General features: G+C 44.1%; 10 protein-coding genes, 4 long non-coding RNA genes and 1 pseudogene across 20 annotated transcripts; 7 read left to right on the top strand and 8 right to left on the bottom strand.

Annotated features, from left to right (window-relative positions):
* Positions 1-11,861: 11,861 nt before the first annotated feature.
* On the top strand, positions 11,862-12,803 carry LOC120643594. Its single transcript, XM_039919990.1, has one exon. It carries the CDS (start codon positions 12,111-12,113, stop codon positions 12,468-12,470), a length of 360 nt encoding a protein of 119 aa, XP_039775924.1. The 5' UTR covers positions 11,862-12,110; the 3' UTR covers positions 12,471-12,803.
* Positions 12,804-28,598: 15,795 nt separating this feature from the next.
* Positions 28,599-30,806, bottom strand: LOC120643593. The gene is made up of 4 exons (XR_005663061.1): positions 30,506-30,806; positions 30,244-30,423; positions 29,112-29,317; positions 28,599-29,026 (listed from the first exon to the last, which is right to left on the bottom strand). It is a non-coding gene; the product is annotated as an uncharacterized LOC120643593 (long non-coding RNA).
* A 29-nt stretch (positions 30,807-30,835) lies between these two features.
* On the bottom strand, positions 30,836-32,333 carry LOC120643592. The gene is made up of 4 exons (XR_005663060.1): positions 32,199-32,333; positions 31,710-32,114; positions 31,202-31,612; positions 30,836-31,105 (listed from the first exon to the last, which is right to left on the bottom strand). It is a non-coding gene; the product is annotated as an uncharacterized LOC120643592 (long non-coding RNA).
* Positions 32,334-50,187: 17,854 nt separating this feature from the next.
* LOC120643590 lies at positions 50,188-55,900 on the top strand (annotated as a pseudogene). The gene is made up of 13 exons (XR_005663059.1): positions 50,188-50,521; positions 50,617-50,778; positions 51,004-51,122; positions 51,641-51,738; positions 51,835-51,987; positions 53,089-53,139; positions 53,239-53,298; positions 53,396-53,473; positions 53,567-53,609; positions 53,763-54,034; positions 54,331-54,567; positions 54,885-55,027; positions 55,453-55,900. The product of XR_005663059.1 is annotated as a transcription factor TGAL4-like (transcript).
* Positions 55,901-56,342: 442 nt separating this feature from the next.
* On the bottom strand, positions 56,343-58,251 carry LOC120643591. 2 transcript variants are annotated; one of them, XM_039919988.1, is made up of 3 exons: positions 58,053-58,249; positions 56,837-57,424; positions 56,343-56,680 (listed from the first exon to the last, which is right to left on the bottom strand). In XM_039919988.1, exons 2-3 carry the CDS (start codon positions 57,372-57,374, stop codon positions 56,502-56,504), a joined length of 717 nt encoding a protein of 238 aa, XP_039775922.1. In that variant the 5' UTR covers positions 57,375-57,424; positions 58,053-58,249; the 3' UTR covers positions 56,343-56,501. The 2 variants fall into 2 exon arrangements, with proteins under 2 accessions (XP_039775922.1, XP_039775923.1); XM_039919989.1 differs by having other exon boundaries at positions 56,361-56,680; positions 56,837-57,950; positions 58,053-58,251.
* A 15,167-nt stretch (positions 58,252-73,418) lies between these two features.
* LOC120643589 (ACT domain-containing protein ACR12-like) lies at positions 73,419-77,756 on the top strand. Of its 2 annotated transcripts, XR_005663058.1 has the most exons (11): positions 73,430-73,592; positions 74,217-74,268; positions 74,584-74,697; positions 74,820-74,914; positions 75,437-75,515; positions 75,602-75,661; positions 75,881-75,936; positions 76,950-77,055; positions 77,128-77,196; positions 77,317-77,517; positions 77,589-77,756. XR_005663058.1 is itself a non-coding variant. In XM_039919986.1 (10 exons), the coding sequence occupies exons 1-10, from the start codon at positions 73,456-73,458 to the stop codon at positions 77,377-77,379; spliced, it is 831 nt and encodes a 276-aa protein (XP_039775920.1). In that variant the 5' UTR covers positions 73,419-73,455; the 3' UTR covers positions 77,380-77,756. The 2 variants fall into 2 exon arrangements, 1 of the variants encoding a protein (XP_039775920.1); XM_039919986.1 differs by having other exon boundaries at positions 73,419-73,592; positions 77,317-77,756.
* A 524-nt stretch (positions 77,757-78,280) lies between these two features.
* Positions 78,281-84,390, top strand: LOC120643586 (pentatricopeptide repeat-containing protein At1g22960, mitochondrial-like). 4 transcript variants are annotated; one of them, XM_039919983.1, is made up of 5 exons: positions 78,312-80,811; positions 80,910-81,194; positions 83,172-83,330; positions 83,510-83,671; positions 83,759-84,390. In XM_039919983.1, exon 1 carries the CDS (start codon positions 78,599-78,601, stop codon positions 80,756-80,758), a length of 2,160 nt encoding a protein of 719 aa, XP_039775917.1. In that variant the 5' UTR covers positions 78,312-78,598; the 3' UTR covers positions 80,759-80,811; positions 80,910-81,194; positions 83,172-83,330; positions 83,510-83,671; positions 83,759-84,390. The 4 variants fall into 4 exon arrangements, with proteins under 4 accessions (XP_039775915.1, XP_039775918.1, XP_039775917.1 ...); XM_039919982.1 differs by having other exon boundaries at positions 81,917-83,330; XM_039919981.1 differs by having other exon boundaries at positions 78,281-80,811; positions 80,910-83,330; positions 83,759-84,293.
* Positions 84,391-84,918: 528 nt separating this feature from the next.
* Positions 84,919-87,815, top strand: LOC120643587 (2-methoxy-6-polyprenyl-1,4-benzoquinol methylase, mitochondrial-like). The gene is made up of 8 exons (XM_039919985.1): positions 84,919-85,193; positions 85,266-85,392; positions 85,495-85,556; positions 85,912-86,061; positions 86,144-86,288; positions 86,598-86,669; positions 87,129-87,237; positions 87,438-87,815. Exons 1-8 carry the CDS (start codon positions 85,049-85,051, stop codon positions 87,537-87,539), a joined length of 912 nt encoding a protein of 303 aa, XP_039775919.1. The 5' UTR covers positions 84,919-85,048; the 3' UTR covers positions 87,540-87,815.
* Positions 87,816-88,815: 1,000 nt separating this feature from the next.
* LOC120643585 lies at positions 88,816-94,110 on the bottom strand. Its single transcript, XR_005663057.1, has 3 exons — positions 93,943-94,110; positions 89,731-90,645; positions 88,816-89,533 (listed from the first exon to the last, which is right to left on the bottom strand). It is a non-coding gene; the product is annotated as an uncharacterized LOC120643585 (long non-coding RNA).
* LOC120643584 (CEN-like protein 2) lies at positions 91,422-92,795 on the top strand. The gene is made up of 4 exons (XM_039919980.1): positions 91,422-91,966; positions 92,052-92,113; positions 92,239-92,279; positions 92,359-92,795. Exons 1-4 carry the CDS (start codon positions 91,766-91,768, stop codon positions 92,574-92,576), a joined length of 522 nt encoding a protein of 173 aa, XP_039775914.1. The 5' UTR covers positions 91,422-91,765; the 3' UTR covers positions 92,577-92,795.
* A 5,993-nt stretch (positions 94,111-100,103) lies between the features above and the next one.
* On the bottom strand, positions 100,104-100,830 carry LOC120643582. The gene has a single exon (XM_039919978.1). It carries the CDS (start codon positions 100,790-100,792, stop codon positions 100,355-100,357), a length of 438 nt encoding a protein of 145 aa, XP_039775912.1. The 5' UTR covers positions 100,793-100,830; the 3' UTR covers positions 100,104-100,354.
* A 372-nt stretch (positions 100,831-101,202) lies between these two features.
* On the bottom strand, positions 101,203-102,414 carry LOC120643583 (protein LITTLE ZIPPER 3-like). The gene has a single exon (XM_039919979.1). It carries the CDS (start codon positions 101,749-101,751, stop codon positions 101,500-101,502), a length of 252 nt encoding a protein of 83 aa, XP_039775913.1. The 5' UTR covers positions 101,752-102,414; the 3' UTR covers positions 101,203-101,499.
* Positions 102,415-115,512: 13,098 nt separating this feature from the next.
* LOC120643581 (sialyltransferase-like protein 2) lies at positions 115,513-117,107 on the bottom strand. The gene has a single exon (XM_039919976.1). The coding sequence runs from the start codon at positions 117,041-117,043 to the stop codon at positions 115,835-115,837; it is 1,209 nt and encodes a 402-aa protein (XP_039775910.1). The 5' UTR covers positions 117,044-117,107; the 3' UTR covers positions 115,513-115,834.
* Positions 117,108-119,215: 2,108 nt separating this feature from the next.
* Positions 119,216-125,986, bottom strand: LOC120643580 (disease resistance protein RGA5-like). Its single transcript, XM_039919975.1, has 2 exons — positions 125,055-125,986; positions 119,216-121,424 (listed from the first exon to the last, which is right to left on the bottom strand). The coding sequence occupies exons 1-2, from the start codon at positions 125,873-125,875 to the stop codon at positions 119,402-119,404; spliced, it is 2,844 nt and encodes a 947-aa protein (XP_039775909.1). The 5' UTR covers positions 125,876-125,986; the 3' UTR covers positions 119,216-119,401.
* Positions 125,987-133,782: 7,796 nt separating this feature from the next.
* Positions 133,783-135,112, top strand: LOC120643579. Its single transcript, XR_005663056.1, has 2 exons — positions 133,783-134,352; positions 134,462-135,112. It is a non-coding gene; the product is annotated as an uncharacterized LOC120643579 (long non-coding RNA).
* Positions 135,113-142,546: the final 7,434 nt, after the last annotated feature.

Raw genomic sequence — 142,546 nt, 5'->3', positions numbered from 1 at the left:
GCAGCAGTCGCAGCAGCGCCTCCACGGATTCCACACGTACGGGGATGAAACGCCGGGCGTTGGTGTGCTAGCACCGCACGCACGGCATGGGCGGCGGCCGAGAGAGAGAGGGAGGGGCGGCGGCATATATTAATGGGCTTCTATCTCATAGGCCCATTAGTAACCCTAATCCCTTTTGGATCAATATCCTCTTGGGCCTTTAAACCGTATTGTGATGATGGGCTCTTGGGCATATCACCAACAATCTCCCACTTGCACTAGAGACAATCATACATGCAAGCTTTCCAACATTCCAAACCCCTTAAGTGTGTGACCCGTTAGGTTCATGTGTAGGTGGTCGTGATCGGAAATCATTTCCGAATCACAAGTCAATAGCGGAACCTAGCAGGGCATAGTGACTCACAAATACACATAAAGATCATATCGGCCGAACCTTAGATATACTCATACACCGATCCCTTTGCCACACGATACCAGTCAAGCTCAAAGCGAGATGCGTGCCACCTTTGTGATAGCTCGACCATTCTCTCGATCTAATAGTGGATTCTATTCATAACTAACCTTTAGTCATCATGATTAACTCTTTAATCACTTTGGCATGGCCATGCACTTTCAAATCCAACTATCTCGAGGGGCCCAGAGATATCTCTCCCGTTATCTAGGAGGGGCAAATTCCATCTTGATCCGCTCACATCCCATTCCATGTTTCATGACACACCTGTAAGCTACTTTTGTAACTACCCAGTCACAGAGTAGCGTTTAGTAGCCCCAAGATGCACCACTACACACAGTGAGAAACAATGGCGATCTCAGGTCTAAGGATCCAGTAGGTATAACACTCAAGAACAACTGATGGCACATACAAAATAACAATCCCAACATTGTCTTGGAGTGGGTCAATCCAACACCATGTTCACAAACATGTGTCCACATCATTTATCCGATATCTCCACATCCATGATCCGTGAAACATGATCATCAATTAATGCATGTGCTAGTCTCAACGTCGTTGTTGTCCCACACAACGACATAAACTAGGGATAATTTAGAATCATATCATTGTCAATAAAGAGTTTCACGAACAAGTCACATACTTGATAATCAATGTAAAAATAATCATCCATGGAACAAATAACAATTATTTATCATTACATACTCATGACACAAAAATCTCCCACGCATACTAGGATCACTGATGTAAGTATCTAATACCCATAGATCTCATGTGCGCCTCATGCTTTGGTTGTGGGAGAGGCTTCGTCAACGGATCAGCAACGTTTGAATCCGTGTGCACCTTGCAAACCTTCACATCACCTCTCTCAACAAAGTTACGGATGAGGTGATACTTCCGCAGTATATGTCTAGACTTCTTAGTTGTTCTAGGCTCCTTTACTAGTGCAACGGCACCACTATTATCACAATAGAGGTCCACTGGACTGGACGCACTAGGAACAACACCCAAGTCAGAAACAAACTTTCTGATCCAAACAGCTTCTTTTGCAGCTTCGGAAGCTGCAATATACTCGGCCTCTGTCGTCGAATCAGCCACCGTATCTTGCTTGGAACTCTTCCATCTCACTACCCCACCATTGAGGCAGAAAACAAAACCAGATTGCGATTTGGAGTCATCTTTGTCTGTTTGAAAACTATCATCGGTGTAACCCTTTACAAGGAGCCCATCTTCGCCTCCAAATATTAGGAACATATCCTTAGTTCTTCTCAAGTACTTAAGGATACTCTTTACAATTGTCCAGTGAGCTTCACCGAAATCTGACTGATACCTGCTCGTAACACTTAGAGCAAAGGAAATATCTGGGCACGTGCGAAGCATAGCATACATGATCGACCCTATGGCTGAAGCATAAGGAATCGTACTCATCTTCTTTTGCTCATCAGGTGTCGTAGCACACTGACTCTTGCTTAGAGTAATGCCATGTGACATTGGCAAGAAACCTTTCTTGGAATCTTGCATATTGAACCGATTCAATATCTTGTCAATGTACGTGTCTTGGCTTAATCCAATTAGCCTTTTTGATCTATCTCTATAGATCCTAATACCCAGAATATAAGCCGCCTCTCCTAAATCCTTCATCGAAAAACTCTTTTTCAATGAGGTTTTAACGGCTTCAAGCATTGGAATATCATTTCCGATCAGTAATATGTCATCCACATATAGGACCAGAAACACAAGTGCGCTCCCACTAGCCTTTTTGTAAACACAAGGCTCATCTTCATTCTTGATGAAGCCAAACCCTTTAACTACTTCATCAAAACGAATATTCTAGCTCCAAGATGCTTGCTTCAATCCATAGATGGACCTCTGAAGCTTCCATATTTTCCCAGCATTTTTAGGATCGACAAAACCTTCAGGCTGTGTCATATACACATCCTCACTTAGATGTCCATTAAGGAAAGCGGTTTTGACATCCCTTTGCCATATCTCATAGTCATAATATGCGGCAATTGCTAGGAGAATCCGAACAGACTTTAGCATTGCGACGGGCGAAAAGGTTTCCTCATAGTCAACACCTTGAATTTGTCGGAAACCTTTCGCCACCAATCGTGCCTTATAGATGTGAACATTTCCATCCATGTCTAATTTTTTCTTAAAAATCCACTTACAGTCGACAGGTCTCACACTGTCAATTTGATCGACCAAGTTCCAAACTTGATTATCATGCATGGATTTTAACTCGGATTCCATGGCTTCAAGCCATTTGTCGGAGTCGGGTCCCATCATTGCTTCTTTGTAGGTCAAGGACTCATCATTTTCCATCAATAATACGTGGCGCTCCTCCGTAATAAGGAGGTTGAGCTTGTCAGTAGTGCGACGTACCTTTATAGACCTTCGTGGGGCTGGTGCCTCAACTACGGGTTGTGCAACATCTTGCACATCCCGTGGATGTTCAGTGGTTGCTGAAACAGTTTCGGGTGTTTCCTGAATTTCTTCAAGTTGCACCTTGCTCCCACTAAATCCTTTTGAGAGAAACTCCTTTTCTAAGAAAACACCATTGCGAGCGACAAACACTTTGCCTTCCGCCTTATTGTAAAAATAATATCCTTTGGTTTCCCTAGGATACCCCACAAAAAAGCATTTGTCTGACTTTGGAGTGAGCTTATCTGACATCAAACGTTTGACATAAGCCTCACATCCCCAAACTTTGAGAAAAGATAATCCGGGACGCTTCCCAGTCCATATCTCATATGGTGTCTTCTCAACAGACTTACTTGGAACCCTATTCAGTGTGAATGCAGCAGTTTCAAGAGCATAACCCCAAAATGACAATGGAAGATCAGCTTGGCTCATCATGGACCTAATCATGTCCAACAAGGTTCGGTTCCTCCGTTCGGATACCCCATTCCATTGAGGCATTCCGGGCGGAGTTAGCTGCGGAATAATTCCACATTGCTTCAAATGATCACCAAATTCAAGGCTCAAATATTCTCCTCCACGATCAGATCGCAGAAATCTAATTGTCTTGCCTAATTGATTTTGTACTTCATTCTGAAATTCTTTGAACTTTTCAAATGATTCAGACTTGTGCCTCATTAAATAGATATAGCCATATCTACTAAAGTCATCAGTGAAAGTAATGAAGTACTGAAAACCACCTCTGGCTATTGAGCTCATTGGTCCACATACATCGGTATGTACAAGTCCCAACAAGTCACTCGCCCTTTCACTATGACCAGCGAAAGGCGCTTTGGTCATCTTTCCAAGCAAACAAGACTCACATGTGTCAAATGATTCAAAATCAAATGAGCTTAACAATCCATCTTTATGGAGTTGTTCAATGCGCTTCTCATTTATATGACCTAAGCGACAATGCCAAATAAAAGTGGGATTCAAATCATTTGGTCTAAGCCTCTTAGTACTAATGTTACAGATAGATTTATCCTCAAAATCAAGAACATATAATCCATTCACCAATGGACAATGAGCATAAAAAATACCATTGCAAAAAATAGAACAACGTTTGTTCTCTATTACAATCTTAAAATCACCAACTTCTTCCAAACATGAAGAAGAAATAATGTTCTTGCTCAAAGCAGGAATGCAATAACAATTATTTAATTCCAAAACTAATCCGGAGGGTAGAGACAAGTGGTAGGTGCCGACTGCCAACACCGCAACCTTTGCGCCGTTGCCGACACGAACGTCCAACTCGCCTCTTGCAAATCTTCTAGTCTCACTTAGACCCTGCAACGATTTGCAAGTGTGAATCATCGATCCAGTATCAAATACCCATGATTCACTAGAAGATAATGTAATATTTATTTCTATAACATTTATACCTGAAGTGGAAGTCTCACTTCCCTTCTTCTTCTTCTTTTCTTCCAAGTACTTCTTGCAGTTCCTATACCAATGTCTCTTTTCATGACAGTAGAAGCATTCATCCTCAGAAGTAGGGCCAGATTTGGCCTTAGGTGCTGGCTTTAGCTTAGAGCCCGAGGACTCACCACCGGAACTCTTTTCCTTGCCTTTACCTTTGGGATTAGGAGGCGTCCAACGCTTCCTCTTTTTGTTCCCCTTCTGAATCATCATCACATGATTGGGATTCTTCTTAATGCTCTCCTCTGCTGTCTTTAGCATCCCATGCAACTCACTCAATGTTTTATCCAAGGCATTCATCTGAAAGTTCATGATAAAAGGCTCATAGCTCGCCGGGAGCGACTGGAGAATAACATCAGTAGCCAAGTCTTGGTGAAGTTCAGAACCAAGTCTGTCCAAAGTCTCAATGTAACAAATCATTTTGATCACATGAGGACTGACCGGGCTACCTTCTGCCAGCTTGCACGCAAACAAGGACTTTGAGATATTGAACCTCTCAGTCCTGGCTTGGTTCTGAAACATCCCACGCAGCCCCTCGATCATGGTATGAGCATCCGCATGCTCATACTGCTTCTGCAGATCAGGGGACATGGTGGCGAGCATCAGACAGCTGACATCAAGTGAGTCATTGCAGTGCTTCTCATAAGCTCTACGATCAGCAACAGTTGCATTGTCAGGGAGATCATCAGGAAATGGCTGCTCAAGAACATACTCCTTTTTCTCTTGCCTGAGAACAATTCTCAGGTTGCGATACCAATCAATAAAGTTTGTTCCATTCAACTTTTCTTTCTCAAGAACAGAACGCAAATTGAAAGCGGAATTGTTACTGGCAGACATGATCTACAACATTAAAGTAAAGCAAGATTTCAGCACTAAGTTTATGTAAAAGACTTTCATTAACTGATTTAACAAAAGACAACCTACTATATCAAAGTCATCTTCCCTCTAATGACATATAGTGGTTCAAGATCCATAATCACTAAAATTCTAGTGAGCTTTAGCATCACGGCTAGAAAAATAGTGATATAGTTAAGTAACAAATTACTAATCACATCTCTATGCGACTCTTATTTGTTGGGTGGCATCCAATGCCCCGGCCCCAACCCTATGCCTTAAAGCCCAAAACTGTTTTGATAGCTTTGCTGAGTAAACCAATACTATGCTTGTGAATGTCCGACATCCACCCTATACAAAAGTGATAGCTGAGGGTACTCTACTTTGGTAAACCTACCACACAACGATCAAAATTTATAGGTGCAGCTATTGGTAAAAGGCATAAAAAACTCAACCTTTTCTGAGGGAAGCTATTCTATCATGATTAAAGCATCCACCATATGTAAAAGCATGAAAGAATAGAATGACAGGAAAATAAACATCACAGACATATAATCATATTATATTGTGAATAGTATGGCCTCTTGCATCATAATGGGCTCCATCGCCATGGCTCCAAGGTGACCTCCATTGACATCCATCCTGTCTTGTGGTGATCATCATCGCCATCATGATTGAAGCCTCCATGAAAAGATACTAAGCTACTACATCTAATAGCTAGTGAAATAATTACATGAGGATTCAAACATCACAAGTCGACACGCAAGTCGTTATACAATAATGGTGCAACCTCAACCCGGTTGTGTTAACTTGCGACACGCAGGCCGCACAAATCATCACATACATCATCACATGACATTGAGGCCATACCATTCACATCACACCCTGCAAAAACAAGTTAGGCGTACGACGTGTTCTACCAAAGTAGCGCTTGGGAAGCCGCTACATCGAGAAAGCAACGGCGGTCCCGTGCAAACTTTTCACTAGGTCAATCACATTGACCGTGCAAACTTTGCACTTGAGAAGACTGCATCTACACATGATCTCGATCTGTTGGTTCAATCTGCTGACTATGCACACAGTTAGTCCTGATGGTGATTCCAGCCGGTAGGGACATGTCGTATGCATAACAGAGAAAGAACACAAACTAATCTTTTGTCACATGCCGCGCAATCAACTCGCTCCAGTTTTAACCCCTTATGACCAATTGATCTAATCAAACCGTGCAAAAGTAATAGATCCAATGTACTACAACAATATATCACATATATGCAAAAGATCCAGACCAAAAACTACGCAAGATGGCTCTGGTACCACTGTAGGTAAACGGGTAGGCTACGCTAGCATCACTACCGCATATACCCAAGATACTTGCGAGTAGAAGATCATAGATCATTACCACTAGACGCGCAGCGCAGCGGAAGAAGTCGCGCGTCGATGTAGAGGAAGTAGTCGATCACGTCCCACGAACCGAGCTCCTCGTACTTGATCCCAGCAACCGATCAGCGCAGCAGTCGCAGCAGCGCCTCCACGGAGTCCACACGTACGGGGATGAAACGCCGGGCGTCGATGTGCTAGCACCGCACGCACGGCATGGGCGGCGGCCGAGAGAGAGGGAGGGGCGGCGGCTAGGAGGTGGCGCGGCTCACAGGGGTGTCGCCCCCCTAGCCCCTCCCTCATATATATAGGGCGTACTAATGTGCTTCTATCTCATAGGCCCATTAGTAACCCTAATCCCTCTTGGATCAATATCCTCTTGGGCCTTTAAACCGTATTGTGATGATGGGCTCTTAGGCATATCACCAACAACAATTTTTTGTCGTATTTTTTTTTGCAGATTAGCCCCTGCCGGGCGGCCAGGTCCCGGCCGCCCGGCAGCGGGGCGGCCGGGGTATATTTATGTAAATTTCCAAATCGAAAATATATTTTTGTAAAAAACGAAAATAAAAAATAAAAAAATAAAAAAACCGCTTCTTTCGAAACTCCTTTTGCATTTGAAACGAACCAGGCAGGCAGGATTGCTTTGAACCTTTGTACTTCGCCGCTATTTGAGTTTGTTTTCATCTAGTAGTGACATGCTCTCTGGTCCTGTTTGGATCCTGAGGTTAAACTTAATTTACCTCTCTTACTTATTTGAATGTTAAAAAGAACTAAACATTAGCTAACTGCTAGGCTAATTTCACATATAGTGGCTATTTGGTCCCTTGATTAATCCAAATTTAAACCACTAACACATCTATCTAGTACTAAACTTTAACAATTTATCCGTCTATAATTTTAGCCAATACAAATGGACCTCGCTCTCTTCCCCACCGTGCGAATGCTAGCTATCGAATCGTCCAAGAAGCACAATGCATGCGCGACCCACATCATCTATTAGTATTCTCTCTCGCTAGCTAGCCAGCTTGGTGACCAGTCCCGATCATATCCTTCACAGGCGTGCATTCTTCTAAGAACACGACGGTCGACGACGTCGAGATTCCCTAGCTCTTGCTAGCCCAGCATCCATCCGTCCCGTCCGTCCCTTAATTTCTCGCGCGCGGAAGAAGAAGAGAACAAGAAGAAATAAAGCTTAGGGACCGGCAGCATGTGTGGTGGATTGCGATGAGATCTGTCTGCAACGCGAACCTAGTCACCTACCAGCAGCATGCAGCTGCGAAACAACAAACAGCAATGGAACGAGAGAGAGAGAGAGAGAGAGAGAGAGAGAGAGAGAGAGAGAGAGAGAGAGAGAGAGAGAGAGAGAGAGAGAGAAGATACATGGCGGTGGCCACCCCCTAGCCTTAGCCGGCACCGGCACTCCGGCCGGCAGCCGCCGCCGTATGGGCACACCGAGCGCGTAACGTCCTCCGGCCGGCGGCGACCGGATCGGTCTCGACGGCGACGCCCACGGACGAGCTGCGCGCGGTCTTTGCGGCGGCGCCGCCCCACTAGCGCGGCGGCTCGCCCACTCCTGAGCCGCCGCGTGGGCTGCCTGCTGACCACCTCGCCCCGGCCCGGCCCAGCACGCGCACGGGGAGTGTGCATGCGTGCCAAGAATCAAACCGGCCACGGACAGTGCCCTGCCGCGCGCGACACGGTTATAAAGTATTCAACGGGCAGGCAAAAGAAAATAAAAAAAATGCTGCTGTTACTTTGCTTCACCAAGCCGCGTCTGATTTGATCACTCTCCCAACCTCCTGCTTAATACTAGAAGGTAGTGGATTATTATCCACTCGATTTTTGTAAGCTAGCTAGCTACCAGTCTACCACCTTGCATGTGTCTTGGTACTGCGTTTATATATATTTTGGTATGACGATAGATCTTATAATATATTATTTTATAACTTGATCAAAGTTAGAGGAGTTTGAGACCTATCATACCAAATTGTTGCATAGTACATACATGTTCCAAAACGCCGTTTATTATTTCTCCGCTCGGTAAGGAGGCAGTATACTTAGTGTGACACAGAGCTAATAGCTGAATCCACTCGGTTTAAAAGCTATAGGCTTTGAATGAGCAGGGGCGGAGCCGGGATTTGATCATTGGGGGGGCAAGCAGTGGTTGGAGGGGGCCAATAATGTTGCCGCAAGCCATTGCTAAGGCAATTTCCACCTTTGCTAATGGTGTTACGGGAGCATTAAGGGGCCAGGCCCTTGCCCGGCCCCGTCTCCGCCCCTGTGAATGAGTCTTCTAGTAGGTAATTTGACTGACCAGCAGCAGGTTCAGTGCATGCGCCTTACTTTAGTGTTCCTCATGATAACCAAGTCCATTCGATCCGTATGTCGTTGCACAATGCAAAAAGTGCTTTGCCATAGTGCGCACTAGCAGAGATCTATCATCAGAGAGCGTGCGAGTTAAACAAAGAAAAGCGATGGAAAGAAGTGACAAAAAGGGCGAGATAGCTAGGATCATGGTGGCCCTCACAGAATGTCCGAAAGGCCACTTCCTTTGATGGATGGAGATCGATCGAGACCATGACGACGCGGCTTTTTGTCTTCTCGGGCGCCGCCTCAGCGTCTGCTTACGTCGTCCCAACGGAAACATGCTCAGGTACCGCCTTCTAAAAAAACAAAGTCTCTCATCTTTTGTTGTTCTCGTTACACTGCAAGGGGTGCGCTCTGGCGCGTTGTAAAAAAACTCTTTTTTCTATCTTAATACAAAGATGCGCAATTCTCTTGCGTATTCCATAAAATAAAAAAACAAAATAAGAAGACACTCCAAAACTTATTTAGAATTTAAGATTTGGAGTAAATTGTTGCAACATTAATTTTGAGCAATCTCATCCATTCATTTCAGGGCATGTGTGGTGTAGCAGATCTTCGCTTGCTTCTGATTCTCTGTAATAAGTGCTTCTCTAAGACAGCTGGTTGAATTGGAAATAATTTTCTATGAGTTTTATGGAGAAAGTGAATGTGTGGGGAAGTGAATCAGAGGAAGCTAGTTTTTTTTTTCATCTTTCAGCGTCTTAGCTCATTTAGTATAATTTCTTGGGTCCACATAATATACCTAGAGTCACTTGTTTTCAAAATGTCGTTTGGCAGAGCTACTCCTGAAACCAGTTAGCTAGGGAGCAGCTACTTTGGGAGCTCTGCTAAACAGCCCCACATTTCATCCTACATATATTCGGAATCTTTTTTTGGTTGGTGAATAAATTTAAGATCAAGTTTTCAAGTTGGAGCTAGCTAGGGAGAATAATAATTGAGAGGGAAGAAAGAGTAAGCTGCAAAAAGGGTACACCACCAAAGAAAACGAAAGAACAACTCAAAAAAAGTTCAATCAATTTGGTATGTGCATATACATACTTACAATTACAAAGTGTTACTTCTTTTGGATATGAGATCCCAGATGGTCCCAGAAAGAAGTTACAAACTACAGTCGTTTATGATTACACTCATCTATTTTTTTCAGTTAACAATAGCTATATAGCACATGCCCAAAAGAAATCATATAGGGAACATATAAGGTGCAAACCAACCTCTCCGTGCAAACTGATATGTTCCCAAGTGGAGTTGATCCAATGACTCAGATTGGAGTTTCTATAGTTTGCACGGAGATGTTGGTTTGCTCCTGATACGTTCCCAATTATATATCACTTACAAACATGCAACAACAGCATGCGTAACACGAGATCTATAGATGCCGGAATTTGCAGGGATATATAAAAGCAAAACAACTTGGTGCAGTTCATGCTTTCATGGTGTGCCGCTGTTGCTGACTAATGGAGTAAGGTCGTCTTCAGCCTGTCCCCCACACATACACCCCAGCACTTTCAGCAGCAGACGCATTGCTGGATTCATTATTCGTTTCGTTTTCAGCTGCAAAATCGACATCATGCACGCGAATGATGCTTACCTCCACCACTTTCAGAGAGCTAGCAAGCACACGACACAGATTAGTAGGCCTACCCCAAACGGTGGGGGCCCCCAAGCATCGTAATGTTTTATGACATCATCCTTACGTTAGCAAGTTCCTGATATTGCCGACTTTAATTTGCCCCCCTCCTAAAAAAAACTTTCCAAATTTCAAACAAACATAAGTTGAATAATGTAACCATTGGCATTTGCAGGTTTGTGAAGCAACAAATTCACATAGATTCCTTATTGTTTAGGGGAAATGCAACTACATTATCGACGTAAATATAGATAGATAGACAAAGGCCAATACCATTAACAGACTAATATTTTCTGCAACCTTGCAAAGGTAGTAACAATTAGGGAAAATTGCAAGGCTGCCTTGTTTTTTAAACTTTGCATGTTTTCCCTATTTTTAGTTTTCCAATTGCATAATTGCCCCTGTTTGTAATAAAATAGGGGCAACCATGCAATTGGAAGACAAAAAAACAGAGACAAGCATGCAAAGTTAAAAAAAACAGAGACAAACGTGCAATTGGATCTCAAAATAAGAGCAGTTTTGCAAATGGCCCTACCAATTATGGTCTGTACGTGTATTTTCTGTCAGTGTCCATAAAAGATAACTATGTGTGAATTGTATTACCCTAGTGAATGCGCACACACGCCACAAACTTGATCAGCCTGACACAAAGCATGTCAAAGCAAGTCAAGAACAAAAAGCCAAAGGAACAAAAGGGCAGGTTGGCTCCCTCGTTTCTACTGACACTACTAGAAAAAGTCTCATTCGTCCATGGCCATTAGTACCGGGCATGTTTTAGTCCGGTACAAACGTTGGCACGGGGCAATATTAGTACCGGGCTCAAATTTGGAAGCCCCCGGAGCCATTTTAGAACCGGGTCAAGACACCGGCCGGTACTAAATGTCGCATTTTAGTACCGGCCGGTGTTTTGGTACGGTACTAAAATGGCGCGGCCATTTAGTACCGGGGCAAGGCACCGGCCGGTACTAAAATGCGACATTTAATACCGGTCGGTGGTTTTTGCCCGATACTAAATAGGCCTCCACGGATACTTCAAAAGGAAAGCATCTCGCACATAGTCACATGTGATGCATATGTGGGATGGTAAAGGAAGCTCCGCGTGAAGACTGAAGTTGTGGGTTCAATTCCTCAAAATTGCATGCATTTTTTCGTCTTTATTGTCTGTCTTTAGTACCGATTGGTGCGACCGGTACTAAATGGATCATCCAATCCATTTAGTACCGGCCGGCCAGTACCGGTTGAAAACAACCGGTACAAAGCCATCCCCATGACCGGTACTAATAAGCTATTTTTCTAGCTGTGTGAGTGGGCTAGTCATTATAGCCAATAAGCTTTTGCATACATGAAGCAACTTCCATTGGTCGGCCAGTGGCATTCGTGAAATACGCTCTTCATCGTGTGGCAAAATTCACAAAGCACTTCCTTTAAATACAACAATCTACTTGTGCCTCCAGCCCCCTCCTCACTTGCACAGATCTTCCAATTCCACAGTGTGCCTCAAGAGCTCACCACAATTCATCTCGCTCCTAAAATTTGCAGCTATCTATCGTCTAGTGATCAGTCATCGTCATGGGAAATTGCCTGGTGATTCAGGACAGGAAGGAGATCAAGATCATGAGCGTCGACGGCAGCGAGGTCCTCAAGATGCCGTCCCCCGGCAGCTTCAAGGTCCAGGACGCCCTCACCGATCCCGGCGTGCTCCCGGTGAAGGCGCCGGCGGCTGCCGTCGACCCTGCAGGCGCCGTCAGGGTGAAGCTGGTGATCAGCAAGCAGGAGCTGAAGAAGATGCTCGACAAGGAGGGCATGTCGCTGGACGACATGGTGTCCCTCATTCGCAAAGAGGCAATCGATCGTGAACAGCAGCAGGAGGAGTGGTGCGGAGGGTGGCGCCCTGCGCTGGAGAGCATACCGGAGGGCAGTGATCTATAGCAGCCTGGGGATTGTTCAGATAGATATCAAAAGTTGCAGAAAAGAAAGGTTGCAAGATCATCGATCCTGCTTACAAAAGTTACAGGGTACGTTTTGGAATAAGCGCAAGAAAAACATATGGTAGATAGCATATATATATATATATATATATATATATATATACATGTAAATATATAGAGGTAGTGTTGATATAGATATGGAACGAGTTTTGAGATAGGGATTCTCTTCATCTTTTCTTGCTGCTCACATGCATGCAAGCATGCATGCTTGTAAAGAAGAGGTAAAGATTTTTTTTGAAGTAAAAGAAGAGGTAAAGATGGTCCTGGAAATCAAGCACGTCTCTATTTTTAGTATTTTATGGCGCCATACTCTGTGTCCTCGTAGTCATTAGGAGCAAAACTAGCTTTGGCTATGTGTTGATCTTTGTTAATGGTCAGGAAAGCCATGCATGCTATGCTATGGCTGAAAACAGGAAACTCTGCTGCAAGCCACTGCAGCTTATGTCAGGTACATATCGGCCCTGTTTGGTGCATTCTAGAAAAATTCTAGAATGGATTTTGACCAATATTTTAGAGTGTCAAACAAAGTCAGTTTACAAAATCAACTTCAGAACCCCTGTGCTAGGAACTCTGAAGAATCTAATGAGGCATTTGACCGCGTGATTAGAGAATAGTTACTGTAGCATCACTGTAGCCGATCATCGATTAATTACCGTCATTAGATTCGTCGCGAAAAGTTACACTCATCCCTAAAGAGGTTTTGCAAATAGACTTCATTTAGTACTCCATGCATGCGAGATTTTTTTTTCTCGAAAAACATGTGCGCTAGGATCTAGCACAATCCAAACAAGGTCATTGCCGCTCACATTTGGGATACGTACAGGTAAAGAGAACCAACAAGTGTTCCAAAAAAAAAAAACAGAGATTAAAGAGCTATAGACATGTTCTCTGTATGGGAATTCCTCGAGATCAATCGGCACAGTTCTTGCAGCCTCGGCGAGACAGAGTAGTTACGAGCAGAGGAGATCATAGAATGGTTTCGACAAATCGAGATCAAGCTATCGCCAATAATTCAGTTGTCCTAAGCTAATATACTGTACAGTTCCTCCTTTTTAAATTCGTTAGTACTTATTAGACGGACGCACGTGAATTTGGAATCTGCGAATCATCTACAGACACCAAGGTCTTTCATGTAGGCATTTTCATGCTAATATCAACGAGCCGTGGTGTTCTTCAAGATTAAATCGATGGACTGTTCGTGATAAACTAGCAACATCATCAGGGGAACTTATTCTTCACTGACTTTCCTGGAGTAGCAAGCGAGATATTTCGCCAAGTTTGTGATGAGCTGTCTGTCCTTCACCAAAATCCGGGTATGATCATGACGATCTAGCCCATGAAATGCAATGCCCAATCGGATCAGTGAAAGCGACTCCACCAACTGTGTGTGTGTGTGCGCTTGGTGCCCGAACAGCCTAGATTGGGTTGGGCCCTCTCCGAAAAAAAAAGATTGGGTTGGGCCAGGCCCGTAATCGCCTAAGGTTTCGGTCCAAGCGCACACGACGGCGGGCGGCGAATTATAATGAGAGCCGTTCCGTTTGTTTAGTGCCACCTCGTCCGTGAAAGCTTTGATCGCATCAGCTAATGAACAATGACCGTGACGGCCCCATCACCGCGTGGCTGGTGCGGTGAGCAATCCCCAAACATGTCGGACATCCGCGTGCGCCGGCGGCGACGGGCCGGAGGACTCGGACAGCATGCTGTTGGTCCTCACGAGCAGCACGCAGTACCGGAGGTTAAGGTCCAGCTTCCCAGAGAGCGCGTCGATGGCACAGGCACTCTGCGTCCGCAGCTTCCGGTCGAGGCAGCTCACGTTCACGTTGTAGTTGTAGGGCGGCCCGCCTTAGCCGCAGTGCTGGGTGTTGAACTCGTAGGCGCCGTCGTTGAGGGTCTTGAGGCAGCCGCTGTAGTCGAGGTCACCGTCGTCGGGCCTGGGCGCGACGAGCTTCTGGGGCAGGCAGCCTAGCTAGGGGCCCGGTGCCATGGACCCAGAAGTTCTTGGCGCCGTTGTAGTACAGAATCTGGATGGATACAATTAATCGAAGCTGGTTCGTCGTCATAGTTCAGACAAGAACGAATTTGAGCTACTTGGCCGATGATCGAGCTGGAGGCCAGGAAGAGGGGCGACCGTGAGACGGCGGCGTCGAAGAATCACGGGAGGAAGGAAAGTTTGGTTTGGAATTTATGGGCCACATTTTTTCATATTTAGCAAGTTAAAATAGGGTAAGATGATATCCTTTTTATCTCCCCAAACTTATTTGGGGAGTTGGTAAACAATAAGATTTAGAAAGAATAAATGGGGAACTTTGGAGGTACACAAGCTCTCCAGCCGCAATGGCCGGCACACTACATGTGCGCCTCGCTTTTTTGTTTTTTTATAAATTTTTTTTTCTTTTCTAGCTAATTTATACTTCTCCATTTATTCTACTGGTTTCTTGTGGTGCAACCTGCCCATTAGGGTTCGAGTCCTTGACTCGGTACTAGTGTTCGCATTTTTCTAGATTTATTTCAGGATTTAACCGGCGTTATTTTTTCAGTGGTAGGCGACGTGCCAGTCGATAGCGAGGCGCCAGTGGTGACTTTGTCAATCTCGAGAATCAGCCGGCTCAGTCTCTCGGAGGTGCTCATAAAAATAGAGTTGCGTGTGTGTATGTTTGTGAGCATCTGCGTCTGTACTGTATTTTTCATAAAAAATAACTAAGGTTCACTTTCTTTTCCTTCGTTATCCCCTAGTTTGGTACGTCGCCCCCTCCTCCCCCTTCGTACGTCGCCCGACGTCGCTCCCCACCCCCACCTCCCGATTGGTTCAAAAAAAAAAAACATCGCCCCCGCCCCTCTCTGCCACCGCATCTGTGATCCCCGCACGACGCCTCCGTACTCGCCGCCGCCGCGGCGCTTGTGCGACCCCAACGTGGCTGCCGTACGTCGCCGTTGCTCCCCGTCCCCAGCCGCCGTCCGCGCCGCCGCTCCGTTCCCGGCCAACGCGAACACCGCCGCGCTGTCCGCGAGCCGTCGCCCCCTTCCCCTGCTGCCGTCTGCGACGCCGTGCCGTCCTCGCGCCGCCACTATGCCGCCGACCCCGACGTGGCTGCCGTACATCGCCGCCGCTCCCCGTCCCCGGCCGCCGTCTGCGCCGCCGCCGCCGTCTGCGCCGCCGCCGCCGTCGCCGGCCACCGTGCACCGCCCTCGGCCGTCCGCGCGCCGCTGCCGCGCCCCCGGTGTCGCCGATCCGCGGCAACGACTCTGTCTGCGTCGTCACCCTGAAGAAAGTGCCGGTGAGTTGTTCGGCAACGCTCGCCTCTATCCTTCCTGTTAGTGCTCGCAAGTTAGGTGTTTGATTAAATGCCATTTCAAACACATAAATGCATTGTACCTTCTTTCAAAATATGTTGTTGATTGTCTTGGTTACCATCGACGGTGCCACCTTCTCTACTAAGCTAGCAGTGCTGAGGCATTTGAAATAATTGTACTAGCATGCAACTCTAAGCTTGTAACAGATCACTTTCTTCCTTATCGTATATCCACTATGAGATTGGATGATGCTTCTATGTTTTGATGATCCTGTTTAGACGGCTGTGATGGAAGCCTTGTCTAACCTAACATTCATAGTTGTTAAATGTTTAGCTGCTGGCAATTCCATGAGGTAGCTACTATCAATTTTAGGATATGATATAATTTTTTGGCATTTTTTTCCATATACAAGATATGAGAAACTTTTGGCATGATCGAGAAACTTTTGATGATGTTATTCGAAAAATGAGCGCACAGCTATATTTCACGCAATTGCTCCTCTAAATTAGGCTTCGGTGGAGCGAATCGGCCCAATATAGAAATTATAGTTCTGATATACTAACTGGGCCGCTTATCATGATTACGTACGTGAGCTAGGCAATATGCAACTAGCGACCTTGCGTGCAGCAGCCTGTGGCCGCTGGCCGCGTGATTAACACACATGGTGTTTGCCATTTCGAAAGCTAACGTGCATCTTTTTATTATTATTTTTCTTTTCTTTCGTCTATTTCTTCTGGGTTCTAATTTTTATTTTTCCTTTTTTTCTTTCTGTTTTATTTTTCTTTTTTCTTTGTATACTAACTTCTTCTAGTTGAACATAGTAGCTCATGTGGTGCTGGATGATGGGATTTTTATTACTAATGTTGTGGGTCCAATGCAACCTGCTAGGTTGCTACGCGGTTGCTTCCTAATGTTTCTGCTAGCGGACTAGTGAGTAGCTAGGATGACAGAGAGATAGTACAACTCTTTATACTATACATTCATACCACTAGATTTTTATGTACAATTTTCTTTCGATCGTTATTTTCTTTTTCTCATTTTATTATTTTATTCTAAGCCTGCATTTATAAAGATCATGTCTCTTTCTCATTGTATTTATAATTATTTTCCTTTTCTTATCTTAATTTATCCTTTTTCTTTTAAACAAGTTTTTACATTTTTTTTCTTCTCGTGTATTCTTATTCTATTCTATATTTTCTTTCTTTGATTTTATTCCACTCTTTTTACCTATTCTTTATATACCTATTCTTCTTATATTTCTTTGATATGTTTCCATTACTCCCTGTCATAATATAAAAGTTCGTGGCGTATAATTTATTTGTTCACTCTTTAGATTAAATTGTTCTGCCATGTTAACTCATTTGTTCGTGATGTTTAATATTTTGTTCATTCTACATTATTATTTGTTCGTTATGTGTAAAAATTTTGTTAGTAAAATAATTATTTGTTTGTATTGTTACAATATTTGTTCCCAGTGTCTGAAACTAATTATTTAGTATTAAAAAAATGATTTTTAAAAATATTATGCAAATATAGGTAAGTGTTGTCTTGTTTTGAAGATCTTGTCATGAGAAAGATAATGGTGAAACCCAAATTTAATATAGATGCTCGGTTTAATATCTATAGTTTTTTTATTCTCGAATTTGTGTGCATGTGGGTGACGTGAGCATCATATCTTTTTCTGCATGCATGTATCCTTTGATTAGCTGATAATATGTGCATCACAACAGTCAAATCATCTAATGGGCCGGCCAAAATCAATAATCCACAAAATAATTAATTACTGTAGGAGCCCTTCAGGTGATGGGTTGTGAAATCATCATCTGAAGTGATACATAGTCGCTCCCATGAAATTGCCATGCCCACCCAGTCGGATCAGTGAAAGCGACTCCGCGTTCGGTGCCCGAACAGCCAAGATTGGGTTGGGCCTGGCCCGCAATCGCCCTACGGTTTCGGTCCAAGCAAGCGCACACGGCGGGCGGGCGGGCGGCGAATTATAATAAGCCGTTCCGTTTGTTTAGTGCCACCTCGTCCGTGAAAGCTCGATCGCATCAACTAATAAACAGTAACCGTGACGGCCAAATCACTGCGTGGCAGGTGCGGTGAGCAATCTCCAAACATGAATTAGACAACGTTCCAAACTCTTTGGCTGCAAAGGCTGGCACACTACATGTGCGCCTAGCTTTTCTGTTTTTCAAAAAAAATATTTTCTTTTTGTTTTTTTCCAGGGAAAAAATGTACTCAGCGTGATCTGATGAAGCTCACTCGTTAGCTAACTGTTTTAACTAGCAGGTAATCGTGGCTGAGCCTTCTGGCTATACCAAAACTGATCGAGTTCCCTGAAACTAACTCAACAAGTGACGGTGATATGATCATTCCGTAGTTGGTCAACTGGTGAACTGCATAGCAATACATATGCTCTAGACAGAAAATTTCGAGCTAGATCAATCAGCACTATTCTTTCAGTAGCCACAACACAGAAATAACGAGCTATGGAGATCAATGAATAAAAAGGCGTACCCAGTGCTGTAGGCTTCTCGCTCTATGCGGGAGCTGGGGAAGGGTTGTTTTAACTGTAAGCCTTTCCCGTACAAATGTGCAGAGGCTGGGGCTTGAACCCAGGACCAATGAATAAACTCAGCAAAATTAGGTCAAGATGATGATTGTAAGTTGAGTTGTCGTCAGCTGAGGTAGTTCCTTTTTCATCAGTTGCTTAGCACGGAGATGGACATCCTGCAAAATGTACCTATGCTGAGTTGTCTGTCATGTCGGCATTCGCATGCCAGCATCAACAAGTGATGATCACCTCGAATGCTGAATCGACAGATTCATGATAAACTGGTCAAATCAGAGAGTAAGTTGATAATTTCCATGAAGAAGCCAGGAAGATATTCCTCTTAAAAAAAGAGAGCCAGGAAGATATTTCCCCGAGTTTGTGGTGACCTGCCCTTTACCAAAATCCGGGTGTGATCATAAGGATCAAGGCCATAACGATGCCCACTCCGATCAGTGAAAGCGACTGCAATGCAAATATGCGATCATTTTTGTGCCTGGTGCCTCCTGCCTAAGCTGGACGGAATATCTGCATGAAAATAAATGGAAAATCTCACTCCAGGTTACCTCGGGCAGAGAATCACGCACAACTGGACGATCAATGCTCTTCTCGGCCCATCTGTGCACCTCAAAGACAGTTGAGAACGGCCCATACCCAATGGTCTCTCGAGCCTGCTATGACGACCAGTGTGGGCCGTAATCATGTCATCACCCATCCAAGCCGGTAGGCCCACTTTATACCCAAATGCTCGTACCATCCCATTGAGTTGAGTACTATACTAACGCGCCAGGAATTGGCGCGCGCTCATGCGTCGCGGCCCCACGTGGGCCCGGGGGTACTGTTCATCATTTAAAAAATAATAAAATGTACTGTTCATGTGGGGCCGGGGGTACTGTTCATAATAAAAAATAATAAAAAGGAATTATTCATGTGCCCCCCCGGTACTGTTCATAATAAAAAAATATAATTCGAAATTACAAATAAAAAAATTAAAAAGTGGCCCCATGTGTTTAAATGTTTAGTTTTTTATGAAAAAAAATTATATACTACATTTACCTCTATTATATATTGGATTTTATTTTCACTTTGTGAACTCGCAAAATATAATTGAATCATACATTTATTTCTAACCCTATCATTTTTCCTACCAAAATTAATAATTAGTGTAAGCTAATCCATCAATTATATCTACTAACATACACAAAATAAATTCTTCTATGTACTATATATACAGGGATGTGCCCTGTGTGTTATTTAGGTGTTACCCACATAATATTCAATTGGAATCCACCCACAAAATATATTTAATTATTTATTTACATGAAAACAATAACCATATTTCATACACTACGTCTACACGTGCTAGCCCCTACTACTTATTGGATTTTAATTCCACTTCATAAACTCGCAAAATATAATTATATGACAATCTATCAACTATACCTATCACACTTCATTCAATACATCAACACGTTGCCAAAATATATCAGCACGATATTGCTTTAACTGTAATATACGATAATATATTTTTATTATTATTTTACATCAAATCTTTTGCTACAGGCGCGCAAAGCGCGCCAACCTGCCTAGTTTTCCCAACATGTCCAACGATCGCCGGTAACGAGGGAGGGACCGAGGGAGCGGCGAGGGAGCCGGCAGCGCGGCGAGCATACGGATGGTGAGAGGGGAGTTGCTCGCTGAAGGTCCTGCACAGGATAGCGGGGTAATTAGACTTTTGGGGAGCATATTGACGTGATTGCTCGCAAGGCTTTCGTACGACTATATCCTCTACTTCCTGGTGTTCTGAACGACTATATTCCGACGACATTAACGACTACTTCGTCTATTTTCTGGTGACCGTTCGTGTGACTGCACTGCGAACATCGTCCTGCATCGACATCGTACGGCTACATCAAGCAAGGCCAGTCGAATAGCATGTCTATTCCAGCTGGTGACGATTTGGTCCCGTCTTGGGTACAGTCTGAAACTCATGTATTTCATTATGTTTATTTTTGTGTTAATCTTAAACACTTGATTCACTCACTATAGTCATGGAAATATTGTTTAATTACATATTTGATTTTGGAATTAAAATATGTCCGAAATTACCTATATTTCTAACAATCCAAAAATCTAATTTTGTTAATAGGCTTTCGATAGCTAGCTTTGCATCATTAATCAAACCACCACCATTTACTGGTTCCAATTACATGCGTTGGCATGAACGGGCTATATTGTGGTTTACGGTAATGCACGTGATGCATGTGACAGAGGGGAAGCCAAGTCAGTACACTCTAGAGGAGGAGAGGGCTTTCGAAACTTCCGATAACCTCTTCCGAGGCTGACTCATAAGCGTGCTTGCTGAAAATCTTGTGAACACATATATCCGTCTCACGACTAGCAAACAAATGTGGGATGCTCTTAAGGCTCAATATGGAGTTTCTGATGCCGGCAGCGAGTTGTACATCATGGAGCAATTTCTAATCTAAAGGATGGTTGAAGACCGTTCTGTGGTTGAACAAGCTCATGAGATACATACGCTGGCAAAAGTTCTCAAAAATTGCAGCAAAGAAGCTCCATGTGTACTTCCCGATAAATTTGTGGCCAGAGGTATTATCTCTAAGCTGACACCTTCTTGGAAGGATTTTTCTATTTCTCTAAAACACAAGAGGCAAGAGTTCACCGTTGATGGACTCATTGGGACTCATTGGGACACGTGAAAAAGGAATAGTTAGAACTTCTAGCGCCAACTTTGTTCAAAAGTACAATTTCCACAAGAACAAGAAGAAGCCATCGCAGAACTAATCAAAGACTAAACAGACAACCACGTTCAAGAAGAAGAAGAAGGGAGCTTGCTTTGTGTGTGACAGTCCGGACCACTTTGCTGCAAAGTGTTCGAATCGCAAAGGCAAGAAATCTGTCAACATGGTCATTAGCGAGGCTGGAGGAACATCGGGGTACGATAATTTATTATCTACAGTTCTTTCAGTATTTTGTTCACCCGAGTGGTGGGTGGATACTAGGGCTAATATTCATGTGTGTGCTGATGCTTCTTTATTTTCTTCTTACCAGGTCGGAGGGGCTGCCTCCTTATTGATGGAAAATGGATCATATGCGCGTGTTCTTGGTGTTGGTACGGTAATTCTGAAGTTTACTTCGAGAAAGATTGTGCAGTTGAAGAACATGCAGCATGTCCCCACCATCAAGAAGAATCTATTCAGTGGCTCTCTACTGTGTAGAGATGATTTTAAGTTAGTCTTTGAGTTCAATAAATGTGTCTTGTCTAAATTTGGTACTTTTATTGGAAAAGATTGTGATAGCTTGTTCCGCTTGTCTCTGTCAGATGATTGTAATAAAGTTGTGAATGATATTATTAACGTTGATGAATCAAATGTTTGGCATTCGAAACTTTGTCACATTAATTTTGATTGTATGATGCCTTAGCTAATTTGAGTTTAATTCTAAAATTTACTTTTGTAAAAAATTTTAAGTGCCATGTATGTGTTGAATCAAAACAAACTCGCAAGCCACACAAGGCTGCTGAGGCGAGAAACTTGGCACCTCTTGAATTAATTCATTCCGATCTGTGCGAAATGAATGGCGTGTTGACAAAAGGTGGTAAAAAATATTTCATGACTTTAATCAATGATTGCACTAGATATTGTTACTTCTATTTGTTGAAGTCAAAAGATGAAGTTTTGCACGACTTTAAAATCTATAAAGGTGAAGTAGAAAACCAACTTAAGAGAAAGATCAAAAGAGTTAGGTCGGATCGTGGTGGCGAGTACTTCTCAAATAATTTCACTTCATTCTACGAGGAACATGGCATTATTCATGAGAGGACGCCTCTCTATTCACCTCAGTCAAATGGGGTTGTCGAAAGAAAGAACCGCACTCTAACTGATTTGGTTAACGCCATGTTATACACTGCGGGACTTTCCAAGGAATGGTGGGGTTGACTGTATGTCATGTCCTAAATCGTGTTCCTACAAAGAATAAAGAGATAACACCATTCGAGGAATGGGAGAAGAAAAGGCCAACACTTTCATACTTACGTAAATGGAGTTGTTTGGCCAAGGTCAGTGTGCCAATAACCAAGAAACATAAACTTAGACCTAAAACTGTGGATTGTGTCTTTCTAGGTTATGCTATTCACAACATTGGTTATAAATTTTTAATAGTAAAATCTAGAGTACCTGACATACATATTGGTACTATAATGGAGTCCAGAGATGCTATATTTTTTGAAAATATTTTTCCCATAAGAGATGAAACAATTTCATCTAGTGATCTAGGCAAGAGTCTATCGAGAATGATAATTTTACTAAACCGATAGAACACAGTGAACCTGCACTTCTGGAAAATCCTGAGGAGGATAACAATGAAGCTCCTAGAAAGAGTAAGAGACAAAGGACTGTAAAGTCTTTTGGTGATGACTTCATTGTATACCTTGTGAATGATACACCCAGAACCATTGAAGAGGCATATACATCTCCTGATGCTGACTATTGGAAGGACACAGTGAGAAGTAAGATGGATTCTATTATGTCTAATGGTACTTGGGAGGTAGTTGAACGTCCTTATGGGTGCAAACCTGTAGGATACAAGTGGGCGTTCAAGAAAAAGCTTAGGCCAGATGGTACTATTGAAAAGTACAAGGCTAGGCTTGTGGCCAAGGATTATACCCATAAAGAAGGAGAAGCTTTCTTTGATACTTATTCACCTGTTGTTCGATTGACCACAATTCGAGTGTTACTTTCCTTGGAAGCCTCTCATGGTCTTCTCGTTCATCAGATGGACGTTAAGACAGCTTTCCTTAATGGAGAGTTGGAGGAGGAGATCTATATGGATCTGCTAGATGGATTTGTATCAAAAGGTCAAGAAGGAATGGTGTGTAAGTTGCTGAAATCTTTATATGGCCTCAAGCAAGCGCCTAAGTAGTGGCATGAGAAGTTCGACAGAACTTTAACATCTGCGGGCTTTGTTGTAAATGAAGCTGATAGATGTGTGTACTATCATTTTGGTGGGGCTGAAGGAGTGATTCTGTGCTTGTATGTGGATGACATACTGATTTTTGGGACAAGCCTTAATGTGATTAAGAAAGTCAAAGACTTTTTATCTCAAAGTTTTGAGATGAAGGATCTGGGAGAAGCTGATGTTATTCTTAATATAAAACTGGTAAAAGAGAGTAATGGTGGGGTGACGCTTACACAGTCTCACTATATGGAGAAGGTTTTAAATCGCTTTGGTCATAGTGACTACAAACTTGTCTCGACACCATTTGATGCCAGTGTGATTCTGAGGAAGAATAAAAGGATAATGAGAGATCAGCTGAGATATTCTCAGATTATTGATTCATTGATGTATTTAGCTAGTGTAACAAGGCTTGACATCTCGTTTACTGTGAGCAAATTGAGCCGATTTGTTTCAAACCCGGGAGATGATCATTGGAAGGCTCTTGAAAGAGTTATGCACTATCTAAAAGGCACAATGGACTATGAAATTCACTATACCGGGTACCCTAGGGTGCTAGAAGGGTATAGTGATTCAAATTGGATTTCTGATACTGATGAGATAAAAGCCACAAGTGGATATGTGTTCACACTTGGAGGTCGCGTTGTTTCTTGGAAGTCTTGCAAGCAGACCATCTTAACGAGGTCAACAATGGAAGCAGAACTCACAGCATTAGATACCGCCACTGTTGAGGTTGAATGGCTTCGTGAGTTCCTAATGGAATTACCGATAGTTGAAAAACCGATACCGGCTATCCTAATGAACTGTGATAATCAAACTGTGATTGTCAAGGTGAACAGTTCTAAGGACAATATGAAGTCTTCTAGGCATGTAAAAAGGCGGTTGAAATCTGTTAGGAAATTGAAAAACTCCGGAGTTATTGCCTTGGACCATGTTCAAACGGCGAAGAACCTGGCAGATCAATTCACAAAGGGTCTTTCATGAAATATAGACAATGCATCCTTGGAATTGGGCATGAGACCCACGTGAGTCATTCTATAGTGGTAACCTGTTTTATGTGATCGGAGATCTCGTGAAGTAGGATGGTGAAACAAACTATAGTCTGACTGAGAGAAGAGAACCTTTGTAAAAGGCTCGTTCCATGAGAAAGGTGCATTTCTCTTCTAATCTGTATGGCAGGATAGTTTATACCTTAATGTGTTCCATGTAGTTTCTGGAAAACAAATGAATTATTTTCTTGAAACAAAGATGTTGTCCCGCAGAACATCTGAAAGGAACACACCTATATGAGTCTGACAGCTGGTCATAGTCTATGAGAAGTGGGTATTCTCTAGAAACTCATGAAAGGGCCTGGAGTATGACCTATAAGCTCCAAACCGCGGGGATGCTTATGCAGCCTAGTACCAGTGTAGGACTTTGGTCAAACTTGTTTGCACAAGACTGGCAATTCAAGGCATAGTCCATTGTACTGTTGTGAGTAAGTGTAGCCTCAGTTCTAGATAGAAGTTCAACTTAACAGGCTCTGTCAAATACTAGTATATTAAAGAGGAAATGAGAGCATTTCTAGTGTGACTTGAAATTCTTGGTGGGGATTGTTAGAATTTATGGTCTTGGCCCATTTATTTACAATTTAAGAACTAAAAGCCCACTAATAAATGCTAGGGAATCAAGTGCTTAATTCCGTATGGGTATTTGAGGAGAATCTCGGCTGACTTAAATGGTGGACCTTGGGTACACCTCTTGAGAAGCCAGTAAGAGGAGATTGGTAAACCACACGCGCGCACGCGCTTGCTCGCCTCACCGAGCCAGGCTGAGGCCGTGGGCGTGGCGAGGCGCGGTGCGGCACGACACGGCCGGCAGGGCGGTGCGTGTGTGAGGCGCTGCCGGACGATACGATGTGATGTGTTGAGATGAGAACGTTTTTGTTGTTGAATGCAATAATTCTGAGACACTAAAACATTGACAGTGATGACTGGAGAATCATGGCCTGTCAGACCCGGGGCCATGGGGTACTTGACGTGGCACGGTTCAGTACCCGATATGGGATGGGGCCTGTCTCATACTCATTCGGCATGTAACTAGTCAGAAGAACCTAGAACTAGTCGGTATAGAAAGAAACCACCCGAGTAGTATTCGGTGTAGATTCTTAGACCCATACCAATCTAGGGTTTCCTTGTAACCTTGCCTCCCCAGCCTATATAAGGGTAGACAAGGACCCCTCTAGGGAGAGAGCTCTACAACGTAGCGCATACGCCATTCATCTACATCCAAGGCAATACGCACCACCCAACAGAGTAGAGTATTACGCATCCTTGCGGCCCGAACCTGTCTAAACCCTTGTGTTGCTCGTACCACCGTGTTCTTGATCTCGGCATCTTCCTGTTGACGGTCGTTAAGTGCCAACTTTGACCATCAACTAGACTCAATAATAAAGGAAAACTATACACTTTACTCGCATATTTGTATCAATCTTGCTCCATAGTTGTTTTTGAGTTTTGTACATTTCATATGAACAAGAGTGAAATAAGAGGAAAACACGACGCAGACGCCACAAAACTACGCAGAGAATCACTTCCGGCATCACACACTTACAAGAGGAAAGAGTTCAGGGCCTATATGTCAGTGTGCCAGAGGAGGATGCACCTGGGGGAGCTCTACCAGGGGTCGGCCGAGGGTCGATCGACCCTGGACTGCATCCCGTCCAGGTGCACCTCGAGGAGGAGTGGCTGTCAAGGCACCTGATCACCTTCCATATGTGAATTTGGCGGGAACCGACCTCCAACACTATAAATAGGGCCTCTCCAACCCCCTCTCAACACACACACACACACACACACACACACACACACACACACACACACACACACACACACCCCTCTCATTCCACTTCTCCAAGGAGACTCTCTCCCTCTCTTGCTCTCTTAGATAGGTAGTGGAGCTAGGCTAGTTTTCCTTTAGCGAAGCAAGTCGTCCTTGGGGTCGTTGAGCAATCCTCGACTCTTGGTATGGCTTTGTATTCGACTTGTCAGCTTCTTATTCATAATATAGAGTTGTGCCATGGTTGCTTTACTATCTTGATAGTTTATCAATCCATGCTTAGTTTGTTCATGAGTTGTGCTACGGGTTTGGTTAGGCCAGATGATCCAGGTACGGATAGAGGTTCGTTGTGCTTTCGGGCTTGCTCTAGCGTTTTACTTGTCCATCCGAAGGGTGGGAGACCCGGGGACGCTAGGGTAGTGACCTCATACACGAGTGTGGTGCTCGGGTTTGCCGGATCCTTCGGATATGACCGTGCATCATGGTGTGACTGGGGTAGACGGCAGGTGGTGACAGCCCTGTCCGTCCGGCGTAATAGCTGTGTTGTGTTTAGCGTATTCCCGATGTTCGGGTTCGGTGTAGGAGTTCATGCAAAGAGGTAACGAGACTAGATGTACTCCAGTGCGGGACCTTCTCCCCGCTATCCCATTGTTCTGGCACCTGCAGCCCTAACCAAGACCTAACATAACTTCAGCTTTGGATAGAAGCGCTAGGACACCTAACCTAGGCCTAAGCTCCAGCTGACTTAACATAGGATAGATTAGTTTTTCTTTTGTTCTTTCTCTCTTTCATTCCTTTCTCCTTGGGTGTGGTTGTGTGCTGTGTCACATTATCCTTGCTTATTTTTTTATCTTGGCTTACCCCCTGTCAGAGCTCTCTAGGGAGAGATCTCTACAACGTAGCGCATACGCCATCCATCTACATCCAAGGCAATACACACCACCGAACAGGACATAGGTTATTACGCATCCTTGCAGCCCGAACCTATCTAAACCCTTGTGTTGCTCGCACCATCGTGTTCTTGATCTCGGCGTCTTCCCACATCAATCCTCTACCTAAGGGTATCCCTAGGTAGACGTGACGGTAAAACACCGACATGGCCTTGATAACAGTGATTCATAGCCTTGAATGTTACCAGTAACTGCACTCATCAAAGCTTATTAGAGCGTCCAGGTTTGTTGAATCTGAGGGCACCGCACAGCTATATAAACCAGCCCCCTCCTCTCATTCTCACACAACTCAAGCTCACTCAGGTACTCCTGCTTAGGAGACCTCTCCATTCTCCCTCTGTTGCTTTCTGCATCTCCATCACTAGCACTGCGCGCACATTACTGGCGAGAGCAGGCCTCCGGAACCGCTGCCCGTTGAAGATCCTGCACGGGATAGCGGGGCAATCAGGTTTTTGGGAAGCATCTTAACGCGACTGCTCACAAGGCTTCCGAATGACTACGTCATCTACTTCCTGGTGGCCTGAACGACAACATCCCGGCGACCTGAACGACTATTTCGTCTACTTCCTGGTGACCGTTCGTGGGACTGCACTGCGAACATCGTCATGCATCGACGTCGTTCGGCTACATCAAGCAAGGCCAGTCGAATATCATGTTTATTCCAGCTGGTGACGACGCAACCGGTGCCTCCAGCACTAGTCCCGTCTTGGGGTACAGTCTGAAACTCAAGTGTTTCATTTTATTTATTTTTGTGTTAATCTTGAACACTTGCATATACTTTGATTCACTCACTATAGTCATAGAAATATTGTTTAATTACATATTTAATTTTAAAATTAAAATATGTCCGAAATTGCCTATATTTCTAACAATGGAGAGGATGCTGTCCGTCCGGACTCCGGAAGGTGCGGCGGACGGGCTGACTCCGCCTCCACCGGCAAGAGTGAAGGAGGTCGGCGCCCCCACAACCCCTAAGTTCTCCATCCAATCCCATTTTACTTCAATTCCCATTTAGCGATTAGTGTTGCAATTTTCTGACTATCATATCATGGCCCAATTTTGTGACTGCCTTACAAAACGCACTGTTTAGAATAGATTGACACCCTCGATCATGCATGTACACTTGTACAGTAACACGGCTATATATGCGATGCAGATCAGAATTCAGTGCTACTTCCCACGACGCAGAGGGTATCAGATCAATTTTTTGCTGCCTTAAAAATTGTACAGCTCTGGTGAGCTTTCAGGATTCAGTGTTACTTGTTCAGAATAATACTAGTGAATGACGCGCGCCACCGCACGCGTTCATTCAAGAAGCGTATAATCGCTGGCAAAATAGTTTGTAAGATTGATGATCTTGTAATCAAGTTTTGCAGAGACGGTTTTACGGTTTATAATGCGTTGGTAGCTCCGGCCCATACTCATAATGGGTCGGGTATGAAAATAATTCACATGTCAACGCCATGAAACGAATTATCGGGAATGATAGGTTGTAGGCATCAGCAACATCACTGAATATGATACAAACTAAAGCTGGATAGAATATATTACATGAATCATTGCAGATTACTTGAGTGGCATTAAGTAGCTAGGAGGTTTAAACTGGTGGTGTCCATGCTTAACTGCACCATCACATGGTCTTGGGAATAACATTGGTAAGATGGTGCAAGGCGATATTAGGAGAACGAAAGATGATACTGTAAAGACGTGGTGATGTAGCTAGTAGGATGAATAATGGTTGGGCCCTTCGATGCGAATCGTTGCCATATCCACTTTTTCCTGCGAAAACGGAATTTAAACAACATAAATGTCGGTTCACAAAGTATATACGATATTCTTGTGTGTAGTTGATGAGGCTGCGCTATGAAATCCTGGGTGACGCTGGTTGAATCCATTGAAGAAACCGATAAGCTGAATGCAAAGTAAATATTAGATATAAATTCTGTAGAGATGCTCATATGAGGATAGTATCAGATGAAGCTAATAGGTGACTCACCAAATTATTAGATAATTATGCTTGCTGAGCGTCCCATCGATGGTTAGTGGAACAGATGAAGGAAGCGAGAGGCTAATTTGCAGCAGAATGCTATGAGCTTTGGTTCGAAACTCAGCCATGCAAGTTCCATATAATTCGCGCACTGTATGAGCACGGACAATGCTAGCTGAACAAGCAGAGAAATGGCTAGTCGAAGTTGCATGGTACTGCATCAACAAATGAGATCTAGTTAGTACTCGATGTTCTTGCTATGTAGCTTTTTGTGACTTGAAATCAAAAGTTTATCAGAGTAGGTTCAATATTGTGCCACATCTTCTCAATAGCATTCAAAAGAAATATTGCTATTGGCATCAGTAGTTGCAACAGGAAAGTGGCTTGTATTCTAATTTGCATTGAGTCCCTGGTGCCACCTGAATACCAGAAACTGAGCAGTGCCACCAGTTCAAGCTAAACAACGATGGTATTAACCTAATGTTCCTCTGATTATAGTCAACATAGGAGCAGCAACGGCAATAAATAGGGAACAAAGGAAGTGTTCAACAGGTTAAGCACAAGGATAGACAATTCAGGAAGGAATAATATAAGCGCTGATGCAACAGTAGCTGTAGAAAAATTGTAAGAGGATTATGCCCCCCTTCAACAAGTGGAGACCCCATCCTTCATGGAGAAGCTTCTTAGTGCAAAGCGGGATCAAGATGGCCGGGGAGCTTGACATGAGTCTTGGTGGCCTAACCCTTGTGGTAAGTCAAGGGTTTCCAGAAGAGACTTGGTTGCCGAGAAGCGAGATAATATTCATTGAGTACTTCAACAACGTGGACTAGGGGTGGCTTAGTGCCTATCGATACCACGGGATACATCCATGTGTGAAGAGTTCGCTTCCCCTCATCCCCTCTTTATGTTTCCGTATTTCATACTTGCAATTTTTGTGCATTTACTTTCTTAAAGTAGTATCTTGTTAGGATTGGCCATAGGTTGCAAAACTCTTTTGGGGTGAGAGTTCACACTAGATAAACCGTAGTTGCATATCTAGATAGCATGTTCTAGTTTATATTTTGTGCAATTTAGTTGGAGCGATAGTTTAAGGTTTTAGATTGTCTAATTCACCCTCTCTCTCCTCTTAGGCTACGAGCACCTGATTCCTTCCATCGTGTGACGCCACGATGCGGCCTCAGCGATGCTGCAAAATTTTCCTTGAGGACGAGGTGTTGAAGCAACGAGATCACATCCTCGACAGGCAGCAGCATTGAACCTTGGCAAAGCCAAGTCATCATGCCCAACGCCCCTCCTCCTCGATCTCGCTCGAGTAGTCCCCCTACCAAATTAATTTACAACGGTTATTGATCATTAACATGTGACATGCATGCGAATGACTATTATGGCCCAGTAGGACATACCGCAAGGTGTAACGCCCATCCAAGGTGCCCTGGTTAAAGGTTAGTACGGGCTGAAGCGGCTCCTACACGCGGAGCAGCCGAGTCCGGGTCCTCGGCACATACCACTGTAGGTAAAGCTGGTACGTAGAGGGGTCGTAAGGACGGTCCTCTTGGACAGTGTCCTGTTCTGCCTCAGACCACTGCTGCAACCATGGCTCCATCTTCTGGATCTTCATAGTCATGCTCCACTGAGGGGCCCACGTCGTGACACTGCATGGAATTCTATGTGAGGGTATTTACAATATGCAAATTGAACCAAGCATGTTTGCAGGGCAACATACCTGGGGACCATGTCATCGGAAACTCCTGCCGCAGACCGAATTGCTGCATGCAGCGGTGGACAGCATAGTCCTGAATGACCATGTCATGCACTAGCTTCTTCTTCGTTATCCAGTACACCTTGTCTCGGTGGCAAAGGTATGAGAGCCCTCGTCCACCAGTACGCACGGCCACAAGCTCCGGCCGGTAAAGCTCCCACACAACCTGCTCTGGCTGGAGGTGGTCGAACGCCTCCATGAATGACTCGTAAGTCGAGTGCACATTGAGCCCTACCCACTGTGGCTGCAATTGTACAAGAAAAAGTTGTAAGTTCGACAAGTTTGGTACAAGACTGTCGGTACAACAACAGAATGAAGCAACATAAAGGGGAAAATGTACTAGTCTCCATGTCCAAAGTGACCACATAGTGGGTCTGTCTATCTCGTCGCCACCGTACATGTCGTCGGTGTAGTAACTCGGCTGAACAAGTGGGCGGCCGACCTGAAACCGCTCGAAGGACCACAACTGCACAAGGAGGGGCATCCCTGCCAGTATGGACGACGACGACGACTGGATGCAGGCGTCACAAAGGGCTTGGTACGTGCCACAAAGGCCAGCGGATCCCCAAGAAAGTTGTGGGATAGCATCCATGTCAACCTCCGCGATAGCGCGTGCAATGGGTATCCAACGCGCATTGACTGTGTTGCCATGGGTCGATGTGAACATGACTGACCCAAACAGCTAAAGTAGGAATGCCTCCAAGTGGCGAGCTACCTGCTCCTCCGTAGGTTGTGCCACCATCCGCTCAACCTGCGTCCGTGGAGAAGTTAATAATTCCATAAAAAGGGTAGTACATATCAAAATTAAATGTGGTAGAAATATATATAATCATAACACTGTTACTTACCCGAAACTGCTCTAGCCACATCATCGTTGGGCCATCCCTCTGATCAGCTGGGATACGCAACAACCCAGCTGCTTCAGGTGGCTCAAGCACCGCCGCAAACCTAGCCTCCAAGTCCTGTTGCCAACCTGGCGGCCCCGCCGCCATGGGGCCGATAGGGTCTCCTGCAATCGGTAACCCTGTCAGCATTGCCACGTCCTGCAGAGTGATGGTCATCTCCTCGCACGGCAAGTGAAACGTGTGCGTCTCCGGCCGCCACCGGTCTGCCCAGCACGACAGGAGCGAGCGGTCGAACGGGACCGTCATGATCGCTCCACGTGTGCAGGCTCCCCGTGGGCAGGCTGTGCGACGACGTCCTCTGTGGCCTGGATCATCCGCGCAAGGGGAAGCAGCCCAGCCCGTGCCAACCTGTGAGTTAACAGATATATGTTATAATAATTGCAATAGAAGCACGGGGAACATAATAACAGGAAATCACAGCTGAATAAGTACCTCGGTGTCCACCTCTGGTCGAGCCGCCAAGACCTGAGAGGTGTGTGAGTGGACAAAACTGGGATCTGACCAGGTTGTTGCGAGGTGTGAAGTATGCTGCGGTGTTCCTCGTCAAATGCCCAATTCAGAAACTCTGGTGTCTGCAGCATATATGGCAATGTTGAACGATTCACAATTTTTGCAAAACCATCCAACATAGAACATGAGAATAGCTAGCTAGACATTAGCTTATTTACATAGTGACGGTAAGAGGACGTACCGTGCCCCCTATGGAGCGGCGAGAGTAAGCGGACGTACGGTGCATCTTCTGAAGTTTATCTGGGTATGTCTCCATCTTCTGAAGTTGGAGCCAGACATAGGAGAGATACTCCCCCACCAGAGCCAAGGCCCTTTGCGTGTAAATATCCTCGAGATCGTGCAGCGGAAAAGCAGAGCATCTCCACCCACACGCCTTGAATCACCCGCCACATCGTTTCTTGGTGATTGAAACCCATCAGGATTTGAGCAAGCGCCCAAGCGTCGCCAACAAGACCTGAACATTGCGTGCTAGAACGCAACCTGGGAATCATTCTACGGGCAAGAAGTTCAGTGTCGTCCAAAGCGCCGTCAGGACCTAAGAGAGCTTCGAGTTCTTTACAGGCAGCTGTCAAGAGGTAACTTGTGCTGCCGGCAAGCAGCATATCAGGGTTAGCAAGCAACATATATATCATGCAGTTGGACATTTCTCTGGACCGCTTGGCAGAATCAAGATTGGGTAATGCCTCTTCATGGTAATAAAAGCACAAATCAGTGGCCAGGTGCCAGGCAAGGACGCTCTCATCCAATGGATATCGTGAGCTCCATTCCAGCAGCTGATCACATTTCTCGCTTCCTATGGATGTGCGCTCGCGCGTGAATGTGCATTCGCCTGTGGTATCAGTGAACCTCTTGTATGTCTCAACGTCCCGTATGCAGTGCAGCCAGCCGTGTGCAATGTGTTGGCGAACTAATGTCGTGATCTCGAAGCATGATTTGCACGAATCCCCCCTGCCCCAGTGTCGGTCGAGCAAGTCCTTGACTTACCGTCAGTCGACGACCATGACTTGTAAAACACTGAGAGGGCCACCGCGACCTGCATATACACGTACAACAATGACGGACTAGCATGCATCGTGGCTTGCGGGGGCCATCTCGATCTGTACTATATTGTGAGTTTGTGACATAGCCAAAACTCAAATACCAATTGAAAACTAAAGATTTCAGTAATAATGCTCTCTGTTTCAAGTTCCTTTTGCCCCAAAAACATAGCCCTTCCTTCCTAATATCAATAGTATCACACATATTCCAGAGATCAAAAAAAAAAGTACCACACATTCCCAGATAACGAAACAAATAACAGTTACCACAGTCGAGGCTTTAGATTTGCTCAAATTTCAATTCTACATGACTAGTTCTGCAGCTATATATCAGGCAAAAGGTGTTAGCACAAAATCTATGTTAGTTTAGTTATATACTGTGGTATTTTCGCCAATATCTTATATTATTATTATTATTATTAATTAGAGGTTCTTTTCAAAACTCCATGTGAAGCTGATCCTAAGTGGACACTTTACAAAAATAGAGAAATCCTAAAAATTCTCAAAAAAAATTAGAAATATCTGACCATCAATCCGACAACTCTAATTATGATCTGCTATCTTTCCTAATAAATTACCACATCTGTCATTATGAAAATAGACTAAAGTAACCTCCTAAACATGTGTCTAAATTACCCACCTCTGCCATTATAAAAAAATCTAATGTAATCCCCTAACCTTTGCTAAATTACTCACATATGCCATTATAAAAAAATAATGCAAATAACCCCAAAATTTGCATATAAATTATCCAATTATGTCATTCTTAAAAGTTAAAGTAACCCATAAATCTGAATCTAAATTATATAGTTGTAATAAAATATTAAAGTACACCAATATAAAATTCTAAATTACTATTTCTCTCACTATTAATATGTTGTTTATGTTATTATTTATATAAATACTACCCAGTATATGTATTACCATATATTCAATTATTCATGTACGATGGAAGAGATAAGAATACCAATTAAGTTTAATTAAATATATATCAAACATACATGAAGGTGTGATGCAAATTAAAATCTACTGCAGCTAGATAATGATAAATATGCACTTTAAAGCATGTGTTTGAATATTTAATAGATGCAAAAAAGAATTAAGATTGGTCTTCATGCAAGGAGCAAAGTTAGACACCATATCAACCGCATGAATGAGTTTAAGCACATCTAGCACGCAGTACACTAACCTTCAATAGAATTGTTTTGATTAGCCTTTGCCACTTATCGTTGTTGTCGATGCTGGAGATGGTTGGTACAGCGAGTCCACCAAAGTGCATCATCAGAATAGGTGCCCACAACACCTCCAGGTCCCGGCTGCCTCCGTGCGTCGCTGGGCAACTCTTTTGACGGCTGAAGAGCGTGGTCAGCGCGTACAGCGCCAGAGCATCGCCCCCAACAAAAAGCAAGCGCACGATTTGTCTGAACCAGGAGGGAGTGCTGAAACTACGCTTGCCAGCGATGAAAAACATGGCGTACTGAACGACGAGGCTAGCCAGGGCGAGAACACGCAGCTGCCACTCGTCCCACCATCCTTTAGCATTAGTAGCACTCAACTCACCCATTACTTGTGTCCTATTCGCTCAGCTGAAGCTCGCTCCCCCTCTAACTCTTTCAATGGCCTTGTGCTCTCAGCTCTGGATGGAATAGATGCGGGCGTGCAGCGTGTATGTGCTGCCGATTGCAAGGTGCCGCGCTTTATAGGCACAGCCAGGGCTGTTTCATTCGTATATATGAATCTTATCAGTCCTCTTCTTTATTTATTCTCTCACATAGATAGACGACGCATCTTTCTAGCTAGCTTTTGAACTAAATAGGAGATTAATTCCTGGTGGTTGCATGTTGTTGGAACGACCCCGTAGCGTAGGTAGTACCTGCTCCTCTTTGTCATCACCCACAAATCTGACGTCATATGTCAGTGCTTAAGTCATGTTCCTCGTATGTTATCGTAAACTTATTTGTCTCTAGAGCCCATCATTGCTACAAAATGATTAATTAAGGTGTGACGTCACGGATCGGCCAACTGGCCTGTCAAATTACTATTATCAATTTGATGTCATGACCATAAGGCCGTCACGGTTGCTGGATGCCAGAAGCGTTAGACTGGGACAACAGGGAGCCAATGTGTTGCGACACTTTCCCACCTCGCCACAGCAGTGAGGACTAATATTAGATATGTCCAAGTTGAGGGCTACCCTCTGCTAGAAAAGTCTGATGATTACCAAGGCATGTTGATTTCATTGTGGGTGCTTCGGCTTTCGCAGTTAGGCCAGTCTTAGTGGGGGTTTCATAGGAATTTTATGACATTAATTTGGTGGACACTTCAACAAAAATGCTAACATGACAAGAAAATTAATAGGAGAGAGAGAGAGAGAGGGGAACCATTTCATCCCCGCGAAATGAGTCCGGCGGCGTTTCCAAGTTGATGAAACGTGCACTGGGCGGCCGCACTCCCTCTTCAAACGCTCCCGCTCCGACATCTCTTGTTCCCTTCCCTGCATTTGGTGAGGTACAGCATGTGGTGAGGCCCCTGCCCATCCTCCCAGATCCGCCGCCACCCCTATCCTTCCACCCACTGCCTCCGACGCTGGTGGTGAGGTACAGCATGTCCCGCCGGGGGAAGGGGTCTCCTGGCTCCGCGGTAACCCGTCTACTCGCGGCAGCAGCGGCCCGTCAAAGCGATGCAGTGGTGGCACTTGTCCTCCGGCGGTTGCACCTCCTCCTGTGTCTGCAGCTTCTCCGGCGGCGCCTCCCCCACCATCGTCCGGTCCACGTTGGCCCTGATATGCAGCTTCTCCCGCCGGCGCCCCAAAATTCTTCCTCACATGGAAAGCAATGCACAAATCCATGGTAAATATGTTGTGCTCTTTGTTTCTTGTGAGATATAGTTTTGCTTTGATTCTTTGATGCAACTAGCATAGACGTACGTGCGACTAGCATAGAAAAGAAAGGTTGCAAGATCATCGATCCTGCTTACTTGTTACAGGGTACTTTTTGGAATAAGCGTAAGCAAACCATATGGTAGATAGCATTTCTATACATGTAAATAAATAGAGGTAGTACTGATATCATTTTTATACATTTTTGAATAAGACGAGTAATTAAAATTGGGGTTAAAAAAGTCAAACGACCAATAATTTGAAACGGATGGAGTAGTAATCACTTTTTTACATGTGGCTATGTTGTTCTGCACTGTTGTCGTTGGCATGAAGCTGGAACTTAGCAAGTTTGAAGGTCAGCAAGTACTCACCGCATGCTCTGTACACCAAAAAGCTGGAAACAGGAGAAGAAGCTCTGCTGCAAGCTCTGTTATTCCGTAAAACAGAGACTCAACAGTGACGATGAGAGACCAGAACCAGACGAAACAAGGGTCCGAACCATTGAACTGCGGAGCTATACACATATCCTTGATCTCTAGTTCTCTACGGAAATTCCTCGAGATCAATCAGCGCAGTTCTTGCAGACTCGGCAAAACAGAGTAATTACAAGCTTAGATCATAGGATGGGTTCAACAAAACGAGGTCAAGCTATTGCCAATAATTCAGTATTTCAGTTGTCCTTACCTACTAGACGGATCCTCTTTCCTAATTGCTTGCTACTTGGACGGACGCACGTAAATCTACAGAGTACAGACACCAATCTAATATATATTGGTTGTGCTCGAAAGGCAGTTATGAATTGATTGACTAATCCAATTCTAATATCTTGATTTCGAGCAACAATGCATCGTGAACTAATATATATATCGTCTGCTAATACACGACCAATTAGTATTTGGACAAAAAGTTTTTCCGTCATCCCATTTTGAGGACTCACAGAAATACCTCGGATAGAGGTCTGTTCTTCAAAGAACAAATCGATTCGTGACAAACTAGCAATATCAGGTCACGATAACTTGCATTGTTTTTTAACTACACGGTACAACACAGACGCTCACAACATACACGCACACTTATCTCTATGAACACACATACACAAACCCTATTCCTATGAGGACATCTGAAAAATTGTATCGGCAAATCTGGAGATTCTCGAAGTTACCTTTGGCGGAGTGACTTTCCTGAAGTAGCGGAGATATTTCCGAAGTCTGTGATGACCTGTCCTTCACCAAAATCCGGGTGTGATCGTGAGGATCTAGCCCATGAAATTGCCATGCCCAGTCGGATAGCCTAGATTGGGTTGGGCCAGACCGTAATCGCCCTACGGTTTCGGTCCAAGCGCACACGGCAGGCGGGCAGGCGGGCGGTGAATTGTAATAAGCCGTTCCGTTTGTTTAGTGCCACCTCGTCCGTGAAAGCTTGATTGCATCAACTAATAAACAATGACCGTGACGGCCAAATCACCGCGTGGCAGGTGCGGTGAGCAACTCTCAAACATGAATTAGACAAAGTTCCAAACTCTGGCTGCAATGGCTGGCACACTACATGTGTGCTCTGCTTTTTTGTTTTTCAAAAAAATTCTTTCCTCTTGTTTTTTTTCAGAAAAAATGTACTCAACGTGATCTGATGAAGCTCACTCGTTAGCCAGCTGCTTTAACTAACAGGTAATCCTGGCTGAGCCTTCTGGCTTTACTAGCCTGATGAGAAAATTCCATGGATGATTCTCTTCTGTTTGCAGCGTCTGTTTCAGCCTGGCCACTTGGCCAGAGTCTGCAATACTGCATGTGGTACTTGCTGAAGATGTACATACCTCGATCCGTTGCAGACTTGCAGTTTTGCAGGTGCTGTCTATACCAAAAACTGATCTAGTTCCCTGAAACTCAAACAAGTGATGGTGATCATTCCGTAGTTGAGCTGGTGAACTGCAGAGCTTTTTTTTCTTGAGAATACGCAGAAAAACTGCGTATTATTGCATTAAGAAGAAAAAAAATAACATTTTTTACAATGTGGGCCATAAGGGGTGCACGCACACCTCTTACACACTCGAGGGACTATATGGCACTAAAAATGCAGCCGAAAAAACTGCAGAGCTATACATATGCTCTAGACAGAAAACCCTCGAGATCAATCAGCACGGTTCTCTCAGTCGTCAAACACAGTAATTACGAGCTACGGAGATCACTGAATGAACTCAGCAAAATCAAGTCAAGATAATGCTTGTAAGTTGAGTGGGCTGCGAGACAGTTCATTTTTCATCAGTTGCTTTTAGCACGGAGATGGACGCACGTCGATTTCGTTCCTGCGAAATGTACCTATGCTGAGTTGTCTGTCATGTCGGCATTCGCATGCCAGCATCAACAAGTGATGATCACCTCGAAGGCTGAATAAACTGGTCACATCAGAGTAAGTTGATAAGTTCCACGGAGAAGCCAGGAAGATATTTCCCCGAGTTTGTGGTGACCTGTCCTTTACCAAAATCCGGGTGTGATCATAAGGATCGAGGCCATAACGATGCCCACTCCGATCAGTGAAAGCGACTGCAATGCAATCATTTTTGTGCCTGGTGCATGAAAATAAATGGAAAATCTCACTCCAGGTTACCTCTAGTTGGGCCGAGAAGCACGCACAACTGGACGGGCAATGCTCTTCTCGGCCCATCTGTGCACCTCAACGACAGTTGAGAACGGCCCATATCAATGGTCTCTTGAGCCTGCTACGACGACCAGTGTGGGCCGTAATCATGTCATCCCCCAATCCATCCAATCCAGCGGTTTTTAATTTTTTTATTTTTTATTTTCGTTTTTTACAAAAATATATTTTCGATTTGGAAATTTACAAGAATATATCCGGCCGCCCCGCTGCCGGGTGGCCGGGACCTGGCCGCCCGGCAGCGGGGCAGCAGGGGCATTTATGAAAAAAATTTCGCGGAGAAAATTGCGCGCAGGTCCCTGGGGGCCGGTCTCCCGGCAGCGGGGCGGCCGGCCCTGGCCGCCCGGCTGCGGGACGACCGTCCGTAATTTTTGCAATTTAGTCCTTTTCGCGAAAGAATTTCGCATATGTGCCCTTTTTGTAACTTTTTGCAGAAATAGATTCTGGGGGTCGGCGCCGTAATATGTGGCGCCGAGATAACACGTCTTGGCGCCACAGATCACGGCGCCGAGGTGCCACGCACGCACAAGCAATCTAGTGAATCTTCGAACTTGCCTTTAATATTTTCGGACCTTTTCAGGAGACTAGAATACTGTGAACCACACATGAAATATAACGGTAAGAATTAAGAACTAAAAACTGCATTACACAATGTAAACCATAGGAATTACATCATAATACAATGTTAATGAAACACACATCAGACATGCAGTGGCATGGCAGAACCCGTTGCAACTACGATAAATAGATTCTGAACTAAGCTAACATGCCTTAGATAATTTAAAAAAACACAACAAACATAACGATGCAGCATGTCACTAGCACTAGGCAGTCCTAGTAGCCGTACCCCCACGTAGCAAACTGCGTTGAGCCTTCTCCGCAGTATCCACCCATTGCAGGTGGTGCAGGCGGTGGTGCCGGAGGGGCAGGGCCCTTCTTCTTGTGACAAGGGCAGTTGCAGTAAGAAATAGTGCATGTTTCATCCTGTGAAGCGGTAGCATTGCTGGTATCATCATCTTCTTCGTCTTTGTTACCCTCGCTCACTTCCTCATGATGGTTCACCTTGCATTCCAGATCAAAGATCTTTATCTGGAGGTACTCGATGAACTCCTGAACTGAATCAATTGGTGCAGGATCGACCCTCCTGGTAAAACCACAGTTTTCTGGAGCATCTGAAGACTGCAAAATAAATTTCATGTAAGGTGTCTCAATGAAGATAAAGAAATAAAACAACCGAGTATTACCCATGCGTGTGGGCATTTGAAGAAATGCCGACCGCCATCCATCCCGTCGGTGCACATCTGCACTAAGCAGTCATCACCATGTCTGCATTTTGGCCACGGTTCTTTACGGTTATCGTATTGTCGAAGAGGAGTTTCATTGGTAAATTCACTCTTGTGCTATGGCGGAAACTCAAACACTGGTTCCGGAAAGAAATCAGGTCCAAGAGGCCCCTCCCATATTATGGGGTCTCCCTTTCTTCCCCCTTTTTCTTTCCCAAAACTATAGTAATTCTTCCCGCTAGACCCACCTCCAGACATTGGGTATACAATGAGCTTTGGTGTTTGAGTGCTGCTGGGAGTTCACAAACTTCGGAGTATTTATAGGCGCACAAAGGTCTGATACCCAGAGTGTGGAGTGTAAATGCACCCGAAAAGCCTACATGACTACACAATGAAGAGGCTAGCTGACCGAACACTGAAAAGGCTAGATTCAATTCTCGAATTGACTACTCGATGCATCTCTGTGCATGCTGAACATCTAAGTGCATGCAGACTCACAGCACTGCATCGCTGCCGCTCGGTCGATCGTGCCTAGATGCCGCCTTCCCCACTACACGCCACAGACCTTCGCTGTAGAATGACAGTTCCGTCGTCCTTGCCCGAGAGACTGCTTTGAAGGTGAGCTGGTGTGGTTGCCGTGTTGTCACATCTTTTTGAAATGGTGAAAGGGCACTGCTATTGGGCTGTCGTCTTTTGTCACGTTTGTCTGGGCAAACAATGCGACATATGGGAAACCCGTGATCGCCGTGCTGAGCAGTGGCAACCTATGATCTAGTACTCGCAGCTAGATACACTATGGTCCCTATTTTGAGCTATACGAGCGTGTCACGAAGTTTACTATGTATGCGGTAGTCGTCGTCATCGTCAGCGGGATCTCGGCCGCTAACTCCTCCCGCACCTAACTTGTCCTTCATTAAATCACGGAAAAAATTCGTAAGAACTTCCCTTATTTCACGAGCATTATGGAACCCACAAACATAACAAGTTCACATCAATAATATCTATAGAAACAAATGACAAGTAAACTACCACAATCATAAACAACCATAATCCGAACAGTCGAAACAGTCCATAATAACAATAGAGAAACAAGTGCCAACAACTAACCACCCCTACCATTCTGACCTCTCTTACGTTGTGCGTGTACGTGATATGTAGGGTAGCTATGACGGTCCGGTGGCCTCACGTCTCTGGCAGGACGGCGTAACAAAGCCACAGGTGTATGCAAGCTGGGATCATCGTCCTGGGCAGGCGTAGCAAACAACCGTGTAAAGTCGTCCAAGGAGGCCGCGTCGTTGTCTTCAGACCACCCTACATATCACAAAAAAAAAATTAAGCAACATTCAATAGGTGAATGCAATTCCGTACAAATTATACTACGTATCATGTGTTCCAGGTGGTGGTGGTGGTGGATAGGAAGAAGCTCATTCATATCCTCCTGGTGGCGGCATAGGGTGATACGAAAACGGCCCCGCTCCGGTGAACTGTTGTGATCCTGAGTATAAATAATAATGTATGAGTCTTCGACCATAAAACATAAGCAAATAAAATTATGCACCACATATTTATCTAAAGTCCCTCCAGCCGGTGGCATAGAGGTAAACTGGGTTCCTTGAAATGGAGCCCCTTGCGAGGCACCTGGCCCTCCATAGGGCTGAGAACCGGGGTACCCGTACCCTGTGTGGAGTCGTATTTAAATACTGCATATAAACATACGGATCGGTAAATATCACACCATACCTTCATACTGTCGGTGGTATAAGGGAGGCTGCTGCCATGCGGGACCACAAGGAACCGACGTCGATGCTTGCGATAATCCGTAGGAATCCTCGTACTCCGTCCGCGTACCAAAGGCCTGAAGGATGCCTCGGGCTCTATCACGTTGAGTGGTCCAGGCCTCGAGTTGTGCCGGCATGCTCATCGTAGACCCGCCATGAATCCTCATTACATTCAGTGAGCAATCTAATTCAAGCAACCTATAGGCCTCGAACTGCAACCAAAAAAACTCAGTATACAAATCTTAAAAGATCGGAAATGCCGTCAACATTTACTCACCGCCCCAGCTAATGCCTCATCCCTGTGTCGTGCATAGCGATCCTGCGAAGTCGCAACATACGGTTGTGGATGCATGTCAACATACGTCAAACGACAACGAGTCTTCGGTTCGTACCAGGTCAGGTACGCCCGAAACGAAGGCTCAGTGTGTGGACCGGTATCCTCAGCCAACTGCTCACCTGCATCATCCCACACAGCCACCCATGGTTGTAATCTAGTGACCCACATTGTCGAGAAAGGATGTCCAGCCCTTGATAAACTACACGTTAAATAGAAATTAGTTTCACGTTATTAGTACATGGGGACTTATACATTTTTGTTACCTATGATCGTGGCGCTGAACACGATCCAACGCTGAAGACACAGGGAAAGACTGGCGTCGACCGAAGGACTATATGGCTCCCACACAATGTCTTCTGGGGTCAATCGATCAAATTCGGCAACAAACTCAGGATAAGACCGCCGGGTCTGTACATGTGCCCATGTTTTCTGCAAAAATAAAAATTATGTGTCCATAAGAAAGGTATTGAGGGAACAATGTATGACCATAGTATGCATAGAATATAAATTTTTATCGGGTCCATACCTGTCGAGAGTACCAGAGAGTCCCCATGGTGGGTCTGTCGTCCTCCGTGTCACCGTACATATCCGGCTTGTACGGTGACTGGTCAATCATGGGACGACCGATAGCAATCCTCTTGTAAGACCAAAGCTGTAGCAGAATTGGGCACCCCATTAGGACAGCATTCCTATCATTCTGCCATGATGTCTTGCAGAGTCCACGATATGTGCATGCAAGAACCGCGGAACCCCAACTATATAAGGGTATGGCATCCTCATCTGCATCGGCGATCTCCTGTGCGTAGGGCAGAAGCACCCTATCCACACAATGGCCGTGTGAGTTGTTGAACATGATGTACCCAAACAACCACAGCAGGTATGCCTCGAGTGATTTAGTCACGCTGTACTCATCAGCATCGGCTGCCAACAGATCCGGCTGCAATGAAGTACGAACATTGAGAATAAGAAACACATGAGGTATTTCAAAGCCATAAAATACATCAACACATCGTTTTGTACGAAATTGTACCTGAAACTGTAGGAGCCATGACTCGGAAGGGCCTTTCGACTGTGGGTGCTCATTGAAATCTTCAGGATCAATCGTGGTGGAAACACCTGCAAAACGTTCCTCAAGATCCTCCAGCCACGTAGAAGGTACCACGCGGGGCCCGACAGCGTCTCCGGTGATAGAAAGACCAAGCAGCATCGCAACGTCCTGCAGGGTCGGTGCCATCTCCCCACAAGGGAGGTGGAACGTGTGTGTCTCAGGTCTCCATCTGTCAATGAGAGCTGAAAGTAGAGACCTGTCTAGCTTCACCAAAGCACTCTCAGCAAGACGAGCCACAGTGAGAAGACCTGCTTCGCTCAACCTGCATCATACAGTGCACAAATGTTAATACATCATATAACGAAATGTATAACGGATAAAAACAGAAAATAGACGACATATCACTTGGGCACCCATCGTGGGTCTACAGGAACCAACTCTGCAGGTGGACGTGGACGCAACACGTTTAGTTCTTGGTGCTGAACCTTCGCAAGGAATGACCGGTGACCCGAGTCTATTGTTGGGTCCAGCAACGCAGGAGTAACCCCGGCCATACCTACCACGTAAGATCAAAACAATACAATACAATCACACACATCTAAATATTTCTAATAGTTACTTATATTTCCTAAATAATTTCTAAGATTTTCTAACAATTTATAATATTTTCTAATATTTTCTAACATTTTATAAATTTTCTAATATTATCTTGCAATTTTTAAGACTTTCTAATACTTCTCTAATAATTTTCTAGTACTTTCTAATATTTAATCTAGCAATAATCACTACTAACATTAATTAATTAGAATGCTAATGTACTATATCAACGCTAATCACTACAAGTAACTACACCTAAATATACCACTAATCAGTCCTAATAATAATTAAATTGATTGCTAATCTACTGTTTCAACAAAATAGTTTCTATAATTTTCTACAATTTTCTAACATTTTCTACAATTTTCTAACATTCTCTACAATTTTCTAACATTTTCTATAATTTTCTACAATTTTCTAATATTTTCTACAATTTTCTAATATTATCTTGCAATTTTTTTTGATTTTCTAATACTTCTCTAACAATTTTCTAGTATTTTCTAATGCTAAATCTAACACTAAATGTACTATATCAACACTAATCACTATAAGTAACTGCACCTAAATGTACCATTAATCACTCCTAACAATAATTGAACTGATTGCTAATCTATTGTTTCAAAAAAATAATTACAGCATAATCTATTTATAAAATGTAGAAAATTTTAGTTACCTACAGTCGCCGGCTTGAAAATCCGGCAGGGTTCGCCGCTTTGCCTCTTCCTCCCTCCCTTCCTTTTCTTTTTTTCTAGATTTTTAGTGAGGCAAATGAGGGGGTGAGCAGCCAACACCTTATATAGGGTTAGGGGGTCGGCCGCCCCGCAGGCGGACGGCCAGGGCCCGCCGCTTCTCTGCCGGGTGGCCTGGAGGACTGGCCGCCCCGCTGCCGGGCGGCCGGTCCTCCAGGGACCTCGGCGCAATTTTTTGTCGACTTTTTTTGCAGATAAGCCCTGTCACACCCGGTTTTAAGGACAAAACCGAATGCATAACTATATGTATGCCAGGATAAAGTTTCATACATATAGAGACATTATAAGTGATTAATCAGTAACAGTATCATGTAAAAACAACAATTAAAAGATTATCAGAGTTATACAGCTTATCCTGGAAACGAATGCTTCATACTTCACAGGCAATCGACTGGGGGCTGCGTATGCCTAGAACTCAGCAACATCTTCAATAGACTCCACCATAACTTTCTCCTTCTGAGCAGCAGTAAGTAAGGGTGAGTACACTTATGGTTGGTACTCAGCAAGGCCACAAGAAATAACCAGAATGTGATTTATATCCATCTTTAAGTTTATTAATCATGTGAGGGTCCAAACCGCTCTTGACCGTGAGCACGGCTAACCGGTTAGTTTTAACTCTGCAGAGGTTGTACACTTTCACCACAATTCGCGTAAAAGTTCCGAAGAACTTTGAACCCAACCACGCATATGTGCTGATCAGGCACAATACCACACTTCCGAGGTGTGATTGCATAGGGACGCTACGAGGCCTTTACAAAGAATCCCTATATGTATGTGTTGGTCCCTGCCGTGCGGTCCCTCAGAAGACGCAGCTTCCTTCACCCGCTCCACAACACAAACTTATAACCACCAAGCGGAACAACCCCAACACAACATATAGTTCATCTAATTACTTAGCCAAGACCAGAGCCCATTAGTATTGTGGTTGTACTATTTTCTTGGGTGGTTCTCCATGTTCCAATTAAATCATAGTACTCTTGTAAATAAAGCATAGATAGAAGTATAGTTAGGGTCACTTGCCTTTCTCCAACGAAAAGCTACTCTTACTACTCTTCAACTCTTGCTCGCATGGAAAACTTGATCTTCAATCTTCGAACGGCGATCCTTCTACTCGGAGCAATCATCGAGCAACCATACAAAGCAAACAACAAGAACAACTAAGAACAATACACCAAAACAAAAGAAAGGTTTTAAAAGAACGTACTAAAGGATAGGGCTCGTTGCTATGGTTACGAAGGCACAAGAAATACGGAAAACGGAGCTAGGACGTGGAAACTATGGGATAAACAATGAGTAAGGATTTAGTCGCGATTAACCAAAGGGTTAAGGACTAACAGAAAAGATTTGCAAGACACAGAAAACTATGCTCACAGAGGATAACAAGGTCATAAAGCTATCGCACACATTGCAAGGATCACGTGAGCGCGAGAATCGATGAAAACGGAGTTAAAACGTGAAAGATATGGCTAAAACAGTGCACCAGGGGCTTGTTTGTGAGAGTTTTGAACTTTCAGGGGCTAGCATCAAAGAAACTAGGGGTCTAAACATAATTAAACCTTATATGCAGGGGTTAGATTGCAAAAACACGACTCACGGACGCGCGGGTTGGATTTTAGAAAAACTCAGGGTTTAAAACGTAAAAGGAAGGACCTATACGTAATTATTTTTGAACGCTGATGGACTGAGGGTTGATTTCCATAAAACGGAGGGACTTATTTGAAAAAGATCCACTATTGACCGGTATATGGCTGGTTTGACTCGGGCTAGATGGGATCTGGGCCGTTGGATTAGATCTGGACGACCACCATGGATCGGGGCGGAGCGGGCGGCGCTGGTGGCGGCGCGGGGCTGCCGGCGGCGAGCTAAGCGGTGGCGCAACGCCGGCGTATCGCGTAAACGCGATTCCGGCAGGATTTGGCTCGGGTTTTGGGTTGAGGAGCACACGCCCGATGCGGTGAACACAACGGCGGGGCTTGCGCGTGGCGCAGTCATGGCGGGGAGCGGGCACAGCGGCGGAGCAGCGGCGCGGCGCTCCGTCGAGCATCACCGGACGGAGCAGAGCGAGAGAGAGGAAGGGAACGGGTCGAAGAGAATCCCCACCTCAACGCAAAACTCCGGGCGGCTCGAATTCGTGAGGGGAGCGACGAAACAGCGGTGCAGCGGCGACTCTGAGCTCGGGCGGAGCTTCAACAATGGCGGCTAGGGTTTGCGCGTGAAGGGAGACGGCTTCGACTTGATAGGGTTCCAGGGGAGGTGCGGGTCCCTGCTTAAATAAGGGAGGCGTTCCCCTTGACGTGCGGGCCAAGGGCGCGGGCGACGCGGCACCCGGGCGGCGTCCGGACTCGGGGGAGTCCCGGCTCGGCACGAGGAAGGGGACGGGCCCGACGGGCGGGGCCCGCCTGGCGGTGAGAGAGGGGGGAGCGCCGGACTGGGCCAAAACGAGGGAGCTGGGCCGGTGGCGGGGTTTTGGGCCGGGGGAGAGGTGAACGGGCCGGCGGCATAGAAGAAAGGAAAAAGGGTCGGGATGAGATCTTGGGCCGAAAACGGATTTTTTTTTCTTTTCCAAACTCAGTTAAACAAATTCAAATCAAATTCAAACTCAAGGAATTTGAATTCAAATTGAACCACAGACATTTAAAACAATGCAAGGTAGCATGGATGCACAACAACAAAACAACTTCGTTTAATTTTATAAAACCAACCAATCATTGTTTATTTTTACTAAATTATCTGTGGAGAAAACAAATGTTAGGAAAATTTTAAAATTATGAGAAAATTATTGTTTTATTTTTAATTTTAATCACATCCTGAAATTCAAAAAATTTCAGGGTGTGACAAGCCCCTACCGCCCGGCTGCCGGGCGGCCAGGTCCCGGCCGCCCGGCAGCGGGGCGGCCGGGGTATATTCATGTAAATTTCGAACACGAAAATATATTTTTGTAAAAAATGAAAATAAAAAATAAAAAAATAAAAAAACCGGTCCAATCCAAGGGTTGGCCCACTTTATACCCAAATGCTCGTACCAGCCCATCTTCCCAACAAGCCCAACGATCGCCGCTAACGAGGGCGGGCACGGCAAGGCCGCCGGCGACGGCGAGCTTACGGATGGTGATAGGGTTAGGGGAGTTGGCGGTGGAGATGGAGAGGGTGCTGTCTGTCCGGACTCCCGAAGGTTCGGCGGACGGACTGATTCCGCCTCCACCGGCAAGAGTGAAGGAGGTCGACGCCCCCACACCCCCTAAGTTCTCCAATCCCATTTTACTTCGATTCCCATTTGGCGATTAGTGTTGCAATTTTGTGACTATCATGGCCCAATTTTGTGACTTCCTTACAAAACGCACTGTTTAGAATAGATTGAGACCCTCGATCATGCATGTACACTTGTACACAGCTATATATGCGATTCAGATCAGAATTCAGTGCTACTTCCCACGACGCGCGGAGGGTATCAGACCAAATTTCTGCTGCCTTAAAAATTGCACAGCTCTGGTGAGCTTTCAGAATTCAGTGTTACTTGTTCAGTAAAATAGCTAAACATTGTATGGTGAGCACTATAGAAATATGCAGCTCTGTGTTGTGCAGATGAGCACTAAACAACTCCTATTACATCAGCCACTGCTACTATATATCCATATCAAATGCACGTGGTTTTCTTTTTTGTTGCGCGGATGGGAGTTATATGCTTACGGTGCTCTTGGACATGCCTTATTAGGAAGTTTCTAGTGTAATGAATGACATAATCCTCATGTCATGCATGCATACTGCAGCATACAGCAGCCGAGCTATAATAAGCTACTTAATGCCTCACCTCCGGCCATTCTGCTTAAAGCTGTACGCAACAGCAGTTCTAATCATAGAAACTACTTATTAATATAGTCGAATCCGACCGTACCAAACAACATTTAGCTCTTCAATTGATAGTGGTTAGACGAGCTACTTCAAGTCATGCATGAGGTTTCAACTACTATGTGTACCAAATGGTAGCATTCATCCAGAATTTAGTTTTTTTTAATGATATGAAATGCGGTAAGGCATAAATAAAGAATTTCCATGTACTAGCAGCTCGACTCATGCATCACCTAATCCAATCATATGCATTCGCCTTCTTTTGTGCCATTATATAAATTCTATTGTGCAATCTCTTCAGCAGATTGTCATGCCAATCATTGGTAGGAAAATAGTGGGTGGGGATAGAGGAAAAGAAATAAAAAGGCTTGATAGGAACAGCATAGATCAGTAAAATACTTAATTTTTCAACTGTAAAATGAAAGGGACATTTTCTTGAAAAAAAAAAGAGAAAGGGACACCTGTTCTGATTCCAGCTAACCCTCTTCCCCAATTGAAAAAGATTCTACGATTTGTTGGTGAATTGGTGAGGACCAACGAGGAATCAAGGTAGGATAACACTTACATGCCAAATTTATCTCCTCCTTTGTGAACATTTGATGTGGAATCACATGATAGTGCAGTTATCTTTAATTAGATTGGATATGCTATGCCTTGTATATTTTTCACAGCTGTAAATTGCATCAGTCGAGTCATGTGACCATTAGAGGTCAGGTATGGTGTGTGGGACTTTAGGAACCCACAGTGAAGTTTCTGCTTTACACTTTTGCAGAATCACAAATTCGCGCTAGGCATGAAGCGTTGCTTTCAGTTGCTGTCTGATTTTTGTGCAAGAAGTTAAAAATATACAAATTATTTAATCGTAGTCCAGCACATCATTGACAAGTGACAGCAAAACAAGCCCATCGATTGATTAGACTTAACACTGGACTCATGAATTCAATATGTTAGCTCGTGTTTTGGATATGGATATTATTGGACTGGGGTGTGGGATTAGGTTTTGTTTGACAAGCCCATGGATGTTGACTCGTTAACAAGGGACACTGGCGAGCAAATTGGATTAAAATCAGGAATAAAACGGCTATATTGGTGTTGCCCGTTCAGTTGGTTTAGTCTTTAATTTCTTATTGCATAATTGCGCATTGACACGAATGTTGGAGAATACATTGAATTGCAGTTGCTAGCTAATTTATATAAGATTCCTCAAAGGTAGATTTGTTTTTTACAGATTCATGTTCAGATTATGCTTTCAGTCAGTTCAGTTATTTTTTATCTTTGAACTGCTGATCTAGTTTAAATAAGAAACATATTTTTCACGCAGGATGTTTGTTGAGATCTAGGTAAGACCTGAGCATTTACCATCGGACCAGAATATGTTTATATAAAAGATTGGACTGAAAATAATCAGTTGCTCCAAGAAATTATTTTCAAGCTAAATATATAGCAACAGTTACTTTCAGTATGTAGCAATAGGATTGCTGCCCTCAATATGAAACTGTAACTTTTTCTGCGGCACCTAAAATTTGAAAAAATAGGTTCTACCCATATATCCATACATTTACACGCGTTTCAAACTTTGGAACAAAAGAAGGGCAAGGAATAAAGAAAGATAAATTAGAGGGACTCTCTGGGGCCAACCGAAGTCAGTTCCAATGAGATAAGTGCAGCCTGGGATTCCTGTGGCTTCATGACAAGTTTTCAAGTGAAGACAAGGTCCTAGGCCTCTCTCTCTCTCTCTCTCTCTCTCTCTCTCTCTCTCTCTCTCTCTCTCTCTCTCTCTGACCAAGACCAAGAAAACACAACAAACTTTTCTCTCTCTGGCTATAAGGACAACATATTCATCTGAACTGTGGGATCGGCACACCGATAGAAGCTGAAACTATTACACTGTCATATCAAACAAGAAGCTGCGCGTGAGCAAGAGCAACTCAGAGTAGAAACGGTCAACAGAGTGCCTGCCCTGTTCTCTCCAACAGCTCTCCAAGGCTTCCAAGTTATTTTGGTGTCTCCTGGGATCTCGCTTGCTGTAGATCTCTCAAACCTGGTATGTTCTCCTGTGCATGCATGTGTTTTTTTTTCTGAGCTAGCTGTATGTAGCATCATCACCAGCCAATTTGATGTTTTTGTGTTCTGAACTAGGTGCTAGAAGCAGAAGGATTTGAGGCTGCGGGCACGGATATATCACATAGGAGCTCCTCACAGCATGGGAGAGACTAGTAGTTCTAGTCATTCGAGGCAGGATCCTTGTGCTCTTGGCTATGGCTTCCATGGTGCCATCGCCAACTCTACTCCAAATTTCTTGTAAGAACCTCTCTCTCTCTCTCTCTCTCCACTTTTTGGTAACTATGATTCATGCAAATGAAGAAAAAAAAAAGAAATGAACGAGAGGCCTTGCAATTTTTTTGCAAATTTGCACGAGTTCCCAAATTTCTCTCTGGTTACCCCCCTACCCCCCCCCCCAAAAAAAAGATTCGTCAAGCTTCCTGCCTCTAATGGTTACTAGTTGCCGTTTCACATGCCTGGTAGTGACCAAGAAGGAGGTACCTATTTTGGAGAGCTGGAAGAGGCTTTCATGCGTCAGGTTGCCTCTCTCAGAAGAACTCAAGCTGCAACCACCTCCACAGCTCATCATGGAGACGCCACGCGTAAGCAGCTCTCTTGCTCTCTCTCTTCCTCTCAGCCTCTCTCTCTCTCTCTGGCTCTGACCAAGACCAAGAAAACACAACAAACTTTTCTCTCTCTGGCTGGCCAAGGCTAAAAGCACACAACCTTGTGAGCCACTTTTGCAATGGGTTAGGGCATTGTAGTCAAAAGCAACCATGCAGGAGCAGCAGGAAGGGCAGTTGTGCAGCTGTGCTATGGTGTGTGACTCTGACAACCTTGTGATTCCTCTCTCTCTCTAGAGTGCAACAAGTTGAACCCCATGGTAGTACACCGGTACCACACTGCCAATTCTCTGGCTCTCTACAGACTACAGGCACGCTAGTTCAAAGAGAATAAGTTCCACTCATTTTCACTGCAACAGTACCCCCCCCCCCCCCACTTCCCTAGCTTCCCTTGTGATCCCAATGCTTTCTCTCAGTTTCGGTTTAATTTCACCTCGGCTAGAGTACTTCAGATACATGTCTTGATCTCCTTCCTCCCCTATGATATTTTCTTGCAGCCTTTTCCACTGCTACAGCTGCAACGGCTACAGCTAGGCCACCTCCTACACTGGACATTTTCCCAGCTTGGCCTATGAGGTCTCTTCACACACCCAAGGTATGGACTTGCTATAAGTGTAGAGTGCCTCAGCTGGTACATGCAGAAGCAAGAACACAAGTTTGCAACTGCCTCCCATTTGCTTTTGCACGTTAGAAGGGCTCAATTTTGGCGGCAGACAGCACAGAAGACTCGGAGAGCAGCAGCAAGAACAACAGCAACCACTCCTCAGACCAGCAAGGAGCAACAGAAAACATGGCAAGCCAGTTCGATCAAGGTTCACAGCAACAAGAGGAGATTCAGCACAAGGTAGGCATTTCTCTCTGATTTCCATGGCCGCATCTCTCAGTTTTTTTTTGACAGATTTGTGCCTCTTTTATGTGTTCTTTGCTTCTGCATCCTATCTCTCCTTTCTCATCCTTATCATGTAAATGTAATGTATTGTTCCCTATCCTGGCCTCATGTCGCTGCCTAGCCCACAAACACAAAGGCCACAACTTCCAAGATGCTCAGCTAGCTACATGCTCCTATTGGTAGAAGGAAACATTATTCCAGGGCATTTATGATCTTTTTGCTTCTCCCAAGATCGCCAATCCCAACATGTTAGGTGAATTTTTTTGGCCCCTAGGCCCCTATAGGAATAAGAAAAGTTTCTAGTTGCTTCTTGAACTTGACTAGTGTGTTTTTGTGTACTGCTAGTGTTAGATGGAGAATATGATCGCCTATCTTTGGAACTTTCAATTTGATTTACCTTTCCTGTAGGATGGACTACATTCTCTACAACCAGTCATTCTAGTTATTCTTCTAAGAAGAACTAGTCATTCTAGATCAACAATCTTTTTGCTGCAGGTGTGGATAAGTCCAGTAGAGGATATGTTAGGTTAGTGCATGATAGATCATGTACTGCAATTGGTGCTACAATAGGAGACAAGTTAGCATTCTTACAATATTATGGTCTGTAGCTTCCAAGATTGTGCCCTAATAGAATGCACCAATTGATGCTTAAATAATGGCGACATCAGGTCAGTGGTGCTTTAGGTACTTTCTGGTCAATTGATCAACTGCCAAGATATATTGGCTGAAAACATTGTATATTAACTGGATGATTCACACTTAACCAAAAGAAACTTTGCAAATTAGGGCGTGACAACAACATAAACAAAAAGCAAAACCAAGTTTTGTCTGTTGTAAGAGTGGGTGGCTTCCACCAAATGTACACTACTGTTTTTTTTATTTCTGCTCGATGTAACTGGAATGTCGAGATCCTACCATATATTGTTCACGCCATGGACAGCTGGACACACATAGATGAACAACAATATTCTTATTTCATTTCTCCGTTTGACTAGTTGTGCTCTCAGGTTTTCCAATTTACATGTTGTGACTTGTTCGTGTCTACTTGGTATGCAGAACATGGCTACAAGTTCCACTACAAAGTCTGGCAAGACTCTTGATCCAAAGGTCAGAGTGCATATGCTTAGAATGCTTCAGTTTACGCTGTGTGTGAAATATTTGAAAATCCTAGATAATGAGTTTTATCTTCTGTCTTGGTGTCAGCAGACAATCAGAAGGCTGGCTCAGAATCGCGAAGCTGCACGCAAAAGCCGGCTACGAAAAAAGGTTATGTTTTGAGCATCAGCTACTTGGGAACTAACTGAAGTTTTTCAGCTGCAACTTTCCCAAGCTCTTAACAGTTAATTTTGTCAATGTGCCATAGGCTTATATTCAGCAGCTTGAAAGTAGCAAGCTGAGGCTTGCTCAGATGGAACAGGACATGCAGCGAGCCCGTTCCCAGGTACACTTTATACTACCCTTGTGCTTTTGCCTTCTGACTAGCTACTAACTGAACATCTTAATCAATGAAATTTAAACTTGTGTTTTTCTCTAGGGCCTCTTTCTTGGTGGAACTCCAGGTGCAAACACCAGCTCAGGTGCCTAATCCTATCCTCATTTCTCAAAATTCTCATCAGTGTTATATATATATATATATATATATATATATAGTTCTGTATTGTATCTGCGTGTACCATTGGCCATAGTTTATGATCCACTTGTCTGATTGGTGAGTGCCGGTCCATATCCAGGCGCCGCAATGTTCGACGTGGAGTATGCCCGGTGGCTGGACGACCATGGCCGGAGCATGGGCGAGCTGCACTGAGCTCTGCACGCTCACTTGCCGGATAGTGACCTTAGAGCCATCGTGGACGACACCCTGACTCACCACGACGAGCTGTTCCAGCTCAAGGCCATGGCAGCCAAGTCCGACGTGTTCCACCTCATCACCGGGGTGTGGACGACCCCTGCCGAGCGATGCTTCCTCTGGATGGGTGGATTCAGGCCCTCCGATCTGCTCAAGGTATAAACTTGTGTCTCACAACTGAATAAAGCACCTGATGTCGAACTCACGCATGCATAGATTTGATTACAAAATGCACATGGCACAGATCAATGACAAAACTCACTTGACAGGTAGACATTGCAGTGAAAAAAATAGTACATCAATCAATTCAGTAGTTTTAAAATGAACTCAAGTAAATATGAGCTCATATCTTATCACAGTGGGGGTCCGTCTCCCCCGCTGTATAGCTTTAAAAAAAAATGAGCTCATATGATTTTCTTGACTTTGTTAAAAACTTTCTCATGTTGCTGCAGACACTGCTGCCCCAGCTAGATCCCCTGACAGAACAGCAACTGGTAGGCATCTGCAACCTTCAGCAGTCATCACAGCAGGCAGAGGAGGCTCTCTCCCAGGGCCTGGAGCAGCTGCATCAGTCACTAGCTGATACCATGGCCGGTGGATCTCTGATTGAAGATGCCAACATGAGCTTCATGGGTCAAATGGCCCTTGCCCTTGGCAAGCTGTCCAACCTTGAAGGTTTCGTGATACAGGTTAGGAATATTTCCATCTATACTTTAATCTTGATCATTAGGTCAGTGTTACACATTGTCCACTCAACTTTCAATACTTGATATGCCAAAAATAATCAACTGTCCCTTTTGGACAATGTCAGGTTTCAATAATTTGGACTTTGCAGCTAACTCGTATCCAAATATATTATGCCTGACCATGTATAAATATGGAAATTTCAAGTCTGGATTGGATGGTAGAGAAAAATGACTTGTCAACTAATCGAGTGACATTCTTTCGGAATGCATCTGTGTATTGTTCCTGCGACATGTGATTTAACTAGATTCGTAATTTCCAGGCTGATAACTTGAGGCAACAGACTCTTCATCAGATGCACAGGATTCTCACAGTTCGACAGGCAGCTCGATGTTTCTTGGCCATTGGAGAGTACCACAACCGCCTTCGTGCCTTAAGCTCCCTCTGGGCTTCTCGGCCTCGAGAGTAAGCACCATGCGTTTCCTATGCCAGTTCCCCATCTTCAGTTGATTTTAAAAAGTACCCAACCTCTAGTAGTTGAAGGTAGTATTAAAGAATGATTGGACAAATTCAAGTACACATTAATCTAAAAGTGAGCCAGGGCTTTCTGTACAGGCATGCTAATGTGGCCTACTAAATCAGCAGGGAATGGACCTCCCCACTACCAGCAATCAAAAGTCAGCAAGCAACCATAACAAAAAATAAAGTCCATACTACCTTAAAAGAAGGACCCTGCTATAGCATATTTTGGTTACTTTATTTAGATGTTTGGCCAACTAACTGAATTTTATATAACTCTAGAATAATTAGCTCAATAGCTATAGCATTTTTTTTTTGTTAAGATGCTAGCCTGATATATTTGTTATTGATGGTGCCTGTACTGCCTGCAGGATGCTAGCGACAGATGAAGGCAATTGTGAAGAGATAAGCATTGCGGCACAACCATCCCAAAGTCAATTTTCAGCCTTCTGAATCACAAATGTTGTGGAACTAACCTTCAGCTTAGGAGCAAGAGAAAAACAACTTGGAAGAGAAGTTTTGGATGCAAGCAATATTGAGAGCCACAGAAGAGAGCTGGGAATGAAGGAAGCTTCCGAGAAAAAGGAGTATTTCTGGAATATTTTTGGGGAAACAGAAGTTGTTTCTTAAAAATGTGTGGAAGTTGTACAAACAATTTCCAGGAGGTGAAACTGTGGAGTGTAGAAGGGGAGGCAAAAAAGAACAGCTAGAATCTGTTATCCAGTATTGTGCATTCTTTGGGTTCTGTCCAGTCTAAATTCTCAAACAAGCTCTTCCTATTTAATGAAAAAAATTATTCAGCAATTCTGTCGATGATTACTGGTTAGAGCATTACTACACAACCAGCGTCAGAATATGTTGAGTTGGGTGGTTGAGCTAACTAGTAACATGCATGACTGTATATCTAGTAATACGTAACATGCATGACTATATCTAGTAATACGTAAGACAAAGTAATACACTACCTGAATTAAATTAGGTTATTATGCTGTGATCTTTGTCTGCAAGCACATATTTAGTTGCATACGTAGTAGAAAAAACTCATTAAGGATAATGCCAAATCGCAGTTGATTGACAGGGCAAGAAAATTTACCTACCAGACATGGTGTAAATTCATATTATGTTTTAAAGTGGAACATTGCTTCCAAAATAAATAAGATTGGAGAGTGCACTACAGTGGGTACCACTTGGGCACTCCAAGACATGACCGAAAGGGGTGACTCACAAGAGCTCTATCACAAATGCAACTAGGGAGCATTCAGAGTTAAAAGCTGAATAGTTGAATCATGTGCAAATGGTTGCCACGTACATTGTATTATCTGAAAAGAACAATGTTACAATCGTACAACGGGCCTAATATGCCACTTTATGATGTTTTAAACAGGCTTTAAACCACTGAGGAAAATGGTATCACATACAACTAATTTCCCTTTTTCTGAGCAGCTCGATGTTTGGACCACTCTTCCAAGGTTTTCCGGTGAAGAGCATTCATTTTTATCTTTCTTCTTTCACGTATGATATTCTCAGCATCTTTCCAAGTTTCAGCGACACCAAGCGCTACTAGAATTGCGCACACAACACAAGCGCTTCTTCCATGACCTAGTGTTTCCATCACAAAGGGAAAAAGGTAACAGTTAATATAGTGCTTAAACGCAAGGAAGTACAATTTTGTACTTAAAAGGAACATCAAGACAAAATCAAGAAATTAATTTTCTGCATAAGTTGAATTATAGCAAGAGATAAATTACTACTAACCAAATGCACAATGGACATAAACAGGTTTCCCCTTGGATCTCTTTTCACAAGCCCAGCGCGCAGCAAGTTCGATTTGGGATGGTGTTGGAGCTCTTGTATCCCAGGTTGCAAGACAAAGATACTCATCTTTTGGGACGAAGGAACTTCTTGGCAGCTCACAAGTGCAATCTATGACAGAAGGGTTTCCAGGGGGCAGATGCTTCAGCAGAAACGGCCATCCTCCCAGATATAGGCCTTCCACGATCTTGTCATGCACAGACTCCTTTCTCATGAATCTCTTAACCATCGCATATGTCCGAGCAAGCATCAAGAAAGGACCGAACAGTATAATTGACCAAACAGGGAATCTTCCCACCGAGTTCTTCCCCAAGATCCAAGGTAGGTTGACGGCATCATGGGATGCAAAAGTGACGATGCCAGCAACAATGCCGGTGAATAGGAAAGGAAGTGTAACGATTCTCATGCCCAGCTCCCACAAACTAACAGATATGACAAGAAAAGCTGTTGCGGCGGTGCCAGTCACCTTGGATATCCCCATTGCTATGTTTTATGATTAAGACCGCTTCTTCTGCATTATCAAGGCCAAATCTGCATCAAAGCTTCCATTAGCGACATTCGACTTAGCAGTGAAATTTGACTTGCATGAGGGAAAACACTTGTGCCTTCTGGCATAGCAGAGATTATTAATTCCAGAAAGCAACATATGGTAATCAGGTAATGGTAAGCATACCAGTAGCATGTTGCCATACAAAAAAGCAAAACTTTTCTGCAGTGCAAACATTTTTAGAATCTATGTTGAATGCTGCAGTAACAATTCCCAACAATTTAAATATCACATAAGAGATCCATACTAACATCCTAAGAGCAACACTGGAAAAAAAAGTCAAATCCCGCAAATTCGACTGATCTAAGCATTTCAAAACGAGTAAAATCGCTGACCAACAGGCCGAAGAAGGATGCCAATGGGGGGTGTGAAATCAAATTGACATGCATCTAAAAACAAATGCGAGTTTGGCTGTCTGAAACGCCATCTGTCTCAGTTTAGCTCCGCCTCCACCATTGTAACGCACGACAAAGCGGGGATCCAATTCGGACCAATGAGCCAAGATCCACCCTAGTAGAAACACCGGTCATATCGATCTGGACGGCGCAGAAAAGCACATCTTGGCGCGCGAGGGAATCAAAGGGGAGAGGAAGAGCAGTGTCCCGGGATTACCTTCGGAGGCGAGAGGCGTGGGGCGGTGAGGACTGCGTCTGGGGGTGGAGGCCGGATCGCGGAGGAATAGGAGGGGAGCGGGAGGGAGGTGGGATGGCCGTGCCCGCGGAGGGAAAGGGAACAGGGGGATCCATCCGCCCTCCGTCGTTGTTGGCTCCCGGCATCGCCGGGGACGGAGAGAGAGAGAGAGAGAGAGAGAGACCTGCTGCTCTGGTGAGGGCACTTTTTTTTTTAGCCTTTCTGATCGGGTGGGCCGTATTAGCTTGAGGTGGCCCACCTATCCACGAAGGCCCGAACAAAAATAAGCGGCGCTCATTACTGAAAGGCCTGGCCTGCCGACCCCCTTCTGTTACTATTTGGGTGTCGGCCCATTTAGATGCCCACCATTCGAATGCCTCTCTTTCTAGTAAGGATGGCAGCGGGGCGGGTTTGGGGCGTATACCCGCGGATTTTGGATTTACGGGTACGGGTTCTGATTTTCGCCCACAGTTTTGCGGGTTCGGATACTCAAAATATTTCGGGTTTAGGGCAGGTTCTCAATTTTACCCGCGGAGCTCTAGTGGGCCTTCGAACTAAATCAGCCCAATAGAAGTCTACTAGCAGCCCTAGGTATATAACCCAATCCCTTCTCTCTCTCAAACCCTCATTGCCTCATGCCCTTCACCCCCAGGCGCCCACCCGGCCACCCGACCGCCCTGGGCTCTGCGGCGGCGCCCCTGGCCCGCACCCCGCTGAAGCGTCCCCACATAAGTAGAGACTAAATGTGATACAAATATCAGTCTCAGGAAGTTGATAACACATTTATTCAACAAATGGTTTAGTCACCGTACAAACCTCCGAGGAGGCGGACACTCGATACAAACGATAATAAGTAGTAAAACAGCTACGGTGATACACCAAAGCACGATCCAGACGGTTTTCAGCTCGGGCTCAGAGTGATGCGCTAGCAGAAACATCTTACAGAGGACCAACACCACAGGCAAGGTGGGGTGCGGACGCGACCTCTACTCAACGTCTTCAACAATAAAGTCCGGATCTTCTTCTGGAGAAAAACCACAAATATATATCGGGTGAGTACAAAAGTACTCAACAAGTTCAACCCCATCCACGGAGGGGGATAACACAGATATGCACAGGATAAATAAAAGGATAAGGCTGAGGTTTATTTTTAGTAAAGCTAGATTTTACAATGCAAGGGTTTATTTTTGAAAAGGGTTTTCTCAAAGCAATTCTTTAATTGATCGTATATTGAGTGGGGTTGATCCTACACAAAGGATCCAAGTTTTAATGCTACCAGACACCCCATCCGCAATAGCCCACGGCACAACTGCCGGACACTTTTCCAAAACACTCACGCCAACCCAACCAATTGTGACAGCCCAGGTATTTAATTAGCTAATCCAGGGTTGTTAGCACCAAATCATGCATCATTAAACAGAAAACTTTGAAACAAATGCCTGAATGTCTGGGTGTCTATGTGTATATGTGCATAGGGCGAAAACTTTAAATAACTTTTAAATTGATGCAAGTTTACATATGCAATTGAATAGGCATCTCACTAACGTCATGACAAACCCAAGTCTAGTTGAAGTCAAAGGGAGAGAATGAAATTTTGCACATGAAATGACGAGTCTCTCAAACCACAGTTTTCAAACATTTAATTTATCTTTAAAATTTAAAACAAAGATGCTCTGAAAATACTTTCTAAAATGTAGCTCAAACGAACTTTTGCTAAAAACCAATGTTGTAGAGTTTCAAATGTTGAACAACTTTCATGTTCAAAGTTTTTCGAGTTGCCACACAAAATGGGAGAAAAATTCGAATTCCGAAGCGTATAGGACATTTTTCAAATGCACTCAAGTTTCAAATTTTATCTTTCAAACTAAGCTTCACATGAGTTTGTGCCTGAAACGAAAGTTGTAGATATTTGAATTCCAAACAACTTCGATGTTCACCATTTTTCGAGTTTCAACACGAAAAATTGAATAAACGTGAGTCAAAGTCTGGTTGCCTCCATATTCTCTCTCCTCTCTCTCTCTTTCTTCCTTCTCTCTCCCTCCTCTGTTTCTTGCTCTGGCGCCATGGCACGGCACCTGCTGCTGTGACGCCGCCTGCTGCCGCACGCCTCGCCACCATGCGCTACAGGAGAACGACGAGGACGCGACGACAAACAGACGCTGCCGAGCGCCCGCACACTGTAGACCTAGAGCCGGAGCGGAGGAGCGTGCCCTGCACCGCTGCTGCCTCGCTTCCCTGTTGAGGCCACGCCGCTGCCTCTGCCACCGCCTGACTGTCTCGCTGCGACGCCGCCCGCCCATGAGTGCCCTCTGCACGCCACTATGCGCCACGAGAGCTGGACAAGCGCTCGACGACGCGCACTCGACGTCGCTAGCCATTAATGCCGCTCCCTGCACCGCGCCCTCCACCCGCACTCCCCACTACAGAACCCCTCTCCCTTCCCCTTTTGCTTCGCCAAGAGGCGTTCTCACACCTCCCCTCTCCATTATGCCGCTCCCAAAGCCTCCCCTCCTCTCCCTGCACCTGGAACGACGCCGCCACCCCGCCATTGCCGCGCCAGCTCGAGCTCCACGCGGAGCCGCTCCTCCGGCCTCCCACCACCCGAGCCAGCCTAGGGAACCGCTTCCCCACCCCACACCGAGCCTCCCCAGCTCCACGCCACCGCCCGCTCATTGCCGGAGCGTCGCCGCCACCGGTCCCGACGGCCGTCGCCACCACTGCTCCGTGGCCGGCCCTCCACAAGCCACCCCGACCCCCACCCAAGCACATCCCCAGGTCCCCCTCGCTCTTCTCTTGCTCCTCCCCTACTTCCCCCTTGCCGCCGGCGACTGGAGCCGACCGGATTTCGGCCGGAAAAGGCCGCCCCTACCCTCCCCTTCTTCAACCTCCGCCCAGGGACCTACTTGTGAATATTTTTAGGATTCCAGGGGGTTTGCAGCATGAATCCTGGGGCCTGTCTGCGTTTCTTTTATTCTTTTTTGTTTTCCAAAGCAGTGAACTTGTAAAATCTATATAAATTCGTAGAAAAATCAGAAATTTACAAGCTCAACTATTCTGGAATCCTTGTGACTAGATCTACAACGTTTGTTACATCCACTTTTGCTTTTGACCAATAGTTTTATCTCTAGATTAAATATTAGTTTAATCCACATTTGTATGTATCTCAAGTTCTACCCATGATATTTAACTTATATTTAGAGAGTGTACTGCAAGCTAGATGAATAGATTACTGTAAAAAGTTGAGGACGTTTTGACAAATCTGGCTATAGGTTTCATTAGATCTTGTTTTATGCCTATGTTAAATAGAGTTAAATCCACAGGGTTCAATACTAGTTTTATTGAGATGAAATTTTTAAATAAGCCTTACCTTAGTTTATAGATGATATATAAAAATTTTGGGAATTTTTAGTAATGTATAACTAGTTCTTTTGATTTATTCATGAATAAAATTTGTAAATCAAAAGCCCTAGTTTCCTTCATTAGAAAAATCTCATATTTTTACTAGAGCTTGATTTTGAGTACATGAACATGCCTGTAAAACTTTAGCCACTGAAACTAAGTAGTTTACTCTATAGATTTTTAGTTAGATATATGCCTAGGAAAGGAATTCAAATTCATATGCTTGTTGTATAGCTCAATAAATTATGAAAACTTTACCACAAGCTCATTTTAAGGAATCTAACCTACTGGTAAAATTTCATTACCAGAACTTACATTCTCTACCCTAGAGAATTGTTTCTGTACACTAGTAGTAATAGTTTCATGAGTTTTTCTGATTTATTTGCTACATTAGATGACCTGAAAAATTTTACTGCACACTAGTGACCCAGTAAAGCATCTCACATAAAAATATCAGCACCATTCTATGCTTTTAGCTTTAGTTATAGTTTTCCCTTGTTTTTCCATGTGTTATATGATGAAAAATGCTTTTTCTGCATTTTTTTATAAAACAAAAACAGCAAACCCGGCTCTTTTGTGAGTTAAGTATAAATAAAATACTACGCGATGAATGATCGCCCAGTAAAATATTTATGAAAGTATTTCATTCTCTAATTCGGATTTTGTTTGGACTACAACTTTATAGTGAAGAATGAATAAATGAATAATATCACCAAAGTAACTCATATGTATGCATTTCTTATAGATTCGACTACTTTGGCTGATGGAACGTACGAGTTGGTGCCCGAGTCCGAGAGTGAGCAGCCTGAAGCTCAAGTTAATCTAACTGAAGCTGCGCAAGACCCGAACCAAAGTTCGAAAGAGCCCAAGGCTGACTACGCTCAGAAAGGCAAGCCCCGGAGCATGACCTATTACTTTCAAATTTATGCAACTTATTATTTCTATATACTTGTGCATTTAAGTTTACAGGAGTTGATTGAAACCTTAGTTGCATGATCCTAGGTACCTGTGTTTGAACACTAGTATGTGTAGGTCGCTAGACAGTTAAGCTAATGATTCGGTAGAAGTCGAGTGATTTCCTGTCACTCGCGAGCTTAGATGAGTTGAATGTCTACTACATGCTACAATCATAAGGTCCATGGCAGGGCTATGGTATTTGTTGATGCCCCGTCTGTTTAGTGAAAAATATTAAGGCCATAGTGTGTGGTAGTGGTGGTTAAGCGTTTGAACGTACTAACCACATGCCGAGAAATATAGTAATCGGTAAGCATAAGTACCTGATTGGCCCGGCAAGTGGACTTCACTTTCACCTTTTTTAAACGTCGTTTCTCATGTGCGCACATGCGGGTGCAGAGTCGTCGTACTCTGTAGTCGAGGACGGTGACCCTGATCCACGACCTGGAAAAAAGGGGAAATGTTGCACGTGTGAATCTGTGAGTAACCACGTGACGTGTGTTTAGGTCTGCCTTGCAAGGTTAACAAAATCGATTCGAATCGTCCGCCTCTCACGGATATTGGGACTGCTTAACCCTTTTACCACATAGAGTAAGAAGTGGAACAATGAGGATGATGAATATGGTTGAATGATGAAAAATAATTGTTTTCCACCATATATGCTAAAGGATAGATGCTCACTTAGAATGGTCAACTGAACTAGATTTTGAAGCTAAAATTGGAAATTAAGGATTTACTCTTAGTTGCTTTTCGACGAAACAAACCCCTCCAGCCTAAAAGCCTTGCATGTCTAGGTAGTGGGCTAAGTATACCCATAGTCGGGTAAGCCTTGCTGAGTATTAGTATACTCAGCCTTGCTTGTGGCTCAACTTTATTTTCAGGTGATACGTTTGAAGATCAGATAGCTAGCTTGACTTGGCCGTGTACTTTACCTCCTGGTTGGTCGGTGGAGTGGGATTCGACTCCGGCCAACGATGGCAATGCCAAGTGATGTCATGTACGGGCTTCATCATGACATCTTGTATCGTCGTTTAGAACTCGCTTTATTTTCTGCTGCAGTTGAACTCTGAACTACTTTAATTTTGAATTTCAAGTACATTTCTGAGATTTCAAACTTGGTTTGTAATAACTAAGCTAAGACTCTATATTGTAATATAATTGTCAAATGTTGTACTCTCTGGACTCACCTTCGTGTGAGTTGCATGTAAGCTTTGGGTTTCAATCGACGCATAAGTGGATTCTTCGGGATTTACCCGACAGCACTGTCGGATTACTCCGTTTGAAGTGCGTGTTAGCCTGTATTGCCTTTATAGTGATAGTTAGTGCACTTGAGCTAGATTAATTCGGGCGGTTCTGCCACACCAATCCCATAAGAAGTACTAGTTGTGTGACCAAACTGTAACTCACCCAATACCGTGGGCACGACTATTCGAATAGGTTTTGAACTCTGTAGAGGTGTGCAACTTTACCCACAAGTGGGGTACCACAACACGATCACCTTAGTGTCGGTGCAGATCCCATCAAAGCCATTATCCACCTTAGCTAGACCTAACTAGCCAACAGGGACTCCACCAAGGGGCTATTGACCTATCACTGAGGTTTAGCCGGGGCATAAGTCACCACGACCTTATCACTTCTCCTTGATCACCCGTTGCTCTCAGCTCTCCTGATGGCTATTGGACTAACTAGTAGAGTTTATGCTAAGCCATTGCCACACACAATGGTCGAGTGTTTTGCACGATAGTTGAGTTAGGCAAGATGACACATCAACTCGGTACTTAACTATGACAAGATGGATATCTCCCAACCTTACTCAACCATGCCGGTATGAGCACACCCTTTGGCAATTCACACAAGAATATCATCCATCTCATCTAAGTTCATCTTTTCTTTAGTTTCCAAACATTTCACATTTTCCCTTCCCACACACTCACACGTTATCCTTTTATAAAACAAGTTGTACCGTATTCGTTGTGTTGTAATTCAAGCACAAGGTCCTACGCGTTCTAGCAACGATTAACATCCAAATAGAATAAATCATACAAATTTAGACATCAATCTAGGTGGTCAAGGAATGGTTATAACAATTCAAGGGGTGGCTATCCAACCATGTTTTCAACAGTCAAAGCATATGCAATTTTATAAATCAGGCCAATAGGTTGTGTTTATAAAACTGAGTCGAAATATGCAATCAAATGATGAGATTGAACTTGCCGTCTTCAAAGCCTTCCGGGAGTTCCTGCTCGCGGTACGGTTCTTCAGGCCATACACACCGGTATCTTTGGCGCACACAAACAAACACACAATGAATAAAAAGAATAAAGGTTTTATCGTCGAGCTCGAATCAGAGAAAATTAAGATATGGAGATTGTAACAGAACCGCCCAAATTAAACCGGCTTAAGTGCGCTAACTATCATTTTAAGTATTAATCAAGCCACCGTGCACTTAAAACGGTGTAATATGGCAGCCTGCTGGGTTAAGGATCGAAAACACCGGAAGTCTCACCCGAAGGCGAGCACAGATGATTACAAGCAGACTAAAGTTCTCAAAATTAAATTTACAAAGCAAAGTATTACAATTAAATTTAAATAAAAGTTATCAAAGTTAACAGTGCAGCGGAAATTTAGAAAGAAAGTTCAGTTTGAAAACCACGAGATCTACGAAGTCGGGAGGATGTCACATCGAGCTCACCGATGTGAATCCTGGTCAGCTTCGACCAACAATAAATACCTGAAAACAGGGTAACAATAAACCCTGAGTATACTAATACTCAGCAAGGCTTACCTGACTAAGGGTATACTTAGCTCATTATCTAGACATGCAAGGCTTTTTGGCTCTGGAGTTTGTTTTGCTGAAAAGTTACTAATAGTGGATCCTTACTTTCAATATTTTACCTCAATTTAAGTTTATCAAGCACCAACTAGATTTGCCTGACATCTAAAGCAAGCATGGTTGATCACATTAATCTTTACAGAGTACCACAAACATATCTCATCATACTTCTCTTCTCATTTTCACTTCTTTACTATGATGTGACACAGTGATCAAGGCTCTCATATCCGCGAGTCACGGCGAATCGATCCGATTTAACCTTGCAAGGTGGACCTAACCAACACGACACATGTAAGCCCCGTCGGGCCACGCGCGTCAACTGTTTCCATCATTACCACGACATCTGAACCACGCCTGCTAAAACCCAGGTGATGGGCCCCTCCTGGTGAACTCCCAGAGAACCCGAAGGCGGCATCCTATCCAACACCCGCCAACTCCCACGCCCAGCGTAGCAGGTCGGAATTCAAACTATCGTTGTAAAGCGGTACACAGCTTACCGGTTTCAACTACCTCTTACTTCCGGCATGTCGTTAGTACTGTTCAATCCTCGATCAACAATGCCAACAATGGTACGGTCCTCAATCGACACAGGCGGAGGCTAAATTCCATCCATTTTATATCCAGAACCCATTTCATCTCCGCCCGGTCTTCATTTCTTTTTCCTCATTGATTCACTCTCAAACCACATTGCCACAAGTAACAAGATCTTAAAACTCGCGAGCGACAGGAATCACTCGACTTCTACCGAGATCCTACTTAGCAGAGCATTTCTATCGACATCTGTATACTAGTATTGACCCTCGGGTACCTAGGGAGAACATGCATACTAGATTTCCATACAACTCCTAGAACGTAAATGCATAATTACTTAATTAAACATTGAATACTTAAAATTAGGGTTATGCTCCGGGGCTTGCCTTGCAGGTCAGCGGGGTTAGCGATTTCTTCGGGAGCGTGCTCGACTGCGTCCCCCTGCTGCTCTCCTGCGTGCGGCTCCGGGACCGGCTCAGCAACCAGCTCATAAACTGCTTCGTTCACGGCGTCTACACGTATTAAAAGATGCCCATGCAAAAGTTAAAGCGGTGCAATGAAATGATGCAGGGCACTCTGAATGCAATACGGCAATTAAAAGAAAGAAACGACTTGGCAACGATTTATTAGAGATTTAATTACAAACAAGCAAATAGAACTAAATATTTCTCAAGTGCAACCTATTTTGATCCTAATGCCAGAACACATGGGCTAAGCTGGAACCAAACCACTGTTAAAAAGGTACATTGCGAAAAAGAATTTACTTCATAACAGAAAAAGTAAAACTGCGGCTAGGAGCTAAACACTTGCAAATTCTTAACCTACAGATATGACATAGCAACTAACTTTACCAGCATAAAAATAAATTGATATCACATGCAAGAAAATTTTTATTAACAATTATTGCGAAAAGAAAACATTTATTTTGCCCCTAGCCATAATAAATCGAGCATAAAAAGATTTGCAACATACACAAAGGTTCTACACATGGAAATTTTTCAGTGGACTACCCGTGCAAAGAGTAAGCTGCTGCCAAAGTTTCATAATTTTCAGAGCATCAAAACAGCAGGAATAAATTAAACAAGCTTAAGCACAAAACAAAATTTAATAGGGGCAAAACTAACATTTAACATGCATGGGTATTTTTCCTCTGAAGATTTTGATTTAAGTAAACTAAAAAAAATTAGTTTGCATTTTTAGCATTTTTCTTTATTTTTTAAGTATTTTGCAAGCTTCACATGAAATGAAACAAAATCACACGACAAAACTATAGTGGCAATCGGGAAGCAAGCCACGCCATGGCCACCAGGGCCATGGCCGCCGGCGTGGCGTGCCTGGCTCGCCGGTGATGGGCCAAGGCGGCGGCAGGGCAGGGCAGCACGGCGGCCAGGGGAGCCCTGCGGCCCCGAGGCGCGCGGCGGGGGCGCCCGGGCCCGCGCAGGAGCAGCCCGCGGCGTGCGCCGGTGGCACAGCCCGGCGACCACGGCGGCGCGGGATTTGAGCGGGGAAAGGGATGGGGAGAAGGAGGAGGTCGCGGGGAATCTCACCGTGCACTCGAATCGGACTAAGGAGGGCCGGGAGAGGGTACTCGACGGGAGAGGGCGGAGCTCCGACGGCCAACAATGGCGGCCGGCCGGCGGAGGGGCCGATTCGGCCGGGGATTGGCTCGAACGGGCTCGGGATGTGGCGGAGGAGGTGGAGGGCAAGGTAAGGGAGGTCGGGGCACGAGGGATCGAGAGGGGGCGACGAGGTTTGGCCGGAGGGCACCGGCGGCGGGCTCAGTTCGTGCTCGGCTCGGCGTGAGCGCGAGGAAGAAGGAGGGGAGGGGAAAACGGACTTGGGCGCTGGACGGGATAAGCACGAGCTCGCGTGGACGTCGAGGCGCGATGGCCGATGCGTGGAGGCTCGCCGGCGGGGCTGGAGCGCAGCGACGGCGAGCGGGCGACGGCGTTTGGCGGCGTGTCGCCCGGCCGAGCATCGTAGACGCGTGGCAAGCGCGAGGCGTCGCCAGGGAGAGTGGTTTGGGGCGAAAACAGGAGGCGCGAGGGTGGTTTGGCTCGTGGCGCAGCGCGTGGCCGGCCAGAGGATGGCGCCGGCGTGACGGCCTCGACGCCGAGACGGCGACGGCGTGAACTGAGGAGGGGATGGAGGTGATTGCAGTTTTGTAAATAACTCTATGTTTCAAAGTCCAGTTTGTAAACTCAGCTTTTCTTCATCTTCGTGGCCTTAAATGAAAAACTTTTGAATACGAAACTTGCTTAAAATTTCGAGATCTACAACTTTTCTTTTAGGCACTTTTCATTTGAAGCCTACTTTAAAAGTTAATTTTAAACTCTTTCAAATTCGAAATATGACCCTTTTCAAAATTCAAATTCTTCTCAAGTTTTTGCGTGGCAACTTGAAAAACCACCAACATGAAAGTTGTTCACCGTTTAAAACTCTACAACTTTGTTTTTAGGCAAAAGTTCATTTGAGCAAGAATTTAAAAGTTATTTTCAAAGCATTTTTAATTGGATTTGAAAACTAGTCATCATTTCATGTGTTAACAACTAGCAAAAATGCAATTAAATGATTTTATGCATGCGAGGTTAGTGTTAATGACGATGTCAAACACACGATTAACCCTAACTATAGGTGATTAACACCTGGGGTGTTACAGAGATAGGAATAATATTTTCGGGTGATTCTCTAATGGCACGGCCAAAACTATATTAGAAATGGGGTGGTAAAGTTTCGGGGTGATTAGAGGATTTTTGGTGCTTGAAATGATAGGCTGAAGAGGGGTTTAGGGGCTAAACTGGGGTTAGGGGCCTCTTTGTAATTATTTTTGAGATGGAAAGGGCTTGATTATAATATTTGAAACTGTCAGGGTCACCCTTGGAAAGAGCAAGGATCTATTTAGAATTATTTTCATGTAGTGGAAGGGTTTATTTGCAAAAAAGAAAGTAGGAAGGGCCTCTTTTGGAAAAGGGTTATAGAGAGGTGGGGCACTTAATAGAACAGCAGGAAGGGCAGGGGGTTTTGGGCAAAATAGCCCTTCTTCAACCTCCCTCCCGTTCCTCTCCCGTGAAACAGAGCAGGGAGATGGGGGGTGGCGGCACCTGGGCCAGCAGCCCTGGGGCATGGCTGCAGGCGGGAATAGGGGGAAAAGGGGGAGAGCGACGAGGAGATTCCATTCCCCACCTCGGCTCGGGCTGGGGCGCGGAGAGGAGGCGGCTCCACGGGGGCCAGCGGGCGGCGGGCGGCGGCGCTATGGCGGCGGCACTGTGGGCGCGGCGGCGACCGGGGCTAGGGGGAAGAGCACGAGGGGGTCGAGGGGAGTTGATTCCCTCACTTACCCAGAGCTGGGGCGGCGTGAGGAGGTGGCGCGACTAGGGCCAGCTGCGAGCGGCCATGGCAGCCGTGGCGGCAGTGCTGGGAGGTCAGGGAGGAGGCGGGCGGCGGTGGCCTGGGTTGTGGAGCTCGAGGGCGACGCGAAGGGCCTACTTATAGGCGAGGAGAGGTGGTGGAGGAAAGGAACGAGGTAGCTGGCCGGCCGGTAGGCATCTCACGGCAATTAATGGCGCTCGGAGCATCGTGGAGCGGCGGCGCGAGCGGCGAGGCGGCACAGGGTGACGGGACGGCTCGGGCAGGCGCGAGCGTGGGAGGCGGCGCTGTGCTTGACGACGGGCGGCGCGGCGAGCATTCGGGCGCGTGGTTCACGTGGGAGCAGGGCACGCGTGCGCGTGTGGGCAGGGAACACAGGGAGAAGGAAAGAGAAGAAGGAAGAAAGGAGAAGGGAAAAAGAAAAGGAGAAAAAGAAAAAGGAGAAAAGGGAAAAGGTAAAAAGGAGGAAAAGAAAAGGAGACGCCGGCGGGATTCGCGGCGACGGTAGGGAGCATGCGACGACTTCGGCGGAACATGATGCACGCGGAACGAGGAGAACAGAGAGATGAGACGGTGATTGGTGCGGGTGTCGGGACGGCGGATCGCCGGGAAGGATTTCGGGAAATTATGAGCTCAGACGGGAAGGGTTTAGAAATGATTTGAGCTCAATGATGAAAATTATTTTGAAAATTATTTTTAGCGTGTAAATTATCTTAGTGAATTTTTGAAATGTTACACCCGCCACTGCACTCCCAGTGCACTGCCCGCCGTCTGTGCCCCGCCGTCGCCGTACCGAGGCTGCTCACGCGGCCACGCCCCGCGCGTCACCGGTCGCACAGAAGCTGCGCCCCGCTCGCCGCCGGCCGCCCACCGTCTGCGCTTCGCCCGCCGCCGCACCGCGAAGCGCCCCGCACGGCCGCGCCCCGCGCGTTGCAGGCCGCACGGAGGCCGTGCGTCGCAATCCGCACGGAGGCCGCGCCGGCGCAGCGATCTCCAATGAGCTACCTCGCCGGCCGCGCCTCTCCAGGCCGCGAATCAAGAGCGAGCCAACTTGAGCGCTTTGTCTCCGGGAATCAATTGGATCTTAAGTTGCTGCTGCATCTCAATCTGCTTGCTTGGTGGAATGTTTTTGCTGCTTTCTAGTTTCTAGTTTGTAAAAGAAGTTCGGATTTCGGATTAACCGTTGGGTTTCGGGTATCCACGGATTTCGGTTTTGGGCATGAATTCTCACCCGAATTGGAGTTCGGGTCGATTTCGGGTTTTAAGTTCGGGTTTTGGTTTTGGGTGCCCAGACACTCCACCCGAACCGAACCCGACCCGTTGCCATCCATACTCTCACATGAAATAATTAGGGATGATGGTTTGGGATTGTAAAATTTAGCCTAACTAATCTAAGATCAGGATCTAATTTTATACAATTTTAAACTAAAATTATATAAAAACTAAGTTAGACCGTGAAGAGATCACTAGGACCATAATACGTTGGTCGTGTTGACTTACATGTGGTTGTAGCTGCATCAACCATCAAGAATTATATAAAAACTAAGTTAGACCGTGAAGGGATCACTAGGACCGTAATACGTTGGTCGTGTTGACTTACATGTGGTTGTAGCTGCATCAACCATCAAGCAACAAGAAACAAGCCGGTAACCATGCGATAATCCCATTTTGTGTTCCATCTCCAAGAAAGAAATCAGAAGAAACGCACCGTGTGATTCCCGATCCTGAGGGCGCTGCTGGAGTCACCCGCGACCCCCACCAAACCCATCAGGCCATCACACCACTAGCTCCTTCCACCTCAGATTTTATGTTTTGGCCTGAATTAGCCCAACAAATTGGTCCACATATATAATCCAATCAAATTTGTTCTAGAACAAATTTTTTTTTCCAAAACATTTTTTAATTATTCCAGCAATACAAAAATATTGTTAAGAAATTTATTCCGAAACAAAATAGTTATTGGACCTTTTGTGATGGTTTGACTGCCAGTCACCCGAGCAACTCCTTGTATTTGCGGATCCTGATGAGGACACCCGAAGGGGCGCGATTATCCATCGCTTCGGGTGATTTCACGAACCGTCACCTGAAGTGTATGGGGTGCTACGGTAATTTATTGTGTAATATTAGTTTGGACTGGCCCATTTATTGTTTAATTGGTGCTAAATAGGAGACAACTTCTTCATGCATGCAGAGGTAGACAGATGTGACGTTACTGAAGTCACTTACATCCATGTAAATCTGAAACTTAAAAAACTTTTAACTATCAAACCGAACATCCAAATTAAATTTGGATTGCACTATTATCTTTTTTATGACAAAATCTTTAAAACAAGACCACACTTGACTATGTTTGCACGATATTTTTTAAATACTAAATAATTAATTTTAGATTTCGGGAACAAATATTTTAAAAACACGAACAAATAATTATTTTCTATGAACAAAAAGTTAAACAAAATGAACAAATTATAGTGTGCAATGAACAAAATATTACAGATCACGAACATTTGATTGTATAGGATAGATAATAAAAATTAATATCGCGAACATACGGGTCAACTTCACGAAACAATTTAGTCTACAGCAGGAACAAATAATTTGGCATTGTGAACAAATTAGTTACGCACAAATAAATAATTTTACATGAAGAACTATAAGCATATTGCGTACCGGATGAGTCAGTATGAAAAATCGGCTATGGTACAATCACGTAGAGCATACACCTAAGGAGAATTTTTTTTAAATCACATGAGATGTATAATTATTTCATAAGAGTGAACAAAACGTATTCACCCACCAACAAATAAAATCAAATAATATACAAGAAATATATTCCAAATAAGAAAAAAAGTTGAGTTAAAATTAAAAATGTCGACATGGTCATGAAAAGAAAAAAAATAAGAATACAAAATGAATATAGAAAAAAAGAAATTTAGGAGGGCTAAAAGAAAAGAAAAGGAAAGGAGAAAGAAGTCTATCAACGGACTCGGTCAAAGAAAACTAAATAGAAATGTAAGAAACTTTAACTAAATAAAAAGATAAGAAATAAAGAATGAATAGAAAATAAAGTCACAAACCATAAGAAAATATAACAAAAAAATATTAAGTATTACTATATCTACAACATTCATATGCTTAGACATAAAAAAAAGAAAATAAAAAATAATGGTGAAATAAACAATATAAAAATGAAATAAAAAATATCAACCAGAATACGGTAAAAAGGTGCATATGAAGTGAATTAATACAAAAGAAAAACACAAAAAAAAAAGAAAGAAAGGTTGCTTTTTATGCCTACGCATGCATGTGTCTGCTCAAACAGCTTTGTTTGGGGTCATGTGCATTAGACCTGTGTTCCAAGCATTATAATATACAGCACCTAGAGGCAGTGGCGAGCTAGAAATGAGTCGTAGGGAGGGCCATTTTGCGTAACTTATAAACATATATAGTAGCAAGCTGTTGCCAAAAAATTTGTCTTCCATCGTATTGCGCAGCCCTATTTTGATGATCTTCAAAGTAGAAAAAGCACACTCAATGCTCACTGTTGAAACTGGTAGAGTAAAAAGCAACCGAAGCAATCTATCATTCAAGTGTGCCAAAACCTTGTACTGTGAAGACATCAAAATCACTTATTCTCTTTATATTCTTACTAAAAATAAAGCAAAGAAGACAATATGCACGGTGGTTGCTCTCTGAATACTCTAACCAAGAAGGAAAGTCATTGAACCAACTTTGTTTTGGGATGGTTGTAAATGTGTTATGTTAGTGAACCAACTAAACTTGAAACGATGCTATGTGATTTCATCTGGCCAGGGGGGCATGGCCCATGTTTACCTCCATGTAGCTCCGCCAATGCCTAGAGGTCTAGAAAGTCAGGAAATTATGCATGGCACAGACCCACTATATGTGACAAATCAATGCAGGATGTCAAATATTTATTGGGCTGAGTGCTTTGGACTGCGGTGCTGCGCACGTCCTTCAGGCGATAGATTGTGATTTTGTAGCACGCGCGATGTATAGTCCCGGCGCACAGAAGTCCAAAACAAAAAGTTTGCCACTCGATCAGAAATTGCACTTGTTAATAAAGGGGAAAAGAAAAAAAAATTAAGAAAGAAAAAGAAAAACGGCCCAGCAATCTGTCCTGGCCCAATAACGCAAGAGATGGATCCAAGTGGCGCGCGCAAAAAGAAAGAAAAAAAAAAGCACACGTCACGCTCCAGGTGGGCCGTGACAGCCCACCCTTTCCGCCTTTCCCCAAGCGGCCCGCCCACAGCGATTCCACTCGACTCCGCCGCGGCCCCCATGGCTCTCGCCCCCTCCCACCACCTCGTCGGCGTCGCCCCCTCCGCCTACGCCGCCGCGGCCGTCTCCCGCCTGCCGCGGCGGGGGCTCCTCCGCTCCGGATCCGCGTGCCCTGCTCCGCTCGCGGCCGCGCGGAGGTGAGCGACTCTGGTCCCCACGCGAATCCGGTTCGCTCCGTGCGTGTTTGTGGTGGTGGTGCTGGACTCCTGCGAGAGTCGCGATCGGGTGGTGCCTGCGCGTTCGCGGATCGAATCGGCGGGTTTCGCGCTCGTGCCCGCTTGCGCTGCTCGTGACGGGACGAGCTCGGTCGCCGGCTGCAGCTACAGTTCCCTTTTGTTTGTTCGTTCGTTACAGAGGAAATCGATCTGTCGAGCTGATACTGTTTAAGTTAACGGGGCTGTTTCGATTCGGAACCATGGAGCGAGAGTTTTGTTTGATTCTCTACATTCGCTTTAGATGATTGTGCCCGCGCCTATGCCGAGCTGGGCTGTGCAATTGGTCGTTGGGATCTCGATATTGATTCCCATGGGGGAAAAAACTGCACACTCTTTTGTGTATTTTGGTCTGTTCCCGTATTTTGTGCCTGTATCTGTTCAACACTGAACTCAGTTTCAGATTAACCAAGGTTCCACTCTTATGATATATGGTTCCTTAATTCTCTGAATGCATCTTTCCTGTGCGGTAGTATCTCGTCTGGCCCTGTATTATTTATATGTGCTGACTGCTGACATATATCTTGTTTCTTCTATCATCTCCACCAGAATATGTTGCCAATCTGTCAACTCAGCTAATGTGTTGGGAGCTTCTTCGAAGGTATGTTCACATAGCTTTTTCTTTGCACATGCACAATTTCTTGGAACATATCTTTATATGGTGGAACCAAGCACACCCTTGCAGTTTTCATTATATGTGCTAGCTTCTCTATCAATCTGCCGGCATCATGAGCTGTTTGCATACAAGCTGCCAATCTGCTACTACTCTTGCATACTCAATCGATTAAATGTTGGCTTAGGAAGTACAGCTTTCTTATTTCTTGCCTACTGGTATTGTGGCACTGCTTTCGGACTTATTCTGTGCTCTGGTGATTGGTGGTATTTATGTGTATTATTTGGAAACATTTTATCCCAGACATCTTATGAGGGAGTCCCAGTCCCAGTCGTCATGATAGATCAAGATTCAGACCGTGATGCGACCATTGTACAGTTGAGTTTTGGAGACCGTTTGGGGCCACTACTTGACACGGTATAAATTTCTTGTGCTCCTCTTGCACTTTTTCTTTGTATTGGTGCTGCTCGGCTCGAAAACATGTTTTTCTAAATTGTCGTATCTGTCAATTATTTTGCCCTGGTATTCACTGTTTGCAGATGAAGGCACTCAAGGACCTTGGCCTTGATGTCACGAAAGGAACTGTGGCAACTGACTCAGCTGTCACAAAAACAAAGTTCCACATCATGCGATTGTGGGTGCTTGCCACTTTATGTTTACTGTATTTTTCGTATACGGCATCTACTTGTCTGTGTCTCTGTAGAAAACTAAAGGGGGCATTCACTGTTCCTGCACGTATTCAACTATCACTTTTTGAATGTTTCAATCTGTTAAGTGCACAATGCCAGATCATTTATGCTTGTGCATGTATTAGCTTTTGTTCGATCAGTTTCCTTGACTATACTCCGTCCCTCTACACTCATTGGTTTGTTGAAATAATGTTTCACAATTTTTTAGCTACCATAGTGCCTTTTGAAATCATATAATCCTGGTACAGATGCTACAGCTCATCTCATCAATCTTAGGAGTATAGGCTATCCTTCTTGAAATGCCTTGTTCAATTGTAGATGGGAAAATTAAGAGAAGACAACACCCTAAGTACCTTTGGACCAAGATTCCATTTAAATTCTATACCGCATCTCATTAATCATAAGAGAAATTTTATTTGGATTATTTCTTACTGTAATATCTTTCCCTCCTTTTTGTATATATCTAGTGGGCGCAAAGTCGAGGACCCTGACATGTTAGAGAGGATACGGCTAACCATCATTAACAATCTTCTGAAATATCATCCTGTATGTTTCAGATTCTTGTGTTTGTGACTCTGTGTTGTACTGTTGTTACTACTTTGCATATTTTAATCATATCAATTGGTCCATAGGAATCGAGCGAGAAGTTAGCAATGGGTGAATTTTTTGGGATAAAATCCCCTGAGAAGAAGGCAAGTATAGTGCATGTTCTCATTCTGCAATTTCAGATGCTATACTGTACCATGCTGTTTGGATATAGATATCATTCCAATTAAAATATATGATTTTTTCTTAATTTTATGAAATTACAAGAGTTTAAACAATTAGGCCTCAAATTTGTGTCGTTATGCTACGATTTGTGCTTTGATGCCTTCATCCTAAACTTACTTCTTTAGTCTTTGAACTGGCAGATTGATATTGATATTGCAACTCATGTGGTTGTTGAAGATGATGGTCCAAAAAGAAGGTTTGATTCTGCCAGCTCCTAGTGATGTTGTATTGTTTGTTTAGCATGATACAAGAATGTATCATCACTTCTAGAATAATTGTTATATTGCGTGTTCGATGATATGTTGTCATGTCATATTGTTTGCATGCCTATGTGTATGGTTTATCCTAGCATGCACTTGATATTTGAAATTCATGAAGTAGTCCTATACATTTGTGGATTCAAGATGGATTAGCTGTTGGTGTATGGCAAGGCATAAGCATGAGCCTCTTAGGTTCAAGCCCGCTGATGCTCGGGAAGAGCTATCATCACTTCTCACGCATGGCATGTAATTAGGAAACTGGATCGGGTTAGAGAACAGAAAGTTTCGAAGCATGATGGACAGGCCAAGAACGTGATAGGCATAGGCAACACAACTCAGTGTAGGCCCCTTTTCTTTGTCTAGGCTTGGTAATCTGTCTCACTCTAGAGTCAGATTTTCCCTATATTTTGGTTTTGGCATAAGAATCTACTCTGCCTACCTACTTACCTATGTCCCCCCCCCCCCCTTTGAACTTTGACAGAGACCATTCAGAAATCATGGCGATCCGATTCCGAATCCAAGAGCTTAGTTTGAATTTCTCCTCTTTTGCACTAGTACATGTAAAACAATTGACAAACCTGGCGACTCGTCTTTATGCTAAGGTTGCCAGGCTGACTAGTAATTCAAATACTTGGGCTACCCATGCCCCTACTTTCCTGTGGCGTTGTGCTAAGGATGCCAGCCACGCTGACTAGGAATTCAAATCCTTGGGCTACCCATGCCCCTACTTTCCTATGGCGTTGTTTGCAGGAAGATTGTATTCTGAATGACTAAGAGGACTTGCTTTTGTTCTAAAAAAAACTAAAAGTATAAATGTATATTTGCCTCTCTCTCACACACTCAGAATCATTTGATGTAGAAGTAGAATTTGAATTTGCTATGTATTTCTTTTTGTTTCTGTGATGCACATAATTTTCCGTCCTTATTAATTTTTGTTGAATATGCACAGCATGCTTTACATAGAGACAGCTGATCGGCCTGGCCTACTTCTGGAAATAATCAAGATCATTGCTGACACAAACATTGATGTGGAGTCTACTGAGATCGACACTGAAGTATGCCATATTCCATCTTCTTGCCCTTGTAGTCGCTAAGGCCATCACAGCTCACATCTGATACTTAAACAGGGTTTGGTTGCCAAGGACAAGTTCCATGTGAGCTACAGAGGTGCAAAACTAAACAGCTCCTTATCTCAGGTGCTGTCAAGTTTTAATTAGATACTTCATTTGCCATTTAAGCAACATCGTACTCGTATATCTAAACATGGTTATTTTTGCTTGTGTTCACCTGGCACTCTTTAACTTGCTTTTGTATAGGTGCTGATCAATTGTCTGCGCTATTACCTCCGAAGGCCCGAGACGGACGAAGACAGCTATTGATCGTTATGTTGTCCAGCCTTCCAAGGACTTCAAATCAGAAAGCTATGAACTCTGCCTTGTGTTTCTTTTCTTGAAGTGCCTTGCACATGAAATCCCCCTTGTAGCAAACAAAATGTGGTTCCTCTGTTCCCAAAATGCGTCTATATTAATACTTAGATAGTTAGAAGATGGCAATGGATTTGGGTATCAAATCAGTTGGATACTTTGTAGTCAAACAGCTGGGAGCTTCAGGCTTAGGTTTCAGTGGCTGTTATCCCATTCGATTCTGATTGTGATGGGTAACATTGGAATGTAAAGTACTCGGCTATGATGTGTGCTGTGATGGAATAATGGAGCATTGCCAAATTACAGGGACAAGCTTTGGTTCCTGCTTCCTATCTGATGTGTTTAGTGCAACCAATTGCGGTCGCTATTGAAAGAATTGCATTTGTGCTGACCGTTGGAGAAACTGGATTAAGCATGAATGTTCTGTTCTTCGGCTGTGCATCTAACATTGGCAAAACCTTGACTTGTGATCGATACAGATAAAACCTCGATTTCTTCTCATGTAATTTCCTCAATGCACAACAACAATGCCAGGATCGATGATGATCTTCGATTTGGGTTAACTCTATTTGTACATCATCCTTTCCGAACCCTAGATTCATCTGAGAGTTGTGGAATTTGGATCAGGGTTTCAGAATCCAGATGTGGAATTTGGACCAGGGTTTCAGAATCCAGATGTGGAATTTGGACAGGGTTTCAGAATCCAGATGTTCAGTGGCGCTCGCTGACCAGTAGTAGTGTGATGAAGCTTGGCAAGATTCGCACACGAATCTGGATGCAGAATCGACGGTGCAGGTCTCTGCGATCACCTGTATCGGCGGCTCCGGCAGAGGTGGCCTCTCGTGGGTCGTGAACGTGGCCTTCGTTTCCTCCGATCCCCTCCCTCTCCACCCCCGCGGCGCCTTCTCTCTTACCAGCCGCCGCCGCCCCTGCCCCCGACGCTCAACTGCCGGCTACGCCGTGGCTTCCTGGGCATCTCGGTAGCCCTCTCCGCCCGCCCTCGACTCCAGGTCGGGGGCCGCCGCCTGGGGCGGGCGCGCGCCCTCGACCCCATACGGCCGCCGGCATCTGGTGGATGCGCCGCCGCCATTGGCGCAGGTTCCTTCTCGCCGCCGCCGCCGCCGCGTCGTCATTCATGGCGGGGCGTCGCCGGGCGGGACTAGAGCTTTAATCCATGCTATTCAACATCCCGCACTGCAAATCACAAGCTCCAGTAGCCGCCGCCGCCGCCGCCGCCGCAGTCGCAGCTTTCCCCGGCCGCTTCTTGTTCTCCTCCCTGCCGGCGCTGGTCCCGCCGCCTCCGCCTCTGGCCGAGGAGAACCCGTTCGCCGCGCTCCTCGCCTCTGACCCCCCACCGCCGGAGCCTCTCCGCCTGGTGCTCGCCGCGGGCGACGTCCGCTCCGCGCTCCGCGGCCTCCCAGGCCTCGCGCGCCAGCTCTTCCGGTGGGCCGAGGCCACCCCGCGGGGCTTCCCGCGCACCGCCTCCGCGTTCGCCGACGTCCTCGGCCCGCTCGCCCAAGCCAACCACCTCCGGGCCGCCTACCCCGTCTCCCTCCGCGCCCTGCACCTCGGCCTCCTCCTCCCCCTCCTGTCCCTTCTCCTGTCCGCTCCACACTCTCCTTCCAACCGGTCCCTGCTCAGCCTCCTCTTACGATTGTCCACCAAGTTCCCAGCCCAATGTGGAGCTCAGGACCCCGCGCCCACTACCTGTTCGACGTTGTGCCTTGCTGCCTTCCGCGAGATGGCGTGCCACGGCGTGGCCCCTGATGTTGAGGACTGCAACCGTGTGCTGCGTGTGCTTCGTGATGCGGCCAGGTGGGACGACGTTAGTGCTGTGTATGCAGAGATGCTCCACCTTGGGATTCAGCCAAGCATTGTGACCTACAATACTTTGCTGGATTCTTTCTTGAAGGAGGGAAGGAAGGACAAGGCTACCATGCTTCTGAAGGAGATGGAGATGCAGGGGGGTGATAGCTTGCTGAATGATGTCACATATAATGTGATGATTAGTTGGCTGACCAGGGAAGGTGAACTGGAGAAGGCAGCAAGGCTGGTTGACAGAATGCGGTTGTCCAAGAAAGCTTCATCCTTTACTTACAACCCACTTATCACAGCATTGCTTGAAAGGGGTTTTATGCAAAAGGTTGAAGCTTTGCAATTGGAGATGGAGAATGAGGGCATTATGCCTACGGTGGTCACATACAATGCTATTATTCATGGGCTGCTTAAAATTGGGCAGGTAGAGGCTGCGCAGCTGAAGTTTGTGGAAATGAGAGCGATGGGCTTAGTGCCAGACTTGATCACATACAATTTGTTGATAAAGGGTTATTGTAAGGCAGGCTATTCGAAGGAGGCATTTTGGTTGCTTGGTGATTTGAGACGTGCAGGGCTGGAACCAACAGTTTTGAAATATAACATTCTTATGGATGGTTATTGTAGATTAGGTGATTTAGAAGAAGCTAGGAGATTGAAAGAGGAAATGGTAGAGCAGGGCTGTATGCCAGATGTTTGTACATATACAATTCTCATGAATGGTTCATGCAAGGTGAGGAGCCTTGCTATGGCAAGAGAGTTCTTTGATGAGATGCTGAGCAAAGGTTTGCAGCCAGACTGCTTTGCCTATAATACAAGGATTTGCGCAGAGCTGACCCTAGGGGCTACTTACAAGGCTTTCCAGTTGAAGGAGGTGATGGTGTTGGAAGGAGTATATCCTGATACAGTCACATACAATATTCTTATTGATGGAGTGTGCAAGACTGGTAACCTGAAAGATGCCATAGATCTGAGGATAAAGATGGTCAATGATGGTTTACAGCCTGATTGTATCACATATACCTGCTTGATTCATGCGCATTGTGAAAGAGGACTCCTAAGCGAAGCAACAGAACTTCTTGATAACATGATCTCAGATCGTTTGAAACCCTCAGCTGTAACCTACACTGTTTTAATTCACGCATACTGTAGAAGAGGAAACCTTTACTCAGCATATGGTTGGTTTCGACAGATGCTGGAGGAAGGAGTTGAGCCTAATGAAATAACATATAATGTGCTCATACATGGACTATGCAGGACAGGCAGAACTCAACTGGCTTATCGTCATTTCCATGAGATGCTGCAAAGGGGATTAATGCCAAACAAATATACATATACGTTGTTGATAGATGGGAACTGTAGAGAAGGCAAATGGGAAGATGCAATGAGGTTGTATTTTGAGATGCATCAGAATGGTATTAGTCCAGATCATTGCACACATAATGCCTTGTTTAAAGGATTTGATGAAGGCCGCATGCACCGCACAATTGAGTACTTGGAGAATATTGTTTTGAGTGAATAGATTGGTCTCCCTGAAAGATTGACCTATTGTCCTTGCTTCACGGATATGTCCTTGTAAGCACTTCCTCCCCTATGCATTATTCTCTTCATCTGTGGTTCGTTATCTAGCTTGCTCATTTCTTCAAGCTTTATTTGCTTTTTCTTCACTCCAGACATGATAGATGGGGTTTGTGGGCAATACCTTTCAGAAGGGAAAAGGAAAAGAGAGTTTGAGACAATCTTCTCTGAGTTAAGTCGCTGGGTGCTTTCCAAATGACTAGTTAAGCACAAGGAGGTCTTCCACTTGCTGCTCAAGAGATTGTTGATGGAGTTGGGGGCAGTTCTGTTAGAAAGAAGAAAAGCAAATATTTGAGCAGAAACAAGTCTTCCTCTTGCTCTTAAACCTTGTCAGCATTCATTCCTTGGCATTATATACTTTTGCTATTGGAAACTGCGTGGTAGGAATATGCTCCAGTTTCTAAATACCTTTCATAGTCTCATTATACGATTCTGTCCCATTTGTTATTTTCTTTTGAAGTTTTGATAAGGTGTAATGGAAACCTATCCATGAATTCCGGATGCCAACTATCTCAAATAGTAAATGGCTGTGGGCCTTTTCGTGACTTAGCTTTCTTCAGTTATACATAGGATTTGTCTTGGTAAGAACATACCAAGAATTTTTGTAATGAATAATTCTTGTATCACTATCAATTTTGCCATAGGCATAAGTCATATGAAATTGACCCGTCAGATATAGAACTGTGTTCTCATTCTTTGCATCAATTAATGAGAATGTTATCTATTAATTTTAGCTGTGTGCACTGTTACTGAATTTTGGCAAAATTTGCATGAAAAGACTCTCTAATTTGTTAGCTCACATAAGCATTTTTTTGTTTCACTTATTTGCATTCTAATTTCTGAACTCCATTTGCACTGTGTGGCATACTTCCAATATTTTCTGAATTTATGTACTTTATGGTACTTGGTTAGTAATTAACCAAATAGAGGTGAAAGAATATGGCCTGTATGTAAATTAGTTGTGATAACATGGACGAGTTAATACTTCATATAGGTTTTACTAATACCTAGCATAATTAGGTATGCTACTGTCGAATGCAGTTTCAGTTATTTGATTTGTAACAATCAGTCGTAAACTTTTCTTTTTCTGTGGTCATTATAGATTAACAGTACAAATGAGGTATGGACTTGTCAAGTATAGATTAATCTTGTCACCTTGTATCTTCTAAGAAAAGTTAAGAAACTTCAATACTCATGGACTTGAAGCTTTTCATCACCTACTAATCTACTATTGTTGATTACTAGAATTAGTTTCCCTTTTGATTGCTTACTTATTGGTATCATATGCATAGCATAAGGTGGCATTTTTTTTTACTATGTTCACTTTATTTTAGACTCGTGAACATCCAAGGGACACTACTACCTCTTGTCTGATTCACCTGTCATTCAGGTCACTGATACAGTCTCCAATGCACAACACTGACCAATACTTTTCTTAAGCGTATGCTCTAAAACTAATGAATTTTAATGACATTAGTGTAATTTTGATCATTTGATGATGACGCGGTTGATGTTCCATCAAAGGTTTGATTGTTTGACTGCATGCTCTCTAGAATTTACATCAATTTTGGACCAAGGGACAAGTACCAAGGTCCCACATACTGTTGTAATTATTTTCTTTAGACCAGTCTTGCTGTTGTTGGCATACAACTTCTGGAAAAAATGGTAAACTAAATAGTAGCTCGCAGCTGCAATTCTCAGCATTTTGAAAATGGATCTACTGTGAACTGTCACATAGTTGAGGGCTCTTCTCCTATCCAAGAGTGTTTAGAATTCAGTTGGTCCACCAATCTGCCAGCATGAACATATGTGCACCTTCTGGAAGAACATGATACTAGATCCATGGAAGCTTCATGGAAATGTCTCTGCGGTTCAACAAGCACTAGCCTACCTTCGTATCCTTGCCAAATTTATACAGTATACAGAACCTCCATTTTGAGGAAACGGCCAACTTCTAATCGAGATGGATTGATTTGTAGATCCGTTGCTCCCTTGATTTATTCTGAAACATGAAGTAGCCAATATATCATAGAAAAGGTAGAGTATTTTTATGACATTGCTTTAGTTCAACCTTGAGTACACACGTTTCTTTTGGTAATTTTTCTTCCTGTTATTTTCATGTAAACAGACTAATATATTACTGTCTCTATGGCCTGAATACACAGGAAGCTAGTGCTTGTATTACATCTTTAATTAAATTTGTCTGTGAAGTAGTATTTCATGCAATGCAATCTTTCCTCTGCATCTATATCTGAGGCTGTGATTTACCTCCATAGTTCTTGGCATTCTTATCATCTTCTGAAGGACCTCCATATCATGCTTGCTAAATATTTCTGGGTGGCGCATGGCTGCTGCAGAAGAAGAGAGCCACCTCTGGATCATCCACAGGTAAAAGCAAGGATGGTATGTTGCGTGCAATCTAGAGGGTGCTGTGCTCTTGCACAATCAGTTTCTTGAAGGCCTGCCAGGATACTTCAGCTGGGAAGGAAGACCATCAGTAGTTGATAATCGGCACGGTGTGTATTCCTTGTATTACTGGTTTAACTTTCAGCAGTAGGGTGGTATCCATGTCAGTAGTTCATTATTTGTGATTCTGTGTAGTGTCAACTATCAATTATCTTTTGCTTATGAAATAGAGCAATTTCCTTCTAATAAGAAATTAAATGGCGGGTAAATCACTTTTCAATGGCTGCAGGGAATGAGGACCTTCAACTACATCTACATCTTGCAATGAGAGTAGCAGGAGCAGCACTTGACCTATTGGAAGACTGATTCTGATGAGTGCATCGAGTTTAACCTACCAGAGAAGCCGTCTTTCCTGTCAAGGGTCCTTTGCAGAAAAGATGAAGTTAACAAAGTATTCATTAAGTGCAGCATTATTATTACTTTACTGGCACCAATCTGTGATATTTTTAATAACAAAACTTGTTTGAAAACATGATAGAGTGCTCTGAAGCGGTCGACCAGGATCGAGAGCGACCACAACGACGTGTCAGTCAGGAAGGCCGGCATCCAGATCAACCCATGGACGTTGATTCAAGGTGAGCGAGAAGGCGACCGTATCCGCTGAGTGCGCACGTGAGCAGATCAGATAGATGCTGCCAACATCACTGCTTGCTGTGTTGCCGCGGCCATTGCCAGCCTCCACCTGGTGATGCCCCTTGCGCCTGGCGCCTTTCTCGACCCGCTTGGCCTCCTACAGGGGCAACTTGATGCGAAAGCAGCGTCGATTTCTGCAATGGGATAGTATCAGCTGCGGAGATACCATTCGTCTTCCGCATCTTGAAAGGATGTTTCGGATTTGAATGTACTTCGATTTCCATCGTCTCTAATTATTGTAGGCATGATTCCAAGGTTGATTTCTTGCTTCTGAATTCTGGCTGTCCGTTACAACATCACCTGTTTCTGTATTCAGATTGGTGAAGAGATGGTACAAGGCAGTAAGGCACTAATGCAATTCTCCACCAATCTAGATGGTAGATTCTTTTCTGTCCTAGACCTGATAACTCTTGAACTTCTGTAATTTCGTTGCCTTTTGGTAATGAAATTCGGGGAATACCCCACAGTGGAAAACAAGGTCGAGCAGACTGGTAGGCTACATGTATAGGAAAGGTGCAGCAATTGGTAATTGCACGTCTCCTTGCAAATGTTCTCGAAATAGACTAGAACCGTGCTCCTACACAGATGCAGCATGTGAATGATCTTCAAAGTGACACGATTCGTACATGAATTCAAACATGGTCTGAATATATGAATGGTCTTCTGAATTTCTGGTGCAGTGACAGTCTAATATATGAAGAACTATATTAGACCAGATCACCAAAAAATCTCTATATGAATTCAAACATGGTCTGAATTCAAACATGAATTCAACCAGGAATATATGAATGCCATAGTTCCTGGTTTTGGAATCTTCCGGTGACGGTGGAAGGTTGGAATTTTGGAAACACCGATCACCAAAAAAAAAGAAAAAAAAAAGAAGAGGCTTCTGCTGTCGATCTGCTTAAATCCCAAGGCCAAAGCCCATAGAACTATGGGCCTACGGCCCAATTATCCATCCATCGGCCCAGCCCACACAAGTCAGAAAATTCCTCATCGTCGTGTCTCGTTCTATTCCGTCCATCTCGGAACTCGCCGTCGGCAGAGGAGACGACTCGCCGCCGCCGCCGCCGCCACCGCCAGGCGCCAGCCCTCTCCGCTGCCGCCCCGCCCGTCTCTAAACAAGGGGATCAGAATGGCTCTGCGGGCCGCAAGGAGGCTAGCGTCTTGCAGCCGCCAAGGACGCCTCCTCCTGCCCTCTCCGGCTCCGGCTCCGGCGCCATGCAACCGCACGGCGGCGCCGGCGGCGGCCTTCCTCCACTCCCACGCCACTAGCTTCGGTACGCATCCCTGTTATCCGTCACTCCCGCTTCTTTCGAAGTGGAGATCCTGAAATTCTCGTCTTCCGTCAGGGTACAAGCAGGTGCGCGAAGAGGAAAAGAGCAAATTGGTTGGGAACGTCTTCAGCAGCGTGGCCTCCAGCTACGACCTCATGAACGATCTCATGAGCGTCAGCCTGCATAAGCTGTGGAAGGACAGGTTGCTGCTGCTTACCCTTGCCGTTCCGTTCCGTTCCGTCCCGTCCCTTCTTTTGTTTTCCACAGTTCCACACTCCAACCAACTTCGTTTCTTTTCTTTCAGGCTTGTTTCCAAGTTGAATCCTTTTCCGGGGATGAAGCATCTCGACGTGGCTGGTGGAACAGGTAATACTCATTACCTGGTTGCTTTCAGCTGTGTGCCATAGAAATGACAAATGCAATCTTTACCACTAACATGAACAGTAGTGGTTCCATCTTATATCTCCAATTCAATATTAATGTATCTGTATAATCAGTATATTGGTAGTTAGTCCTTCTGAGGTTGTTGCGTGATCAATGCTATCACGTGCTTTTTCAGTTGCGATTGTGCGCCATGTTTATGGTTCTTGTTTTCTGGTATCTGCTGAAGGGTTCTATTTCCAGGAGTTCTTGTATAATTTTCAAATTCACTTTGTGCAGCATGAAATTTGAAGTAGAAAAAAAGCTCTGATGCCTGTTCATGTCATTCCTATGATTTCAGGAGATGTTGCTTTTCGTGTACTGGAAAGAATTAAGAGCGTGAGCCACAGAGCTGGTACTCTTACTGATACCGAAGAAGACACCCACATTTATGTCTGTGACATTAATCCAAATATGCTAAACGTTGGGAAGAAGCGTGCTGCAGAAAGAGGTCTCAAACATTAACTTTTTAATATGTTTTGCCACCTCCATCTCAGGTGTGAATTCTGTTGTTCAACAGTTTTTTTATTCAGGTTACAACGGAGAACATTGTCTTAGCTGGATACAAGGAGATGCAGAAGCTCTGAGTTTCGAGGATGGATCTATGGATGGCTATACTATTGCATTTGGGATCAGAAATGTGACACACATTGAGAAAGCCCTAGCAGAAGCTTACAGGTTGGCTAATTTAGAAATACCAAACCAAAAAACTAGTAGTGCTTATGCTTCTAGTATTTGCAAGCTATCACCACTGTTTTGAACTTTCATATTTGTGTCCATTTTTCATGTGCTGTATCCTTGGATTAAGTTTTTCATCAAGTGCAGTATGATGGAATAAGTTTTTCATCTTGTACTACGTTTGCTTAGTTGATGTTTGATGGTTCTAAAATCTCATTACTGTCATATGGATTGGCATGTTTTAGAGTCCAGTTGTTTAGTTCACGGTTCTAAAATCTCTTTACTGTCACATTGATTGGCATGTTTCAGAGTTCTAAAGCGAGGTGGTAGGTTCCTATGCTTGGAGTTGAGTCATGTGGATGTCCCTGTATTTAAAGAGATGTAAGTTTCCTCAATCATGTTTATTTGTCTTTGTAGGATTAACTTGTAGAAGAAATGATGCTCTGAATTTTTTATCATGCACGGTAGAAAAAAAAATAAACAGGCAAATACCAGGGCTACAATGTTTTCAACTACTCGCAGTTAATGTCCAAAAATCGCAATTGGTGCTAAACATGTTAAACAAATTGCCACCTTAGCACAGTTTGTTAAACACTGTCAACTGTCAAGGGTGTCCGAAACTCCGAATGTGGTCAGTTTTTTCTGTCTACTGTAAATAGATTGCACTGATTTGTTTATCCCTTAAAAAATCCTAATTTTGTCCTTGCTAGGGTTTTATCAAAACAGAGTAAGCTTTCCTTCTCTGTTTGTTGGCACTTGGCAGTGAAAAAACTAGTGCAAGCCTTATGTCGTACAGTTCTTTTTCCTGTCCTCTTTCAAATTTGCTGCCCTTCTTTTCAGCTATGATGTTTATTCTTTTTCTGTGGTTCCAACTATGGGAGAGCTGGTTGCTGGTGATCGACAGTCGTACCAATACTTGGTTGAGAGTATACGTCGGTTCCCAAATCAGGTAATGGTGTGAGATTTATTAGCACTTTTGTTACAGCATATATGAACACATGATTAGGTATCCAGGTTTGCGCAAGTTTTAACTGGTAGCTCGTAAAATAGACATCATATAGCTTTTGCTAGGATAATGTTAAGCTATAAAATAGGGATGAGTGTGACTATAAAAAAAATGACAAGCTGACCAGACTTGTACCTTCGCAGGAAAAATTTGCTCAGATGATCCAGGAAGCTGGATTCCAGAGGGTGGAATATGAAAACCTCGTGGGTGGTGTAGTTGCCATTCACTCTGGACTGAAACTGTAGAATAGCAAGCTAACCCAGGCAGCAAGACTTGGGGCGGTAGAGTTTTTTTTTTTTTTTTTGCCATGTTGTTGGCCTCCCAACAAGGATGGATGTGTTTTCACCTCCGAAAAATCGAAAGATGAAGCGTCGTCGTCTCACAGCAAGTTGATTTTGCAAAGGGTGGCTCTCTAAAATGTAATGAATGACAGCCAGATTGTGTACCACCTACTTTCTTTTTTAATCAACATAAACCCTGGAATACGCATTGCTAATTTATGGCAAGTACATTTCACATCCCACATGATGCACACAAGTGAAGCAAACATTCTGGTTCTTCCCACTTTGATGATATGACAATTGTACATTGCATTTCACTACATGAATTTGAGTGTGACCTGATTCAGGATTTACACCCCCACCCCCACCCCCACCCAACCCAACCCAGCGGCGCATCATGGCTACTGACTGTCAGTTTTTTACTCCTGTGTTGCTGCTTATGTGCTCTGTGCAGGGTTTGCAACTGTGAGGGGTACCAGCAGTCAGTAGATCACTGCTGTGAATAAGAGATAAGATCTGTGAATGCTGTTGCAGTACACCGGCCTAGTCATCGTTGGTGCCGATCGAGAAAACTGTCAGCAGATCAGACATCACAAGGTGCTTAGCTCAGTGGATTATTCAGAGGCGTGCTCTTGGTATCTGGTGACCATCAGAGCCGCAATCTACACTTCAGACTGCACTAGTGATCTCCGCTTGATGGCCGTGTAGTACTGTCGCGCAGAGTTTTTGCTTGAATGCAAGTGGGTACAGGAAATGAGGAAAGAATCTATGATGTTGCCAAAAATGTTGTACCAAAGAGTTGAACCTCCAAAGAGAAGAGTCACACATCCTAGATGCCAAAGGTAGATGACTCAAGAGGCTCCAGAAACTGGTGGCATTTCGGTGCGCACATCGATAGAGAAACCACAATCATGGGTCCCAGATCACGAATTCGTTGGCATCACGCGAATGGATCCCAGATCAGAGCCCAGTCCTGTGGATTTCAGTACAGGATGATTGTGTCCGTAGAAACAAGAAGAGAGCATGCTCGCACGTTATCATGGGTCAGTATACAACTCAAGTACACCAGTATTATTGATATGGTTTGGTTCAATAAACGTTGCTTAACAAATATTGTACAATTTGGTTTCTCTTGTAAGAGAAAAATAAAATAGATGGCTGATGAGAATTAGGTCGCCGCGTTCCCACAATAACACTGCAGTCTGTACACACGAGCTCAATTACAATTCACAAAACAAGGTAGACAAATTTTACCCTTTGGCCTTTCTCTTCACTGTTCTGAAGCACATACACGGTGATACAGAAAGACAACACATTACACATTTGATGATTTACATGTGCACAAGACCCGAACAAAAGTGCACGCCAAGATAAACGAATTTAACTTCGGCTGTTTTCAGGTTATATTTTTAAAATATTTCCACATTTGTCAGGTTAATTCAAATAACGCAGCAGTAGCAAAAAAAAAGTCCATGCATGAAATGCCCCCCAGTCCTTGCAGGATGGATATGAGCTTAAGAGCTTTCTTGCAATTGTTGTGATTTGGGGTTGCTGCATGTGGGATTAAAAATGAATCTCTCCAAATCTCGTGCCGTTGACTGCCCAATCCATGAACCAAATCCGCATGAACTTGAACACTGTCAACACCCACAATCACAACTTTTGAGTTTTTATCTTGTGTGATTGGATAATGACTGTACTCAATCAAGGGGCGACATGATCCATGGAGATCCGTTGCAGCATGGCCTCTTCCTTCAAAAGTCTTCATGTCATGATCTGATTATCTAATTGCCTCCTGGCATTGGCCCACAATGATCCTCCCGTCATTCAGGTTGGTTACTTACCACTCTACATATTCTAGGACAAAGGATTAGTGGACGGCTCCTTTTTGCCGAGGGGCTTAAAACATCAGAGGTGTCCAATAACAGGTTATGACAATAACCTAGAAACATCGCCATCTGCATGGAGGTGAACGATGGTTATTATTAGGATTTTGTTGAAGAGATGTATAAATGGAACTTGCTAATGAAGCTGAACATTGATAAAGCAACCTTGGACTTTTATTATTGTTTTAGTATAGGTTCGAGAGTAACTACTGAAGATTTTGATGTAACTGAAACTTGTCAAGATGCCATAGACACTAGTCACCACTCACCATTCAGTATACCGACCAAAAGATACGCAGGGTACAAAAGCAGCTGCATACCAATTATTGGTAGCCGTCTGTTTTGCTCCGATAGAACTCTGGCAACTGACCAATCTTTATCCACAGAATAGTAAACTTCACTGGAAAGAAACTTGAAAATCACTGAAATCAGTGGAGAGAAAAAAAAAGGAGAGAAACCAATGCAAATCATTTGATGTAGGGATGAGAAAGCCCTAAAGTGATATCGCTAAACTGGCCCAATTTCCCGAAAATAGAGATTTTCCTACCCATGGAGCAGCTAACCATGGCCTTACCAATGGCTGGAACAGCCGATATTGCCAAGCTGATATGCACTTACCATTGGCTGGAACAGCTACGAGATTCCACTAACTTAGCTAGGTGTCAAGCAAATATCATGGCCTTGTCTGGGAGCAGAAAATTGTCACCAAGCTGTCTTGACTCCTCTACCACTTGCGCATGTTGCCAAGCAGGCATGATGGCATTTGACCATAACAGAAGAATGCACAAACCTGTACTTGGCTCCACCACTTATGGAAATCTATAAAGATTTTTTAATACCTCAATCAAGAAGAACCTAAGAACTTTTTATAACTGAATTGACATCTATGCACTAGACAGCACCCCTACATGATGAAGTGGTGGCGGCACTGCGTTCTGTTCCTTTATTCTCTTCAGCAATGACTTGTCATACCATTCCAAATAAAAGAATAAACAGATAATAATTGTGAATCGGCTGGTATCACAGTTCGATGAAAGATTCTAGCAGGAATTGAACTCAAAGCTTCTTTTTTTCCTTAACAAAAAAGAGGCAGCTAAATGAGGGTTGCCTAAACGAATAAGCCAGCAAAGATGAACATTTGAGGGTTGAAAGGCTTCCATGCGGACAGTGCAACATTTTATCCCCTAGATAATTAAAAAGAAATATTAGAAAACAGGAGGATAAGAATAACAGCAATTTCAGTAAACATCAAATCAGTTATGGCAAATGGAATTGATAGTTTCACCAAAAACCAAATTCCAAAGAATCATATTCCTTACTTTCCCCATTTAGCTCCAGAAAGGCCAGACTTCATAACTTGCCATGAATAATTTCAACTAGATGCCTTTTTGTTTCACATAAGGTATTTTAATGTGATCACCAGAAATCAGATGCTACTAAAATTTTCCAGAATAGCTCATTTTTTCCTTTAAAAAGTGCAGAATGGATACAAATTTGATAAGGTGATTAAGCATCATATTCTGCAGACCTCAAAGGCTTCCACATCAACAGTGCAGCAAATTTTGTGTCTAAGCAGCTATGTAGAGATGCCATAAGATTAAGTTACTCGAAACATGCTCTCAACAAATCAGATGGCAGCGGTTTTATGGCACACAACAATTTGATAACATGGTTAAGGATCAAATTCTGCTAAGTAATACCAACTTGTAGGAGGCGAACTCTATTTCCAAATAATACCAGATAGTTTAGCTCTATAATCTTACTGCTTCCCTGAAGGTGTGTTATGTTCTATAAAGATAACATTTACATATTGATCTGTCACATATTTTCTTGAGGACTCCACAGCGAACTGAAGGACTTTGTTTCAATCTTGAAAGAATATCTACAAAGAAAATAAAATTTTTGCACATCTGTAGTCGTCATTATCCATATCAGATGGTTTTGAGGGAAATAATGCTTTATTCCAAGAACTTCAATGAAGATACACGTAGCAATGCTTGCATAGATTCTGTCTATAATTGATAGAGAAGATATAACACCCTTTGTTGGCTTTCTTGGAAAAAGTGGTACAAGCTTCCTGTTGCCTTTTCAGCTGCATCTACAGCATACCCAACTAAAGAAATACACATGCTTCACATCCTCTTTGATCCTACAGTTGGCAGCAGGCACCAAACCACTATAAATAGAGGCTTGTACTCTACGAGTGCCCAATAAGCAGTTCACAGCATATCTTTGAGTGCAATAGCTTGCTGCATTCAGTCAGATCATTTGTTGTGTAAAATACAAATACCTGTCCCTCCAACCATGTCTAGGTCTGTGGAGCCTCTCATAGTCGGTCGGGTGATTGGAGAAGTTCTGGACTCCTTTAACCCATGTGTAAAGATGATAGTGACCTACAACTCAAATAAGCTTGTCTTCAATGGCCATGAGATCTACCCATCAGCGGTTGTATCTAAACCAAGAGTGGAGGTTCAAGGGGGTGATCTGCGGTCTTTCTTTACATTGGTTAGCAGTCAAATACTTCATAGTTGAATCCAACCATTCTATATGTATCATCCTTCCTTGATAGCCAAAATTCTTTGAATTTCAGGTGATGACAGATCCAGATGTCCCAGGGCCAAGTGATCCATATCTAAGGGAGCACCTTCACTGGTAATATACAGCATTTCTTTACCTCAGGGATTGCAAGATAGCACACCTTGCATACATAAAAAACATGTTTCCCGAGCACTTAAAGCAAGAGTGGAGTGGCTAAATTTCATCCTTTACGTTTGCAGGATCGTGACTGATATACCTGGTACAACAGATGCCTCCTTTGGTAGGTTATTCAGCTGGTTCGTGCTTAGTTGATTCCACGTTCCAGTTGTTTTTTGAATTAATAACCATGAGTCTTTCAGGGCGAGAGGTCATAAGCTATGAGAGCCCAAGACCTAACATCGGTATCCATAGGTTCATTTTTGTACTCTTCAAGCAGAAGCGCAGGCAAACTGTAACTGTGCCATCCATCAGGGATCATTTCAACACCCGGCAGTTTGCAGAGGAAAATGACCTTGGTCTCCCTGTAGCTGCTGTCTACTTCAATGCACAGAGAGAAACTGCAGCCAGGAGACGCTGAAAATCTCAGCTCTCACTGTCCACCTGATGATAAACAAGGGCCTTCTGATCTTCTTCCTACGAGGACAATGATCTTATTCTACATTACCCTATAAATAAGCGAGATGCATTTTGCAGAGTGTATCAGTATTAGATTGTTTTCTTAGTGTCAAGATTGGGAATCATGAATGATTGATGCTTGTGGTCAAATTTTATATATAAGACAATTTTTCACTGAAAATCAGAAACCAGGGTTGGACATCCTCCACAGGCAAAATTTGGTACATGATCATATCATGAATGATATGATCTATTCTGATTTAGAATTCTAACTTATCTTAACAATCGACAAATGCAAAATGCAAACCTATCAAACAATTGGTTTTCATATCTCTCCATCCTCTGATGAATGTGCGAATTTCTAGGCTCAATATTAAACATGGTTGTTAACAATCTCACATATACCAAATTTGTTACATTTTGATATATAATAGTGAGAGAAAACCAAGCAGAGTTTCAATTGACTGGATGATTGGACCCTTTCCTTAGTAATCATTGAGTGGCAAAAGATGCAATGAAAGATGACAAAGGAAGCACTAAATAATTAGGTTGGAGTCTTATCATACGTGGCAACTTCGACACCAAGTATTAGTTGCAGATAAAAATTATGCTACAAATCATCACACATTTATATTTTACAATTCAAAAATCATTTTACATTTTTTTATGAAATGAAAACAATTATTTCGATGATGACATGTTCTGAAAATTGGCCATAGTTAGAAAATCCTTCCCCAATTTGGCCATATCCTACAGGTTTGTTTCTTTTTCTGTTGCTCTTTCCTTCACTGTGATTAGCGCGCGGAGATCACACTGCTTGCTTCCGAGCTATATAACTGTTCTTTTAACTATAATATCATTTTTGTCCTTACCGAACTTTAGGTTCACTAGAGATTCAACAATAGTAGGTAACTTTATTCTTTCTAGTCCCAAGGTTCCTATGACATGCAACCTAATTTCGCTCAGCCAAACGCGGAACACACAGCTCATCTGCAGCACCCCAGTTTTATCACAGCTATATAAAATCAAACACAACATTTTTTTGCGACGAAAATCAACTCAGCTCGAGTATAGTAAGCTAACTTTCACGAGAATGTTATCAAACAAAGTCGCATAAATATTATCAAGTGAAACTAGCACAGTTGTGGCCAAGGAAGACACCAAACACGCACAGAAGGCCATGTTAGTTTTCCCTAATTGAAACGTATAAGTGGAACTACTAAACCATACAGCACCTAAACAAAGCATCATCGAATGTTTCAACAAAATAAGAAAAATGGAGACTTTAACCCGATCGGGGGGGAGGCGAGAACCGAGCAAATCCTCACCGCTCGCCGCCGACCTCATCTCTGCGGGAGCAATCGCCGCCCACATCCCCCAGCAGCCGGGGCCTGGGGGGTTGGAGCCTTGGAGGCGCCATAGCCGCCGAGGCGGCTCCCCGTCGTCCCCGAAGCCTGCGCTCAGGGCTCCCATGGCTGGGCGCCGGAACACCGGCAGACTCCGCCAGCGGCTTTGGAAGACGAATTTCTGTGGGCCTTCACATGAATTGGGCCGCCCACTAGTGGGCCCCACGTAAGCCTTCTGCTACCAGGCCCATAAATGGGAATGGACCTGAATTATTTTGGGCCATTGTTGTAAAGAGTCTTTTGGGCTTGCTCGGCCCATTCTATCACAGCAAGCACGTCGTTTGATCGAACGAATAAGCCTGTCTGCTGCTCTATTTTCTTTTTCTTTTTGATGAGGATGGATAGTAGTAGGACCAGAGCTCTGCTAACAGTTGACTGGTGCAAAATTGTTGAGGCACATGGAGACTGGTCTACGGCCAGATGGCCAGTGCTATGGATGTACTTAGGGGTCACACCGAAGTCCTAATACTCTCTTCACAATTCAATTTTATCTTTATATATTTTTAGTTTAAAATTAAATAAAATAAAAGCTAAATTTACCTGATTTCGTCAGTTCCATAGCTGAATCATAGTCCTAATACTCTCTCCGCAATGATCTTTATATATTTTTAGTTTAAAATTAAATAATATAAAGGCCAAAGTCTGATTTCAACCGTTCAAGTTGATCTTTTTATATTTTTACCAAGTAGTTTAAAATTAAATAAAATAAAGGCCAAAGTCTGATTTTGACCGTTCGATAGCCCCCCGAGAGTGTAAGCTGTACTTTTCTCACATTAATTTTAAGAGCACAGGGAGGCGGCAATGCCTAACCAAAAGAGTAGTCCGAGTGTGGACAGCATCATTGCTGAGAATCAGCACACAATGCTACCACTCCAGGTTCATCATCAGTTCTAGCTAGCTAGTAATACAACCAACTTCCCTCACCTATACATGTACTACTACTAGTACCAAGTTAACTAACCAGGCCTAACCAATACGAGCAACTAGCAACCTAGCAGTACTAGTAATCACAAACAAAAGACAAGTGCGGCCTCCACGTCATCTGGATCCGTGGCCACTTCACTTCACTTGGGCTGCTGCTGCTGCTTGCCGGCCGCGGGCCGCCTTCAAGCTATTGCCGGCGGCAGGGTGGACGCCGCCGGAGCCGGAAGGGGCGTCCTGGCCCTGGCCCGCCGCCCCGCCGCCGCGGCGAGCTGCTTCTTGCGCTTGATCTCGGCGAGGAGGGCCTTCTTCTGGGACAACTCCGCCCTGAGGAGCTGTTCCTTGCGCTTGAGCTCGGCGAGGAGGGCGTCCTTCTGGGCCAGCAACGCCGCGGCGCGCTGTTCCCTGAGCTTGAGCTCGGCGAGCGGGCCCTCTTCTCTTGCTCCTCTTGCATCAGCTGCTCGTTCTTCTCCATCAGGAACAGTATCTCCTGGCACAGGCTCAACATCATCCGATCCATCTATCCTGCCTTGTTGCTGACCTGCATTTATGCACCCAGAACCACCGAAATAAGGTTCCGAAACACACACACACACACACTAGTCGATGCCATTCCATTAAAAATCTTGAGAAGCGGAAACATTCAATAAATTACACTGGGTTTGGGTTGTAATAGGAGAGCTCTCGACGCACCCCAAGCCTGACATAGCAAAGACATTGAAATGGACCTGATAACTGATAATCTCTCCTTCAATCAAGATGAAATGTTTTACCTCTCATGGGGAAAAAATGGAAAACATGATTTATCCCCCTCAGCTTGCAGCACTGGTGTTGACGTGTTGTGCTCCATCTGCACTTCTATGGACCAGAAGAGAGAACATAACACAAGAATGTACTGGTTATTCATTTAAATATGTGCCTATCCTTTCCTAAAAAAAATTCCACACAAAAATGGACCAACCACTGCTTCATGAAGCTTGCCTTCTTTGATACACACGCATAAACTCTGATCTCTTTATTGCAGCAGTGCTATTGGCGAGAGAACAATGCCAAATAATCACATCTGCTGAATTGGCCATGCATGTTTCACCCATTCAGAGTATTCACCTTTCCATCAGGTCATGAATTGTGAGCACGGGATGCGTGGGTCGAGGCCTCGCGATCCTCGCTGGAAGTGATGGCATTCATTTTTCTTCTTCGTTCGCGTTTCAAATGAAGAAGAAGACTAAACCTTAGTCTTTTAGTTTTTTTTCTTTGTTTTAAAGTTTTGTTTCTTGTATTTTTATCCCCTCATTTGAGGTTTGTAGTCTACGAACTCTTGTGTTCATTTTGAATGTATATATCCACTATGTGGATATTAATTGTAGACCGATTTTATCCTTTGCCTAAAAAAATGTGGGAGGAAGGGCTCACGGGGGAAGAGATACAGAGCCACCTTCGCCTGTGGCCATGCCGCGCCGGAATATTGCCGCGAAGGGTGATGAATTGGAATTTTTATTTTTTTAATATGATTTTTATGGTAATTTTGGATTAATACTCCTAATATGAAGAATTCTAGAACTAGATCTGTACCGTCTGCCCAGCAGGCGAAATTTAAATTTCGTCCACCCAGCCGATGAAATTTGCCGATTTTGTCTTCCAAACGGACAGAATACAAAAATTTCATCCTCTAGATGGACGAAAATATATTTCGTCCAACCATTAGACGAAATATATATTTGCCGAAATCTCTACATACGATTCTTGCACCAAACCAGAGCATTTGATTGAGCCACGTCACCTATTTTTTCCTCCAGCGTTGGATTGAAAACAGACGTCATCTGGCCCTTCAACGTGGCTTATCTGTATACCCGGTTCTAATGCCTTCGTGAACTCTCCGGGTTCCAGCTAGAAGAGGAAAGCATTTTTTACCCTCTTCCTTCATCCCTACTGCGCTCCCCATCCGCTCATAGTGCTACGCCTCCCCTTGCCGACGCCCGCCTCCACCTCTACTGCTCCGGCGCGGTTGACTGCCCCGCGGCTCCGGCGACCCTCGCAAGCGGGGTGCGGCCGCGGTGAACTCGAACGCTCGGGTCGCTGCCATACCGGCGTCCCAGCAGCCCCTGCGACCCTAGCCTCCCTCCCCAGCGTCCACGGCGACCCCGCCGCAAGCGGGATGCGTCCGCGGCCATTCCGCCCGCTTGAATCCCGGCCATCTCGGCGCGGGCGAGTGCTCCAGCGACCCCTGCAAGCTCGGCTGCGCGAACGTTTACTGCTCCGGCACCTCGCACGCTGCGCCTACAGAGCCACACAAAGAATGGAGGCAGACGAGCTCTAGCTCAGCTTCGCTCATATGCACTGCCCGTTACCCTCACCTTCTTCCTTCGATTGCGCTAACTTTGTCCCTTTTCTCATACGTGCAGACCTTTGCTTCGTGCTCCACCATGTCACTTTGATTCAACTTCCCTCTGCTAATATATCCTTACCTATATCAATTGAGGACACGCCAATCTGAACCGCTGCTTTTGCTTGTACTTTTGGATATAATTTGGCTAACTGATGCTCTTACCTTTCTTTTGATCGAAAAAAATGCTTTCGACACCCAGAATATTTGTAGGCACCATAGAATAACATTGATAATGATAACTATTTTTTGGGAACAAATATTAAGTTTTTTTTTAGGAAGGGACAAATATTAAGTACAGTGCCTCTGCTGAGCCTTACTATTTTAGTTTCTGCGACATCAAAGTTGTAAGCAACATGGTGTGATTTTACTGCTTCGGCTGAGACATACTATATTATATTACTTTCTATAACACCAAGGTTGTAAGCAAACATGCTGTCTTTACAATTTCTCACTAAGTACAGTAACCTCATACTTATTTAGTTAATCAATAATCTGAAAGCAAGCATAATTAATCATAATTCGATGACTGACACACCCATCTGCACTCTAAACAGACAAAACATGGCCATACGCGGCAAAGCCGCTTGCATTTCTAGTAAGGTTCCGAAACACACACACGAGAAAAGCAGGGACAGGTGTGGTCTTGGTGATCCAGTGGAGGCGGCGGCTTGCTCTTCTTCTGGATCGAGAGAGAAAACTAAGAAGAAATGGGGGAGGAGCGGGATGGGGGACCGAGTGGTGGAGGCCGCCGCCTGCCTGGCCCCTGCGGCTGGGTGAAGAGGGAATGAGGGATCGAATAGAGTTAGGGTTTGGGATGGGAGCTTGCTTATATATGCTGGGCCGATGGGGAGTTGTGCTATTGGGCTGAGTATTGCTTGATGGGCCAGAAGCGTTTCGGGGCTTTTGGGCTTACTCGGCCCATTCTATCACACCAGCTTCTGTTAACAGTTTTTTTTAACAACTCTTCTGTTAACAGTTGAGGATGGATAGGACCAAAGCCTCTGTTAACAGTTGACTGATGCAAAATCGTGTTGAGATTGTGAGCTGATGTACAAAATTAAATGATTTACGAGTTTGATAGTTGATTGATAAAAAGATATCAAGATCATTTTTACCTTCATCTTTATCGAAGTGCTAGAATACCACAGTTTGGTACCACGATTTCTGGTCATTTATTTTGTTTTCATGACTCAAATTTTGGATGAGGTATCCGCAATCGCTCAAATATTTCTAAACGTTTATTTTCCTCTCATGACCGAGAGGTTCGGTATTCGCAATTCTTCAAAGATTCCTAACATTTATGCCCTCTCCGTCCGTCACTCGAACTTTAATGCAGTAGTATCAACCTTTTTTATGGAAATAAAAAGTATTAACTTGCAGATTGCTGCATCCATAGAGTACATCATAGTTAGCCTCACATTCTAACATGCTATAAATACACTGCTGCAATACATGTAAGATACATAGAAGACGCTGGCAACCATAGAAGCAAAACTTGGCCATAGCAACACCCACAACATACTTGTACACAATGGCTACGAAAGCAACCCTTGGACTTCTGGCCTTTGCTCTAGTTTTTATCATGTTTGCAGCAGCACGTCAAGCTTGGGGCGAGCCAGATTGCTACGCCGAGAAGAGTTGGTTCTGCAGAAATGCAGGTTCACCATCAAAATTCCTGGAGACTATGTCCGCCCAAATCCTTCTTGTCGTGTCGCCGTGGACCATGCTGACATGGCTTGCATCTGCCACATCCTCACTATTGAAGAGGAGAAGACAGTAAGCGTGAGTAAGAAGATTCTTCGTCTTGCTCGCGACTGTGACCAGCCAGTGCCAGCCAGAAACCAATGTGGAAGTAAGTACTTAATACAATTTATCTTTCAATTCTTTACCGGCATGTACTCCTTCCATTTTAAATTGTAGGTTTGTTTGGTAAATTTAAATAAATAGATTCTGTTATACACTTAGAGGTATAATTAAAATTATGGTTTCCTAGCACTTCAATAATGATACGACATAATTAAATAATTATGAATACATAGAAAAAGTTATGTATCTAGATTTGTCAAAATGACCTACAATTAAAAGTTTAGGATTGCATGCTTTCATCTATTTTGTATTAATATGACATATGATGTGTATTTTGTTTCTCAGGTTTTACGGTTCCAACACTGTTGGGAAGAACTAATATCGGCGTAGCTGCCTTGAATATCTTATCCTTAATCATGGCTAGTTGATGAATAATAGTGAAATCAATGTTTTAAGACATTTTATTGCATTTATTTGTAATGCATATCTCCATGGGAATTAGTCTCAAAAGAGGTGGAAGGGACCTATCATTTGCATATCAATACAATAATTGATGCGTGGCTAAGCTATGAATATATTTAATCACGAATCTATGGTTCACCTCAAATCCTAATATGCAAGCTTTCTTTTAGAATCTTATTATACTTGAAACAAAAAAGAGTTTAATAAATTCGAGTGATTTTTGTTAAGAAGATTCGAACCTTTTATATTGCTCGAAGAGTCGAAGTTATACTTCCTTTCGTCTTTCCCCTTTATTTTTGTGAACGAACGTACTTTCCTTTCATCTATGAAAATCCATTACACGGAGTTTTTTATTTTGACAATTGTCCCACTTTTATTCATATATCATGTTGATCGGTACAAACTCCATTAGAAGGAGATAACAACAAACATGACGACCTACTAAATTACTCTTAGCCAAACTATGAGCTTCTCCATTTTACTTTCTGCTCTCATGGACGACTTCTGCTTCCCTGAAACTTGCCACTCCTGCTTTTTTATTTTCTCGAATAAGCAGGTTCTTAGAGCAAGAAACAGACGTGGCCACCCCTGCTTTTATCTCACTGATTGCGCAAACATGGTAAGGAGTATACACAAAGTTATTTATTCTCACCACGCTACGACCAGGCCACAAATGAGTACAGAGATGGATATTAGGCCGAAAATGAAGGCTTTGGGCTTAAGCCACTGGGCCCACGGCCCATAGAAACTCTTGCTCAGTCAGTATCTCTGAAAATAGTTCCCCGTGGTCTCGAATCCTCTGCCGGTGAAGCACAACCTCGCCGAACTCCCCGCCGACCGTCCAAGAAACCTCCTGCCGCCGCCGGCGGTGAAGATGAGCCTCCGCGAGCTGTGGTAGCCGGAGTAGGGGTACGACGACGACAGCACGCTGCTGGCCGCGACCGGCACCGCGTTGCTCACCGAGCGCACCGGCAGCAGGCAGTTGGCCAGCAGGGCGTGCCCACCAGCGTCGTCGTCGTCGTCGCCTGCAGCGGCGGCAGAGCGGCGGCCGCGGTCACCGCAGCCGTCGCCGCGGCCGTCGAGGAGGGCGATGTCGAGCTCGAACAGCTCGTCCTCGTCGACGTCGACGACCGCCGCCGGCCGGCCGGCGTCGTGGTCGGTCGCCGTGATGCCCTTCGCCTCCAATCGCAGCGCCATGTTGTGATTACCGCGCTCTCTCCTGCTCGTGACATGGTCTCAGTGCGCTGGGGGTATATATGATGATGAAGCTCTGCTTGCACGTGCCTGATCAGGGTGGGTGAGATTGTTCTGCGATCTTGGTAAAGATGGTTGGGAAAATGTGTAGCCGAGGATGATACTGACAAAACTGTGACTCGGTAGAGTAGGCTGCCTAATTCCCATACTTTTCCTAGTACTTTCTTATGTTAATCAAAGCCCCAGATTTGAGCCAGCTTATTATTAACTAGTATACTACTAGCAGTGTAATCCCAGAGTTCTTCGTTCGACGATAAAAAAAAAAGTCAATTCATGAGGCAGATAGACGTGTACAATCCAAATGGCACTGGCATGGACGCTTCTGTTTGGACTTGGTTCTATCATCATACTCCTTGGAGAACTGTGATAACAAAGCGTTCAAACAAACAATTCAAGCGTATGTAGAGCAGTTTCATCACTGCTGACAAACAGCACAAAATGCTGCTACCACTGCAGGTTCATCATCAGTTCTATCTAGCTAGCTAGAACCAACTTCCCTCATCACCTACATGCACTACTACTACTACTAGTACCAGTACAAGTTAACTAACCATGCCTACACAATACGAGTAACTAGCAACCTAGCAGTACTAGTAATCACAAACAAAAGACACAAGTGCGGCCTCCACGTCATCTGGATGGTCATCACTTCACTTGGGCTGCTGCTTGCCGGCCGCCTTCGAGCTATTGCCGGCGGCAGGGTGGCCGCCGCCGGAACCGGCGGCAGGGGCGTCCTGGGACGTCGCCGCCGGCGCCCCGGCGGCGAGCTGCTGCTTGCGCTTGAGCTCGGCGAGGAGGGCCTTGTTCTCCTGGTCCAGCTGCTGCACCTTCCGCCGCAGCCGCTCGTTCGCGTGCATCATGCGCAGGTTCTCCAGGCACAGGTTCGAGTTCACCCGATCCATCTATCCCGCCGCCTTCTTGCCGATCTGCACTGCACACATGCATCCGAAACCACAAAAATAAGGTTCAGAAAACACATGTGTCACATGATTGAAGTATTATTAGTACGAGCGTATGAACAGTGCCAAAATTGCAGAGAGAAAGAAGAGGGTTATGAATGCATTTGTATGTCGGAACGTGCAAGATCCAAATTTAAACGAAACCTCAACTTGAAATAAACAAGAAACGGAGGAGGATTTCAAGAGAGCGCTCTGCAGAGTTTCAAGCACCTCTCTCTGAAGCCTGAAGCGCGCGGTTAGCCTTCAAATGCAGATGATGTGTAGGGGGGTATGTTCCGCTGTGCTGCGCTCAAGTATGCGTGGCGTGGGTGGCTATTTATAGCTGGCCCTCGAGCTCCTCCTCAATGGAGAACCAGAGACTATGTTCATGGTCAATGCTGTGCCTGTGCGTCATCTATCATCCTCCTGCAGCTGCAGCTGCAGACTAGAGTCCGGGTGAGTGTGGTGGCTAGGCTAGCTGTCAACAAATTGAGAACTCTAATAGATGGAGATGAATTGATGACGCAGTCCAGGGAAGAAGGTCCAAAGATACGCCATCATCATGTTCTTCCTCCTCGGTCTTGTCAGTCTCTTGTTCTTTCCTTCGCGGCTTTGCCGCTTCTTCTCTCTCTCCCCGAGCGAGTAGACAAGGTAAGCCCGGTGTCAAAAGGTCAATGGGCATTTAACCTCTGCACTCGATTACATCTAGGGTGTGTTTAGATCTCAAAAAACTCTAAATTTTACATTACATCTCCATCACATCGAAATATTAAATATAGCAAATGACTCATGCATGGAGTACTAAATGTAGATAAATAAAAAAATTAATTGTATAGTTTTGATGTACGTTGCGAGACGAATTTTTTGAGCTTAGTTAGGTCATGGTAGGACAATATTTACCAAAAAAAACAAAAAATGCTACAGTGTGCTACAGTATCCGATGCGACTTTTTCTTCCACCTTTTCCAGAGATCTAAACGGGGCTATTCGGCTGATCTAATTTTGGCTTATCTCGGCTTATTTTCTCTCACATAATAATATTCATTGGATCAGCCGAACAGCCCCCACAGCCCTAGCAAAGTACTGCAAAGTGCAGAGTGCGTAGAGTACTCAGGCTGTCAACTCAAATGTTCTTGCTGATCCTGCAACGGATCTCTCCCTGTCCCGAGGCATCAGCGAATGATGGCCATCCCATATACCCATCTCAGCTTCAGTCAACTGCCCCGTTATTACTGCTGAGCGAGGGAACCCATATCTATCCACCTCCTTCAATCCTTCATGATGGTGTCACATCACTTCACTGCCAAGAATTGTGAAAAATATACTCCCTCTTATTAAAAAAGAAAGTTGTTTTAAGCAAATATTTTAAACTTTAACTATAAATAAAATTTTTTGAGTTAACTTTGAAAATATAAAGCGATATAAATAGATTTATCTTGAAATGTAGTTTTATAAAAAATATATTTTGACTATATGTTATAAGTTTTTTAAAGTAAAAATTTAGTGATCAAAGTAATTTTTTTGGAACGTGTTGATGTTCCAGATGACTTTCAATAAGTCTAAATTCACCGTGTTCTTATCTCTCGTTTAGATTAGAGTAACAGAGAACACCGCTAGGTAAAACCTTGACTCTTCTCTTATTCTGTTCTGCTGGAAACTAACAGCAGTGTTTTTTTCTCACATCAAATCAACACTAGTCACCAGCCACCAGCCAGTCAGCCACAACCAGCCGAACAGAGCCCAAAGAGCGTGTCTACGTTACACTCAGATGTTTTGTTGCCCAAAACACTCAAATTATAAAAATGAAGATTAGTTAACTCAAATTATAAATCTTGTGTTTGGATCTAGTAAATTTTTGGACGAATTTCACTGTAGCAATTTCAATGGAAGATTAGAAGACTAAACATGATTTAATTATAAAACTAATTACATGGATGGACATTAAATCGTGAGACGAATCATTAATATATCATTAGAGGTTGTTTACTGTAGTATGACATTGTCTAATAATGGTCCAATTAGGCTTAAAAAATTCATCTCGCAATTACACCTAGGGTTATGGAATAGATTTTGTCAGTTATCCACATTTAATACTCATAATTAGTGCTGAAAAAATTTTGGGATCTAAACAAGGTCTATTGCTGGATCCACTCTTTCTTTGATCTGATAGTCCATTTCAGGCTGTGTTTAGTTCCCTTGGAAAGGCTGTGTTTAGTTCCCTTGGAAAGCACTGTAGCGACAGGAAAAAAACAATATACCACACTGTAGCACTTTTCGTTTGTTTGTGGTAGATATTGTCCTACCATGACCTAACTAGCCTCAAAAGATTCGTCTCGCAACGTACATCAAAACTATGCAATTAGTTTTTTTATTTATCTACATTTAGTACTCCATGCATGGATCATTTGCTACATTTAATGTTTCGATGTGATAGAGATGTGATGAAAAGTTTGGTTTTTGTGGGAGTTTTTGGGATCTAAACGGGGCCTCAGTAAGATTTGAATTGTTTATCTGACTTGACTTGTTGACCCCAGAAATTTAGCAGAGCAGAGCAACCATGATGATAGGATGAACTGCAGTTGCTGTCAGCCAGCCAGCCAGCCCATTCTTTCTAGTGTATTTTTTTTCTTCCTCCGAAAGGTTGCTGCTTGCACAAATGCACAAGGTAAAAAGGATGATATATTTGATATTCCCACTGCTCTTTTTTATACTATAGAGAAGGATAGAATGAAAAGTCACGGAATTGGAGCGAATACTAGCCGGGAATGTCAGCTCAGCACTTCCTCAGAGTTAACTATTGTTGTGAAGAAAATTAGATTAGTGATAAAGTGTTATAATTAGTTAATTAGTAATTTATGAAGGGACCACTCCGAAGAAACCAGCCATCCCGAGAAGACCACCCAAAAGGGCCATACCGAATGGACATGTTCCTTCGGGCTTCGTTGGTCTTGTATATAAACTGTAATATCTATCAATCAATCCATCAATCTCTTTCTCTCTTTCACTTTTATTCTTAACACGTTATCAGTCACGTGACTGCTCTCGATCGGCCATCTCGCCCATAACGAAAAAGAACTCGCCGAGTTCATGCAAGAAGAAAGCAACAGGAAACTCGATGAGAACACGCACACCGGAGGGCTGTCGACCTCACGAATTCGACGAGAACTCATGCAACGCAAAGAAAAAAGATAGAACAGAGGCCACGAGGCCTAAACTTCAACAAGTAAGAGTACACTACAATCTTACATTTCTTTGCACAGGAGAACGGATTCCTCGTTCTCCCTCTTGCCGACTGCACTGGTCGTTGTTGATGTCGTCACTTCCAGAGGAAAGGAAGCCATTCCTTTATCCTCCATGGCCGGCGTCTCACAGGACACCGTCACCACCATGGCCGCCATTTCCATGGTGGCCGAGGCCCGCACTTAATCGACGCCCTTGGCGGCACACCACCAGTGGACCGGCGAAGGCACCAACGACGCCTGAACCTCCTCCTCCACCGGCCATGGCGCCAGCGGCGCCCGCTGTTTCATCAACAAGGGCACCCTCGGCGCCCACAACTCCACGCACGGCAACGCCCGCGATACCGCCATCGGCGGCGGCGCCCGCATCCGCGGTGCCAGCACCTCCACCACCAACGGTGGCGCCGCCCTCGGCCGGATTTCCTCCACGACCACATTCTCGCCATCGGCGGCCGCGAGTCAAACACAGCACCCCCTCACCCACCCATGGCACGCCGCCCTGGCATGGCGGGCGACTGGCATCACCCGGCGCACATGGGGGCCGGACGGCCCAAGAAAGTGGGGCAGAGAGGTAGTACCTCGTGGCGGCGCACAGGAAGGACGGCGGCCGGCCAACGGCGGCGCACGGAGGCCGGAATGGCGCGGCAGCGCCGCGCATCGTCGACGGCACCGGCAAGGCGCGCCAGCGACGGCACACACTGGCGGCGACGGCGCATCCACCAGGAGGCGGCGCTCAAGGGGCGGGCGACGGGTCAGGGCAACCCTAACCGCCCCCTCACCCTTAGACACGGGCCAACAGGCCAAACTGCCTGGGCCAAAGGGGCCGAATCGGCCCACAGGCCTAGCCGAGCCGAGCGCGTTTTTTTATTTTTATATTTTTCAAAATCGTTTTTTACAGAAATATATTTTCGGTTTCACAATTTACAGGTTTATACCCCGGGGCCTACCGTCCGTCTGCGGGGCGGTCGCCCCCTGCCGCCCTCCTGCCGGGCGGTAGGGGCCTATATGTAATTAAATTTGTGTTTTATCGCATGGAGCCCCCTACCGCCCGGCAGGGGGCGGCAAGCTCCCCCAATATAAAAGCCGAGGTCCCCCCACACCTGCATTTGCAGCAAACAACGTCCATAGAGGGAAAAGGAGAGACGTGGGGTGAGGGAGGGAGTTGCAACAGCGAAGCCCTGCCGGATTCCGCACTTGTGATCCGCAGATAAGTTACGTATGAATCCATTAATATTGTAAAACAATTTAATTTAATTAATGCTATAGTATTAAAATTTCAGTTCAGTATTAAAATTTAAGTTTATTACAGACTTATTAAAATAGAATTAAGTTTTGGATAGTGAAATATAATATTAAACTTGTTTCTAAATATTGCAGCATAAGGCAATGACTGCCTCCGATTTTGGAGGATTTTCATGGATGTTTGTCCCCCTTTACATGAATTTTCATGGCTTCGCTGTTGCAACTCCCTCCCTCACTCCACGTCTCTCCTTTTTCCGTCTATGGATGTTGTTTGCTGCAAATGCAGGTGGGGGGACCTCGGCTTTTATATTGGGGGGAGTCTGCGGCCCCCCTGCCGGGCAGTAGGGGCCTCCATGTGATAAAACACAAATTTTAATTACATATAAGCCCCTACCGCCCGGCAGGGGGGCGGTAGGGGGCCGCCCGCCCCGCAGACGGGCGGTAGGCCCCCTGCCGCCCCCCTGCCGGGCGGTAGGGGTATAAACATGTAAATTGTGAAACTGAAAATATATTTCTATAAAAAATGATTTTAAAAAATATAAAAAAAAAACGCGAGCCGAGCCGCCTACAGGCGGCCCAAGCCGACCCGCCCCCCTCAATTCCTCTACAAAATCACTATGAGGCCCCTAGAACTTTATCTATTTATGTTTTTAGCATATTTTTGTTCTATATATTTTATTTGAGGCCTTAGATTGTTCTGTTTTAGTCCTTAGACTATTCCGAATTTGCATAATTATTGTAAATATCTATCTAAACCATCAGGTTCAGATTCTAAGTACCATCCTAATATAGATTTTACAATTACCGCAGTAATTAAACATATGTGATCCGCAGATTTCACATTGATTATGCAAATTATTTGAACAATCTTTTCATGTGCTATTTATTTTATTTAAATTACTATCAATTTAGCACATAATTTACATTCTACATCATGTAGCAATATGTAAAATTCAAATTAAGGTATATAAATCAATTTTGGAAAAAAACACAAGGTAATGGAGACCTAAGCATCGGCTGCAATAAGTTCTTTAAGAATTTATTTGCCCTGAGATCATGCTTTTAGGCAGCAAGTTACTTGCCCATTATTAAAGGTCTACATCTTATGATGACTACCTATAATGTGTATATCCAAAATATTCTATACAATTAAATTTGTATATATTAACACTATCAAGTCATTTATTCCTGCAGGAATATCATAAAAATAGTTACACTATTCAAATCACTATACCTTAAACTATGATTCAAGAATCATCTTGTTTCACTATTTTGCTTAAATTTACACACATAAATTTTAATTTACCACAGAAAATTAATAATATACATGACATTTCATGTAAAAAAATGGCTCATCTAGTCAAGAAGGATTTCACTAAACTACATCTGATAGTCACAACTATCTGTCCTGGACTATACTTATCAAAATATTGCTAACAACAAAAGTTTTATTGACGGCATCAATGAACCTATACACTAGCCTATGTTTCAGCAACAACCAAATAACCACGTTATTTTTTGAGAAATCATATGTACTCATATCTCAAGATATTAAAAAAACAAAAATCCACACAAACTTTGGGTTGCACTCAAATAATGTTATAAAACATAGGGCAATTATTTTTTTAGAAGCATGGTGCAAGTGGTCCCCACTTCACCTTATGAACTAAAATTTTTTGCAGAATTCAATTCTGCAGTACCCAAAATTTGTTGCAAGCTTCAAATTTGTGATCAAAATATAGATGATGTCTTTTTCAAATAGGTAATTGCAACAGCAATACCTTCGGCATAGCAATGCCAAATATTCTGATCTCATATATGACCTACTATAGGTAGAAAAATATGATGCGCTCTTAACAAAGAACCATCAACTACGCCCCGCAGGGCTCAGCACTACTATCAGAAAATAAATTCAATGATCAGAATACAAAAAATGAAATTTAGTGGCATGAAATTCATAGGAAACACCAAGGAATATCACAAATATAAGGGTCCTAACAAAGGCAAAAGCATTTTTAGAAAAATACTCAATATGACAACTTTCAAGTTTGTCAAACATTGTGATTGTCACAATCACATCACTAAAAATGCAACACCGCTAGATATTTGGTTGACTTATTCTTGAAATCCATTGGTAAAACAAGTTCAAGGGAAGACCTACTAACAATAGTTACTCCAAAATGTTCCTACGGAACACAATGAAAATGTTCTACAGAACAAAATAATGAGGAGATCCCACTATGTGGAACAACCTATTGAGCACTGACGATATGGTCGTGGAATTTCAATTCAACGACATATTTGGAGAAAACTTAATCTCCATAATTTCCAGCAACTTGATTACCTAGCCATATTCATATTGTGTCGTAAATATTTGTTGTCAAGGATTATCCCATAGAAACAATCCAAATGAAGAAGGAATCTATTTAGTTGAACTGGTCCCACTAATACTATACTTAGGGAAATTAAATACTTCCAAACTCTCACAAGAGTAAAGAAAATTTCACACAAATCGCATGATGCGATATTATCATTGGTTTTGGTCGAACCATATTAATTCTCCCTATTGAGTTATAGAGATATCTGTCAGAATGGTTTCCATATGAAACCATATAATGGCAACAATAATGAATATCAATTCATCATAAATCAGCAGATATATCAAGCAAAATGCTTGAAAGAATTCCTTCTATATCCACGAGATTGTATTACATACATCAAACTCGTAAAATGTTGCGTACAAGATAATTTTTAGAATCTTGATATCATCAAGATAAGGCATCATCGCCTTAGTCATCCTAAAATTTGGATGACGTTAAAATTATTAGCAATTCAATTGGTCACCACATAAATAATTCAAAATTTTCCAAATCTTCAGATTTTGTATGCACTGCATGTGCCATGAGAAAATTAATCTTAAGAACCTCTTTTCTTAAGATCAAGGTTGAACCGCTACAATTCCTTGGACGCATTCAAGCAGTGGTCAATTCATCCATTAGCCGGACCATATTGGTACTTCATAGTACTTATTGATGCATCAACTAGACGGTCCCATTTGTTTCTGTTATCCACATTAAAATCATGCCTCTGCATGATTCATTGCTCAAATCATCAGGATCGATAATGCCGCTAAACTCTCCTCAAAAGCCTTCAATTATTATTGTATGGCTCTAGGCATTAATGTGGAACATTTTTATATCATATATACATACATAAAATGGATTAGCCAAATCTCTTATCAAGAGATTAATTGACAGACCATTATCATAGAATTACAAATCACCAACATCATGTTGGCATCATGATGTCTTACAAAAGGTAAATTTAATTCAAATTTGTCTTACTGCAATCATAACGGCACCCCCCGTAGCAGTAATTACGTGGAATCTGGCCTCAGCTAAATATTTCCCATCTGTGTGTCGGTTATGTTTCACACATACCGATATCACCACCACAGCATAAATCCATGAACATTGAGGATCCATACAAGATATTTATCCGTCATTCATAAAATGTCTTGGATCACTCATAAGGGATTAATTCATTTATTCACTAGCCCGTATGCTGACTACATTTTGAGGACAATTCTAGGCATTAGGGGAAGATTAATACCACATATAGAGAATGCCAGAAATTATAAATTATAGAAGAGTGTTATCACATTTGATCCTCATATCCACGTATATACAAATAATATCTGAATCAATAGTTCGGAACATATATTGCAAATAACCTGCCAAATGCCTTTACTCATCAAAAGTGTCATCAAATAATATTCCTACAAGTAAAGTGCCAGAAAGAAGTGAAATGTCACTCAACTCCCATAAGAGGGGGAGAAGCATGGTCACAACCTAGAAATACAGCTTATTACAAGCATCCGCGGAAATAAAGGGAGACATCCTCCAAGACAGTAAATGCAAATCAACATTATGAATGTTGTAAGACATTTTATGGATTTATTCGAATTCAAAGCCTATGAATATTTTGCATTCAAAAGCCCAGTATATGTGCATGTAATTTAGGCACTGGGTCGTGGAACGCCCTAATTCTATGGTCGTGGGAAATGACATAGAATTTTAAAAGGGTTAATTTCTCACAACATATATATTGATTCTGATCGATTAATCATATTAAGACTACAAATTTGTCGACATATACTCCTATTGAAAATTGCTATACACCTTTAACTGATTTAGACCAAAAAGTCCTAGGCAGAGTGTTAACAAACACTCAAATTGGGTCAAATCAAAAGGTGGTAATTAAGGAGAAGTGCTCTCATTTTTATATAAGAAAGTATTATTTACTTTTCATAATGCTTTTCTTCAAGAAAGCAAGGTGGTGAGATAACGAGAGCTTGTAGAATATGGTTTCGCACAGAGACCAACAAACATACCATCAAGGTATACGTGAGAGTTATGTTCCCATATTCAATTATTGGCAGATCAATTGAATTTGATACATTTGGATTTATATATACCTAGAGGATTTTGTGTTCAAATCCAAAATGAAAAATCGCAACATATAATTACATACAAATCACTCTATGACTTGAGATAGTCAGATTGATTGTGGTACAACTGACTACATGAGTATCTCCTATAAAAAGATTACTCTAATCACTATGAATGCATATGTGTGTTCATAAATAAATTCCAAATGGAATTTGCATCATCTCAACACACAAACAACAAGCGTTCATTTATGACGGAATTCGAGATGAAAGTTGGCAAGACCAACAGATGTTTAAGTTTTCAACTTAAGCACATATATCAGTTTGTCAATATTCAATTAATATTGAACAATCGTATCTATCAAACACTTGTGTTCATTCAATCCCTAAAAATGGATCAATACCCATTTAGACCCTGGGATAGAAACTGAGTGCCAAAATCGCTATTGTATCATACAAATTGCAACAGGCCTGATATTGCTTTTGTAGATACTTTGCTAGCTCAAATTAGCGCAACTCCAACAATGCCATACAGGTCGGAGTCAAATCAGATATCCGCAGATATCTAGATGGCACAAAAATTTTTGATTATGTTATTATCAAATCAGAACACAATAAAAGTGGAATATCAATACTGGCTAACTAATCCCTATTTTGCCAGATTATAAACTGATATCAAAGTACTAAAGTTTCATATGAATCGTCAGAATAGATTCTAATAAAAAACTTTGGTCTATCATTCTGAAGCATCACATCAATATAAGGCTTCTCTGAATAATTAAATTATGATTCTATGGAATCATTGAACATTATCTATAATGGTAATAGAGCTTATAAATTTACTTGCTAGACATAGCATAGATCCAACAAAATGCCATTGGATCTGAATTAAGAATATCTTCAGATATTTTCAAAGGCACAATTGATCTTGGATTTAACCAAGACAAGACCATAGTTGGTTACACTATATGTCTGACCCCCACAATGCCAGACCTTAAACATGTTTTATAATTTTACACGATGAAACTACTACATCTTGGAAATTATCAAAACTGACTCTTGTAGCTATACCCACTAATCATTCTGAAATAATTACATTATATGAAGCTTCACAGAATGATCAACTACATACAATAGTCATGTGGTATTGGTTCAATCATGAAATCAACAATTATCTATGAAGATAATTTGCTTGCATTTGTGCAAAAGAATGCAAGCTATATAAAGGGCAATATCACTAAATACATTGCTCCTAAACTATTTTATGGGGATATAGAAATCTTGCAAACCAAATCATGAGATTTGCAAGACTCAGAGGGAGATTCTCTCTTAATCATAACTTATACAACCAACCATAATCATCAGATTTTATAATTGTACTCTTTTCCTAATGAGTTTTCATATCAAGGTTTTTCTCATATATAGGTTTTTAATGAGGCAATATTTTATGTCATATCTCCAATTTTCCCCACCGAGGTTTTTAAAAGGAATATTCGAGACATATTACATATATCATATCTTCTATTTTCTCAACAGAGTTTTTAAGAAGATATTCAAGATATAATTTCTTCTCATATTTTCCCATCGGGTTTTGGGGGAGAATAAGTTCACACATGATCAACAGATCATAATCATTCAAACTTACTTATAAGTTTTCCTTTCGAGCTTTTCCTCATATAAGTTTGCAATCAACGATATTCCATATCATTTTCTCCTTATATGTTCCTACTAGGTTTTAAAGGAGTTTTAATGGAATACCAACATATATGTCATATCAAAGTTCTCCTATTTTCCCAAAAGGGTTTAAGGAGTTTTTTCCCATGACATATACATACATACATCTCCTGATTTTTCTCATAGGGTTTTCAAGGAGATTTTCCGATTGATTACAAGACCACAAGAAGATCAAATTGATTAGAAGACCACAAGAAGAACAAATTGATCAAGGAGGAGTGTTGTGAAGAAAATTAGATTAGTGATCAATTGTTGTAATTAGTTAATTAGTAATTCATGAAGGGACCACTCCAAAGGGGCCATCCCGAAAGGACCACCCCGAAGGGGCCATCCCAAAATGGCATGTCCCTTCGGGCTCCCTTGGTCTTGTATATAAACTGTAATCTCTATCAATTAATACAACAGATCAATCATTCCCTCAATCTCTTTCTCTCTTTCACTTTTATTCTTAACAACTATAACTACTATAGAAGTAGACTGGCAGCCGATTGTATTATTAACATTGGTTCCAGTTCTGCAACAGACTTAACGCCTTGTTTGTTTCCAAGAGCTTTTTTTAAGTCCCTGTTACATCAAAAGAAATCTTACTATTTTAGAGTATTAAATAAAATTCGTTTATAATTTTTTTTGACAGCTAAGTGCTAATTCGCGAGATGAATCTAATGAGTCTAATTAATTCATAATTTGCTACAGTGATGCTACAGTAGCCTTCCGCTAATCATAGATTAATATACCTCATTAAATTTGTCTCGTAGTTTAGCCCTAGAGTTCTCCAGTTAATTTTATAATTAATTTTTATTTAATACATCTAAATACTAAGATTCTCTTTGATGTAATATAGACTAAAATTTAGCCCCTAAAACCAAACAATCCCTTATTGTCCCAAGCAAGAACTCATGATGATCAGCATTCAAGGGCATGTCTTCTCTTCTCCAAAACTCCAACAGCCCCATAACCCGTACTTCAAATGCTCCATGCCTCCATCATGGCATTGGCATGTCACTTCGAGGTTTGGTTGTCACGCTACATTTTGAGCCATTTTACTTTGTGCTCCTTGTTACATTCAGGTTTAGGTATGTGCCAGTCAAATTCCTAGAGTCCTTACTACAACAACAATTGACCTGTGATACTAGCCGGACCACTATTTTGGCCTCGTTTAGATATACCGTATAAATTTTTTGAAATGAAATCTTTTCACATTTGAAGTATTAAACATAGATTAATCTCAAAACTAATTATAGAAGTCGTCTGTAAACTACGAGACGAATCTAATGAGCCTAATTAATCTATCATTAGCATATATTTACTGTAGCTTTGTTGTAGCAATTTAGTGTCTAATTATGGTCTAATTAGATTCATTAGATTCGTCTCGCAATTTACAAGCAAACTGTGCAATTAATTTTTTTTATTTCGTCTAGATTTAATTCTCCACGTAGGTGCCACAACATTCTTTTAGAATTTATAATTTTGGATCTAAACAAGTCTTTTTTCCCATTGTTTTTCTTTGTGATTAGTATTGTTTATTACTCAATATGAGATTGAGGAGTGACTGCAAGCCGTACCGAGGGGGCAGCTACCTGCGGTATAAAATTTGGTTCCAAGATTGGGGATTCTTGAGTAGCTGCCCCAAAATTTGGGTAGTCTGACTGGAGCAGCACCGTGCTCATGGAAGATATATCTTCCATGAGCAATCATGTTGAACAGTCGGAACGAAGCGAAGCTCCTGTCGTGCTGTCCGGTCACGGGCTCAGGCCCCTTCTCCTTCTCCTCCTCTGCAGGATTGCAGGAATGCAGCGCATCTTGGAAAAGGAACACGATCGCAGCTGTGGAAAGATAACACGAGCTGGACAAATATCCAGAGTCGCTGTGCATTTCTCATTTCTCTGCAAATGGAAAGTGTGCGAGTGTGATTTCGGGTAGTTGTGGATCTCAGGTCAGCGCTCCACCCTCACGGACCCGTCAACATCCTGTCATCCTTCCATTTGCAGGGTTCATGCATTCTGAATTTGCAGAGAATCGGTGAGGTTTCATGTCAAGGGCCTTGAGATGATGGCCTCCCTGCTCCATCCATCACCTGTTTTTTTTTTTGACAGTCATCCATCATCTGTTTGACCTCCGCTTAGAGTCGTCCAGTCAAAACTTGGAGTGCATCACAGACATGTCAGCTCTCTGCCTGCGGCATAGCAAGCCAGCAAAGGCTTGCCAAAACAAAACGTTCCTAGGAGTTCGAAGGTTAACTGTATCGTTTGATGAACTCTGACCAAACCTGGAGACTTTGCAAGGATATGCACAAGCTAATGCAAAGAATGATACAGTGCTAGATAAATTCGTCAGAGCGTACGCGGTGCAGGCTAGCTGACAGAACAGCACTTCATAACTGTTATGGTGTCACTCTTAAGTTATATATCAGCTTAAATTTTATCAGCTCGCTGTTAGCACCCTGCTTATAGTGACAGGTGACCAGCAGTGGGCAGCCAACTAACGCCATTGCAGCATTCTTTGTTCATTCTAGTGATTTTTAGTGGTTGGTCATCAGCTGTAACAGATTTTATAAAAGATAGGCTACCAACCTGAATAGTTGATCCTTTTTCCAAAGCAGGGGTGAAACAAAGATACCTACATGTCAGCTAGTGCGGTAAGTTTTTGTTATAAGCAAACAAATGTATGCAAACAATCACCATAACCATATGTTTCTTATGAGAACTGACAATGTTCTTGTCCAGTGCCATCTCCTTTCCGTTGCCCATAATTTCCTTTGTGTGTGCGCCTATCTAAAATCTCCATATTTGTCTGAATGTTTTGATCATGTACGACAATTTTACAACAAAAATGTAATGTCAACAATTACAAACAATTTGAATCATCTGGACGATAAAAGAGTACCGTTTCTCCTCACCTTTCAACTGAAAAACTTGAACTATATTTCCCAATCAGAAACCTCAATGTCAGATTGTCTTACCCTTTGCCCATAGTTTGCAATTGTTTTCTTCAGCTTAAAACATCTCTATCGGTCAAGAATTGTACAACAAACACAATAATGCATAACAGAAACAACCACCAATGCAGCTTCACTGTCAGTTCTACAAATTCCAAATCTAGTACATCAACCAGGTTCATTGCATTTCCATTGCCAAAATTGTCATGTTCTATTTCTGAAGTATTTACCCATGTAGTCATGAATAAATCAAGTGTACAATTGTATGATCAACACAAAATTGAGCTGCATTTTCACCTCTACAAGCTCCCCAACCTCTCATTCTCTTTCAAGTTTCAATTGTCATAATGTACACATTTCGTTTCTCTATGTATGATCACCTGCCAAATCGTAAAAAAAAAAATTGTACAAGTAGGAATTGCACGTTGCTGACTTCACCGGTCACCACTCACCAGTACAGCTTCACCGGCGGCACCTTGAAGCCCGGCGCCTCGTCGAGGAACGGCACCGTCTCCGGCCGCGCCTGGAGGTCGCGGTAGAACTGGTATTCGGCCTCGTAGTCGTGCAGGTCGAGCTCCTTCTTCTGGTTGGTGTGGTAATGGTGCTTGGCCCCCGCCGCCTTCCCGAACCCGAACAGGCTCACCTCGTCGCAGACCCCCAGCGCCATCACCACCGCCTGCAGCCCCGACGAGTAGTGGAAGTACCTCTCGTCGTGCCTCCGGGTCCAGTTGCTCGCCGGCTCGCCGGTCGCCGCCACGAACCGGCGCAGCGAGTAGTACTTGGCGATGCGCGCCGTGAGGGCGTCGAGGCGCGCGTCGGTGACGAGCAGCGGGAACGGGGAGGCCGGCGTGGCGGTGGCGTTGCAGATGAGCGCGTCGAGGAGGTGCGCCGGCTGGCAGACGTACATGGCCATGGGGACGGCGCGGCCGTAGGGGTGGCAGGCGCAGCCGCCGGCGGCGACGGCGGAGCGGACGGCGCAGTAGTGGAGGATGTTGGAGTTGACGAAGGAGAGCGAGGTCCTGGCGCCGACGTCGGCGGCGTAGCCCGCGACGCGGGCGTTGTTGAGGCGGACGACGAGGTGGTGCGCGTCGATCTGCGCGCCCCGGCCGGAGCCGAGGAGGATGCCGCTGTTGCCGACGACGGCGCAGGTGGGGAACCGCTCCCGCCGCGGGCGGCCGAGCAGGCCGCCCGCGAGGTCGCCCATGACGGCGGCGACATTGGTGTCACGGCGACGGGGACGGCGCGCGAGGAGGAAAGAGCGGAGGGAGGCGCGGAAGGCGGCGAGGAGGGGGCCGTCGTCGGGGACCGTCACGAAGGGGACGCGGAGGCGGGACACGGCCCGCTGCCGCGGGGCCGCGGTGCCGTTGCCGCCGCGGTGCGGGAGGCGGAGGTAGAGGAGGCGGTAGCGGCTGGCGATGCTGGGGAAGGAGGTCACCGAGGCGTTGGCGAGCAGCGCGGCCGCCTCGGCGAGGACCTGGTCCCCGCCGGCGTCGGCGGCCGCGAGCCGGCGGAGGAGCGCGTCGCCGCCGCCGCCGCCGCCGCCGCCGGCGTGGTGCTGGGACGGGCCGCGGGGGAGGAGCAGGCGGCGGCGGTAGGGGATGGCGAGGAGCGAGAGCGCGAGGAGGACGAGGACCGGGGGGAGGTGGCGGCGCTTCATCTCCGTCGCCGCGGGCGGCGAGATCCGGCGGCCATTATTAGTAGGCGGAGGCTGGCTGAGCTGGAGCCGCCGGCAAGGTGAGTGGGATGGGATGGGACGCTGGGTCGGGAGAGAAATGGTGGGAGCCTGTGAGGCGGGACCCAGCGACTCGGGCTGGCCCAGCGAAAGCTCTCACTGACATGTGGCCCCATAGTAGTGTGAGTCCAATGTGTCAGTGTCTGGGTGGGTGGCTCGCCGGTAAATGGAGCTATAGCTGATTAGCGATGGTTGGTTGCTTTGGTTGCGAAGCATTCTCGATTAGCGTCAGTAATATTTCTTTTCGAGATGCATAATTTTTCTTCATCGGTGTTGAATTCAAAACAATATTTTTTTTTCTTGGTCCGGTCGTTCACTTGCACTGTTGCACAACAACTAGCGGCGTCGGTGATCCATGTCAGTATGTCACCCTCGTCTAGTCAGTTCTTATACCATTGATATATATGTGCACCAGAAATGTGCACACAAAATGTATCAGCAACGATCCTATCATTGCTTGATCAAATTTCTTCTGTAAGGTTGTGTTTCGTTTGAAAAAAGTTTGAATTTTAATACTATAGCATAATTTATTTTTATTTGATACAAACGTTTTCGCGAACTCAGCAGGGTCTAAGTTTGACGTTAAGAGGAGCTGAAGAAAGAGAGGCACAAATTTGCTAAAAAAACTTTCGCAGTACTAACTCAAAAAAGTGGCAGTACCTGTGTCCTAACTCTGTTTATGTACTCTTTCCAAGTACCCCCCAAGGTTAGAGGAACTTTTTACCAGGACCCGTGATTAGAGGAACACCCGGAAACACGAAAGCACTCACCAAGGTTGGGACTTGGGATGAGTAGCGGGAAACCAGAGGAGCGTCTCGTCTCTTCTCCCCTGTCTCAGTTCGTGATGCAAGATTTTGTTCAAAAAAAAAATGCAAGGCATCATCATGTATTCAGGTCAAGCTGCCAGTGTTAGGGCAGATATCTAAATCTAGGATAAATTTGAGCCCTCTAGCGGTCCATGTGTGAGTGATATAATATGTGTGGAAGTTATCCCACCTCATTAGCTGATGGTGAGCTTCACCAATGTATAAACCTAAGTGACAAATGCATTCCAATCTCGGATTAACCCTCTTAAGCGAGCCGAGGATAAAAACTTAAGCGGATTTGGTTCGACAGCATGTTTTACTCAGCATGCGAGTAGAACATAGCCATATTTAGCGTTGAGGCGTTAAAGTGAACTTGATAAAAGTTCCCAACAAATCTGACAGCAATGTCAAGAAAGGGACCGAGATAAATTTCAGTATCAAATAAGTTTGGAAAAATTTTCAGTGCCATATGAGGGCCCTGATTTTCATTTAGTGCCACATAGAGAATTTCCTCTCATTGAGTTTTTCCTTTCGGAGTTTTCTCCTATATAAATTTGCAATATAGGATAATAATAATAATCTATATATTGTATTATTTTCTTCTTATTTTTCCATTAGATTTTAATTGAGTATTGGCAGTAACTTGGTTTGTGCTCAGAATTTTTCCACATGGTTTTTGTAGAAGTTACCAATCGAAAAGAACACAGATTAATTTTTCCCATTCACAACTTTCACACGTTCCGTAGGTTCTCAATAGGATCCACGCTATTCTTCTGTTTTATTTGATGCTACGTGCAAATCCTGCAGAAAAAGGCGTGTGAAGCTAGAATTTTAAAATGTAAACCACACAGGTCGATCCAATCAATCAAAGTATCTAAATTTGCCACTTCAAATTCATCAAATAGGCTCCATTGGTCATCGGCAGGAACATTCCGAGGCCACTTCGATAGTTCTATTGCTGTCCTTTTATGTGTTTCATCCAAAAGTTTGCCATGGGACAGGAGACTAATACCTGAAATTCAACATGGATGCAGGCTTCGCATGCCTCGCATAGTATCATTTTGTGAACCTACCTGAAACAGCATCCAAGATCAGTGAACGTGCCTGGCCACAAAAATAGATCAATCAAAACGAAGAGACCGAAGAAACCGAGCAGCTAGACAAAAGCAAAACCGAGTATGCAGGTACAGTACCTAGGGATGTAAATGATATGGATATTTTTCGACCGTATTCGAATTCGATTCGGCCTGAAAGAGTTTTTATCCGTCTGTATCCAATTCCAAGTATCCAATATCCATAAGCGATCCGTACCCAAATGCTCAAAAGTTACATTTTTATGATGTTGATATCCATTATAATTTTATCCGGCAAAAACTAACAGTATCCGTATCCGACTCTGTATTCGAACACAAATATAAAAATAAATACGATATCAGTAATATCCGTCCGATCCGATTACATCCTACAGTACCCTCAGTTACTGCCCGTCGTCAGAATCGTAGAGGAAAGCAGGGGGCGTCAACACTAGACAGAAAAGGATAACGTTGATCTCGATGCTCTGATGCCCTGGGTGCATGCTGAGGGCATTCCTGTAAGCAGCCTCGGCATCGGCAGCCGTGACACCCGGCCTTGCAGCGCCGTTACCGAAACCATTGGCGATCACGACATGGACCTGCTTGAGTCTCGGCAGGTGCGCCATGCCTTCGAGCATGGAGGGGCCGTAGCGCTCTAGTCCGCGGCCATGTTGGTTGAGCTTGAGCGCTCGGAGGTTGGGCATGGACCCCGCCTCGAAGCGGAGCCACGGCCCGAAGCAAGAGAGCTGCAGGTACCTGAGAACTGGGAATGCCACAGAGCCGCCGCGGAGCAGGATTCTTTCTTTCAGGGATTTCCGGATGTTCAACTCCAGGTGGTAGAGGTTAGGCAGCTGAGCGAGCAAATCGACGCCATCCTGCTTCAGCATGTTAACTGAAAGTGCCAACTTGGAGAGCTTATGGTGTTGGTCAATCCAGCTTGGAACCTGGGAAAACATGGTCGAGGAAAGCTCGAGTATCTCAAGATCTCCCTCAGCTTGAGAAATGGTCAGACCATCTGATTCAGTAACCGGAGGAGGCAGGTCGAGAGGATAGGGAGGAAAAATCAGAGCCCTCATTTTGCAGCTGATAAGCTTGCCTATAGAAGACCACAAGGTGTCCCTGATTCCCTGCTGAGGGACTCTGCCAGTGCATGAGATCCTCAGATCCCTAAGGTTGGTTAGCTCGCCAAGGCCCTTATAATTATCCACCGAGTTCATGGCCAAATCGAAGTGCCGTAGAGTATGCAGGGACTTCATTGCGCAGATTCCATCAGGCAGCCTTTTACCGTCAGGAATAAGCAGGTGCACCAAGCAACGCAAATGAACGATATCTGACGGCACATCACCGTCAAGCTTATACAGGTCCAGTGTCTCCAAACGTTTCAGGGTCCTAATTTGGGCTGGTAGCCGTGCTTCCCTTCTAACATTAAGATACCTTAGCTGATATAGTCTGGCGATTGGCGTCAGATCAATAGTATCGTCCCCATCACCGCTCCGGTTTTTCAGATTCAGGACTCTGATGTACTTGAATTCAGAAAGAGGAGGTATGAAATAGGTGTTGCCAAACAGAACAAACGATCGTATATGTGACACGCTTAAGCTTGCTGCGGCTTTTGTCTCTTGATCTGCTGTAAAATCCAAGTGAAGGGAAAGCCTACGAGCCCTGGTCTGCAGTGATGTGCTTATGTCATGTACACTGTCCACCACCCTCAAGAAGCTCTCTTCTTCTGACTTCATTCTGATCAGATCAAGCATCATGTCATGTACTTTGCATCTCCACACCTCACCGTTGTGATCGATGTATGTAGGTTCAATCATGCTCCTGTTGATTAGTTCATTGAAATAACTTCCAGCGACTTCCTCTGCATCTTGATCATGCAATTTACTGACAAAACCTTCAGCAACCCATAGCCTCACCAGATCTTCCTTTTCAATGGAGTGATCCTCTGGATACACACCAATATATAACAAGCATGTTTTAAGATGGGGAGGAAGATTGTTGTAGCTGAGTTTCAGTACTTGTCTCATCCCCTCTAAAGTTGGATTTGTTCTCAAATTTGAGCTCAGGGAACCGCACACAAACTTCCATTGCTCCCTTGATCTGGCTGGCAGACTAGCCAATAAGCTGGCAATGCTTATAATGGCTAGTGGGAGACCACCACATTTTTGTAAAATTTCATTTGCAATCTCTATAAGTGGCTGGGCACAAACATATCCGACTCTACTATAAAATAATCTTGCTGAGTTTTGATCGTCAAGTGGTTCCATCCTGTAAATGAACTCACGTCGATAGGTGCAACATGCCTTAGCCACTGTCTCAATTCGTGTGGTTGTGATTACTTTGCTCCCTTCTTCATTATCCGGAAATGCACATCGAAGAATTTCCCATACTGATGCATCCCATATATCATCAATCACGAAAAGGTATCTGCAATATTTTCATAAATTTAAAAGAAGTGAAAAAAATGCAATTGAAAGTATCTGCTAAATTAGACGGAGTTACCTAGACCCATCAGTCTCCAAAGTAAAGAGGGAAATTAAACAGGCTTTCAAAAATGTAGGGGCCTAAGTCCAAAAAATATGGCAAACGTTACCTGAGGTCAATTCTCGTTGAGGCATTTCCACATGAATATTTATACGACACTAGTCAGTACAATAAGAGTAAAATGCACTGGGGGTCCTTAAACTAGTCGACCTGTTCTGTTTAGGTCCATGAACTTCGAAAATGCATTTTTAGGTCCACGATCTATTCAAGTGTGTCACTTGAGGTCCAAAATGCCTCTGACCAGCGTTGACTGCCTATGTGGACTGCCACGTCCGATCCAACGTGGCCGTTGGCCGCCACGCTGGCTCCGCTGACTCGCCTCCTTCTCCCCTTCATGCTCCGACTCACCGGCTGGGTCCGCGCGAGGCGGGGTGGGTGGCCGGTGCTGCGGCGGCGGGCGGGTGGCGCTGCGGGCGGCCAGGGCGGGGGCAGCCGGCGCGGAAGCGGAGGAGCCACATGGCGGGGAGCTCCCCCGGAGCGCGCTCGCACCGGCTGGGCGGAGCTTGCTTGCGCCCACAGCGGACGTGGCGGAGCTCCTCGGCACGCACGCTCGCAGCAGCCAGGCAGAGCTCGCCTGCGCCCGAGCCCTCGGCGGCCGGCCGGAGCTCCCCCGCGCGCACCGGCGGCCGAGCCTAGCTCCATCGCGCGCGTTCGCAGCCTCGCCGTCCTCTTGGACGTCGGCGTCTCCATCAACCTCGGCCTTGCTGGCGCACGCCACGCAGCTGCACGCATGGCCGAGCTCAAGCTGGAGCGGGCGCGCCTGGAAGCTCGCCCACGCTGTTTTTAACCCTGCCGCCGGCTATCCTGCCCAATTTCCCTCTCTCTGTCACCGCCGCACAGCTCCACTGCGCCGGCATAATCCAGCCACTCCGTTCACCCTCCATCCAAATTGGCTGTGTCAATGTGTTCGCCTCATCCTTGTGCACCTCTTGCACCGCTCAATTGCGCCCCATAGTACCGTAGCCGCTCACCCGCCCCGTTCTTCCTCGCGGCCGGCCGGCGCACCGCCGCGGACCGCCTTGCCGTGGCCAGCTTTCTCCGCCCGCGTTCTCTTCCTCCTTGATTTTGTCTCATGCTCGCCTTGATGCTGTAGTGCTCTCTGGCTTGACCGTTGGTCGATTTGTGCAGCAGGTTGGCCGGAACATGAAGCTCATTGACGTTCAGCTTTCGGCCGCCATCTCCGTCGTTGTCGACCGTGCTCCAGTCGATTTGGGGCCTTGCTGTCGTGCTGTGCTGCTTTGGGGTTAGCCTCTGAGCATGTCCGTGCCATTTGCGTGGTCAATTTGAGGCCGTAGCCGCTGGGCCACGTGCCATCGCGGGCTTGTCCACCATGGCCGTCGGCGCCGCCGCTGCAGAGCTCTGCTCGAGCTCTAGCTCGTCCTAGTCGTGCGCAAGTGGAAGGAGATCGTGTAGGAGCGCCATACCACTACACGCCGCGAGCGCCGGCGGCGCGCTCGCGTACGCCACGGCCCTGCACGGATCAGGCCGTCGCCGCCATGGCCACCGCGCACAGCAGCTCGCCGCCATGGCCCTGCGCATAGCAGGTCGCCGCCGCTGCTCGGCGCGACGCCACGGCCGCGCACGAGGGAGACGGAAAAGGGGGAGGAAGCTCTGCCCGGTGCCGCCAGAGCTCTGCGAGCAGCTCGGGTTCGCGCCGAGCCGCTCACTGCCCACGTCGGGGCTGGAGCTCGCCCACGGCCCCGATGATGCGGGTGGCGCAGGGCCGTGGCGCACGCGGTGGAGGGAGTAGGGGATGGCGGCACGGCCCAGTGGTGTGCGTGGTTGGAGGAGGGAATGCCGGAGAAGGGAGGAGGACGGAGGCCACCGCAGCTCGCAGGCGCACTGAGGAGAGGGAGCGACTGAGCTCGAGCCCTCCACCGTTGTCGCGCGCTCTGCTGGCCGCCCCTGCTCCGCAGCCTCCGCACCGCGCCGCACCGTGTGGCTCCTCCGCCTCCGCGCCAGCTGCCCCCACCCTGGCCGCCCGCAGCGCCGCGCCGGCCGCTCGTCGCGCCGCCCGCCTGCCGCCGCCGCCAGCGAAGAAGGGACCTCCAGGGAGAAGGGGGCGAGCCAGCGGAGCCAGCGTGGCGGCCAACAGCCACGTTGGATCGGACGTGGCAGTCCACGTAGGCAGTCAATGCTGGTCAGAGGCGTTTTAGACATCAAGTGACACATTTGAATAGATCGTGGACCTAAAAATGCATTTTCAAAGTTCATGGATCTAAACAGAACATGTCGACTAGTTTAAAGACCCTCAGTGCATTTTACTCGTACAATAATTAATTCTATTCAACTTGAACCAGTCCTTGGTGTTGGAAATATTTCTGTTAAGATAAAAATGTGATCTTCACTGTTAAGGAAAGCATTTAAACCATCTAAATATGATTAAGGAAACTTAATGACAAAATCCTAATGGGTTGTGATCAGCAGGCCCATTAGTCCTGTTTCCATAGGCTGGCCCCAGCCCCACAATGCCTATAAATATAAAATTGTGGTTAGCACTTTAATCACGTCATTCACAAAAACCCTAGCCACAAAGTCTGATCGCTAAGGGCACTGGAGAGGTTTGGAAGGCCAAGTCCTCAATGGCAGTGTCATTGGCAACCAGAAGGACCGCCATGCATCTACATCGACAAGAACACCTACTTCCTCTACGGTTCGAGCGTCATCAACTCAAGAGCCGTTAATGGCTGCTTCTACCGCTAACGCTGGTACAATATCTATTATTTTTCGCATTAGTTTGATCTGTCATGAACTGGGTTATGTAAAGATCTTTTTTATGTGCCTCTAATGTTTAATGTTGGCAAAACTAATACTTGGCTCAACAACCTTGGAATCCTAATAAGGTGAGATGAATACATATTTTTTCTGCATTTCCCAAATAAAGTCTTGAGTTTAAACTGATTTTCAACGAATGTAAGTTTAAATCTATTTGAAACTTGGACCCTTAGTCTGAGAAAAAAAAACATAAGCCAGGTAGGATCCTAGAAATTCAATGCCCAACATATTCTTGATGTTCAATGGTATTTTTTTTAGCGACCGTGCACGTTTTTCACACGACCTGGATGTATGCTTGCTGTCCAGTGTGGAGGCAAGTGATGGGGTTACCAGTGAGCCGGCAAGTATGTCATTTTTTACAGTCCAAGAGATTAGCCAAAAAGACTAGCCAAATTTACTGATTTAGCTACTCTTAAAAGTAGATTTAACAAATAAATAATAGAGTACTCCAACAGACAATGTATGGATGGCTAGTGAGGTAGGTTATCTAAAAATAGAGAGGGAATGAGGTGGGATGAAAAGCCACTAAATTTGGAGTCATTTACAGAGTCTATTAGAGATGTTTTTTTATTTAATAATAGATAAATTTATTTTTACAAAATAATTTGGCTAATCTCTTGGAGTTGCTCTAAAAGATTAACATATTTGTGGGTTCGCCAACCAACACGCTTGCATCTAGCGCATCTGATGCAGTAGTATTAGCATAGGATGGAAACGGTTTAGTATAAAAGAGCACACCTTTTGTCCTTTAGGAACTCCCTGACGTTCTCAATGAGATCCTCCACTTCGTTGGTATGATTCAGCTGTGGCATCCCAACCTTGTCGACGATCCTACTAAGAAGCTTCACCAGATCGGGCCTTTGGGACACTGATACGAAAGCCTTGAAGCTGTACTGCCCGCCAAGCCTACGGTACACCTCATTTGCAACTGTTGTTTTGCCAAGGCCTCCGAACCCAACAATGGCCACCACTCTCAGGCACCGCCATCCCGGTGCATCGCCACCATCGTTCAGCAACCTGATGATTTCATCCATCGGAGCATCGATGCCGACAAGGTTGGCTGCCTCCGCATACAGCGCGGCCATCCGAGGGTCGATCGCTACGCAGCTGGAGGTAGGGGAGCCTCCATCGTCTACCTTGTACCTCTTCCGGCGCTCGCTCACCTCGATCACCCGACTCTTGAGCTCCTGGATCTGCTTGTTGAAACGGTGGCGCACCCTCAGGTCGTTGACGTACTGGCGGATCTTGGCGACGAAGCCAGCATCGCCGGCGCCGACACCGTCACCGACCTGGTGCGTGAAGTCGTCGATGGAGTCCTCGACGTCGAACGCCGTGGCCATCACTTGGTTCCTCCACTCCATCGTCTGCGGGTCGAGCTCCTCCATGCCGGCGAGCTTCTTGAGGACCGCGTTCATGCTGCCGAGCTCGTCCATGAGGAAGGCCACGTCCCTCCGGACGGCCTTGTGCTGCTCGTACTGCTCCCCCATTAGAGCAGCCAGCTTCTCCATGACCGAGTTCATCACCCCAGTTGACGCGCTCTCCAGCACCGCCGCAGCCATGGGATCTGGTGGCTTCCGTTTCCCCTCTCTTTCTTTGGCTCTTGGCTGTGGCTCTCTCCTTCTACTATGATGCAGGGATTAGGGAAGTCATCGGAGGTAGGTAGCATCGTCCATTTACTTATGAGTACGTCGTTAAGTGGCGGATGGCCAAGATTGCGATGTCACTGGTATCGATTTGGGGACAGAGTAAAAAAATCAGAGCATCACACGCGGACACGCCTGCGCTGCGTCCCCATGGGTGGGACCTATGCCTGCTGTCCCACTCCCACGTGATCAACCGCTGAATTTTGACCCACTGCCGGCCCCTCTATAATAGGATGGGCAGAAGAATTTCCTACATTTAAGCAAGAAGATGTGTGTTTGGCGATTAAAAAAAGAAAAAAAAATAGATACTGGTGATGGAATTGGTAATCTGTTGGAGCACCTTGTATTTTCAAAAAAAATATATTTTTTTATTAGGAAAGAGGATGAGTAATCTGCTGAAGATATTTTAAAGGCTCCTTTAATCCTAGCTGCCAAACACAAGAACTAAAAAGAGGGATTAAAATCTTTAGTCTATTAGTTCTTAAAGAGTAGCTAAAAGGGACTGAAAATCCAGCTTTCCACCCTTTGGCCCTTCCTACCAAGGTTTACATTTTCGGCGAAATTTCGGCGAAATTTCAGTGAAAATTTCGTTTCCGCTAGTTACCGGGAAGTGAAATTTCGGTATTTTTCGGTGAATTTCGTTTCGAAATTCAAAAATTCAAAAAAAATTTATAAAAAATATGATAAAAAACTAGGTGTTTTTTTGAGCGAGTAGCACTTGAAATAGTCCAAATATAAGTTGATTTGGTTGGTTAAAATCACAAAACGGTTTCGGACCCGTTAACGATGAGTGGACCCGTTAACCCGTTAACACGCTTAACCTTATCTCCTCCTCAGTCCTCACCCCCCGACGCGCCTAGTATCTTTTTTCCCCTCCACGGTCACCTCTCTGGTCCCCTCCGCCGCCGCCGGCGATTTTCGCCGCCCCCCACCGAAATCTCGGCGGAAAGGGGCAGAAATCCGGGCGGGAAGGGGCGGATCCCGTTCCCTGGATGCGCTGCCGGAAAGGCGCCGTAATCCGAGCGGATTTCGGTGTAATACCGGCGGAAAACCAGTGAAACCGACCGGATTTCGCCTCGGCTCCGGGAACTAAGGTATGAGAAGGTTTTTTTTTATGTTGATGCTTGTTGATGTCGATCTAAGTTAGTTGATTTGAGATTCTAGAGACCATGTGACATAGAAAGCATAGAAAAAAATCAGTTAGTTGATATGTATGAATTTTTTCATGTTAGTTGATATGTATGAATTTGTAGTTTTAATGAATTGTTAGTTTATGTGATATTAATGGATTGTTAGTAGGTATTCATAAAAAAGAACACGAGTTGCTACTTCATGTGTTATTCATGAACTTACATCTTGCTATTTTTCTGTAATTGTAGGACAATGCCAGACGTAGTGTGGGAGCATGGCCAAAAGGTCAGGGGTGGTTTCAAATGCAAGTATTGCAGGGAGGAGAAGAGTGGGGGAGGAGCAACACGGTTCAAAGAGCATTTGGCACATAGGGGGAAAGATGTGAAGAACTGCCCTTCGGTTCCAGCCGAAGTTAAGGCCTTCTTTAGTGAGCAGTTGGACAGGAACAAGGCTAGAGCTAAAGCAAGGGCCCGAGAAAAGCTGCTGAGGGACCAAGGTGCAAGGGGGCCGCACATTGACCTAGAGGAGGAGGGAGGCCAGGGGCTCGACGAGGATGCAGAACTAAATGCGGCCTTACACCAGTCCCGCCAACAGTATGAATTTATGCAGCAAGCTGGGCCACGATATGAGAGGGGTGGCGGATCAGGATGTAGTAGTCATCCTGATCGAGGGAGTGGTGGACCGCTGCCTTCGATGTTCAGAAGGAGCCAGTCACAAGTCCCCGAGAGGGTTAGGGACTACCATCTAGGGTTGAGCAGTGCTCCACGGCAGCAAAGGATTGATACCGGCCCATGGACTGTCAAGGGGAGGACATCAAAAGAGCTTCTAGGGAGGGCATGGGCGAAGGCGTGCCATGCTGTCGGTATTCCCGGCCGGAAGTCGATGACCCATACTTTAAGGCTGCGATCATAGAGACCCAGAAACAAGGTAACAATATCTATTTTTAGTTACATTACATATCACTCATTGTGATCTTAATGCTTTCTCTTCTATGACCGCAGGTGTTGGAATCAAAATACCATCAGGGAGGGAGATAGATGGAAAATATTTGGATGAGAATGTGAAGGAGATAGAGAAAGAGATAGAGAAGTGGAAGAACGAGTGGGATGAATGTGGAGTCACGATCATATGTGATTCGTGGACGGGGCCTATGCGTAACTCGGTCATGATGATGATGATGATGATGATGATTCCAGTAGCAGTGAAGGTGATGGCAATGATGGCAGTGAAGGTGATGGTAATGATGGCAACGACAGTGGTGATAGTGATGGCGACGAGGGTGGAAGAGCTGATACTTCAGGTTATCGTATAGCTCCTACTATAAGGTTCACTGGGGAGGAGGACTTCACCCATGCAACACAAGATACAGATCATGGAGCACCTACTTCACCACAACAAACAACATCGACACGTCGATATGGTCGACAGACCCCACTTGCATATGATGAAGATAGTTCGAACTCTGCCTCCAGTGGTCAGTACTACAACCCGTACAGTACTTCTCCCCCTGCAGGGGGCTTTCTGTGGCCACCACCAGGGGTGGAGAACCCGCCACTTCCGCAGGCAGTTGCAGCATTGTCTTATTTGGATTATCACGGCTACCTACCATATGGAGCTCCACAGTTGCAATATCACCCATCTACGTACGTGTATTTGCCACCAACAGACGAGCCGTATGAGGGATCACCGGGAGAGAGATTTGAGGACTGAAGAGTGCATGTACTTATCCTACCAACAGAATTTATCTATACATTTTCTTCCTCTACTTATTCAATTCATTTCACATAAATATTTAAATGCAGAGAATATGTTACATGGATTATTCTGGACTATGCCTTTACCTCTGTTGTATCTTTGGATTGTAATAATTCTAATGGACTTTGGATATATTGCGTTGTATGTGTAGACTTTGGACATGAGTTATGTGTAATAATTCTAATGGACTTGGGATGTATTGCGTTGTATGTGTGGACTTTGGACATGAGTTATGTGTTAAATAATGTATTTGTCATTGTTTTGTGGAGTTATATATATGTTATGCATTATAAACTGTCAATATACACATAATCAGGGGAAATTTTGCCAAAATTTTCAATTTTTCCATATATACAGTACAGTAACATCATTTTATGTTAATTTGCATCATTTTCCGGTCCACAAAAACGAAATTTCGGTCAAATTCACCAAAATTTCGGTCAATATAACCGAAATTTCGGTCGGAATTAAACAAAATTTCGGTTTTCGAATTCAAAATCGCTTTTCGTTCGGAATTAGCGAAATTTGGCGAAATTTCGCCCGAAATTCCGTTTCCGCCGGATGGCGGGATTCGGTCGAAAAACGAAAAGGAGAACCCTGCTTCCTACCAACCCCATCCACATGCCACCCGACACCGCTTGCACCTCTACTCTCCTCGTCGTCACCCCTCCGCCCCGCGCCGCCGCAAGGCCCCACTCGCCCCTCGACCAGTGGCAGCGACGCGGAGGGCGCACGACCCCTGGCTGTGGGCAGGGATTTATTTACCGACCGGTCCCCAGAAACCATCGGGTTCGGGTCCGGTAAATCGGGCCGGTTTGATCGGAAACCGATAAAAACCGATCAAATTCAAATTTCAAACTATAGACGCCAGTTCAATCGGTTTCCATCGGTTAGTCGACCGGTTTGACCGGTAAACCGGTCCGGTTTGGGTGGAAACCGGTCCGTTGAACAAAAAATCCAGTTCAAAATTTGAATTTTTGTATAACATGTTTTTAGCCTAAATGAACCATCCAACCCTCTTTTGTACTACTTTTACATTAATATAATGTATAATATGTTTTACATTGTATTTGTATACTTTTATATGCACAATTTTTTTTGTTTAAATTCAAATGCCCGCAAATTATACCAAATGAATGAATATTTGAAAATTTTTGACACCATTAGATTCGTCGCAACTTGAAGTATTTTTAGGAAATTTTTAGATTTTTCCATTTTTCGGAATTCAAATTTAAAATTTGAATTTGGGCCGGTTTGTAACCGCCCCAAACCGGAACCGGTCCGGACCAGTTAGACCGGTTACCGTGGTAACCGGAGTCCGGACCGGTTCCGTGGGTTTTTTTAACCCTGGCTGTGGGCGGGCGCCGGAGCCGGTGGTGGGTTTAGGGTTTTTTTTATCCCATGGAGAGGATAGCTGGCTCTAATTCGGTCCAGTAAAAAAATTTTGGCCCAACAATTCTTTTGCTTCCACGCAGGTTATATTTTATTTCGAAAAAAGTCCTATTTACCTCCCTGAATTATAGGCCGAGTTTAACTTTCCACCTTAAACTCGAAAACCAGATATTTTGCCTCCTCGAACTAGTGAAACCGGACATATAACCTCCCTGGGTGGTTTTTCCTAGTGGTTTTCCTATTTTTCTTTTATGTTTATTTTAAATAAATCTTTGAAACATTATAGTAAATAGCAAAAAAATCATAAAATAGAAAATCAAATTTTATTGGACTCCATATGAGTAAGTCTATGCAGTAAACATATGATATGATAAAATTTTATAAAAATTTTATTTTAATTTTAGATATATATTTTTGTAATATTAATTCATATCTTCATTTTGTGTCCCTCAATTATGGTGAAATTTTTATAGTGCTATAATAATTAAATTATTGAGCTGTAGTAAAAATTTTATACTCATTGGATCATCTATGTCTGAGTTATAGATTCAGGAGTTTAATTCCAAGCTATACCAGACTCTTCAGTTTGTTAAAAATAAATGATCCAATGACCATGAATTTTTTACTGAAGATTAATAATATAATTATTAGCTCACCATAAAAATTTATCATAATTTGACAAAGGAAGATGTATATATGAATTAATTATAGAAAATTATATATTTACAATTAAAAATACAATTTTTACTAAGTTATATCTTATAATATATTAAATGCATAGATCTAATCTCGTGGAGTCCAACAAAATTTAGTTTTTCATTTTATGATTTTTTTGTGATTTATTATGATTTTTTAAATATTGATCCAAATAAATATAAAAGAAAAAGAGGAAAACTAAAAACCACTTAGAGAGGTCTTATTTCCGATTTTGCAAGTTTGAGGGGGTAAAATATCCGGTTTTTGAGTTCAAGATGAAAATGTAAACTCGGCCCATAGTTCAGGGAGCTAAATATAACTTTTTCCATTTATTTCGGTTCTGCAGACGGTGCTTGCTTCCTCGGAAGCCTCGGTTTCTTTTCCTCGGAAGCCTCGGCTTCTTTCGTACTAGTCTGGTTTTTCTTTGAGGGGTCGTACTAGTCTGGTAGTGCGATGACTGGCGGCCTTTGTGTGTGGGCTCGTGAGCCGGAGCGGGATGGCGACTTTATCCCCCATGCTCTTCCCAGTCAGAATTTATTTACAGACGATTGATGGTTTTGGGTTGAATCATCATCACGATAATAAAGAAAGTAACTTTGGGTGTCCACATCATTGGGAGATTTGAGTCTTGATGGCAGGAGGGCATCTCCATCCAATCCTTGCATGTGTAGTGTACTCTTTGTTCACATTTAAGAGCGAGTGATACTCAATTTAATTTATTTGTATTGTAGATTCATAAATTGGTGTGTGAAATAATTTATATTTATATGCTAATTTGTTTAGCTCATGTATATACTTATAAAAATATTTTTTACGATGTGGATGTATTTATCTTTATGTAAAATTATTTATCTCTATATAACTAATTGTTCCCAATGTTAAATTATTTGTTTGCTTTGTAGATTAAATTTTTCCTTAGTATTGACTTATTTCTTCATGATATTTAGTTTTTATTATTTATCCTATACAATCAAATATTCGCAATGTGTAATATTTTGTTCATTGAACTGTGGCAGAACCAGTTTGAAATATACCAATTCGAGTGCACTAAACACCTAAACACACCTCAACCAGTATAGTCATTGGTCCTTCGGGTAGAATCCCAATATAGCCCCTTGATATCGGATCGTAACACAAGTATACATCCCGCACACGAAGACGAGTCAGAGATACAACAATTTCACAATATTTTACATCACATAGATAAGGAGTATAATTTACATCAAAGTTTCGAAGCTAGCAAGACGAAATTTGAGCTTTTACAGTTTTATTTCAAAGGAAGAGGTTTCATAGAAGCAAACTGAAACGCCCCGACCCGAAGATCAAGGCTAAACCATGTATTAATTACCGAATAAGGTCTCCGGCATAATACATGTTACATCAAGTGGAGTCCAGAGTCATACAGAGCTTTATTTAACACGTACATGAGGAGTAAAGTGACAACACAAAGCTACACAGAACAACCATAGGATAACAACTAGCATAGCGACATGCAGGACTAGCTCTTCATCCATTATGGCTCCACTCGATCACCTTGGGTGCGGACACGATCTACTCGTAACCTTCAGGCACAAAGTCAGGATCCTCTGAGAAAAAAAAATAATCAATAAGGGTTGAGTACGAAAGTACTCAGCAAGTCCCACCTCACCCTTACGGGGAGGGAGTTACAGATTAACATGCAAAGGTCCATTAACCTACTAGAATAAATAATAAATATAATATTAAAGGTAACCCAACCAGTCATCCATCTCATAGGCTAGGTAGCTCATCTAGTTGAGATGTCCACACCGTAACCTGTCCAAACCGAGGACACTGACCATTCGAATGGATTGTACACTCTGCAGAGGTTGTACGTTTTACCCACACGCACCTCACCGTCCAGAGACGGCTCTGTCATAGCCGACACCCAGCCGTGGCTCAATCCCGACTAGTCGCCCACAAATTCCCGGGTCTTGACCAATCTAGGTCTCACCCCAAACATAACCACCTCGGACGACTACCAGGTTAGCCAGTGGGATTAGGCTAAGGCTTGCCCATACAAGCTCATGTGGTCGTACTGAAAGTAGGTTAGGTGAGATGGCACCACAACACCCGGTCCTTAAGGTTTATCAGGGCAGCCACAACCATAACCAACCAAACTCGAGATGTCACCACGACAGAGCTCGGTCGCATGTCTACCACCACGGTAGCGCATGCACCAACACATCCCGTACTGCCCTGATCTCATTACCAACCCAGTTTCATCATTTAACAAGATCTGATAATATGCAGGTCGAGTAGTAAATCAACATGCAATATGGCTTCATTCAGTGGTTTCTCTCATTCTCTCAGTGTTTCATCTCATGTCATCCCTATGTCTAACAAGTTTTATTTAACCTCGCTTAGGATCAATCATGGTCAACGTAAAAGATCGATGAGACTTGCCTTCGCTTTCGTACGTGTCGGCGGCGGCGGTTTCCTGGTCTCCTGGTTCCTCCGGACTCTCCTCCGGAATCGATTCTATTTCGACAGAGTCGTGCACAAACAAACATACATACAAGGCAAACATTCATCAATATAATACACAAATATAGTTGTATTAAATAGAGTTTGATTTTAGATGAATTTAGGAAAAAGAATCGGACTAAACGGAGTCACTGTGTGGGAGTAATTGATTTTACAAGTTTGATGATTAAATTAATTACGAAAATAATTAACAATCGGTGGTTGGTTGGGTCACGTGGGCTGTTATCATTTTAGGCTTCCTGCAGGCGTGGTGTGGGATTGGAATTGGTATTTATTGGGTCCTAACGTGAGAGGCTTGGGCCATATTCTTTAATCACCAGAGATAGCTTCTGTTCAGAACACAATACAGGGAGGTCGGGGCCGAGAGCTCGTGCCTCTCCCTGGCAGCTGCCATGGCAGAGCTCGAGGCTCAAATCCGTTCCTCTAGAGGGCAAAGGAGAGGTCATGGGGTGGGGGAAAATAATCCTCAGGCCACGGCACATCTCTCTCGGGTGGAAGATTTTGGGGAGGAGCGCGGGGAAGGGGTGCTGCTCAGGCGCCATGGCCATGGGTGACTGGAGCTCGAGGAAAGCTACTGGAGGTGGGAGAAGGGCTCAATTGAGTCTAGAGGAAGGCGATTAGTGTTGGGGACATGCTCACCTGCAGCTTAATCGAGCTGGGGACGAGCTGCGGAGGGAGATCGACGGTGCTCTGTTCTTTGGCTAGAGGAAGAAGAAGGGTTTGGCCTGGCTGTGTGCTGCAACGGCAGTGACTGGGAGTTGAGCGGGCACAACGGCGAAGCTCGGCTCGATTTATAGGCAGCCAAAGGCGGTTCGCACGGAAGAAAAAAAAATCTCGGTCGGCGTACTATGCTCGACGACCACCGCACAACGCGTCCACGACTTCCGACGCTCGGCAGGACGACGTGACCCACGGTGAGGCACCCTTCCGGCGTTGATTGCGGCGAGTGTCTGGTCCTTGAATCGAACGCACGCACGCGGACTTGCCAGAGCTGCTGCTCACCGCATCGTGGTGTCGTTTCAGGTCTTCTCAAGTCCGGCATGCTCTTTTACGACGGGTCTTCTCATGGTCGGCAGCCCCGCGTCTGAGTCCGGCAGCGTGGCGTTCTCCTTTGGGCAAGGTGATATGACTAGATGGTAAAGGCTCGACGGTGCACTGAGGCGGTGCAATTGCTTCTCCTCGTCGGTTCACAAGTAACTGCGGGTAGGTGCTGCTATCGGTTGACTGTGAGTTATTGCGATGTATGGCGAGGTCGCGAGGCTTTCATGGAATGGGACTGGTGAGCTTTGTTGCAGGTACTGTCATGGCGTTTCTTGCTACTGAAAAGTGAGGGCGTGCATATGTGTTGCTCCTGGACAGGGAAGGAAAAGATAGGCTTTTGCGTGAGGGAAGAAGATAGACTTCTTGTGTAAGGAGAGAAGCATGTGGCTGGTCATTGAAAGGAATGGGTTGCTGTAAAGTATTTTCGGTTGGGGTAGCACAAATGATCTTGGTGAGATTAGGAGGTTGCTCAGTAAATAAAGGAGGGCAATGATTAAGTTGGTTGTGTGAATTATATTAGTCCTAGGAAAGTCCTTCGTATAGAATAGAGACACGGGTCTTGTAATGAAGATTGTTGGTCAAGTTAACTATATAATCGAGAAGTATACTTAAGTTTTATTTTGTTGATGAAAATTGGGATGTTACAAACTATAAAGAAGAGGTCCTGCAGCGGAAAGTAAAACACGACTATATACAACCGTCGTGGGATAGATATCATGACAAGTCCGAACATGACATCATTCATTCGAACCATAACTGGTGGATGGTTCCCATTCCTTCGTCCAGCCAGCAGGTAATTCACTAGGCCAAGTTGAACTAGTGTTTTGGTCATTGGAAAGCATTCCTGAAAATATTATTAAAAACAAGTCTGAGTATACTAATACTCAACAAGACTGACCTGTCTAAGGGTATAACATAGCCCTTTTAACTAGACATGAAAGGTTTACAAAGGCTCTGGAGTTTCTTTTGCTGAAAAGCAACAAAGAGTAGATCCTTACTTTCCAGTTTTAGCTTTCAGATTCTAGTTGGATTAACCATTCTAGATAAGCATCTATCTACACAAACATGGTAGAGGATATATTTGCATCCAACAAGATTAAGTACCATAAATGTTTCATTTCTTACTCTATATGGCAAAGGGATCAAGCAGTCTCAATTTCCGTGAGAAACGGGCGATTCTAAACAGAATTTTCAACCTTGCAAGGGTAAACCTAACACACATGCTTGGAGTACCGTCGAGTCACTCCCAAGCAACCGTTGGCTTCTCATTCCGGGTCGTGGATCAGCGCCACTCTCCCCGACTACAGAGAACCGCTCTTCTCTGTACCCGTGGTTTGTTTTGCAACATAAAATAAACTTTCAATGTAATTTAACTTACTATCTCTAAGAGAGAGTGGAAGGTATGTTCACTTGCCGGGCTGATCAGTTACTAGGCTTTCCGCGTACCATATTTATGGCATGTGGCTAGTACTTTCAAACGCTTAACCACCGCTACCACACACTGCGGCCTTATCAAGTTTATCAATATAGACGGACTTCAACAAATCCGCCAATGATCCTTATAGTGATTGCAAAAGGTAAACAGTCAACTCCTATAAAGCTCGCGAGTGACATGCAATCACTTGACTTTTACCGGTCCTATTAGCAAAGCATCTAACTCGAACTCAGATCTAGTGTTCAATCAATAGGTTCCTAAGATTATGCAACTAGGGTTTTCATTCAACTCCAACAACTTAAATGCACAGGTAAATAATAACAATAGTTGTATAATTTGAAATAATATGATTATGCACCGGGGCTTGCCTGTAGAGGTGTCTGTAGGGTCAGTGAAATTTGGCTCTTTCGAATCAAAGTTCGGAGCTTCTGTTAGTTCGATAACATTTGCCTGAGCTTCAGAAGAAAAATCCCCGTCTGGCTCCTGGGTGAGCTCGTAAGTGCCGTCTGCTAGCAGGGTGACTTCTATATGAAATGCAATACATATCATGGAAATATAGTGAGGTGCTTGAGTATAGCTTTCCTTCACTATAGAGTAAAAGTGAACAAAACAAACTTCACAAAATATCATGGAAAAGGAAGTTTTATTTCAAAATAAACAACAAAAAGGATTTTTTTAAAGAAAATCCTGAAGTATAAAAGCAATACATTCGAAAAGAAATTTTTAAAGTACAACTAGAATTTGGTAAGGATTTGCAAAAATTATGTAGAGTGGGTCATGTCTTACATTACACATGACCAAAGGCTTATTTATAAAATAGGTTTGAAACAAAAGTTGTAAATGAAAAGAGCTATATGCTACTCTTATTTTTAGAAATAAATTAAAAAGAAAATAGCTCAAACCCATAACATCAAACTTGTAGAGCTAATTACAAAGAAAATAACAAAATTGGTTTGGCATTTTTTTGAATTTTCTACATTTTTCTAGGAATTTTTGAAGTTCACTGCAAAAAGAATAAAAGGATAAAGGTCTTTTTGCAGAAAGGACATCGGGAAAGATTGCAATCCTTGCAATCGAGTCCCTGGCCGGGGTCAGCGCTGGGGAAGGGCTTTGATCGTCGATTCCGGCGAGGCTCGTCGCCGGCGGCGAGGTTCGAGGGGCCGGGGAGGTAGAGGGGGTTGAGGCGCATCTATTGGTGGCTTTGGTTGAGGCGCGGGTGGCCGGAGCGATGCTGCTACGACGAGCAAGGTGGTGGCGGCGGAGGGTTGACAAAGAGGAGGGGCTGGTGGGCTTTGGGGACTCACGGTGAAGCTGTCTAGAGGGTCAGGGTGGTCGAGGAAGAGCGGTGGGGACAGATCGATGATGGACTGGGGTCGCCGGAAATGGGAGTGGGGTGCGGTGGGGTTTGGCAGGCGATGGGATTTGTCCAGGGATATTTATAGCCAATTGAGGGAAGGATGAGCACGGAGAAAGGCGTTTGGAGGGGATAAACTCGCCGAGGAAGTGAATTTGGCAACGGCGCTGACTTTCCATGGGCGCCGGCAAGGTGGCATGCAAGGAAGCGTCGGGGCAGCGTGGCGCGAGGCTAAAAGCGCCAGGTAGAGGTGGTTTGACGTGTGACGGCGCGCATGCTTGACGCGTGGAGAGGCTGGAGGGCCAATAGGGGTGGAGGGGTGACTTCCCGCGGCGGCGCGCTCGCTGGAGATGGAAAAATAGAGGTGGAACCCTGGGGATGCGGTGTGGCGAGCTCGCGCGGGCCAGCAGAAGGGGCTGCTGGCGACGAGTGGCCAGCCAGGGCGGCGAGGGGCAACCGGCTGGCGGGGCATACCGCGGCGGCGGTGGCCTGCCCTGACTTCCCAGCCGGCAGGAGGTTGAAGAAGGCTGGTGGACTAGATTGTAAAAACAGAAAAGTGCAGGGGCCTGTCTGAAATCTAAAATTTGCCATTGATCTAGGGCTCAAATGAAAAAGTGCCCAAAATGAAAGTTGTTCAGTTTTTCAAGACCTACAACTTTCATATTGTGAAAATTTTCATTAGATCAAAGCATTTTGAAATATTTTCAAAAGTTTGAATTAAATAAGGAAAATACCTTTTTGGTAGTAAAATTCAATAAATTTAGGGCTTATTTGCAACAAAGCTGCCAAAGTAATGATTACTAGCATATTTGCAAGAAAGCCCTTCATAAATTTGAAAATAGTCCCTATGTTAAAACATTTTGCAAAAAGGGGCTAGTAATTTTGCATAATTACGTATATGCCCTCAATTTGCATTGAAAATTTTTGACTATCACATAAGGATAAATTCACAAAATGCACACAAAACCTTATGTTCTAATAGCTAGACACCTGAAGTGTCACACGAACATTATTATTTGTTCGTGTTGTTAAATTATTTGTTCTTGTGATCTAAAATTATTTATTTAGTATTAAAAATGTATTTTTAAAAAATATTGTTCAAACATAGGCAAGTGTGGTCTTATTTGAAAATCTTATCAAATAAAGATAATGATGCAACTTAAATATAATTTGAATGCTCGATTTAGTACTTATAGTTCAGTTTGAATTTGAATGCATAAAGGTGCCATCATATTTGTCTTTTTCGATATGTGTGCACACAATCTTTCTCCTATTTAGCTAGCACCGTAGCACATACTCCCTCCATACTAGTAAAGTAAGTCGTTTGAACAGCGATACAGTTTCCAAAATACAACTTTGACTTCTTTTTCTATAAAAATATTTGTCAAAAAATAATATATATATATTTATGAAAGTATTTTTTAAGATAAATCTATTCATATAATTTTCTCATTTTTTAGTATAACAACTTGAGAGTTATTCATGATTTATATTTTTAAAATTTGATTTAAATCTTGTCCTAAACAACTTATTTTATCAGTATGGAGGGAGTAAATAATTAAATGGACCGGCCCAACTGCAGAAGAATTGTAATCTCATTTGGTTCAGGTGACGTTTTGCCACATCATCACCTGATGCGACACGTAATCGCGTCATGTTCGATCACATTGGCCCTTCTGCTGTTTCGCTTATATTATTATTTGGGAAGCGAATTGGGAAAAGCCGAGTTGCCACCGCCACCATTTGTGTGTTCCGTGAGACCATGACCGAGCACGCAGGTTCCTTGCAATATAAAAAAACTATTATTTCTGTTTCAAATTGTAGTTTGTTTAATTTTTTTAACTCTAAGTTTGATTACCTATCTTATTTAATTTTTTTTTACAAATATTATCAAATTTATGCTATTTTTGAAGACCTTGTATTATAAAGGAAGCCACAAAAGAAATAACATTTTGTATAAATTTATGAATAAGATGAGTAATTAAATTTGAGGTCAAAAATTTAAACTAACTATAATTTGAAACGGAAAAAGTACGAGCAGCCCGACATCTTCGTCATCGTCCACTTTCTGCTTGCTGCCAGCCATTTATCCGTTGATATAAAAAAATCCCATCATACAAACCGCCAGCCATTTATCCGTTGATATAAAAAAATCCCATCATACAAACCGATATCTGGACATCAAATTTGGGATCGATCGTTCGTGGGAGCAATCGTTTTGCTGCACATAAGAATGCGGTGGTTTAGCTAGCTGGAGTGTTTGCTTACGTAGCCCATGCAACAGCACAACTTGCTACTTTATTTTGCTTTTTTTTTTTGAAAGATCAACTCTGGGCCGAAAACTCTGGTGTTGTTGGGTCGGGCCTTTCTCTTGCCTGGCCGTCCACAGTTAATTATCATCAGTGCTTGGACCTGGCCACCTGGGCCTTCACAATCATCTGGGCTGGTAACAAAGCACTAACAAAAATCCCCGTGCGCGTTTTTCTTTTTTATATTTAAAAAAAATCAAAATTTCAAAAATATATGTCCGTTTTGAAAAAATTCAAAAATACCCCGGTCGCCCCCCATAGGGCGACAGACACTAAGTGTAATTTTTTTCTTCAAATTTGCAACGAGGTCCCTGGCCAAAAAAAAGGGGGCCTATCGCCCCCAACGGGCGACCACTGGGCCCCGCCCACAGGCGCGGCAGGGGGGCCCCTCGGGCGACCGGGGTACCCTCCCCTATATAAGCATCGGACTCATTCCTTCCTCATTTGAGCCTGAAAATTCCATCAACAATCCAGAAAAAAAGAGAGGGGTTAGGAGAAGAGAAGCGGCGAAGCCCTGCCGGATTCACCACTTGTGATCTGCAGGTTAGTATATTTAGTTTATGTATTTTTCCATTGGTATTGTAGAGTAATTTAATTTAATTAATGCTATAGTAAAACCATTTAAGTAGAAGTTTAATGATATATTAGTTTGTAGTTACGTAGTAGTAAATTAGTTTAGAAAATTAGTACTGCGCATTTATTTTTAAAATTGCAGAACTATTAGAGATGTGTTTATAAATTAAATATGATTTAGAATAGAATTTGGCATATGCAGTATAGAATTTGAGTGTCATCACGTAGTTATGAATACTTATACGTTGTAGTTGAATTCTATACTTAGTTTTTACGGATTATTGAATAAAGTAGTGAAGTAAAGAGTATAACTCGATAAGTATTATGTGATATACAGATATGTCGAGCAAAATGCAGTTTTAAGTATTTTATGGTGACTACAATGTTTTATATGGGCCAAATGGAGTAGATCTTTCTGCCTTTAAATGCATATCTAGCTCCATAGATAAACCTATGGAAAGCAGTTTTGGTTCCATATGTAAGTGGCTGCAGCGTGGGTTCCGTGTTGATCCGTTGACACATGTGATGACCGTCTAGTCTCTTGTTAATTGGGAGGTAGAAAGTGATTTATGGGAATTGATGATGATACACAACACTGATGACTGGCAGAAGTACACGCAAGCAGCTCTAGAGCGTGGGTGGCCTGTGGCCATTCTTGTTCAAATCCGGGAGAAGACACAAAATGAAATCCAACATGGTGCAGATCAAGCAACTCCGAGTATTCGAAGAGAGATCAATTATGTTAAGCAAGATGAGTCAGAAGAGATAGATAATCAAAACATGGGACCACAGGGCCTTGCTGATGAGGGAGAGCGGATACATAGCATTTGGACGAGTTGGAGGCAGAAGACCAAACCGCAATAGAGATGGAAGAATATGAGGGCTCATCTGATGACGAGCAGTACTCATTGTCAAAAGACTGGAAGGAGTATGGTTTTGGCAGTTATGTCGTAGAAGACGTACGAAATCAGGAGTGGGAGTACAGAGGGAATGAAGTAGTGCAAGGTGCAATATATACAAACATTGAAGCCGTAAAAGATGCTGTGAGAATATGGGCAATATCATTAAAACGAGAATTCAGAGTCGTAAAGTCTGGCAGTAAAGAATATGAGGTGAAGTGTGTGAATGATGGATGTCCATGGCGAGTACATGCATTTAAGGGAAAATGGAAGTCGAACTGAAAATGTTCCATTGTCACAGAGCACACTTGTTTGCTGTCAGAAGTTCTTCCCTCGCATCGCAATATATCATGCGACTTTGTTGCAAAGCAAATGTATGGGTTGATTATGGACAACCTAAATTATGAGCCAAAAATGATTGTTCGACATATTGAGCAGACTTACCAGTACACCATTATTTATTTGAAGGCATGGCGAGCTAAACAAAGGGTGTTCGAGATGCGATTCGGCACATACGAGGCATCATATGATAACCTATCTCGTATGTTATCCCAGGTTGCTGATAGAAATCCTGAAAGCTTTTATGACACATACCTCGTACCAACCGTGACTAGGGGCAAAGAATTATGCAATGAGCCTTCTTTTGCATAGGTGCTTGTGTTAGAGTATTTCAGTGTTGTCTTTCGGTGATCTGCATTGATGACACATTTCTGATTGGAAGGTATAAAGGTAAGATACTCATCGCAATCGGGATAGATTGCAACAACCAAATAGTTCCGCTCGCATTTACATTTGTCGAGAATGAGAACTTAGACAGTTGGTATTGGTTCCTTGAACGAGTGAAGGTTCATGTTGTTGCTGCACGTCCAGATGTGTGCTTATTAGTGATAGGCATGCAGGTCTGCTGCAATCAATTCTGAAATTGTAACGTGGAACTGCGACAACGCCTCCATTGTGGCCCGATGTCCAAAACAGATGGTGCATTAGGCATATGGGTGCAAACTTTTATGACCACTTCAAGAACAAGGATATTAAGAACTTGTTTAAGAGATTGTGCACCCAAAAATCAAAAGAGAAAATTCAATGCATTATGACAGATGCTTGATCAATTGACTGCAGAGTTAGTGAAGGTAAGTGCATCAGGAACAGTCACGAGTCAAGCTGTAGAGGCTTGGGATTCAATTGAGAAGCCATTTTCACAATGGATTCGAGGTGCACCTAAGGAGAAATGGTCTTTATGATACCAACAGAATACGGTATGGTATTCAGACAACGAACCATGCAGAGTGTTTCAATATGGTTATGCGTTCTTGTCGTGCCTTTGCTCTTGTGGGAATTGTTGAGTTCATCATGTATGGGTGCATGAAGTATTTCAGAGAGCGTTACATGGCTGAAAGTATAAACATCAGCAACTCCCAAATTCAGTTTTGTACAAGAGTGACACAATATATACAAGAGAAGATTGAAAAGGCCAAACTGTACCGCGTCATATCGACA

The sequence above is a fragment of the Panicum virgatum genome, chromosome 8K, assembly GCF_016808335.1.
Source record: "Panicum virgatum strain AP13 chromosome 8K, P.virgatum_v5, whole genome shotgun sequence".
NCBI classification, from domain to species: Eukaryota; Viridiplantae; Streptophyta; class Magnoliopsida; order Poales; family Poaceae; genus Panicum; species Panicum virgatum.
Note: the sequence above shows the minus strand (reverse complement) of the source record. Positions and strands in the feature narration are given on the sequence as shown.

Bases quoted from the DNA above. Each gene is read 5' to 3' on its own strand.
- LOC120643580 (XM_039919975.1), bottom strand. From the start codon at position 125,875: ATGGCTGCGGCGGTGCTGGAGAGCGCGTCAACTGGGGTGATGAACTCG. The intron at 121,425-125,054 runs GTGTGCTCTTTT...AAAATATTGCAG, and splicing joins GAGTTCCTAAAGGACAAAAG to ATACCTTTTCGTGATTGATG.
- LOC120643581 (XM_039919976.1), bottom strand. From the start codon at position 117,043: ATGAAGCGCCGCCACCTCCCCCCGGTCCTCGTCCTCCTCGCGCTCTCG.
- LOC120643594 (XM_039919990.1), top strand. From the start codon at position 12,111: ATGGGAAATTGCCTGGTGATTCAGGACAGGAAGGAGATCAAGATCATG.
- LOC120643584 (XM_039919980.1), top strand. From the start codon at position 91,766: ATGTCTAGGTCTGTGGAGCCTCTCATAGTCGGTCGGGTGATTGGAGAA. The intron at 91,967-92,051 runs GTTAGCAGTCAA...TTTGAATTTCAG, and splicing joins TGCGGTCTTTCTTTACATTG to GTGATGACAGATCCAGATGT. The intron at 92,280-92,358 runs GTAGGTTATTCA...TGAGTCTTTCAG, and splicing joins TACAACAGATGCCTCCTTTG to GGCGAGAGGTCATAAGCTAT.
- LOC120643589 (XM_039919986.1), top strand. From the start codon at position 73,456: ATGGCTCTCGCCCCCTCCCACCACCTCGTCGGCGTCGCCCCCTCCGCC. The intron at 74,915-75,436 runs GTGGGTGCTTGC...GTATATATCTAG, and splicing joins AAGTTCCACATCATGCGATT to TGGGCGCAAAGTCGAGGACC. The intron at 77,056-77,127 runs GTATGCCATATT...ATACTTAAACAG, and splicing joins CTACTGAGATCGACACTGAA to GGTTTGGTTGCCAAGGACAA.
- LOC120643583 (XM_039919979.1), bottom strand. From the start codon at position 101,751: ATGGATCGGGTGAACTCGAACCTGTGCCTGGAGAACCTGCGCATGATG.
- LOC120643587 (XM_039919985.1), top strand. From the start codon at position 85,049: ATGGCTCTGCGGGCCGCAAGGAGGCTAGCGTCTTGCAGCCGCCAAGGA. The intron at 86,670-87,128 runs GTAAGTTTCCTC...CCTTCTTTTCAG, and splicing joins GTCCCTGTATTTAAAGAGAT to CTATGATGTTTATTCTTTTT. The intron at 87,238-87,437 runs GTAATGGTGTGA...GTACCTTCGCAG, and splicing joins TACGTCGGTTCCCAAATCAG to GAAAAATTTGCTCAGATGAT.
- LOC120643591 (XM_039919989.1), bottom strand. From the start codon at position 57,374: ATGGGGATATCCAAGGTGACTGGCACCGCCGCAACAGCTTTTCTTGTC. The intron at 56,681-56,836 runs GTTAGTAGTAAT...TGGAAACACTAG, and splicing joins TTATGTCCATTGTGCATTTG to GTCATGGAAGAAGCGCTTGT.
- LOC120643582 (XM_039919978.1), bottom strand. From the start codon at position 100,792: ATGGCGCTGCGATTGGAGGCGAAGGGCATCACGGCGACCGACCACGAC.
- LOC120643586 (XM_039919984.1), top strand. From the start codon at position 78,599: ATGCTATTCAACATCCCGCACTGCAAATCACAAGCTCCAGTAGCCGCC.